The 141,031-nt window shown below is 33.4% G+C and overlaps 2 protein-coding genes across 3 annotated transcripts; one reads left to right on the top strand and one right to left on the bottom strand.

Moving 5' to 3' along the window:
- Window positions 1–13,189: 13,189 nt before the first annotated feature.
- Window positions 13,190–21,738, bottom strand: LOC114330526 (EEF1A lysine methyltransferase 1). Its single transcript, XM_028279878.2, has 4 exons — window positions 21,553–21,738; window positions 21,349–21,496; window positions 13,480–13,689; window positions 13,190–13,423 (listed from the first exon to the last, which is right to left on the bottom strand). The coding sequence occupies exons 1-4, from the start codon at window positions 21,703–21,705 to the stop codon at window positions 13,293–13,295; spliced, it is 642 nt and encodes a 213-aa protein (XP_028135679.1). The 5' UTR covers window positions 21,706–21,738; the 3' UTR covers window positions 13,190–13,292.
- A 3,403-nt stretch (window positions 21,739–25,141) lies between these two features.
- Window positions 25,142–101,868, top strand: LOC114330527 (DDB1- and CUL4-associated factor 6). 2 transcript variants are annotated; one of them, XM_028279880.2, is made up of 11 exons: window positions 25,142–25,478; window positions 37,389–37,661; window positions 46,492–46,648; window positions 61,281–61,435; window positions 61,497–61,648; window positions 68,237–68,426; window positions 71,617–71,830; window positions 80,354–80,654; window positions 82,870–83,024; window positions 89,309–89,561; window positions 90,985–101,868. In XM_028279880.2, the coding sequence occupies exons 1-11, from the start codon at window positions 25,391–25,393 to the stop codon at window positions 91,144–91,146; spliced, it is 2,100 nt and encodes a 699-aa protein (XP_028135681.1). In that variant the 5' UTR covers window positions 25,142–25,390; the 3' UTR covers window positions 91,147–101,868. The 2 variants fall into 2 exon arrangements, with proteins under 2 accessions (XP_028135681.1, XP_028135680.1); XM_028279879.2 differs by having other exon boundaries at window positions 25,144–25,478; window positions 80,351–80,654.
- Window positions 101,869–141,031: the final 39,163 nt, after the last annotated feature.

Here is a 141,031-nt window from a genome sequence, read left to right as displayed (position 1 = left end):
AACGTTCCATACAGGTATCAATCCGCCAACGACCAAGCCGAATTGCCTATAAAGAGGAAGAAGACGACACAACAACAACATAACGTCGCTGTGCCTGCAAAACCCGACAAACATTTTTTAGAAAAACTTATTTTAGTTTAAAATTAGATTGAGTTACAATTTTACAGGCCTAAAAACCCGTTCAACTAGTTAAGAATGTAACAAATACCCCGTTGTTAAATATGAATCAAGCCACTATGTCAATTCAATATAAACATATAATAAAATATTTTGTACGTAACTTTATTTGTAGGTTGTTGCAGGCACACGATTAGGCCCGGCGCAAATTGAACCTAAGCCAGACACAACCTGCGTCGGTGGGACGGGTGACCCGTGCATTTATTTTTCTAGCGTGCCGCATATTGAACACAACCTAACCCAACCGTTGGCTATCGACGTGGCGAATAGAGACGGGCAAAATCAGTGCGGACATGTAACGGTTACTTTTGATACCGGTTCTCAGTGGGACTGAGTACAAATACTGATTACAAAATACTGATGTATCTGATCCTTGTACTGAATTGATTAGGCAACGTAAAATCGGTATTTCCGTACTTGTAACTAGTAACGTTTTAAAAATATCTTACACGTCCCTAGTAGTCGTAGCGGTATGACTTTTGAAAACATCGAATATGATTATAAGCGGGTGCATAAAAAGATATCTTACACTGAGTATTTTATTTCTGCACATAATACCTACATATTTAAAATAATCTCTCACCTACTGCTCGGTCATAACTCATATTCCTCAATTTACTGCTCTGATCACAATCATTTACAATTACTGCAGGATCGCAATAATTTACAATGACTGCAGGTCATAATAATTCATAATCCCTCCGCTACTGATCGGTCATAAAAAATAACGCTATCTGCATATTTCGTTTTTAATCTTTAAGCATAGAAATGTAATAAACAAAAATGTAATATGGCGACAAGTGGAATTTGAGAGTAATACGATAATTTTATCGATCACGGTTTTAAGTTACATGAATAATTTTTCACCTTATTTTTCTAATAATGTGTTTTTGTAAAGGCATAACTTTGATTATTAATTTCGTATCGCCGCTTATTTAGTCTACCAAAAGTTATCAGAATTTAATAACAAAAACAACGCAGTTTTCATTCGGGGTGTTGACTATGCTAATATTTTTATTTATCATAATAAATTGTACTTAGGTACCATCCGTATTCATTTCAGATAAGTCCATCTTGCAAACAAAAACAAGTAAAAATAAACATGTGGCGGTGAGTCACGCGTCCCACAGCCCAAGAAAACTGTACGCCGATGACAAACGTTCCCAAGCGAGACCTGCGAACGAATACACTGATAGTAGGATGCGCAGAACTGTCTACGCAGTTAGGCGGTGCAGGTTGTGTCTCGCTTAGGTTCGCATAATAAAAAGTTTTTTACTTCATTGTAAGTTTGTTTAAACTTTAGTATACAGCCAACTACGGATTTTCTCTTTAAATTTTTGATAACTTTCTTACTCTTGCGTAAGTGTCTCGTTACCGATTCGTTCGTATTCAACCTCACTTTATTTCTATAAAAATGTGGTATCACTTGTTTAAAACATTAATAAATTAATGTAAAGGCAGCTAGTAATGTTTTCAATTATGTAATTAGAATATAATTATTTAGCTCTAGAAAGATATATGTTTTTTGCATTATTTTTATCACCTTTAAGTAAAAAACCGTACAGAGAATAATTTTTGTACTCACTGTTAAACCACGTTAAACGTTAATTTCGAATTTGATAAGGAATTCAGGCATGTTATGTTTTTGAACGAGTTATCTATGTCGCGGGACCAAGTATTGATTTGTAGGGGCGCCTTCAAACAAATTCAAAAACACACAGAGCTTACAATAACGTCAGTTTCACAAAAGTATGAAAGCGATTTTGAATTTCAACTTATTGAAATACGAGTGTTGAGACTCAAGTGGTAGAATATAAAAAGAACTTGTAAATGTCATTAATATATAATTATTTTAATAGTTTATTCCCTATTGTTGATGATGTGGGTACTGAATCGGATAGTAAATTACAATCATTTCTAGTATGGTATCTGGATCTTTTTTGAAGATCTTTCATATATAGCTAAAATCTAAAACAATATTATTTTGGTATTTTTTTGTAATACTATATTTTTGCATTTGTCATCAGATGCAATACAAATATATATTTTACTTTAATAGAAAGAGTTTTAGGCAAATAATCTGATGTGATAGCAATCTGTATATTTACACTTGGCAAGTTCACTGACTGAAAGTACTTGCTGCCACTAAACTTGCTTATGGTTTTCCGTCTACATATTTGCAAGTTTATTTGCTGTGGTGTATTCCACGAATATACGACTGTTTTGGATTATCGCGACAACGAATATTTTAGTGTGCAACGCAAGAAGTACGAAAGTATTTTGCTCTAATAATTACTCCAATAAACAACAATATAATTTGCAATTTACTTTCGTTCTTCATATTTTGCACAGTAAAATATTCGTTGTCGCGATAATCCAAGAGGGTCGTATATTCGTGGAATGGGGTATAGTGACCACTCACTGTATTTTACTTGTCCGAATTTGTTTAACAGTGTTTACACATAGAAAGTACACAACAAATAGTGCAAATAGAGGTGTAACCAGGATGATCCTAAGGGAGGGGGGCGGGGGTTACAAGTACTTTATGGTCTCTGGGGGATATGGAATAGTAATGGTGTTAAGAGTATAGAGCTCAAAGTACATCCAAATAGGGATGCCTATGCAAATAGTGGGCAAGCGGCAAGTAAACTAGCCGGTCTGCCAAAGTGGTTACCGACAAGTAGCAAGTGCACTTTCCTGCTGTTTACACATGGCAAGTTTAGTGGCTGCAAATACTCTTTCAGCCAGTACACTTGCCAAGTGTAAAGGAGCCTTAAGACTTCAACTATTAATAAAAAAATTATTTATTAATCGTTTTTGTTAATAAATGACATTGTTTTCTAATTACTATTGCACTATTAAAATAGCTAAATTCTTTATATATTTAATCTCTCAATTTTAATAAATGTTATGCAATGATTTTTTATCATTTTAAATATCTTTTCTTTATGGGAAAAACATAAATATGCATTTTTTCTAACAAATTACAAGTTCATAATTTTTTGAAACTGATGTTTTCTTCAATTAAAATTATAAAAGAAGTACACAAAATACTGCATGTCTAATGCTTTAATTTGATCAAAATAGTAACTCTAAATTTTTAATACAGAAAAGACAGTAAAAATTACTGTCCTTTATACAGTATGGAGCAAATGAAAAAGAACAAATTCTTTATTTCATAAGCCGGCGACGTTAAGGAAAAAGTCCTGAAACAGGTCGATATTTATTTTTAAATTATGATTTTTTGGCATATTATCTCATACTAGTCACGTCATCCATCTGGGCGTGATGACCTAATCGATAATTTTTTTTAATGAGATAGGGGTCGTATTCTAGCTCATTTGAAAGGTTATTCAATTATCTATTCAGTAATATAAACATTAACATAATTATTTATACAGAGTGTCCAAAAAAAATTATTTAAATTAATTGACGCTAAAAGAAGAATGGATGTAACTTATTTAATTCAAAATACATTTTACTGCTGTCAGAAACCAGAATTTTTTTTTGACAAATAACATTGCTTTTCGCTTAAAGTTAATGTTCAAAATGCCAAGAGGCAGGTGGGTGGCAGCCTGAATATTGAATTTAAGTGAAAAGCAATGTTTATTTGTCATATACACATTTTTTTTTGTTTTCTGAGAGCAGTAAAATGTATTGTCAATTAAATAAACTACATTCATTCTTCTTGTTGTGTCAATTAATTAATAAAAATATTTTAGACACCCTGTATAAATAATTATGTTAATGTTTATATTACTGGATAGACAATTGAATAACCTTTCAAATGAGCTATCACACGACCCGTATTCTCATTTAAAAAAATCATCGATTACGTCATTCTGCCTAGATGGATGACGTCACTAGTATGATATATAATATATATGTCAAAAAATAATAATTTAAAAATAAAAATAGACCTGTTTCACGATTTTTCCCTAAAGTTACCGGCTTACGAAATAACGAATTTATTCATTTCATTTGGATCATACCTACTGTATATGTAAACACATGGGAACTTTATTGCTTTTATAGAAATAATAACAGAACTATTGAATGATTAGCAATTTTAAATAGAGAATCAATTTTGGTTACATATTAACAGATTTGTGTGTCAACACACAGACTTAGATAATTAAGAAGCCAATGTTTGTCAACACAACAAAATTAACATAGCATTGATATACCTACTCCTGACACAGTCATCGTATCATAGTATTATTTTCCGCAGTCACATTTTAGATTGTTTTTTCCTACTTACTCCATCGCAGTGCATTGTTTTTTAGTCTAATTAATAAATACATACTCATCCTCTGATAACATCAGTCTATGTGCGATTAATTTATGTAAGTTTTTAGAATATTCTTTGTCATTCAACATTGCGTACATCTTCTTCTTTTTGTATAGAAATGACTCTGTTTTTTCAATGTGCCTTTAGTAAGTTGCCGTTCCATCGTTTTCGTGGTCTTCCCACTGATCGTCTTCCTATTGGGGAACCGTCTCTCGCTGTCCTTACTACTCTATTTCTTCTCATTCGGCTTATGTGGTCATTCCATTCTATTCTTCTGTTTCTTACTAAGGGTTTTCATCTCCGCTATTTCGAGCAATAATTTTGTCTTCTCTGTGTCGGAATTGAATTGCGTACATGAATCTCTCATTTCAATTCTAAATGGTTCTCTCGTTTTTAGTCTTAACTATATTTTTATTGAAAGACGCTAGGAGTTAATAATATGAACGATAATAAAGTTTCAAAATGTGGATATTTCGAAGAATGCTAAAGGTTTTTTTGGAACGAACATGTGCTACAAATAACTGAAAATAATCTGAGTGAAAACCATTTAAATGTTGGAAAGTTATTATAATGTTACATTGTTGTTATTATAATGTCATAGTTCATAAGAAGGACCCCATAGTTCATACATTCCAATTGAGCACCCCACTTTTCCGGGATTTATTCCTCATTTCAAGCTTTTACTATTATTGTATGTATCTAATTAGTAAGCTTATCGCCCAATATTTGATAAGTTCTTCAGATATACCGTCATTTCCTGGAGTTTTGTTATTTTTTAGATGTTTTATTGTGTCCCGTACTTCTTGAATTGAAGGAGGTTCTAATGGTGTATGTTCCTCAATATACTAATAATAAAACATTTTTGGATAATTGAATACAAATAACCATTACTTTATTCTATTTAATTAGCATACCTTCAATATTGAAATTATATTTTTATTACAATTTTTAAGATATAAAGTTAAAATCATCAATTATATCAATATTATTTAGAGTTGCTGCAAGATCTGGCTTAGCACATATAAAGATATTTTCACGGTTCATATATTTTATCAAATTAAAACGATATCTTTGTTATAATGTAAATGAATTTTTAGCATTTATTGCTTTATCCATAACTGCCTTTGTTGCACTCTAAACTTCTAAAATGTTTATATATTGTTAAAACTTTTGCTATTCAAATATGTTCGAAATTGCTGTATGCTTATTTTTTAAACACAAATACATTTCATGCTAAACATATCATCAAAATAAAATTTAGAAAAGTTAAATTGGGTTTTATTAAAAAAAAGTAACCTTGTAAAACATAAAAATATATTAGAAACAGTTATATTTTATACATTTTAAATCACAAAGAGTAACTAAATTGTGTAGTTGTACAATAATATTACAATTATACTGTAGGCAATATCAATTATATATACAGGTATGGAGATATTTTATCCAGACTATTTTAATTAAAAAATTCCATAGTGACGGAATTATAAAAAAATTGTCGTATGGCTTTGAAGTGTATTTTGCGTATGTGGATAAAAAGTGACTTTCAAAAATGAGGGACATGATCTTCTAGATCTACATACACAAAATTTGAATCCATAGAATGAAACATGAAGAAATGTTTTACAGGTGATATAATTAAAGAGCGGTCCAACCGGTGGTTTTGGTCTTGTTTTGATTTTTGACACATCAACGATTCTTGAAGTTAAAGACGCAGTCAAAAAACTAGCCAGAAAAAATAATCACCCGAAATAATCTCCCTAATGAACTATATAAATTAGGTGGCCACGATACTATAATGGCACTAAAGCAGCTCAAAAAGAAATAAGAACATATAAATCCCTCCCCAGTGATTGGAATACTTTGCACCATACACAAAAAAGGAGATATCTTTGAATGCTCCAACTCTAACCACAGAGGAATTACGCTCCTAAATGCAGCATATAAAATATTCTCTCTATGAACGAATAATAGGAAAATTTTAGAGGTGGTAAATCGATAACTATTAATCAAATTGCAACCGTGAGAAAAATTTTAGACAACACTGGAATATGACATAGATAACCACCACATATTTATAGACTACAAGGCAGTTTATAACTGTAAATAGAAGAGAAATGGAAGAGCTATGAGTACCAAATCAGTTAGTAAATTTAACAAAAGTTAATAATAATAATATCGTATGGCATTTTTGCCGGGGAGATCCTTTCGGATAGTTCCAGCGCCAATTACATCTTTAACCCTGTTTCAAGTAACTAGTGTCGATGTACACTAGCCCAGGGGGACCGACGGCTTAACGTACTCTCCGAGGCACGGTGAGACGGCTCGTGTCATTATTGGAAATGAAAATGGTTTGTTAAATGTTAGAGGATGTTAAATTGTTAAAAGTTAAATGTAGAGGATGAATCCAGGGGGAACAATCTGAACCTTTTAAATTAAATAACAGGCTGCGCCAAGCAGAAAAACAGTTTTTTCCTTTTATTGTAAGTTTGGACACTTGCATATACAAGATTATTCAGGGCAGATCTTCAATGATCAGCAAATTCTTACAGTTACCTGTTTTATATGAATTCGACTAAAGTGTCTTATAAATATAGTTTATCCCAAACCCTTTTTTCGGTGCGTCATTAATTTTGATGTCATACGATTTTAAGAATGTCGCGAATCACTGCATGACATTTTAGTTAACTCTGACAGTTGTCAGAATATTTATGTTTATATAAATATCAATATTTATATAAATATTTGCCAGAATATTAATATTTAAATATTTTAAGGAAAAAATAAATAAATATAAAATACAACTTCACTATACAATGTTCGAATATCACTTTGGCTACCAATGATACTGTGATGATTCTGCGTTTTGATACCATATGTATCACCGGTAATCAACCTTCTTGGTTTATTTCTGTACCATGTGTATCACCGGTGATACCATGCAGTGTATAGTTTAAATGACCATTAATATCGTTGTTATATAAATTCGGGCAAACAAAGTGTGCCGATAGGATGTAAGTGAACCTAATAGCATGTCGGACAAGTGGGCATCAGGGGCCATTCATCTTAGTCAAGTTACAAAAGTAATAAGAAAATATGTAGCAAGATTTGACGACTATTATTAAAATAATCACGCATTGTTTGCTGAATATTTTATTATAAAAAGTTACAGAAAAGAAAAGATATATTTTAATTTTAACAGATACAAAAATATGATCTTTATGTCTTTTTTGAAAACATTCCAAACATAGCACCGGAGCATTTGAGCAACTATTTAATTCATGCTGTGATGCCACCCTGGTATGAAAAAAATTCTGATTCGGTTTCTTTGTGGATTCCTGTTCAAAAATGTCCCCTTTAAACAAATCAGAACGGTACCAGATGAAAAATACGAAAACTGTACTCTTTTGGTTCATTCATATACCATGTGAATCACCAGTGATCACAAGCAAATCCCGCATAAAAGTTATTCCAGTATGATATTTAAGTTGTCCAGAGTTACACCTATGAATCGGAGAATAAATTTATAACCGCAGTGTGCTTGGCAACAGACAGAAGTTTATGCAAATGTATCCCGGTATAGCAGCGACTGAAGCTGTTGTATCACCAGTGATTCATATGGGAGCCAAAGTGTTAAACCAAAGGCCAATGACATAAAATATTTATATTTACGTTGTTGACAAATTTCTAACCTAGAATTAGAATTGCCATTTTATCCGTTAACATTGTGAAAGTACTGTCACGATAGATTACTTTTGTTTCAAATTATCTCTATTCGCATCATGGATTATTTATCTATTTAGAGTATTGTAATTGTCAACCAATTATACATCTACAGTCCCAGGCCATATTATTATGACCACCTATGAATTTTTACAAAAATCAACTATTCCACTAGGTACGTTTTGTTTAAAATATGATTATTAAATTTAATTTTGTTATGCAATGTTAATGTTACGCATTAACTATAATATATTTAATAATAAACAGCAATAAAATATTTGAAAATATTACATATTTATATTTTTTTAATATTTTTTGTTCAACTTCTGACCTTAATCAGATGGAAAATATTTGGGAGCTTTTAAAACGAGAAATTTTCGATGAAAAGGTCACTAACGAAATTGTTTTGACTAAAGGACTAATATATCGTTGAAACCACAATGACAAATTGAAGCAAAAAAAATTTAACTGCATTCAAATTATGCCAAGACGGGTACTAGCGGTAATCAAAGTTAGAGGGGCTCAGCAAAATATTGAAAAAATAAAAATATATCATATTTTTAAATGTTTTATTGGTGTATATTATTAAATGAATGTATTATAATTAATAATAAACACCAATAAAACATTTAAAAATATGACATATTTTTATTTTTTCAATATTTTGCTGAGCCCCTCTAACTTTGATTACCGCTAGTACCCGTCTTGGCATAATTTGAATGCAGTTAAATGTTTTTTGCTTCAATTTGTCATTGTGGTTTCAACGATATATTAGTCCTTTAGTCAAAACAATTTCGTTAGTGACCTCTTCATCGGAAATTTCTCGTTTTAAAAGTTCCCAAATATTTTCCATCTGATTAAGGTCAGAAGTTAAACAAAATATTAAAAAAATATAAATATGTAATATTTTCAAATATTTTATTGCTGTTTATTATTAATATCTTATAGTTAATGCGTAACATTAACATTGCATAACAAAATTAAATTTAATAATCATATTTTAAACAAAACGTACCTAGTGGAATGGTTGATTTTTGTAAAAATTCATAGGTGGTCATAATAATATGGCCAGGGACTGTATGTCAAAGTCGCTTTAATATTAGAATACTTACTTAGAATACTATTAGAAAATTGAATACTTCATATTCATTACAAGGGTAACACTGAATTATGTTTCTAAAATTAAGGATTTAGGGGTTATATTTGATGAAAACTTAACTTTTGTGGAACACATTAATACAATTACAGTGAAATCATCAAAAATGCTAGGTTTTATAGTTAGGAGTTGTAAAACTTTTTCTGTAAATACATTCAAAATTCTTTATTGTTCATTAGTTAGGTCTAGATTAGAGTATGATTCGGTGATATGGTCTCCATATCATGCAGTGCACATTGCAACAATTGAAAGCATTCAGCATAAATTCTTGCGGGTGTGCTCTTATAAACTTAAGTTGATTATAGTAGATCATGAGTATAATGAAATTGAAAAGCAACTTGAGTTACAATCCCTGGTAGATCGCAGGATTTGTGCTGGATTAATATTTCTGTACAAATTAGTAAATTGTACAATATATTGTACAGATCTATTGAATCAATTACACATTGGGATTCCCTCAAGAAATAGGAGAAATCGTTCTATCTCATTTTTTGTACCATTTCACCAAACAAACTATGGTTACTACTCTCCTTTAGATATATATGCAAGAATTATAAATCAGTATCATCTAGAGGTCTTTGGTATTAGTTTATATTATTTTAAAAGTCAGTTAAGGAGCATAAATTTTTAGATTGCAATATGACGTGATGTAACCTAGTCTCTATTTAAGGGTGTATATGATAATGTATAATGGAAATAATTTATTTTTAATTTTTAATTTAGAATTAAGTTTATTTTCAATCTGTTTACATATCGTTATTTATTTTGTTAATTGTAATTTGTTAATGGGGTTTTCTCGTAAAATAAATAAAAAAAAATATGAAAATGCCCTTCAACAAATACATAATTTTCGAAGTTCTATGTACAATAATCACGGTTTTACGTTTTTTTCTGTCACTTCAAGCTTAATGCATTAAGGCGCATTTAAATCAAAGCGAACACGAACGAACGAACGAAGGAAAGAATTCGTAGGTGTTCACTTGGTCATTCGTTCGCTACAAAGTAGGGCCATTTACATTGAAGCGAACATTCGCATTCGTTGATGATCGGGAGTGCATATTGCCCGCAGATGTTTTTAAGATGAGCCAGTGCCAGTCACACATTGTGTTTAAGTTTATTTTCGTGTTTCTTGCTGGGTAAATTTTAATACAATAATAGCTTACAAAAATAGCAGGTAGCAGGTATTATACGCTGTTTGAGGGAGCTTAGAAAATAACATAATAAAGAACCAGCTTTCTTAAAATTCTTCCTCGAAAAAGTTACTTGCTCTTGATATTATGACTATATTATGTTCAAATAATAAATTGTAAAATTGGTGTATCAAAATAAATTTGCTTTTAATTAATTTTAGCAATTAATTTGATTTGATTAATTCATTAGTGTTTCTGGGTTGAAATTTATCCAATAAAAACATTAGTCTTTTAAAAGCAAACCACTTCGAACCCTCTTTTTGTCTTTCTCGTCTAAATGATATATATATATATATATATATATATATATATATATATATACATATATATATATATATATATATATATATATATATATATATATATATATTCTATAACACTATAAAACAGTGTTGAAATTATCGGGAATTGCGGTCTGTGGCTTAGATTGAAACTACATTTAATTCTGTTGAATTTCGATATTTCGATGAGTATTTATTAATTTTTCATCTTCATCAGGAACAAACTACAAAATTAACTAACAGTTAGGTACAAACATAATATTACAATGATATAGCTTACGAATTGTTGTAGGTATGTTATATAAAGCAATTTAACTTAAAGCTATGCATGTCGTTTCACGAGAACGTCGAGGGCGGCACTGAGTCAGGTATCTTTTCTCACATGTGTTAAGGGTCAAAAGTTCCAATATCGAGCCATCTGTTTAATATTCTGCTATTTTTCGAATTTTAAAACATTGCAGTAAATTTCGCTTAATCTACTTGTGTCTGATTTGTAATTAATTGAACGTTTATTACTGTTTATGTGGTACATCTCGAGGAACAATCTTTTCTTATAATTTCTTTCTGAATCTAAGATCTTGATATCTGACAAATTAAATTGGTGTCCTGTTGTTATGGAATGGTGTGCTGCTGCACAAGTATTTTTGTGTGTTTTACAATCACTTTTGTGCTGCGTTATTCTTTGTTTCAGCCACTGCGATGTTTGTCCTATATACTGCCCATCACATTCGAGACAAGAAAGTTGATAGATGATATGACTCTGATTTAGAAGCGGTGTCTGGTCTTTAAGCTTCGAGAATAAGCTGTAGTTGGATATGCTATTGTATTTCGCTATTTTGATTTTAGGAATTCCGTTCAGCAGCTTGATTATATTGTTGGTTAAGCCATTTATGAAGGGCAACTTTTTGTAAATCACGGGATCTGATGGTCTGTTGTCACGTTGCCCGTCGTATAAGTCTGAGTTATATATCAGTTGCTTAAGAATTTTACTTGGATAGCCGTTGTTCAAGAATATGTTGTAGAGTGTTTGTTATAGAATATACTTGCACGGTCGATAAATACATCGGATTTCGAATCCAGTTCTATATATATATATATATATATATATATATATATATATATATATATATAATCGGTTTAAAACGTCCTCCGACGTCTTCCGATGCCCAATCTCCATGCATCTCTATCTTCCCAAAGGTCTTCGTCTAAACCTCTCTCTCGGATCTCTCTGTCTATTCCTTCTCTCCAGCTCTTTCTGGGTCGGCCTCTTTTTCCATTTGGTGACCAATCTAGAATCTGTTTGGGCAGACGGTGTTCTGGCATTCTCTGCACATGTCCATACCACTTTAATTGTTGTACTCTTATATCTTCGACAATCGTATGTGTGACTCCCATAATCTCTCGTATACGTTGGTTATTAACTCTTTCGAGTTTTGATTTTCCTGCGGCACGTCTCCAGTAATCCATCTCCGTGGCTTGTAGTGTTCTTTCAGTAGTTGTCTTTAATTGCCACACGTCACTTCCATACATTACTATGCTCTTTATAATAGTGTTGTATATTCGATGTTTATTTTTTTGGATATATGTCGATCCCAAATAATACTATTTAGTTGCGATATGGCCCTTCTACCTTGAATGTTTCGTTTTTTTATAGCCTGATCTGATTTGCCGTCGTCCGTGATTTCTACTCCTAAATAAGAATATTTATTGTTGTACTTAATGTGTTGTCCGTCATTTAAAATTAGACTCTGCTCGTTGCCACCGATGTTCATGTACATTGTTTTATCTATGTTAACTTCTAATCCCCATTTTTTGTATTCTTCGATTAATTTTCGAGTCATGTATTCCAGATCGTCTAAATGATGCCAGAAACTAATTCATTTTTTTAGTTCAGAGACATCACAACCCATTCCTATAGAAAACAAGCATCAGTTTTTCTGTTTATTATTTTATATAGCTTCGATTTTGGGTTTCATAGGCATATTCCATATTGCAAAATTATGTTTTCACAACTACACAATAAACAACCCTCTCAAACTAATGTTTGTAAATAAATTAAATCCGTACTTCTAAACGAATTCGTTCGCTACCGTCTATCCACTGTCCACATTGAACAACGATTTCCTTTGATGATTCGCTCACTTACCGACATCGGTTGGAACATGTGCGAATGCGAACGAATTCGTTCGGTCGTGCTCGATTCGCTGTACAAATACAATAAAGTTAAAGAACGAATTCGTTCGTTCGTTCGTGTTCGCTTTGATTTAAATGCGCCTTTAGAGCGAACTCGATGAACTATGACGCACTGAAAGAAGGGTTTGGAATAAACTGTAGTTGTAATTCTGTCGATAAAGATTATTAGTAAATTATCAAAAACTAACAAATATATTTTTATTATCAAAAATTAACAAATATATTTTTCTATACCTGTATATAAGATTTGCTTTGCAATTATTGAGCATTAATTTTATGAAATGTTATAAAAGTGAATCCAAATCAAAATTTGTAAAACAACAGAACTCATTTGCTAGATTATTTTCATGCGTGGGTTCAAAACTGGTTTTCCTTAAATCCAAAAGTCTCTTAAGTAGATCTTCCATTATGGCACCTAGAAGGCGAAATTTTAATATCATAAAACTATTTACTAAATACTGTCGTAATTACCTGTACACAGTACTATTTTGCTTTTGGTTAAGAATCTTATAGTAAGAGCAGTTTTTGTGAGACATTCATCAGAAAGGAATGGAGGATCAGCTAACACTATATCATAATAATCCGATTTTTCTCGAGGTATACTTAAAGGAGATTTGTAGTCATAAAATACATAATCTGCTCCATATGAAGAGAACCTTTTATCATATTCATAAAGCGTAACTGAAAATATAATTTATATATTAAATAACATATAGTTTATGATAATTTTATTTTGGGCTAATGTTATCACTGTGAATAAAGTACAGTAGAGCGTCGATAATCCGAACCCTGGTAATCAGAACGTTCGCTAATCCGAACGCAAAAAAAATTAAAAAATATGATCGCGGACCAAATTTTGGATTTAATATGACAATATGGGCAAAATGTGACCGCGGATTTTTGTTTTGTTTATGCAGAATAACATACAATATATTTGTTTATTACACAGGTGTTTTATTCCTTGTAACTAAAACGTATGTACATATGTTTATGAGCTTTGTATGTATTTTGAACATATGTTCGACAATCCAAACTACCCCTTGTACCAATTAGTTCGGATTATCGACGCTCTACTGTACTTATAGTTTTCATCTTGTTTTCATCTGTGTTTAATAATTTTCAAGTACTGAAGTAATATATTTCAACACCTATGATTTTTCCATTAAGTATGTTTTTTAGGAACTAAAAAATGTGTGGATAGAAGGTAATTTCTAAATTTTGAATAGAATCAATAATGTATTACAAATATTGTTAAGCAGTAAGGCAGTAAATTAAAACAGTGCTACAAGCTCCGGGCGGTTGAATCAGCAACTGGTGAAGTGCAGAGAATTTACAAAACAGTGTGGCTAATAACCTCAACAGGTAAGTAAGTAAGTAAGGTATGCTTTATTGTCAAAAAATTTTAACAATTTGTGGACAAAGCTTATACAAAATAAAAAATACAATAAAAAACAAAAAATAGTAAAAAACTACAAACAAAACAAAAACAGAAACAGACACCAAGTAAATGGCGTGAGTTATACTACTTAATATAATTTTACAGTTATTAAGTACACATTAAAAAATTAAAAATTTTGCAAACAATATGTATACAACGTCAGAGCAAAAAGAAGGCAAACGAGGAAAGGAGAAAGGGAAAGTAAATAAAAAGTTCTATGCCGCTGCAAATATGTACACAAGTACTCGAAAGTAATAATCCTACAAGTCAATTTGCTGAATTCAAATCGTTTATAAAAAAGTCATTCACTGTATAAAAAGCTTTCTCCAGCAAATAAGCTTTCAAGGCCTTGCGAAAAGCGGGAAATGCTGCAATAGATTTGATGTTAGATGGCAGGTGATTGTACATTTTTCTCGAATTGTATAGTATAGAGCACTTAACCAGCTCAGACCGTGGGGTTGGCAGATAAAGATTATGATCCACGTTTCTAAGGGGATAGTTATGAGTGGGTCTCTCTGGACCTTCTGATGCATGTTTGCGGATTAAACAAACGGATTCAAAAACAAACAAAGAAGGAAGAGTTAATATCTTAATTTTTTTAAAGAATTCTTGGCAATGGTCTCTGCTATTGAGTCTCAGGGAGTAACGAAGAGCTCTCTTTTGTAGTTTAAAAATACGCTCAAATTGAGTCGCACAACACGTACCCCAGAATGGAAGCGCGTACCGAAGATGAGACTCAAAAAGGGCATAATAAACGGTCCTAGATGTTGACAAATTCATTTCCGTAGCAACTGATCTTAGCGCAAAACAAGCAGAACTTAATTTTTTGTGTAAGGCATCAATGTGCAAGTTCCATTTTAGAGACTTATCCACAATAAGCCCTAAGAACTTCACCGATTCAACTACCTCTAGACTGTTGTTATTAAGTACTAAAGGTTGCATCATACTGTTGTAAGGTAGGACTTTGGTTTTAGAAACGTTAAATAACAGGAGATTCGAATCGCACCACGATTTAATGGTGACTAGGTCTGTAGCTATGGTATTGCGAAGATCCATAATATCCGTGTTACTCCAAGTAATACTAGTATCATCTGCAAAGAGACATATTTTACCTTTAATGTTCAGACTAGAGATGTCATTTATGTATATCAGAAACAATATAGGGCCTAGAACTGAACCCTGAGGTACCCCACATTCTAATGGCATGCAAGAAGACGTCTTCGTGTCAACCCTTACAAACTGACTTCTTTTATTAAGATATGATTTAAGCCATTTAAGAGCATTTCCCCTAAATCCATAGTGCTGTAATTTGTCAGTCAAGATGTTATGGTTTACACAATCGAATGCTTTAGAGAAATCACAGAAAATTGTTGCTGTAGAGTGATGGTTGTTTAGACTGGAGTAAACATGATCGAAAAGGAAGAACATAGCATCATTCGTGCATTTTTCACTCAGGAATCCAAATTGATGTGGAGTAAGCAATTTGTATTTCAACAGAAAAGATAAGATTCTTTTTTTTACCAGACTTTCAATTATCTTCGACAACGTGGGCAGGAGTGCAATAGGGCGATAATTCGAAGCAAGATCTTTATCGCCTCCTTTATGTATAGGAATAATTATCGCTGTCTTAAGGCAGCTTGGAAAAACTCCAGTTTCGAATGACCTGTTTATTAAGGTAGTAAGATGGTTTAAAGTGCAATCAGGTAGAGCAGAAAACATTTTAAGAGTGAGGCCATCAGTCCCAGATGACGATTTATTTTTAATGGCATTTATTGTAGAGCGTAGTTCACCTAATACTATGGGTGTAAAAAAGAAACTATTTACATTCCTATGAGAAAGATATGAAATCGGATCCTGAGAAGGAGGTATAGTATTTGTTAAATTTTTTGCCACATTTACAAAGTAATTGTTCAGGGTCTCAGTAGAAGTCGGGATTATGGTGGGAGAAGAAGTCTTATCTGTCAGTTCATTTACGATAGACCACGTTTCCTTAGCAACATTACCTGATTTAGCCAGCCTCGCATTGTAATAAATTTCCTTGGCGGCTTTTATGGCTTTATGGTAAATTTTCTTGTAAAGCCTAACGTAATCATGGAAGGATATGTTGTCCGAGAATTTTTTTAGGTACGATAATGAGCGCATGTTCTTTGCAGATATACGTAGACCTCTAGTTGACCAGGGTTTACGATGTTTAGTTTTGATGGGCCTAAGAGGAAAGGATTCGTATGCCAGACCAGACAATAACTTTATGAATCTAGAAAACTCGATGTCGACATCAACAGAGCGGAAGTCCCAGTCAGTTGTTTGACATAGGTGTTTAAATGTTAGAAAATTTTGTTCTCCAAAGACACGGAACAATTTTCGTTGCGTGTTTTCACTATTATTTTTTGATTTTAACCAAAATGTAGTCAATACTGCTTCATGATCAGAGAAACCTGAGTTGAAAACAGTACAGTCAGTAGAATTTGGAGCTAAAGACGATACGACATAGTCAATGATACTAGAGCTAGTTTTAGTTATTCTGGTTGGAGAATTTACATGCATACCTATACCAAAGGAATCAAAGATAGAATGAAGAGATTCTTGAGCAGCACACACACTGGAGTAGTCAATATTTAGATCGCCACATAGAATTAATTTACTTTTTGAAGGAATAGATTCTAGCAAGCTAAGTAGTTGTTGTAAGAAAATCTGCACATCCGCATCGGGAGTTCTATAAATACAAATAATATAGAGGTCAGAAGATTTCTGATAAATTATGGAGAATTCAAAAACTTTTTCAATTAATAAATTATCAAATTTGGTCACTGCTGAAAAGTCATTTTGTGTAGACATAATCAAAGTACCCCCATGAGATAATCTACTCCTGTTAAATCTGGATATAATAGTGTAATTTTTAATAAACACAGGTTCATCAACATTTAACCAATGTTCAGTTATGGCAACAATCTCAGGAAAATTTGGCTCTTCTAGTAATAGAAGTAATTCATCAGTTTTGTGTCTTAAGGACTGAATGTTAATAAGAAATAAACTTAGCTTGCTATCGTCCAAATTGTCAGAAGGCGCTTGATCTTCTGTACGCGTCAATTTATTTAAAAAAAATTTTTGCTAGATGGGGAATTACTTGAAAAATATTTATTCTGACATTCCCTAATTTTCTGGAGTCGGAGGCGTGTCTCAGTGGAAAAGAAGGTTCCAAAAGCCGAAAGATCTTCTTCAACTTCAGCAGTACTAATACCATAAGCCTCATGGAATCTGTGATACAGCTTACGCAGGGAATCCACGTCAGTAGGAAGTCCCTCTGAAGCCAGCATCAACTTAATGGTGGTGTTGGTGTGCCCATCGTAACACGTACTCGGGGGCTGATCATGGAGGTAGGCAAGGAAGAGTCAAAGAGGATTCAAAATTCCAGGGTCCCTCAGTCTAGCTAACAAGTAACGACTATTTTCCACATCGGCAGTACGAGATAGCCGCACTATAGGTGGAGTCATCGGGTCCATACAAAGCCCATCATCCTTTTTCATAGTTTTCTCCGTAACCACAATACTTGAATTTTGTTTATTAAAGGACTTACTTGCAATAATGGCATCCCTATCTGAACCAATCTGAATGGATATGCCCTCCTTAGTAGGTGTTGATGGTGTCGTGTAAGGAGTACTGGATGCTGGAGCCGCTACTTTTATGGTTGTTGGAGCTGAATTGGCATGCGCTGGAGGATTGTCATTAAGGTTGTCTACTACAGTACCAGGCGGCCACAAACTTGGATCTTTCAGCAACTTGATGAAACTTTGATTTTGCACACCGATCTTAAAGTCAGAGTCTGGTCTATCCGTATCCCTCAGCAATGGGAAGCATCGAATAAAATCGGTGGTACCAAGTTTCTCCTTGACATAGTGTGCAATCTGTTTAGCAGTATAAGGAGGTGGAATTTTTGATACAACCACATAATGCCAGTTTTCTTTTACAGTGTATTTGGTAGGTGGTACAGTATTTACCTTTGAAGGAGAAGACACTAAAGGCTCTTGGGTTTCTGTAGGATCAGTTTGAGTTGAAATGGACTTTTTTATGGTTTGCGGTGGAGTTTTATTTGGTTTTTCATTGGTACCTAGCTTTTCAATTTTGTGTGCCATTTGGTTGATAGTCATTTTCAAGTCAGCCATTTCCTTCACTATTTCTTCCTTTGATGTATCCTGAATTTGGACCTTTACAGTCTCTTCATGATTGCCCATAAATATTGACACCAGATTAAAAATGTCTTGTTTCATTTCCCTGATCGTATGGAATAAAGATTCATTTTCATTGTCGGGGCTTCTCGTAAGATGACTGTGAATTTCATCTATTCTTTTGTAAAGATTTTTCAAATTTGGGTCATGAGTATTCAAGGTGTCATAGATTTCTGAGATGACTGGAAATAAATTGATATTTTTCTTTAGACAAGTCCCCAGTGCTTCTACAATTTCAATGGGTATCTGTGATTTCTGGAGCTGAGAAACTTTATCGTGAAGATGTCTTACTGTGGGAGAATCACAGATACTACAAAATAATCTAATATTGTGGTACTTTTGATGATAGAGTACCTTGGTAGTAGCTTTGTCTAGACCAGTACACGACGTACAAAAATATCGGCGACATTCACCACCGCAGCGAAGTTTATATTTATCCTTTTCGGAGAAAATTTTTTGGCAAACATCACATTTAAAATCAACCATTTTAAAGGCAAGAATAAACTCTTGAAATACCGGTCAATGTCAACGAAAGTAAACAATAATAACAGTGTAAAAAACACTCGTTGATTTTGATAAACAATACGGTTGAGCGAAATGAAAATAATAACTATAAAATTGTTCATAAACACGAACCACAAAACATTTCACAATTTAAGCAACAATGAAGGACCCCCACAAAGTACTTTTACAGTATACTGTCCACAAATTCTAAGTTAGTATAATCTAAATTAATCAAGGAATAGTACAACCTAATAATGGCTTCCACAGGGTTCTGTGCTTGCCCCTTTACTTTTCAGCCTCTATATTGTTGACATGCCTGTGACAGAATCTATCTTTTTGAACTTAGAAGTTTGGATATGCGAGAACTGGACCCTTGCAACCAGCCACTAGTTTTTAGAAACTATAGGAAACACTCTCACAAAAGATCTATCCATCCTCAATGAATACTAGGAGAAATGAAGATTACAACCTAGTGCTACAAAAACCAAAGTATCAACTTTTCATCTCAACATTAGGCTGGCAAACAAAGAATTACAAGTGTAATTTAATAATAAACTATTGAAACACAATAAATACCCTAAAAACCTTGGGGTTACTCTCGACGGAACACTCACATTCAGAGAACACCTGACGAAAACAGCAGCAGAACTAAAAACATGTAACAATATAATGCAGAAACTCTGCAGCACTACATGGAGGTGCACAGCATCAGCCTTAAGATCCTCCTCTCTTGGCCTGATATATCTGGTGGCAGAATATTGTGCACCAGTGTGGTTGAACAGTAGGCAAACCATCTGGTCAACAGTCAGCTAAACCATGTTATGTGTATGAAAACACAATTATGCTCTTCCCCACAAAGTGGCTACCTACCCTTAGTAGCATAACTCCACCCAACCTATGCCAAGAACATGCATTGATTAAAGAATACAACATTCCCAATATTGTTGGAAACTCATTTCTCCAATTTTGACTTAAATGACTGCTGGAGATAATAATAAGAAAGTAAGTCAGATCCATATTATAGTCCTTTTCATGAGCATTTTTCAGTGCGTCACAGTTTTTCGATTTCTTTCTAACGCATTAAATTGTATGACAAAAAAAGGCACGTCTGTGATTACAGACATTTATAACATTCTAGTTGTCGATAGATGGTGCTATAATCGAAGAAAAAATTCTTTACTAATTATATAATATATCTACAAATATAATCTGTACAATTTATAAGACTAGAAATCAAAGAAATTGCAAACAAATTGCAAATAAAATGTGACAACTGTCAGATTTAACTAAAATGTCATGTTAGAATAAATTTCATAAATGTGTATTATCATGGACTTACCTTTTTTTGCACATGAAAAGGACTCTACCATAGCATTGTTTATATAGGGATAGTTGGTCAGCCCAATAGTAAAATTTGTTTGATTCAAATTGAGACAGTCACAAGATGTCCCCACAATTTCTGTCAGGGTCGCAACATCAAAATGCATAGACACCAAGTTGGATACGATCCTATTCATAACACCCCAACTCGCATACATATTAAGAAAAATAAATATATATGGAAGAATATATTTAGAAATTGAATTAATAATGTCATGCTACTATACATGATACATTGAATAGCATGACATCATTAATTCAATTTCTAAATATACTCTTCTGTATATGTATTTATTTTTCTTAATGTGTATGCGAGTTGGGGTGTTATGAATAGGATTGTATCCAACTTGGTGTCGATGCATTTTGACGTTACGACCCTGACAGAAATTGTGAGGACATCTGGTGACTGTCTCAATTTGAATCAAACATATTTACCTATTGGGCTGACCAACTATCTCCCTATATAAACAATGACCATAGTCTACTACTACTACACACTACACCACATACAAGCATGAAGGATTTAAACATGTCCACAGGATTTGGGCAGCCCTTAATCGAATCAGAACAAACTGTAGAAGATACACAGATGGGATAAACCCTGGCCTTCCTGGGATTGGGGCCCTGTTAGACAATCGAGCACATAGTACAGGATTGTACACACTCTATACCCTGACCTAAAATTTAGAAGTTTGTAGGTAGGGTATATTAGCAATGGTCCATTAATATAACAATAGATATACGGCAAAGAGGAATTAAAGTGATTTTAAACTAGAAATTTAAATGCAATCTTACTTTCACAGCCTTTTCCCACTTTTTTCATAGTTTTATATAAAGAAGGACAAGAAACCAGAGCTATCTTTGCATTATCTCCAACAGATTTTAATGTCAGCTTAACTAGAGTATCAATAGTATCCTGATTGTACCAAAACTGGCTAAGTTGCTAAAAATTACAAGTTCCTATTAGTGTAAGTTAATTTATATTTAAAGTCGATTTACCCAATCTTCTTTAAGCGTGACATCCTTTTGATCGGCTAGTAAATTGATATTATGTTCTCTTTCCTCTTCTTCTCTATAAAATTCTTGTAGGGCAGCAAATGTTTTTGCTGATAATTGTGGTAAGTCTTCATCACTATCGCCTTTTTCTGACATTCTTAAAAAGTTTGGTTAAGGTTGTTAAATATTAGGTTAGGTTCATTTTCTTCTTTTTCATTCTGAAGTCATAGTACAGTGAACTTTTGAATATATTTATAATTTGATATTGATACCAGTGGCGGATCTAGTTAATTATCTTGGGGGAGAACTTCCAATGAAACACCAACCAAAGACAAAAAAGATACTTAAACCCAAACTACATAAAAGACACAAATAATAACTTAAAAGCAATAATTTCCCTTAATTAACCCAAAGAGCGGGTTTATTGGGTTGGATTTGTCTGTCTATCATTTTAAGTTTCATGATTATCCCCTCTAGAGGCTGTGATCCACAGCTGTGGCTCAGTGGTAAGAGATCTTAACTTTGGACCCAAGGGTTGTGAGTTCGAGTCCTAGATGGGTAGGAAATTTTTAAAACTTTAACAAATAAACATAATTTCTATCCCTGTGGGATCGGTACCTACTCACCTGAGGGACCGCAGACGTTCGTATACAATATTAGCGTCTCTTTGTAAAGACATGAAGTCGACTTTACTTAGCATCAAGACACTCAACACACGCACTACACATTACTAATTACGTGTGTAAAGTTTTCACACCAAGGCCAGAAATAAAAAATATTATATACTAAAGTAAAATTGATATTGCTAATATAATCGTCCTAGTCTGTACATTCTAAAATCTGTGTACATATCGTCATTGTTCCTGCAAAAACCGACAAATAATCTCAAAAAGTATCATTATTATCATCAGTATCTAGCTGTTTTGAGTCCACTGAATATATGCCTCCCATATATAACTCAATTGCTTCCGGTCTTGAGTCTTGAGCACCTTGAATAGGGTTTTTCATCGATTGTCATTTGTTTCGAGCTTTTGTCATGTCACATACCTAATATTAATATATCTACGTCATACGTCTTTGGTTTGCATCATTGATATATACCAATAACGTATGACGTAGATATATTAATATTATGTGACACATGACAGAAGCTCGAAACAAATTACTATGAATGAAAAGCCCTATCCAGTTGTGCTGGATGCGCTTGATATCACCATCACACAACAACTTTTATCTATGGTTCCACCATTTTGTTGGAGGACGTCCTCGATTACGATAAGCATCGTATCCAGGTCTCCATTGTAAAATTTTTTTGATTCATTATCCATCACTGACTCTGACAGCATGGCCATGTCCATACATGGACAGCATTTCAGCATTGTAATTCTATTTACTACGGCCGTAACACCAATTTTTCTCCTAACTATTTAATTTCAAACTCTGTGTCTGAGGAGAGATATATTCAACATTGACCCTTTGCTCTCTGTCCCACTTATATTTTGTTTATTAATTTTCTGATAAGGGTCAGTGTTTCTGCTCCATACGTCAGAGCCGGAAGCACACAATTGATTAAAGACCTTCCTTCAGTTGTCTGTAATCTGCCCATGTTAGTCATACTCTCCTCTTGTTCAACTCTGTTGTTGGTTGTCTCTTTCTAATTTAATCTCGTCGTGTAGCTCGTCGTTTAATCTTACTTATAGGAATACTTTGAATTGTTTTTGGCTAGGAAAAGGTTGGCCATGTATTGTGTTTTAGATAAGTTGATTTTAAGGCCAACTCGTGCACAAGAGCTCTGAACATATGAAGAAGTTGGTATACATGATATACCCGGTCTTAAATAAGGACTTCGTCGTCTGCAAACCGCAAATTGTTCAGAAACTCCCCATATTTTCATGTTGACTCCAATATTTTCCCAATTATTGTTTCTCATAGGACTCTGCAATGAATCAGTGAATAGTTTAGGAGAGACAGTATCTGCTTGCTTAATATCCTTCTCCAAAAAATAATAGATAATTGAACTTACTAATATGCTGGTATACTAAAGCAAAATTGTTGTAGTCCTTGAGGTTCGATATCAGTATAATATGTTATACATTTTCATTTCCCCACAGTATTTGATAGGGTGAGCCAATTATTCGTATTGTTATACAACTAAAATGTGTTAGCGTTTTTGTCCCCAATAGTTGAATTCTTCGAATTTAACTGGACTTTTTCACAGGACTTGAACCTTTTAACAGGGCGTGCTTAATTTATAGGTAAACAGTTAAAACTATTCGTACGCACGTAAACTTATGATTTAATGGGTTAATTATATGATTTCAACAAAATAAATATACTTTAAGCAGTTTATTTGTATTTTATTTAAATATTAAACTAATTTTAATACTTACTACTTTCCAAAAACTTTTATTAAAACAATACCAAAAATTAAAAAAAAAACAATGGGAAACACCCGGATTTGAACCCGGGACCTCTCGATCTGTAGTCGAATGCTCTACCACTGACCTATAATCGCTATGTTTACATTATTTCTCGGACATAGTGACAAATAAACCAATTGAGGTATAAATATAAACATGTTTTAATAATACTTATTATCTTATTCCCGAGGAAGACAAATCCCAAGACCCAAAATTATAATAAGTGTATTTACTAAAAACACTAATATATATTCTTTTCACACCTTATTTGGGGATTTTTGCAGTTACTCGAGCGCGTCAGATTATGACATGGGGAGAAACCTTGTTGCCCTGTAAATTTACCTCTACCATATATTGGCTCTTAATACAGGGGAGTTCGTTAAGGGGAGTCCGAAAAAAATCTATCCTTAGAAAAACTCGAAATCATCAGATTAAGATATTTAAGGTAAGTTAAGTCCATGCAAAACAGTGTATATTTAAAAAATCTGATGATTTGAGCGGTGGGTAAGGAAATGGATGAGTCACAAAGTTTCACAAAAAAGCGAATATTTCGCGAAATGAGCGTCAGATCGAAAACTAAAGAATACGTGTTCATATATTTTTCAAAAATCTATCGAATGATACCAAACACAACCCCCACGGAGAGAGGTGGGGGTAAATTTAAAATACGAACCCCGCGATATTTCGCGAAATGAACGTCACATCGAAAAACTGCAAAATACATGTACCTATTCAATATTTTTGAAAAAATCTATCGAGTGGCACCAAACACGACCCCTTCACGGAGATGGGGTGGGGGTTGCTTTATAAACTTAAATAGGAACCCCAATTTTATTGCAGATTTGGATTCTTTACGTAAAAATAAGCAACTTTTATTTAAGACATTTTTTCGAATTATGGATAGATGGCGCTAAAATCGGAAAAAGATTGTTGGAAATGGAAAATTAGATTAAAAAATGGAAAGTCCCCCACTTTATGGAAAACTTAACTTAACTATTTTTGGTTTTCGGACCTACTATTCACAACCCAATAGGTCCCCATAACGCTCCAGTAACTGCAAATTTAGCATACTTTCCTCCCCTACTATTATGAATAGTACGGTAAATTTAACTAGTTTGGTGTTTTGGTGGTGACAGGACCTTCAACACACACTTTAATCAGTTGTTTACTGTCAATGTCGTTTGTGTCTGTCAAAGTGTGTAGTTGCAAATACTTGTGTACTCCAATTGCCTTATTTTTCTCACAAAATTAATCAAAATTAATAGACATGACTTATGATTTAGATCAAATAGAGCTTTATAGCAATGCTTTCGCTTTTAGTTAAAAGTATGAGTATTATTTAGATATATTTTCGGATAGAAAGTGTCCATAAAAGTAGGCTATTTTTAAACAGAAATACAGTGATATCAGGACTTAGTACAATGTATTCAAAACGGAACTCTGTCTTTAGAGACATTTACAATAGGCAGTATGATTATAAATTGAGTACATTATTTAGGTCAACAAAAGGTAAGTGTTTAATATTTTCCAGCTGAACATCCAATGTATACCTACATCTCAACAATATGTATAAGTATATTTTGTAAAATTTGAATTGATATCCTTTATTTTTAAATTTTGTGTTGTATAGATATTTGTGTCTCTAGTTAGCTTAAATATAACTGCATTCAAAACTATATCAGCAAAATTTATTAAAGAAAAATCTTTCATACCAAAGTTTCAGTAGGTAGTACGGAAAACGAAAAAAATATGGGACAGATATGTTCAGTAATTATGAGAACACAACAGGAAGATATAATGGTACACATGTATTGGAATTATCCCTAACAAGCAGTTAATCAACTATGTGGTGCAGTGTATATAACTTGTTTAAATTACAAAGGCATAATAAGGAAATTGTACAAATAATTATACAGTAGCAGAAGTTTACATTTAAATATACCATTAAATTAGTGATTTGGTTCTTTATATGACTAATGACTACGCTTTATATGACTAATAAATACTTTATTTATGACTAATGAATATTGGGATCTGATTTTCTGTTATTAATAGGTTCTTTTGACTTCTTGTATGGCACATACTTGCAGATTTTAATCAATAATTTTGTACTCACTTAACAAAATAATAGAGAGGTTTTGGATTCCTTTTTTTTTAGTGAGTCATTTTGGCTAAAGAATAGGATAGTGTACCTAATTTGTATTATTGCCAAACATGTTAATAACATGTAAGTAATGTCTTATTGACCAGATAGCTCAGTCGATAGAATGTCTTACTTTCATACATATGGCTGGGGATCAAATCCCAGCACTGGCGAGGATATCTTGATATTTTTAAAACATCTACTGGCTCCAGGTTGTCTTAGCCTGAATAAAATAAGTACCTTGGGTAAACCAGGGGTAATAATAGGTGGTTGAAGCATAGCACTGCCCCTATGTCTCATTGGAAGTGAATCACATTAGCTTGAAACAGAGAAAATGGTCTTTCAACCGTTTTTAAACTTTAATATTTACTATGGGATACTTGTGTGTAAGTACTATTGACCATAACATTTTTGAGAGATTATTTACTATCTTCACTGAGAATTAACCACAATTTTAGTTTAAAATATGTTTATTTTGGTGTTTTGAGTTCCACCTTGGACATTGCCATGTCAAAATAAACATATTTTAAATAGTTGAAAGACTGATAAGTTTGTACACACTTGAATGAATAAGGGAAAATGAAAATGTAGTATGTCAAAGTGTGTAAATAATTTTATTTCCTTAGCTGAGCGCTTTCGACATAAACGTCATCATCGGAGCTAATGCTAAAATAAAAAAAGAGATCTTGTAAGAAAAAGAAGTACAAAACTCTTTTTTTACTTACGTCAAATACTAAAAAAGTACCGCTACATAGAGGTGTAAACAAGTGCATCTTAGGAATGTAAATTTGATTTTTAAATTTTGAATGCTAACTTAGTCCTCCGTACAACAGCAAACAGCAAAAAAACAGAAAGAAACGGCCACATACACGTTGCCGTTGCACAAAAACATATAAACTTTTTTCATGGTCCGGGTCTCGATATCACCCGTCCATCCTTGGCCTAGTAACAACAGCTGACTGACAAGGTCGGATATTCAAATCTGCTTTTATCTGTTCTGCGTTGACGTTGACAGCTGACGTTGAAACATGAATATTTTAAACATATTGAAAGGAAAATTGAAAATTTTTACAATGAAATTGATAAGGAAATGTACCTTAGATGTTTGTACTAATCAACTATTAAATTAATTGATGACATGCTTGATTTTGAGACTAATTGGCCCAACTTACATACACTGTGTTAAGTTAAAAAATTAAATTAAAAAACAAAAAAATTATTAAACAGAAAGTAATGAGAAAGATCAAGTTTGATTGTGAATTCTCAAATTCAATATTCAGAAGATGTTAGCTTGTTGAAGTTAAAGATTGAGATAATATTATATTGTTGTTATTTATCATCTTTTTGTCATTTATGTAAGTCATTGCAATGACCTTGACTTGGTGTATGGATATTTTATTAAGTTGAAAACCTAATGTTTATGTAGAAATATTTTAACATTTTAACATCATAGCATTTAATAAAATCATTTAATATTTCTACATAAACATTAGGTTTTGAACTTAATAAAATATCCATAACCCATTTTAACATCATAGCATTTAATAAAATCATTTAATATTTCTACATAAACATTAGGTTTTCAACTTAATAAAATATCCATACACCAAGTCAAGGTCATTGCAATGACTTACATAAATGACAAAAAGATGATAAATAACAACAATATAATATTATCTCAATCTTTAACTTCAACAAGCTAACATCTTCTGAATATTGAATTTGAGAATTCACAATCAAACTTGATCTTTCTCATTACTTTCTGTTTAATAATTTTTTTGTTTTTTAATTTAATTTTTTAACTTAACACAGTGTATGTAAGTTGGGACAATTAGTCTCAAAATCAAGCATGTCATCAATTAATTTAATAGTTGATTAGTACAAACATCTAAGGTACATTTCCTTATCAATTTCATTGTAAAAATTTTCAATTTTCCTTTCAATATGTTTAAAATATTCATGTTTCAACGTCAGCTGTCAACGTCAACGCAGAACAGATAAAAGCAGATTTGAATATCCGACCTTGTCAGTCAGCTGTTGTTACTAGGCCAAGGATGGACGGGTGATATCGACACCCGGACCATGAAAAAAGTTTATATGTTTTTGTGCAACGGCAACGTGTATGTGGCCGTTTCTTTCTGTTTTTTTGCTGTTTGCTGTTGTACGGAGGACTAAGTTAGCATTCAAAATTTAAAAATCAAATTTACATTCCTAAGATGCACTTGTTTACACCTCTATGTAGCGGTACTTTTTTAGTATTTGACGTAAGTAAAAAAAGAGTTTTGTACTTCTTTTTCTTACAAGATCTCTTTTTTATTTTAGCATTAGCTCCGATGATGACGTTTATGTCGAAAGCGCTGAGCTAAGGAAATAAAATTATTTACACACTTTGACATACTACATTTTCATTTTCCCTTAAACATATTTTAAATTGAAATTGTTGTTAATTCCCATTAACACATTCACTGCAACTTTTTACAAGAGTTTTTATCCAGGAGCAGAAAAAATATACCATTTTCAAAATCAACAGCTTCCTGTCGCTGATAGGAGTCATGCACATCTAGTAAAGCATCACAGTGGCTCTGATGTGTTACGGAATGTGTTCAAGATAGTAAATTTAAATACCCCAAGAAAATAGGTTCAGAACAATATTTTCTGAAATTTAAAATAACTCTGTGTGTTTATCTCTAATTTATAAAATTTGTGGAGTATTGATCCTACTGATATCCCAAGTTAATAGTATATTCTCAACAACATTTACAAATTATTTATATATTAAAAATTATATGAAAATATAACATTGACAGTGTTTTGGGTCAAATATTTTGTTTTCTGGCCTTGGTTTAGAACCTGGACCTCGATTTTTGACCATTCGCTTCGTTATCGAACGTATTAGCTTTGTATCTGTTTAGTGTACAGATAGCAAATGATCGATAATGAAGCGAAGGGTCAAAAATCGAAATCCTGTAGCCATGAAAGACCAGAGAAAAATACTGAAACAACACTTAAAGGAAGCAAGAGAAAGGGTTCAGAAGGCATCGCTAAATTATAATAAGCTAAAAATAAACGACAAAACATATACTGTGGAAAGCTTAGGATACAAGAGGACACAAAACGAAACGATGAATACTAAAACACCTCAAGGAAAACCCAGAGGAAGAACATATACTGAAAGATCACCAGGAGATGACGAAAATGAATCAGAAAATATGGCGAAAATAACCAAGACTGCAAATAATTCCGGCACAAAGCCAAAAAACTGAGATTGTATGTAAAAGTAGCACATAGTAAAGAACAAACGACTAGTATCACTAAAACATACCGGCAAACGAATATGGAAAATGCATTTATGGAATGTAAAGAGACTATAAAGAAAATGGATGAAAACCTGAAGACGAAACTAGCACGGAAAAAGAACAACGAATCAAACATAAGAAAAAGAGATAGAAAAAGAAAAACCAAGAAGAAAAATAGAGTAAAAGTAGGAACCTGGAACGTTCAAACATTATTGAGACCAGGAAAAATGGAAGAGGTAGCAAGAGAAATGCAAAGATACAGAATAGACATACTAGCACTACAAGAAGTAGGATGGAAAGGAGAAGGATAATCAAAAAGAAAAACTACACAATATACTACTCGGGAGAAAACAAGCAAGGAAAAAACGGTACAGCATTCATGGTTAACAGTAAGATTAGGGACAAAGTTATAGAATTTAAAGCGATAAATGGACGAATGTCGTATATAAAAATAGAAAACAAACAAGCCAATATGACAATCATAAACATATATGCACCCACAGAAAATGCACCAGAAAATGATAAAATTGAATTGTATGAACAACTGGAAGAATTATATGAAAGATTACCCAGAAATGATATAGTACTAATGGTTGGTGACTTCAATGCAAAAGTAGGCAAAGAAAACCAGTATAAGGAAGTAGCAGGGAAAGAAACTATTCATGACGAGACAAACGATAACGGAAGAAAATTATGCCAACTAGCAGCAATAACAAACAGTTACATTATAAGTACAAACTTCATGCACAGAAGAGAGCATAAAGTAACATGGTTGATACCTGGCACAACAGATGGCAATCAGATAGATCACATACTAATATCCAAAAAATGGAAAGCAATAATGCACGATGTCAGATCATATAGAGGAGCAAACGCGGACACAGACCATTTTCTAGTAATACGAGAAATCAAAATGAAGATAATTAAAGCAGAGAGAACAAGACAAAACAAAAGAAGATGGAATCTGGAGAAGTTAAAAGTACAGAAACTAAGAGAACAATATGAGACAACCCTAAAGGAAAACCTAACACAAGCAAATAACACAGAGGACATATGGAAAAATATAAAAGAATCCATTTTGAATTCTGCTGAAGAGGTGGTAGGACAGAGGAAAATAAAAAGAAGGAAAGAGTGGTTTGATGCAGAATGCGAAAACAAAATCAAACAGAAAAACCAAGCAAGAGATAAATGGATATCAACTAAAGAAGTGCATCATCGAAATGAATATAAAGAAAAAAAGAAAGCAGCCGATAATTGTTGCAAGAACAAAAAAAAAACTGGATCGAAGAGCTGTTAAAGGAACTAGAAATAAATAGTAAAGACAGCGCCAAACTATTTGGATACCTAAAAGCTCAACAAAGAAAAGGCAGACCAGTAGTTAAAATTGACAATAGATCATGGGAAACACACTTCACAGAACTATATAGATGCAAAGAAAGCCCGGAAGAGGAGGAAGGCGCAATGGAAGACATTAGAGATAATGAAATAGGGATGCTAACACATGATGAATATTTAGCCATCATTCAAAAAATGAAACAGAAAAGAACACCAGGTCCAGATGAAATTCCCAATGAGCTAATTAAAAACGGAGGGGAAAAGTTATTAACAACCATCTATAACCTAATAGTTAAAATATGGGAAGCAGAAGAAATGCCCGAGGATTGGAAAGAAGGCAGAATTATACCAATATTTAAGAAAGGAGAAGTAACAAACTGTAACAATTATAGAGCAATATCTCTACTGAGTACAACATATAAAATTCTAACAGCCCTCATCAAACAAAAACTCAATCAATTCACAGAGAAAAAAAATTGGGGACTACCAGCAAGGATTCAGAGAAGGCAGATCCACTACAGATGCGATCCACATAGTTACACAAACAATAGAAAAATGCCACGAACACAACATAGAACTCCACATCCTCTTCGTAGACTTCAGACAAGCCTTTGACTGTATTGGAAGAAATAAATTATTTATTGAAATGAAAAATCAAGATATACCAGCAAAATTAATCAGATTAACAAAAATGACCATGGATGGAGCTCGAGCCAAAGTAACAACAGAAGAAGGTAGCACAAAATCAATTGCAATAGAAACAGGAGTGCGACAAGGCGACTCCCTGTCAACCACATTATTCAACATAGCACTAGAAGGAACAGTCAAGGCCAGCAAAATTAAAGGAACTATAGCCCACTCCTCAACACAAATAGTTGCATATGCAGATGATTTAGTTCTTATGGGAAGAGACAAGGAAAGATTAAAAGAAGCAGTAACAATCCTGGCAAAAGAAGCACGGAAAAGAGGTCTAGAAATTAACGAAGGAAAAACAAAATATCTACTCTGCTCTAGAAGAGAAGATAACAGGATGAGAGAAATCAAAATAGAAAACTACACTTTTGAAAGAGTCCAACAATTTAAATATTTGGGAGTAATAGTGAATGGCCAAAACAAGAGAAGTGAAGAAGTAACGGAACGAATACTAACAGGCAACAAAACATACTGGAGATATCATAGGCTTATGAAGGACAAGAACTTATCCAGAAATACAAAACTGAAAATATACAGAGTTGCAATCAGACCAGTAGTTACGTACGCAGCTGAGACAATGTGCCTCACGGAAAAAGATGAAGAAAAATTGAGAATATTCGAAAGGAAAATCCTCAGACGCATTATGGGCCCGATAAGAATGGACAACGGAGAAATGAGAAGAAGAATGAACCATGAACTAAGAGACATAATGAAGGGAGAAGATATAGTTAGATTTATTAAATCACAGAGGCTGAGATGGCTGGGACACATAGAAAGAAGGAAAAACGACCGACTGATTAAGAAGATCACCAGATGGAAACCGGCAACTGAAAGACCAAGAGGAAGACCCAGAGAGAGATGGGAGGACCAGGTCATGAGAGATATCAAAATTCTGGAAGTGAGAAACTGGAGGGAAGTAGGCACATATCGAAATGAGTGGAAGAAAATTGTAACGAAAGCCAAGTCATACAACAAACTTTGACAACATACAAGTGGAATGCGGAGTGATTCACCGCAATAAGCGAATCAAAGAGCTCTAAGTAAGAGCGGCAAACATTCCACCTGGAATGAAAAGCCCTGATGATGATGATATAGTGTACTATTACACGATGTGGAAGCTTGGATGTTAACAGTCAGCTTGTTACGACGTTTAGAGAGCTTTGAGATGTGGGTATTTCGTCGTATGCTGAAAATTCCATGGACCGACCGCATTAGAAATGAAGAAGTTTTAAGGCATATGAATAGAGAACGTGAACTCACAGAAATTGTCAAGAAACGTAAAACATCTTATCTTGGACACATATTAAAACACGACAGGTATAACTTCCTTCAACTTATTATAGAAGGGAAAATAGAAGGAAGACGCGGCCCGGGTAGACGACAAATGACCTGGCTGAGCAACATCAAAGAATGGACAGGATTAGACTTTCAAAGTCTAAAAAGCCCACAATAGAGACGACTTTGCAAAAGTCATCGCCAACCTTCGCTAAGAAAACGGCACCCAAAGAAGAAGAAGAATAAATTAATAATTATTAATATATTGGTATATTTATCAACAGACGATAATACATTAAATAAATATAATATGGAATTAAAGTGCGCATGCTTTGTCGTGAACTAAAAATCACCTTCAGGGTCCGCGAACGAACATAATGACACTGACATTATAAAAATTCGCCAAAATTGTCATATTTCGCCGCTACGGACGCTGGCATAGTTTTGTGTATCTCCACCATGGTCACGCACGGAACGAATAAACAATATAATATGTCTATTTTAGACCTGGATCCCGCGTACTAAAAAAAGTTGATTAATAGCAAGCTGAAAATTTGTTATAACTTAACGGTGTCTAGTCGGACAAACTTTGATGTACGGGAATACTGGAACAGGGGAAGTTTTAATTGTGGAACAGTTTAAAAATTTGGAAAGTCAGATTACGAAAGCGTCCCATGTATTTTGTCGGACAGAACATCCAATTGATTTGTTACCCTTTCATTAAACTCTCATGCAAAAATCAGACTGACCAACATGACTTATTACTAACCAACATGATTCCTGTCATTTGACATGTTCTTCGTGTTCCACTCATTAAAATGCCCAGTTAGTGATGAACACCAATCTGATTTTTGCAAGAGAGTTTAATGAAATGGTAACAAATCAATTGGAAGTTGTGTCGGTACGACAAAATACATGGAACGTTTTCGTAGTCTGACGTTCCAAATTTTTAACCTATTCCACAATTAAAACTTTCCCTGTTCCAGTGTTCCCATACATCAAAGTTCGACATCAAAGTCCGACTAGGTACCGTTAAGCTATTAATCAACTTTTTTTGGTACGCGGGATCCAGGTCTATTTGCTTTTTATTAAAGGTGAAGACTGGTAAAGTATATGAACATAGAAAATACCTTAAAATGAGAGTGCAAAGTTATTTTTGTAAATTGTTTTGCTTAATTATTGCAAAAATAGCTTCATAAGTATAGCTTCATAAAGTATATTTTTTGAAAATAATTCCCAACTCTTCTAAAAACTGCACAAAAAATTTTTAATTTCACGAGAGAATGGGGACAATATTACAAATACTCTGCTATAAAAATTTCAAGGTGTCAATAGTTTTGAACAATTGGAATTGTTTATTAAAGAAAGCTTTTATTTACAAAAGTTATTTTGCGTAAACTGTTAGGTTAGTTATGAATTCTGAAAGCACCAAATTAAAGAGACAGGCTAGTTATCAAATTGGATTATTTAACAATTAAAAAATTTATGTTAAATATTGTAAAATAGTTTTACAAAAGTGCATATTGTGATTTTAAGCTTATAACCATTTAAAATAATTCAGGAAGTCAATTTTTTTTATTCGAAATGTTGGAATTTTTACACGAATTTAAAAAAAAATACAATGTTTTATGAGCCATAGAACATGATTTAACTTTTTTTTTTAAATTCACAGGGGCTTTGTGTATAAACATTAAGAAATTTAAAAAGCACAATTTTAGATTAAACGTTCAAGTTTTGACAAAAAAAAATTCAAAACGATTCCTTTAAAACGAGCCGTTCAAGAAGCTCCAAAGATAAAAAGTTTAAAAGCGAAAATATTTGCATCCTCTTGATTTTATTATTTCAAATACTGAATTCATAGCTTAAAATTTATAAAATTCAACGAAGATTGATGTTTTTTTATTTGGGTTACCCCCTTGCATATATTATAACAATCCCATTAGTTAATTTGTGATTTGTTTATTTAACCCAGTAACTTGTTTACACAATTTAAAATAAATACTTATTTTGCAAAATTTTACTTTTCTCTTATTATTATTATTGGAAAATATTATGAAATGATAGTCAACTTAAATATTTATGTAAGTATTATAGTTATAAATAGATAGTATCCTGGCGTTGAAAATATCACCTTCCTGGTCTTGTTTTTGTTGATTATCAGATTATAGGCATTAATTCAAATTACTGCAAGAGTTTAAAGTTAGGAAGACAAGGAATAGCTATTTGTATAACAAGGGAGGAAAGTGCTACTTTTCCTCCCGAGAATGAAGTTTACTGCCCGACGCGTAGCGGAGGGCAGTAATCATTCAAGGGAGGAAAAGGCACTTTACTCCCATGTTATACATATGGTTTTTCCACCTTCCTCAAATAACAAGTCATTTTTTTATTTTTACTTAATTTATTTATGTAACTAACCAACAAAATTTATTAGAACTAAAACTAGCAAGTAGGTACAATATAACTGTCAACTGTCAAATATAAGTCAAATTATTAATGTAAACATTGTTAAATCAAAATAACAATTTACTGTTTTTTACCATTCTGCAAAATAATTCTGTTTTATAAATAAACGTTAAATGTATAGATACTTACGTAATAGAAAATAGATATTGTACAGGGCGTCAATAAGTTATATTTCATGAATGACGTCACTTTTACTTTTCCTCCCTAGGGAGGAAAAATATTTTCCTCCCTAGGGAGGAAAAGTACAACTTTGCTCCCTACAATCAGGTCCGGAAAAGTATACTTTCGGTAGAGGTAGGTGGAAAAATATGTTTTGTAGAATAGTTTTATTATCCTAGTACATTAAGAATATGATGCAGGCGCGGATCTAGAAATTCATAATAGGGGACGGGCTAGAAAATATTATTATTATTCAGATTTGGAAATACAGTCCAGATTTAGCCATAAGGCCCTCACTCCCCCAAAGGGAAAAATTCTCTCATCCCAGATACCTGCGGTATCAAGAGGATTGATCTCTAGTAGGACTCTTTCGAGCCCTAGATGATTTAGTAAACAGGAGTAGGAGTATCTCCCAAAAATTTTCGTATACATCTTGCTGCAGAGAGTAGTTCAGCTTTCTGCATGGTCTTATAGAGATGCTCATTCAGACCCAGCTTTTTTATGCTTTTTAGGAGGTTCTTCAAAATCACTCCAGACTCCAGTAGTAGAGACTATAATAGGTATTGTCTGGGTATTTTGCATTCTCCATTGTCTTCGTATTTGAATTTCCAGATCTCTGTACTTGGCGATCTTTTCAGTGCATTTAGAACGCAGGTTATTGTTAGTTATCGCCACATCAATGAGTGTTGTTTGTCTAGTTAATTTATTAACCAACACGAGATCTGGTCTATTATATGCCACTGTTTGGTCTGTGAGCACAGTGTGGTCCCAGTATAGCTTGTAGTTGTCATTCTCAAGCATACTCTTGGGAACGTATTGGTAGTATGGGAGATGGTTTGTTTGTAGAAGTCCCAGTTTTATGGCTACCTCATGATGAATGATCTTTCCCACTAAGTCATGCCGTTCCTTATACTCAGTTACAGCAAATACCTGTCAGCCTCCGGTAAGATGTTAGATGGTTTCTTGGGCTTGGCATCCATATTGGCATTTGTCGTTTTGGACCTGAGGGTCTTTGACAATATATTTCAGGTAATTTTTGGTTGGTATAACCTGATCCTGAATGGCCAGTAATGAACCTTCCGTTTCATGGAACATCTTTCCTGATGTCTACCAATAGTTCGACGCTGTATTGTCGACATAGTCTTGGCTGACCTCATTGGGATGTCGCCCGTGCAGATGTTTACCCATCCAGGTGCGCATTTTTTCGTCCTTTGTAAGGTGGTTTATGCGCATTTCTGGTTCCCTCAGTTTGATCGGTGTTGTGTCATCTACTGTGCAAATATCGCGATGAGTAGACGTCTCAGCCTGCAACTGAAAATAAGTTCTTAAATTAGCAATCTGTTTTTCTAATTGTTCACCTATATCCATAAGTCCTCTTTCTCCCAAATTCCGTGGTAATGTCGTTCTTTCTACTGCGCTTCGAGGATGGTATTTTTGTGTCTTTGTTTTTGTAAACTTAACAATGCCAAATGAATAGCTAAGCGCGGAACATGCGTAGGTGTTTATTGCCTTAAACAAATTTCTAGGCTTAAGGTGTGACCGAAGCAGCTGTTTTATCCTTCGTATAAACTCCGTAGTTATCTCAGTTTTCATTAGCTTATGGTCAATTTTCCGCGCCTGCTTTACTCCAAGATATTTATACATATCGTTCTCACCCATGGTCTCGATGTTCTGGCCATTTTGCATATCGAATCCTCTGGGCTGTATTTTTCCTCTGACTGTATTTAATATACGGCGCTTATCTAGTCCAAAGTGCATACTAATATCATTAGAAAAGGATTCTACAGTTTGTAGCATCTGCTCTAGTTGGTTTCGAGTGGCCATTCATTTCAAATCATCCATATACAACAGATGATTAAGCTTCGCCACCACATGGTTGTTATTTTTGATGCTAAAACCTGAGTCAGTGGTGCTCAATAGCTGAGATAGTGGATTTATAGCTAGACATAACCACAGTGGATTCAACGAATCTCAATGGAACACGCCCCAGCTGATTGCGATATTTTCACCATAATACACAATTTTAGGTAAAAATTTAATAATCTATTTTTGTAGATGATGAGAACTTTGTTCAAAGATTGGGACTGATAAAAAAGCTTCAGATCCATATGGGATGTGTCAACACAATATGTTGGAATGATTCTGGAGAATACTTACTGTCAGGTTCAGACGATCAACATTTAGTGATTACACATGGACATAAGTACAACGTTGTCGCAGATTACTACACCAGTCATCATGCAAATATCTTCAGTGCAAAGTTTCTTCCTTGTACTAACGATCGCCAGATTATTTCCTGTTCAGGAGATGGGCTTATTATACATACAGGTAAGTTACGGGAATACTGCTATTTAAAATAAGATATTAAATACGATGTTCATATGCTCGGCAAGTAAAATTCAAATAGTAAAACAAATCCCAATAGTCCATGTGGTGAGACCGCTCCCGTCTGAAAAATTTTCTGATTCGGTTTCTTTGTGGATTCCTATTCAAAAATGTCCCCTTTAAACAAATCTGAAGGGTGCCGGGCGGAATTTTTGGGCAGAAATTGTTTAAACAATTTTTTTAAACAAATACAAAAGATCACGTTTTTTTGCTCTGAAATATATATTTTTTGTTTTTATTAATAAGTTTGTTTTGTTTTTATTATTTATAAGTTTTTTGGGACATTCTAAACAAGAAAGGTATCTTGTAATTTTTCTCAAAAATTGACAGTTTTCGAGTTATAGGCGATTTAAAATCTGAAAAATGCGAAAATACGCATTTTCGAGGCTTAAAAACTCATATTTAAATTAGTATTTTTGAGGTTGCCAGATACTTAATTTGAAGGTTAAACCATAGATATATAATACTCTAGATTGCGCCCTACGATCTTAAAATGGGTGACGGTTGCGACAGAGATAAATGAGCCTATTTGGTCGGTAGTCTCTTTCTAATTCAAGGGGAGTATCGACGACGTCACTATCCTACTCTGTCGTCGAGTATTTTAGATGGTTTGACAGTTCGAGCGGATGGCGACGAGAACTGGTCGTTTGTCTTCGGACGTGGATAATCCTGGTTCGAATCCCATACCAATCTTTACTTTTTTTATTTTTTATTTAATCAATATTGCGTTTATTAGATATTATTACATCTCTAAAGTAAATCTATGCAAAGAAATATATAACAAATAAGAAAAACTGTGTAGGTACCTATAGATTTTTAAAAATATAAAAGCCAATGTTATTTTTTTAATAAGTTAATTGTAGAATAGTATAAAGTAATTGTTAAAAATATTCGTAAAAAATTACCAATAATTAATATTAACATAATGTACCATCGATTTATTAATTGAATCGGTCATTTCAAAAACAACATGAGTCACATATTCCTAATTTTACAGAAGAGCAAAGAAAACTAACTATATAGTCGAAAGATGGATGAAATGGATGACATCAAAATTCAGAGTTATATTGTAGTTTTGTTCCTAATGTTTTTACTGGACTGGTGTCGTTTTGCACACAACGTTTATCCAGTGGCGGCTCGTATAACTTTAGGAAGGTAGTGCCAGAATCCGGGCAGCTGCCTAAATTTTTTGTGGCGGTTTTACGATATGGTCAAAAAGGATATAAAATATAAATAAAAAAAAAATAGGCGCAGATATTTTTATCTTATATCTATATATTTACTATTTTTGGGATGCCAAAAAATTTACCAAAATTTATCAAAACAGTTCTGTAAATTAAGTAATTAGCAATAAAATAAATTCAACTTACCACCAGTATTTACTGCTGATGTACTTTTTTTTTTTGTTTTTTTCATCACTAGGTGGGGAATCTGCAAACAGACGTCGGAGGTAAACATTTCCAACAGTGCTGGGTTCCTGAGCTGAAACCTCATCAGTGTCACGTCGACCAGTTTGGCCCTAAATCGGACCTCCCTGCCCTCCGTAACTCCGATGTGGCCGGGACCAGCTAAACCCCACCCCTCTCATACTAGGGCATCAGGGTGGAATCGCCCGTTAGGGCATGACTTCTCCCCGATGTCCTTCTTTTGCCCGATTCTCAGTCGCTCGTCATCACGCATCAGCTTCCGTTTCTCACACTCATCCGACCACCACGTCCTTTAATCCTATGCTGTCAATGTTTCATTCTTCCTACCACTGCTGATGTACTTGAAGTTTGTTGTTACGATATGGTCTCTAGAGCCTATTTAGAAAATTATAAAAATAACACTATTCTATTATTTACACACACGCACAAAGTTATTTAATATCACTTTTAAAGTTTACGATATGTGAAGTCCATCCTTCTTTCTTTTTTGGAGGCAAAGTTTTCAATGACTTTATTATTAAAATTGTCAATGCCATTTACAAAATGTCTTTCTGTAGACAGCATACCTAAAGCACTTAGTCGTTCTTCCTTCATGGTATTTCTGAGGAATGTCTTAATTCGTTTTAGCATTGAAAAACAACGTTCTGCTTCAGATGTTGACATGGGAATGGTTATTAATATACTTAAAAGTTTAACGGTTTCTTCAAATGTACATTTTAAACCTTCATCATTTTATAAAACAGATAACGGAACAGCCCCAGAGGTAGTACTTAATTCGTCTCGCTGATACAATACTTGTAATTCAGTTTTAAGTCGAGTTTTGTTTAAAAATAAAAATTGTGTGCATGTTTCATTAAGAAATGATTCGGGGAACTTATCCTTATAAGCAGAAAACTTCTCTGACATAAATAAATGAGAAGCAACTAAATGTCCGGAGAAGGTAAACCTTGTTTTTATTTGCAACAAAACTGCATCGCATATCTCTACGGCTTCCCGTTTTCTGCTGGGCCTGTCCTCTTCAATTCGCGCCATTTTTTTTTATTGGTTCATCATTATCGGTTTGTCTCTGTGACGTGTTTATTTCTTCTTGAATACTATCCATAATGACGTCCATTTGCTCCCTTATACCTTGAATTGCTGCTGCAAAATTCTCCAAATCTTTTTTCACTTTGACAGAATCAGTGCATACTTTTTGCAATTGATGAAAAATAATTTCTACGTGAGGCATAATTTTATTAAAAATAAATAGCCAAAATACAAAATCTTTATCCTGGAGCTTTAATTTGTAACCATTTGCTTGATTAATGGAAGACAAATCACGTGAAGTACTTTGTATAATGTCCATAACTGCAATGAGGTCTTTTCTATTTTCATGAACAGTATGAACACTTCGTGATTGAAAATTCCAACGTGTTTGGGAAGATTTTGGCAACCTGCGATTAACCACCTCATCCAAAATTTTTGTTCTTTGAGGGGACGTTGAAAAGAATGAGCACAAACCAGATAAATTAGAAAAAAATATCCTAGCCTGCTTATTGATGGAACATGCACTTGTCATAATTAAATTCATTTGGTGTGCATAGCAGTGAACGTAATTTGCAAGAGGATATGTCTCCTTAATAATTTTTTGCACACCATTTAAGCCACCACTCATAACAGATGCGCCATCATAACTTTGAGCGATTAATTTGTTTGGAGTATGTTTTAACAATGGATTTAAAACATTTAAAATACATTCAGCGATTGACTTAGCATCATGTCCGCCCGGCACGTAAAATCTCCAAAATCTCTCAACTGGTCGTCCTTTACACAAATATCGAAAGACTATAACTAATTGAAATTCACCAGCAACGTCTGTGGTTTCATCGGCAATCACTGCAACATAAGGAGAATTTTCAATTTCTTTCTTAATTTCCTCGTGGTAAACATCTAACATGCACTCCAGTAGTTCATTTTGTGTTGTTTTTGATGTACCTTTAAAAGATTTGGAACTTTGAATGTGAACCTTTAAGTCGTTGTCTAATTCAGCGCTAAAATTGACCAGCTCCTTAAATATGCCTCTGTTGTCTGAATTTTTCGTTTCGTCGTGACCTCTTAGAGCTAACTCAAAAGCTCCACAAAACCTTATACAATTTATGATTTGATTCAAGACATATCGATTCTTATCTACCTGTTCATTATGTTTAATTAGAGTATCACGATAAGCTGAATTTAATTGGGTTTTTATATTTAACTTACCAAGCATTGAAAAGCTAAAAACGTTATTCATGTGCACTTTAGATTTTTCATGGGATTTCAATTTCTCCCATATATGTACAAGATCATCGGTGCCTTTGTTTGACCAAGTCTCGTCACCTCCAAACAAAACGCATACAAAACAGAAGAGTTTATTAGTTTGTTCGCAACCACACAACCAGCTATTTTTATCATAAATAATTTTATTAAACTTACGACAGCGAAGTTTTTGTCCATTTCCACTTTGTTTTTCAATTTTTAAATCGGGTAAAGGCCGACCGAGTTCTTTAATTTGTAGTTTTTTTTCTAACGAAAAACCACCAAAAGAGTTTTTTAATATACTAATTTGATTCATTGTCAATAAATAAATTAAACGTAGAAAATAATCAAAATATTATTTTTATACCTACGACACCCACGATCACAACGCACTAACTAATAATTACAAATTAAAAAATATAGTAGAGTATAAACACAAATATACAATACAGTAGTAGACAATAAACACAATAGCGTCAAGCGAACGCGTAAAGAAACTAGAAATATGTAGATCTAAAACATTGTATCTTAAGATCCACTAACTTCCTTTTCGAGATTTCGAGCCTGGCACGGAGACTCCAATTTAAACGTATGTTAAAAGTGCAATACCGCTCTCTCTCTGTCACTTACACAGGATGCTCATACAATCTTTCTCTTTTCTCACGAGCCACTATGCCGTTCGGCACTGGGATTTTTATGATTTTCATCCTTTATCCGGTCAGCTGTGGGTGGCCAGAGTCGGTAGATTTGCATTGCGCTACACAGTTGCCAGATTTGATATAATTTATAAAAATAAAGAGAAATATTCACAAAAAAAATAAACAGGCATTAAAATGTTTTTAAGATAAAAAATATGTTTCTGCATAGTTAGCAAGGTAGTGCCATGGCTCTATGGCATTACCTCACGGGCCGCCACTGCGTTTATCTTAAAGGAGTCTATTCCTCTCAAAAAGTTAGTTTCTGAAAATTGTGGACTTTGCTGTTTTTGAAATGACGGATTCAATTATAAGTAATTAGACATTATTTTTATTTATGAAACTATTGTTATAATTTTTAAAAAAAAAGTAGAAGCAAAACAAACATTCACATCATTCGAATAAGGACGAATTTATATTAATAACGAATGACTTTTATTTTACTATGCAGTTCACAAATGTATTCCAATATTAACCTACTATACATACATTTATTATCTGCTAGATTTACTTAGGTCCATTTTTCAGATGTAAAAATATCTAATAAACGCAATATTGATTAAATAAAAATAAAAAAAGTAAAGTTGGTATGGGATTCGAACCACGATTATCCACGTCCGAAGATCAAAGACCATTTCCCGTCACCACCCGCTCCAACTGTCAACACATATTACTCGATAAAGTGGGATATTCATGTCGTCGATATTCCCCTTAAATTAAAAAGAGACTACCGACCAAATAGGCTCATTTATCTCTGTCGCAACCGTCACCCATTTTAAGATCGCAGGGCGCAATCTAGAGTATTATATATCTATGGTTTAATGGGTTAAACATTCAGCTTCAAGATTTTGAAGAGTGATTATAAGCGATTTAAAATCCGAATGATGACAAAAAACGCATTTTCTGATTTTAAATCGCTTATAACTTTAAAACTTAACTTTTGAGAAAAATGTCAATTGTTTTATTTTATTTAGAATGTCCCAAATAATCTATAAAGAATATTTTTCGGAGGCAAATAGGAGATTTTTGAAATAGAGCGCGCCGCACCGACAAAAAAATCAGATGGACATGCATATTTAACAATTAAAAAATAACGATTTAAATTAAGGTTAGACGTGATCACTCTTTAGAATCTTGAAGCTGAATGTTTAGACTTCAATTTAACGATCTGGCAACCTCAAAAATACTAATTTAAATATGAGTTTTTAATGTTGTTCTGAAGCTATTTCCTTGTGGCATTTTTATGATTAACTATTTAGTGGGAAATAAGCCACAATTAAATTGAAAAAAATAGTATAAAGAATAAAAATATAAAATAAAATAAAAATAAAAATAAAAAAAGAATAGTATTTTGTATTTTGACAACGAAACCCGATTTGGGCTTCGAAACGTTAATAAAATTATTTTTTCAATTTAATTGTAGCTTTTAGTTATTTAGTAATTTAGTTATTTCCCACTAAATAGTTAATCATGAGTTTTTAAGCCTCTAAAATGCGTTTTCGCATTTTTCAGATTTTAAATCGCCTATAACTAGAAAACTATCAGTTTTTGAGAACATTTACAAGATACCTTTGTTGATTAGAATGACCTACGAAACTTAAAAATGTATGTTCCAGAGCAAAAAACGTGATCATTTGCATTTGTTTAAAAAAAAATGTTTAAACAATTTCTGCCCAAAAATTCCCCCCGGCACCCTTAAGACGGGAAATTTTTTCAGACGGGATCGGTCTCACCACATGGACTATTGAGAAAAATCTCTACATATCCAAGTAGACAAGGCGAAAACGGCGGGTTCGTTGGGAAAAATATTCCCATGAGATTTTTTTGCATAATTACATTCGTGAGACATCCCAGAATAAGGTGCAAGAAGTCGCCCACGTGAAAAGTGGGCCTAATTTTTTTTAACAATTTTTTTTAATCAAATTGCAAAAATCAATATTTTTGGCCCGGACAATTTTTTTGTAGGTTTTTTGGACCATTCTGGATAATCAAGGTGTCTTATAATTGTTCTCTTAAGTTGATCGTTTTCGAATTATAAGCAATTTAAAATTGAAAAAAACGAAAAATGGCGATTTTTAAGGCTTAATAACTCGGTTAAAAGTTATTATTATAAAAGTCAGAAAGTGACTAAATCAAAGTTTAATCCCCCCCTACAAGATCCCGAAGAAATTTTTGTCATTATTTTATTACTAAGCTGTTATTTTTAAGTAATAATATTGAGAGCCATGCACGTGGTAGGCGGCCGTAAATGTGAGTGCAAGTACGATGTACAATTGGACTGCCGGAGTGGCATCTCTCTCGCACTCAGCATTTACGGCCGGCTACCACGTGCATGGCGCTCCATATTATTACTTAAAAATATCAGCTTAGTAATAAAATAATGACAAAAATTTCTTCGGGATCTTGTAGGGGGGGCATTAAACTTAAATGTAGTCACTTTCTGACTTTCATAATAATGACTTTTAACCGAGAAGCCTTGAAAATCGAGATTTTTCGTTTTTTTCAATTTTAAATTGCTTATAACTCGAAAACGATCAACTTTAGAGAAAAATTATAAGAGACCTTTTTTAACCACAATGGTCCAAAAACTCCATAAACCACAAAAAAATTTTAATCGGCATACTAAAACTGTATCTTGAAGTAGAACAACTTAGCAATCAACTGCCTTACTGTCTAAATCATTACTACTGCCAAAGACATACAACAAATGTTTTGAGGATAGTAGATGGAACCATGATACTATAAATAACAAGATTTTACAAATAGGTTAAAAAGATAGTATCTTCCCGTAGCGCAAATACGTCCTAGTTCGCGCATCGCATGACGTAACTGGAGACCGGAATTTGAATTCTTGTTGTTATCTTATAGTCCAGGCTGTATCGTCGCCCCCGTTAGATAACATATTCCGATTCGATTTTGTTGCACAAACTCACTTAAAAGAGTTCCTTATAACAAATACACAGAGTGTCGGGAGGTGTCGCGGTCGGAAAATTGTTTAAACAATTTTTTAAACAAATTCAAAAAATCAATTTTTTCACTTCAAAAAATCAATTTTTTCACTTCAAAAAATCAATTTTTTCACTTCAAAAAATCAATTTTTTCACTTCGTATAATTTTTTTAAATTCTTTATGAGCCAAAAAGGTATCTTGTAATTTTTCTCTAAAATTGACTGTTGTTGTGTTATACTCGATTTAAAATTTGAAAAACGCGAAAATGGCCATTTTCAATGCTTAATAACTCGGTTAAAAATTATTATTATGAAAGTCAAAAAGTGACTGAATCAAAGTTGAAAGCCCCACCTACAGGATTATGAAGAAATTTTGTCATTATTTTATTACTGAGCTGTTATTTTTAATTATTAATCAAGAGCGCTAAGTGAGGCGGCCGTCATTGTGAGTGCAAGTGAGATGCACCATTAGACGGCGGGAATGGTGCATCTCTTTCGCACTCACTATTGACGGCCACCTATATGCAGTTAGCGCTCATTGTTGATAATTAAAAATAACAGCTTAGTAATAAAACAATGACAAAAATTTCTTCAGGATCTTGTAGGGTGGACTTTAAAACTTTGATTTGGTCACTTTCTAACTTTCATAGTAATAATTTTTAACTGAGTTATTAAGCCTTGAAAATGGCGATTTTCGCGTTTTTAAAATATTAAATCGCGTATAACTCGACAAAAATAAATTTTAGAAAAAAATCACAAGAGACCTTTTTTGCTTATAATGATCCAAAAAATCTAAGAAAATTGAACGAATCGAAAAAATTAATGTTTTGAATTTGTTTAAAAAAATTGTTTAAACAATTTTCTGACCGCGGCACCTCCCGGCACCCTGTGGATATGTTATAAGTACCTCTTTTTGAGTAAGTTTGTTAAAAAAAAAATCGAATCGGAATAATTTACCTAACGTGGGCGACCATACAGCCGCGGGCAATTCAAACTAATCGGAAATCATTCGGTCATTACGAACCATTACGGACTTGGGTCTCCAGTTACGTCACGACTTCCTTCTCTTCGAGATGCGCAATATATTATCTTGTTATTTGTAGTATCATGAATGGAACAGAAATAGGGAGTTGGGGAGTTATGGAGCGAAGAGATCACGAGGAAGACTACAAACGCGGCGGAGCGATGACATTAAAAGTATTGCAAGGTAAACATGGAAACGTCTGTCACTGGATAGAGAAGCATGGAAGGAAATCACAAAGGCCTATATTCGAACAATCAAATAGATTTTTTTTTAAAGATCATCAGCGTAGTTTAACCTTATCTATTGTCAAGCTTGTTAGTACAGCACTGAAAATGTTTAAACAAATTAACAAATATTTATAACTTACTATTGTTGATTCTGTTTTGATTTAAAGTATTTCTACAGACTTGAATCGTGCCCAAGAAAGTTCTGATGCTCAATTTAATTGTCATGCTGGTACAACAACATACGAAGTCATCACTGTTCCCAATGAGCCATACTCATTTTTAAGTTGTGGGGAAGACGGTAGTGTACGGTATTTTGATTTAAGGGTGAAAAGTAGGTAAGTCATTTTATTTTTTTGTTTGTAAATTGGTTTGCATATTATTTATGTGGAGCGTTTCTAATCAGCGATAGTTTATTATAGGTATTAGGGAACGGCCAGGCTTGCGAGTGATTTATCGCGCTAAATAAATCGTTCACGACAATGTAGCGGCGACAAGCGAGAAGATGTCCACAGAAAAGCGATCCAAATATCAGTTTTCGCCATGCTTCTCACACGTTACGCCTTTAAGAGACGCCGTAAGCACCCCTACCGGCTTCGAAATGTATTAGTCTCTCGTCAGGGAGTGCATATGTAGCGTTCTCTGACTGAACCAAATAATCCCCGGCCTCCAGTCTCGGATCGCTTCTTCTTCTTTTTGTATAGACATGACTGTCTGTTTTTTCAACGTGCCTCTAGTAAGTTGTCATTCCATCGTTTTCGTGGTCTTCCCACTGATTATTTTCCTATTGGGGAACCGTCTCTCGCTGTCCTGACTATTGCAACGAACGAAATGGCAGAGATGCCCTAGCGACATCTGCTAGAAAAAAGTCTAAGTGTTAATCTAATAGCACGTAAAATAAAATTTAATTTAAATTCGAGGGATCCATCTTTCGTTGGAACTTTCCGCGCTGAGCAGATGGGACGTGAATTGCAAATTTTAGAATTTCCTCATCTTCTTTAGTTTCAGCATCCGTTTTGGCTTGCATTTTTCGAAGCCTCGGAGGGGTAACCAGAAAGATGGTCCCAATAGGTTTTAATCTGGTGGAATATAAAATATTTTAAAAATATTTTAAATTTTATTTTATGTGCTATTGTTTGTTTTTTAACCAAAAAGAGTGATTCAAATTTACCGCGCCGTAATGCTTGTTTCTAATTGGTTCTACCGCAGGCAAGTTTACTCCACTGTTATTAAATTTTGACACTAATGACATTTATGAAATTTTGGCACTTCTGTCATTTTATAGGTTAATTAAGTATATCGGCGATTTTTTGTGTTTTCTGCATTATTCCTTTAATTTTTAGATTTTTAGTCTACTTTTATATAAAAACAGTTGTTTTTAGAACTCTTTAGCGATGTGTTAGTATAATACAGGGTGTAACAAAAATACAGGTCATAAATTTAATCGCATATTCTGGGACCAAAAATAGTTCGATTGAACCTAACTTACCTTAGTACAAATGTGCACATAAAAAAAGTTACAGCCCTTTGAAGTTACAAAATGAAAATCGATTTTTTCCAATATATAGAAAACTATAAGAGATCTTTTATTGAAAATAGACATGTGGCATTCTTATGGTAGTAGTATCTTAAGAAAAAATTATAGTCAAATTTGGACACCCCATAAAAATTTTATGGGGGTTTTGTTCCTTTAAACCCCCCCAAACTTTTGTGTACGTTCCAATTTAATTATTATTGTAATACCATTAGTTAAACACAACATTTTAAAAACTTTTTTGCCTCTTAGTACTTTTTCGAAAAGTCAGTTTTTATCGAGATATTTTGAATATTTGTCAAATCCACCACATATTTGTATATGGCTAAGTACGATTATGGAGACTTTGTAATAATATGAAAATTTATTTATAATTTACATTTTTAGGTATATTTTGAACCGTATTAAAAAAGAAGTCACATCTCGATAAAAAGTGCCTTCTCGAAAAAATACAAAGAGGCAAAAAAGTTTTAAAAACACTGTGTGTAACTAATGATATCGCAGTAAAAGTATATTCTGTTTAACTAACTAATGGTACCACAATAATAGTTTAATTGGAACGTACACAAAGATTTGGGGGGTTTAAAGGAACAAAACCCTGATCAAATTTTTATGTAAATATATTAAAAAAGAAGCCGCATCTCGATAAACACTGGCTTATCGAAAAAAAAACTAAGAGGCGAAAAAGTTTTAAAAACGTTGTGTTTAACTAATGGTACCACAATAATGAATTAATTGGAACATACACAAACATTTGGAGGGTTTAAAGGAACAAAACCCCCATAAAATTTTTATGTAAACATATTAAAAAAGAAGCCGCAACTCGATAAAAACTGCCTTATCGAAAAAATACTAAGAGGCAAAAAAGTTTTAGAAATATTAAATTTAACTAATGGTACCACAATAATAATTTAATTGGAACGTACACAAAAGTTTGGGGGGGTTTAAGGGAACAAAACCCCAATAAAATTTTTATGGGGTGCACAAATTTAAGTATAAATATTTTGTAAGATGTTCCTGCCATAAGAATGCCACATGTCTATTTTCAATAAAAAATCTCTAATAGTTTTCGATATATTCGAAAAAATCGATTTTCATTGTGTAAATTCAAAGGGCTGTAACTTTTTTTATGTGCATATTTGTACTAAGGTAAATTAGGTTCATTCGAACTATTTTTGGTCACAGAATATGTGATTTAATTTATGACCTGTATTTTCGTTACACCCTGTATAATATGTATGAATTATCATCGAAAGGTGATATGATCAACGAAAAAAGAAGATGAATTTGGTGACTTTTCTAGTAACTTTCTTGGATGTGAATCTGTCTTTTTAGTTTACTCCTCTTGGTTAAAAAACTCAACTATATTAGATTAAAAATTAAAACTTAGACTTTTTTTCAATATTCATTGGGTTTAATAGTTATTTTCCTAACAAGTGCAGAAAGTCATTCTTTTCCGCACGCGACTGCAGTTTGCCGAACGACGCGAAGCAGGAGTTCGGCAAGCAGTCGAGTGCGGAAAAGAGACTTTCTGCAAGAGTTAGGAACAATATTTTTTTAAGAGTCTTTAAAAAATTACCAAATCTTAATCAATTAATTTAATTAATATGAAAATACATACACAAATTAATTCTTTGACAAGGTTGTCAAAACCAAACTTTGAATATAATTAGTTAGCATGACGACGATCTTGGTTTCCATGACGATGATTCAAAACGACTGTTATTGTCTACCGATTTGACTTTCGAATATTATGTCAAAATAATTTTATATCATCGAATTGTCGCGTTAATTTCATTAAAACAGGAACACAATAAGATATATTTGAAATAAATTAGTAAATAATATCTAAATATTAGTTTATTGCATGTATTATAATTACTTTAAGGCCATATTAACATACCTAAATTAACACGCGTGCGGAAAAGTAAAAACCGCGTGCGGAAAAGTAACACGCGTGCGGAAAAGTAACACGCGTGCGAAAAAGTGAAACTTTCTAAACTAAAATGCGTGCTCGAAAGTAGACATTTTTGCACGCTAGTAGAAAGAATATTTTTTGTAATTCAGTCGTCCACAATTTATCTCTCGAGAAAAATCGCTCACAAGCCTGGCCGTACCCTTAAACAGTGGTAATATTACCGTATTACTACACAAATTTTACTATAAATATTACGCCAGTCAATGGGAGCAAGAATAGGATATTACCTCCGAATTCTATCCTACTGCATGGATTTTAATGAAATTTTGGGCCTAGCCTTATCTCCTAATTCAAAGTCTACCCTATGCCGATGTGTGCTTTTATCTTGGGGGTGGTTCCCACCCCTTCTTAGTGGTGGAAACATTTTTGGTTAAAATTACCACGGAATTTGCTAGAGAACCTAATTCTAAGCAAAAACTGTTCTATAATTTTTTTTTGAAAACTCAAAATACTTTTTGAGATATTCGTGGTTAAAAATTGGACGTTTTCATTGAAACATAATACCTTTTCGAACGGTTTTTTGCGAATACCTTAAAAACTATACATCTCACGAAAAAAACTATATTAAACATTTTTTAGGTTATAAAAAAACAAAGAGACACTTGCCTTCATAAATCTTCTAGTTATAATACAAAAAGAGATATGGTAGGTGAAAATAGTTTGTTTTTTGGTACATTTTCAAATTGGTGTATTCAACTTGAAATAACAGAGAAACGGTCGATTTTAGGTGTATAATGCTACTAATACCTTTTGTAGGCCTCCTTTTTCTCCATGAAAATGATAAGATATACAGCAATGAAAAATAAAAAGGAAGTTTTTATCTGAAAAAGCCCTACATTTTTGTGTGGTATCTTTTTTTCGTATCTCTTATATTTTTCGAGTTACATCGAGGAAAAGGAAGATTTTTAAGAAAATTTAAAAATGCGCTCTATAATTTGATCTTATTTTTTTTCAAAAACCATTCATTTTAATCTAGTCCAACTTTTTGAACATAGAAATAACACTATAATAAAAAGTATTATAGAAGGAAAATGATGTATTTAAATTCTGATGAATGCGGGGTTAAATATACTTTTCATTTCTTTGTAAAATAAATTAGTCATCAACTTTTTTGCGGAATATCTCGCTTAGTTTGAATATAATCGACATTTAGTATTGATCATTTTAAAGGTCTTTTCAAGCACTACAAAAGTTATTAGTATCATTATACACCTAAAAACAGTTTCTCTGTTGTTTCAAGTTGAATACACCGATTTGAGCATGCAGTAAAAAAAACAAACTCTTCTTACCTACTATATCCCTCTTTGTATTTTAACTAGAAGATTTATAAAGGAATGAATCTCTTTGTTTTTTTATAACCTACAGAAATATTTTATATAGTTTTTTTGTTAGATGCATAGTTTTTAAGGTATTCGTAAAAATCCGTCCGAAAAGGTGTCATTTTTCAATGAAAATGGCCAAAATTCAACCACGAATAACTCAAAAGTATTGAGTTTTCAAAAAATAATTATAGAACAGTTTTTGTTTAAATTAGGTTCTCTAGCCTCTTCCGTGGCTATTTTAACCAAAACATTGTTCACCCCCGAGAAGGGGTGGGAACCACCCCCAAGAAGGCGCACATCGGCATAGGGCAGACTTTGTTTCTTGAGCTATTCCCTACTTACTGTGAAAATATCAAGTAAATCGATGTAGTAGGATGGAATTCGGAGCCAAAGACCCTCATTGACTGCCCTATATCAGTTTTCTTTAGATATTCATTGCATATAATTTGCTTCAGTCTCAAAAATAGTAACCTAATTAATTAAACTTTGTGAAATTTATTGACTAATTTTATTTAGCGCAATTTTGTTTAGTGACTGTTTTCCTATATTCCAATGAGTTCTAATAAATAAACAGTTATTGATATAATAATAATAAATAATCATTTCGTTGTGAACCGAACAAGAGCCGTCTTATTTTAGTTAGTTCAGAGATCGTCAAAAGCACTCTAACTAGTTTCAACCCTCGTTAGCGCCGGACTCCACTTGCGATTTTCTAGTCGCGCGATTGTTTTGTCGCGAAGATTGAACACATTCGCGACAAAACAATCGCGCGACTAGAAAATCGCAAGTGGAGTCCGGCGCTTAGGGTTTCTTCAGAAAGCGCATATTTGATTCTCTCTGAACCACCAAAATTCAGGCCGCCGGCCTCTGTCCACAAACGAAAGATCATGGTGACATGGATGCCGTGGCTGCATCTGCTAAATACGAACGAAAAGTTTTACTTTTAAGATTAACAATATTAAAAATAAATTTCGTTCGTTCGAATTATTGATATCTTTGTGTCTGTATTCTTCAACTTACTTTTTTATTGTAGTAAGTTTTTTAATGAATTGTCCACTATAATTCGATTCTTGTTTAAAATATTGTAATATCTAAGATATGGATGTCCTTGCTATTGTAGCGATTATAACGAGGTGGTCTACAGTTTCATAGTTTTATCAATGAAAATATGCAATGAAAGTCATTGAGAAAAATATGAATCATTCAAATATAATCATTTTATATGTACATGGTGCTTCTTTAATGTATTCAACTACTTTAATTGCATAATTTTGATGTCAAAATATGACGACTTAATCCAATTCAATTGACACAAAAATATTAGTTTTTGCTGAGTTACAGTTACAGACCAAAAAAAACGTAATTTTTGTATTCAAGTAGGAAACTACAGATTATTTACTTACAAGGCAATTCAATCATTATTTGGCACTACGTTTTGAACAGAGCTAAAATGGTAGGGTCTTAGTTTTTCGTTTTTCAGATACGTATGAACAAATAATCGACAATCTCATATACGACACATATGCAACACACAATACAAGAACACGCATCTCTAGGAACACATCTCTAGAACACACATCACCCTCAAACAATTTTTTCAACCACACACTTGCTGTGGCCTATAAGATCTAGACTGTATGTGTATTTTTGAAAAGACACCTACATAAATAGAAACATCAAACAGTAGTACCTATTTAAGAAAAAATGTAATTTTCATTACACCAATAATTGTGGTTCAATCCCATATAAACATAATACTTAAATAAAATTATTTTTAAGTTACAAATCATATTTTAAACTTTTGTTTCTGTAATATTTAAAATGCAGAAAATGTTTTTTGGTTAAAGATTAGTATGTGTTAGTGCATATATGTAGCTGTTCTGTTGACTGTTCTATATGTTAAATTTAATCATTTAAATTTATTAATTTTCATACTACTACTACTAGTTCAAGTAATGAAGCTTAAAATGGTACAAAACCTCGTAATTTTTACAGAATGGAGCGATTTGCTTGAAAATTTGAGAAAAGTAGTGGATAGTCCAAGGATCAAAATCTATATGATGCCGAAAGGCGCTTTTACCATGGGGGTGGTTGCCACCCCATCTCGGGGGTGTACATTTTTTATTATATTTTGACCGCAAAAGTTGGTAAAAACATTCATTCTAAGCAAAAAACGTTCTATACATTTTTTTGATAAAATTAATAGTTTACGATTTATTCGCTAGCGAAAGTTTTAGTTTTATATCGAAAAGTCAATGTTTTAATAAGTTTTCTGCAAGTAACTCCAAAAGTTTTCATTTTATCAAAACAACTTTACTTAACAAAAATGTACCTTTTGCAAAAATAAACAAAACCGTTTTTTTATTTTCTTTAAGACCAATAGTAATCGAGCTATACTTTATTATATTTAGCTATTCTTCGTCAAATGCTAAATATTGTAGTTTCAAAGCCAAAAGACGGGAAAACTATGCATTTTTCGAGGATAACTTGTTCGAACTAATTTAAACTATATAAAAATATCTATCTCAAGAAATAAAAAAAAGTATCTAGCTCAAAAATTAAGTGACTTATAATGAAAAGAATGTCAGTCCCTATTTTTTTCACCGAAAAAGTGATCAGAAGCAACCCCCTAATCACCACTCTAATTAAAATTAGTCATTGACCTTGTTTGGTCTTCTTTATTTATGTATTATTAATAGGTTCTAGAAATTTGACCGGCTTAGAGTGATTCGTTTAAAAAAAAATGGAGTTACAAGCGAATAACGAATTTTTGTAGTTTGGAAAAAATGGCTTTTTCTTCAGAATAGAAAGATTAGCGTCAGCGATACGAAAAAATGTTTAAATATGAAATTGTAGCTTATTTAATTTTCAAGAACCTGATTTGCAAAAATTTTTTCTACGGCATAAATTGAGTGAGCTATTGACAATTAAATCTTGTATTAACATGCAAAAACCACCTTTACCATCCCTTTCAAAGTCAACTCTTTTTGCGACTGAGGATTTTAAAAAGATTTAATATTAATAAGCTTATAGATCTTGTAAAAACCTACAAAATTTTTTTTTACCAAACCTTCTATCATAAAAAATAAAAAAGTTAAGGTTAAAAAATCAATATATTTAAAAAAAAAAGGAGAAATCCAATTGGAAGCATAATAATGTAAGTTAGGGGTGTTTTTAGTCATTGGCCTTACTCATTCTTCTTTATTTATGTATTAGTAATAGATTCTAGAAGTTTGACTGGCTTAGAATGATTAGTTTTAAAAAAACTGGAGTTAAAAGCGAATAAGAAATTTTTGTAGTTTAATAAAAAATGTCATTTTCTTTAGAATAGAAAGATTAGCATCAGAGATACAAAAAATGTTAAATATGAAATTGTAGGTTATTTGATTCCCAAGAATTTGGTTTGAAAAAATTTTTTCTACGGCAAAAATTGAGTGAATCGTAAATGAGTTTATCGAAAAATATTGATTTTTTCGAATTAAACTAATACTTTCGATAGCGAATAAATCGAAAACTATTAATTTTATCAAAAAAATGTATAGAACATTTCTTGCTCAGAATGAACGTTTTTATCAACTTTTACGGTCAAAATATAATAAAAAATTTCCACCCCCGATATGGGGCGGCAACCACCCCCATGGTACAAGCGCCTTTCAGCATCATATAGATTTTGATCCTTGGACTATCCACTACTTATTCTCAAACTTTCAAGCAAATCGATCCATTCTGTAAAAATTGCGAGGTGAAAAGTTTCATTACTTGGACTATACTACCGGTTTACAGCGTTCTTCGACGCGACGCCTTCCGACTCCTAACCGCCATTCCTCTCTGTTTAGCCATAGACCTGAAGGAATTTCTCTTTCCTCTAGTTCTTTTTGGATTCCCTCCCTCCAGCTTCTTGGTCTTCCTCTTTTCATTCTCCTTTGTGGTATCCACGCCAAAATCTGTTTAGGGATCCTGTCATCTGTCATTCTCTGTACATGGCCGTACCATACTAGTTGTTTTGTTTTTATGTCATAAATTATTGTATGTGTGACTCCCATCATTTCTCGTATTCTCTCATTTGGTATACCGATCTCTTCTTGATTTGCCTGCTGCTCTTCTCCAGAAGTCACAGAATGCCGTTCATCATGGATATGGCTTTTCTACCCTGTATGTTTCTGTCTTTTATAGCAGCATCGAGTGTTCCATCTTGAGTTATCTTCATGCCCAGGTACTTGTATTCATCGCAGTGTTTAATTCCTACCCCATCGTCTAATGTAATGGACTGCTTTGTTCCTCCAATACACATGGCTTCAGTTTTCTTAATGTTGACTTCGAGACCCCATTTGTTATATTCTGCCATTAGCTTCCGCGTCATGTAACTCAAGTCATTATGATCCTGAGCAATCAGAATTTGGTCATCAGCGAAACATAAATTGTATAGTGTTGTCGTCATTGAGAGGGATTTCCATGGCATTACATTTTCTTTTCCACAGCTTGAGTGCTTGTTCCAGATAAATTTTAAAAAGGGTAGGCGAAATACAACAACCCTGCTTCAATCCTTTCGTGACCTTAAATCCCTCAGACATCCTTGATCCAGTTTTAATTTTTGCAGTCGTTCCATTATACAGACTTTGGACTGCTTTGATAAGACCATGTTTAATATTGGTTTGATGTAGGGTTGACCATAGTTTGCTGAGAGGCACAGTGTCATATGCTTTTTGTAAGTCTACGTATACCAGGTGAACTTCTTTATTGACGACTGTTTCTCAATACCTTGCGTAATAGAGTACAGGTGGTCTACTGTGGACCGCCCAGCTCTAAAGCCAGCTTGCTCCTCTGCTTCGTAATCGCTATAGTCATTTTCTATTTTGTTCTTAATAACTTTCCCATACATCCTACGTATTGTGCTGTTTACCGCAATTCTTCTGTAATTTTCACATTGCTCCTTGCTGCCCTTTTTGTGGATGGTTGACATGATAGATAATTTCCATTCTTTTGGTAATTTGGCACCATTTAAGCAGTCTTGGAAGAGTTTTCTTAGCTGTTCTTCGAGTTTGTCTGTACCGGCTTTCACTAATTCTGCAGGGATGTCACCAGGACCAGGGAATTTTCCATCGTTCCATTTTCCATTTTAATAAATTCTAATAAAGATAGCTTAAGGTCTTTATTTTGAATATGAAAAATTTGATACTATTCATTAAAAGAATGATTATGATCTAGAACAGGGGTTCCCAATCTTCTGGAAACTGCGTACCACCTGAAATATTTTGAAGATTTTAGCGTACCACCAAACATCGGGAGGCATGGAATGGAAGGAATTCCACCCCGATCCTAATTTTTTTAGAAATATATTTACTTTACTATCAAAACATGTCCATTGGCAATATTTTAATTAAATAACTAATATCACTTTAAATTTAATTATTTATTCACTTTTCCAAGCTTTTTATCAAGTCAACAATAAATATAATAATTGTTAAACCATCTCACTTTTGTATGAAACAGAATAGTTTTGAACCTGCCACCCATATCTTCACAGATTAAGGAGAGTAATCTTAATTTCGTTTGTTTTACCCACGCGACGAGTACCACACGAAATCTTCCCGCGTACCACCAGTGGTACGCGTACCACCAGTTGGGACCCCCTGATCTAGAAGGTGAAGTGCGTATGTAGAATCTGTTTTTCTATTGTTAAATAGACGAAGCAACGAAGCATTAAACCTAGGAATTTTGTGCAGTAAGATGAATCGTCATGCAACTTTTTGCATTCGATTAGAGAGTGTCAGGCAACTTTGTGAACTAAATTCATCTAGGGCAAAAATTTTTGTGCATAAGAAAATGCATTTTAAAAGTGCATCCCGAAGAGGTGAAAATGAAAAATTTAGAACTCGGGAAATATTGATGGAAATGAGTTGAATTTTTATAATCTGGGGTTTTGGGGATCGCTGAGCACGAATTTCATATCGGCGATGGTCTCCAAGGTACCTGGTGCCCACGGTGGAACTCGGCGCCTAGAGTTTTATGTTATAATCATTAAAAATCAGTCAATATCCATTACTCGGGGGGGTTTTGGAGTCGCCAGCCACGAATTTAATGTTGGCGATGGTCTCCAAGATACCTGGTGACCAGGGTGGAACTCGTCGCCTGGAGTTTTATGTTATAATCATTCAAAATCAATCAATAACCATTACTCTGAGGGTTTTGGGGGTCGCTGAACAAGAATTTCATGTTGGCGATGGTCTTCAAGGTACCTGGAGCCCAGGCTGGATCTCGTCGTCTGGAGTTTTATGTTATAATTATTACAAATCATTTAAAACCATTATTCGGGGAGTTTTGGGGGTCGCTGAGCACCAATTTCATATTGGCGATGGTCTTCAAGGTACCTGGAGCCCAGTGTGGAATTTGTCGTCTTGAGTTTTATGTTATAATCATTCAAAATCAGTCAATAACTATTACCCTGAAGGTTTTAGGGGTCGCTGAGCACGAATTTCATGTCGGCGATGGTCCCCAAGGTACATGGTGCCCAGGATGGAACTCGTCTGGAGTTTTATGTTATAATCATTCAAAATCAGTTAATATCCATTACTCGGGGGGTTTTGGGGGTTGCTAAGCACGAATTTCATGACGGCGATGGTCTCCGAGGAACATGGTGCCCTGGAGACCATCGCCGTCATGAAATTCGTGCTAAGCGACCCCAAAAACCCCCCGCGTAATGGTTTTAAATGTTGTAATAGTTATAACATAAAACTCCAGATGACGAGTTCCACCCTGGGCACCAGGTACCTTGGAGACCATCGAACACATGAAATTCTTGTTCAGCGACCCCAAAATCCTCAGAGTAATGGTTATTGACTGATTTTGAATGATTACAACATAAAACTCCAGGCGACGAGTTCCACTCTGGGCACCAGGTGAACAGGAGACCATCGCCGTCATGAAATTCGTGCTCAGCAACCCCCAAAACACCCCGAGTAGTGGTTTTAAATTATTTGGAATAATTATAACAGAATATCCAGACCATCGACCACATGACATTCTTGTTCAGCGACCCCCAAAACCCTCAAAGTAATGGTTATTGACTGATATTGAATGATTATAACATAACACTCCAGGCGACGAATTCCATCCTGTGCACCAGTATCTTGGAGACCATCGCCAACATTAAATTCATGGCCGGCGACCCCAAAAACCCCCCGAGTAATGGATACTGACTGATTTTTAATGATTATAACATAAAACTCTAGGCGACGAGTTCCACCGTGGGCACCAGGTACCTTGGAGACTATCGCCGATATGAAATTCGTGCTCAGCGTTCCCCAAAACCCCCCGAGTATAAAAATTCAACTCATTTCCATCAATATTTCCCGAGTTCTAAATTTTTCACTTTCACCTCTTCAGGATGCACTTTTAAAATGCATTTTCTTATGCACAAAAATTTTTGCCCTAGATGAATTTAGTTCACAAAGTTGCCTGACATTCTCTCTAATCGAATGCAAAAAGTTGCATGACGATTCATTTTACTGCACAAAATTCCTAGGTTTTGGGCTTTTTAGTGCTTCGTTGCTTCGTCTAAAAGCCCTTTTGTGTTCTGCTATCCGTTTGACAAAGATTCTGCCAGTTTGACCGATGTAAAGTTTTTGGACAGTCACCACATATCAGTTTGTATACACCACTCTGTAATCGCTTTTCATTTTGGTTCTTATTGTTCTTAATGTATTTGCTTAAGTTGTTGTTAGTTCTGAAACCTGGTGTTTGTTCTTTTTTATGTGTTTGGCTATTTTTGTTGATATCTTGATATGTGATAGAACAGAAGGTGCTGGGTTTTTTGCTGTGGTAGTGGCAAGACTAATTTCAGGGCTTTCTTATACAGTTTTTGGTTTAAAATATGAATTTTTTGTTCGTTGTAGCCATTTTTTACTGTAATTTGTTTGTTCGTGTACCCTATGTTTACTGCGATTTGTTTAATGATGTTCAATTCTATCTCGAAGTTATTCCCATATCACGAAATAACTTCATTGTTTTATTGTTAGATAAAATAAATTTCCATCAAGTAACAGTCGAATCCATCAATTAATCATAATCCTTAAAAAGTCATTGTACATTTTAAATGACGTAATGCATGCTAATTCATGATAAAAACCATCGGCATGATAAATATACATAAAAACAAATCAACGTGCAGTCACGTTTAAGTTATGTTTAATCATACTGCATACCTGTAACGGTTCCGCTGCTTTCTTTGTTAAATATTAGTCATAATGCGTAAACATCAATTATAAAGTTTAATTAGAAAAACAAAAACCATCGACATGATAAAGGAATATTGGAAACATAATAATTTTACAGTCTATGTTAACTTTAAATATCTCGAAAAGTAATGACTTTATCCTTACCAAACGATAGTACGTTATGTACGTAAAAATATATTGAAAAGTAAATCTATATTATAGAAATAATAATATCTCTTCTCATGCCCCTATCATCCAGTTTTGGTGATAGCGAGAAACTCTTTTTTTATTACTACCTATAATTTGATGTGTTTTAAACTTGAAATTACTGCAATATACGATAAAGAAACATCAGATCATGTTAAAATAATGATCATAAACCATTTTAAATTCTTCTTAAAGTACCCTCTCATCAATGGAGGTTGGCTTTGGCTACTACAATTGTAAACGCTTCTTATTAGCAAGCTGTTCTTATGAGCTGTTCAAAATTTGGCCATGTCCATTGTCGGATGTTTCTTAGCCGCGATAGTCTTTTCCTTCCTAGTTTTCTCTTTCCTCGATTTTTTCTTCCAATATAAATTGAGCGTATTGGTTACTTATTATTTCTCAGTATGTGGCCTAAGTATGATGTTTTTGTAATTTTCACTGTGTTGAAAAGTTCTCTTTCCTTACCTATTCTATGCAGCACTTCTTCGTTTGAGGTATGCGCTGTCCATGAAATTTTGAGTATTTTCTGGTAGACCCACATTTCGAAGGCCTTCAATTTATTTACGGTTGATGTTTTAAGGGTCCATGTCTTAACTGCATAGATAAGAGTCGACCAGACAGAGCATTTTGATAAACGTAGTCGAATTTCGAGTTTTATTCGAGAATCACAAAGCAGTTTTTTGATTTTTTAGAAAGATTTTCTGGCCTGTTTATTCTCGATCTTATTTCTAGATCAGGATTTAGGCTGCTATCGATCCAACATCCCAGGTACTTAAATCTATAGACCTTTTCTAAAATGTGCCCATTGATTGTGTAAGGTTGAGGTACGTTTTGGTTTTTTCGGTTTGACATCACTTTGGTTTTTTTAATGTTTATTTTCATACTAAATTGCTCACAGGTCGAATTGGTCTTGTCGATGAGTCGTTGTAAACCCAAGTTGGAATCCCCATCAACACCGTATCATCGGCGTATCTGATGCTGTTGATATGTATGTCATTCACCTTGACTCCATTCTTGGAATCCTCCAGTGCCTCTTTAAATAGAAACTCAGAGTAATGATTAAACAGCAGGGCTGACAGAACACATCCTTGTCTAACTCCCCTCCCAATTTCTACTTCTGCAGATGTGGAACCATCGATCCTAACTCTGGCGTTTTGGTTCCAGTACAAGTTTTTTAGTAATTTGATGTCCTTTCCATCTAAACCGACTTCTTGCAAGCGTTCTAATAGTAGGTCGTGTCTACTCTATCAATGCTTTTTCCAAGTCTATAAAGCATATAAATATATCTTTCTGTTTAGTCGTAGCATTTTTGGGCGAGAACTGGTAAACTGAAAAGGGCTTCTCTAGTTTCCATGCCGGCTCTGAATCCAAACTGATCGTCTCCGATGATTTTTTCGCACTGTCTATAGATTCGATTATGTACGACTTTTAATGGGACTTTTACTGCATAATTCATAAGGCTTATCAGACGGAACTCGTTGTAGTGTTGTGAGTTTGGCTTTTTTTGTAATATTTAAATAAAATACCATGTAACTTATTAATGTAAGCGATATTTTATCTAATCGATTACAGTTAAATTGTCATATTTTGATATCAAGATTTTGCTGTTAAAATATTTGGACATTAATGTAACATCTTGTATACAATAGTGCAAATATGGTTGACATATAGAACAATAAAATTGTATCACTTTTTATGATTACTATTACCTTTCAGTTGCCACAAGGCACGTTGCAGAGACGACATACTAATTTCTTGTCAAAGGGCCGTAACAGCCTTAGCCCTTAGTCCCATATCTTCAGACCATTTAGCCATTGGTTGTGCAGACTCATCGGTGCGAGTATATGACAGAAGATATCTACGAAGAGGAGGTATAGATCTAATCCCGTGCGTATTACTTAGTTTGCTAGTTGTTTGTCTGTTTTATTATAGATCAACTACTGGCCCAACCTTTCTGTACATTTGTGGCGCCACACTTTGAGAACGAAAGACACTACAGAATAACATCTCTCAGCTATAGTAGAGATGGGCAAGACATGCTCGTTAGTTACTCCTCTAACTACCTCTACTTATTTAATGTTTTGGTAAATATCTTTATATAAATATATGTAAATATATGTTTGATTTAAATGTACTTAAGCCGTCTGTACATGGAGTTCGTTTTTGATTAAATTACAGCATGAATAAATTAGTAATTGTTTAATTCGAACTAAATAAACGTGTTCAAATTGAAAATTGAAGTGCAGATGGTCCAAGTCAAATAATTAGACATCATAATTCAATGGTACAAACTTACGGCGAACAAATTGAACACATTTTTCCTCATATATTAGTTTTTTCGCTACTGTCAAATTTAGCAGAAAAGCGCTGTTACCAAATATAAACCTATATTTATTTACCACAGCAACTATCGGCTACACGGTTTCTCTTTGTCTTTAAGAGTGTGAAACAAAGATAACTATCTGTACTATTAGTGTCAAAGTCATGTTATCCTTTGGAAGGTTATGTAAGATTTTTGTTTATAGCTGCGAAGTTGGTTAAAATATAAACTGTCCTATGAAACTGTCTACACACTAAATTCTGTTACTTTAGTTTTTCGTTTTGATTTTGATTTAAATTGTTGGATATCTTAGTTGAATTGTATTAAAACAATAATATAGTTGTATTTCGTCTTCCCAAATTATAATTTGAAAACAATATTTTGACATTAAATTTAATCTCCAATATTATGGCAGACATCAGTTACAATTTCCAATCTCACGTCATATAAATGACGTCATATAAACTCGTCACTAATTCTAGCCAATCAAATGCTTGCTGTAATAGGAATTACATGTCAAAAAAATATGATTATTCCCTATATATTTTTTCAAGTTTAAAATATGGCAACTAGGGAAAAATTATGTGCAACCTTTATTGTTTGACTTTTCCTATATAGATTATTGTTTATAGTTTATGCTTTTGCTTCATACTGTAATTTAATTAATACGAATAGGTTTTATAAATATTTAGGTGTACTTGTATCGTGTTGTTACCAATAGGTATGTTACCAATTAATATTAAACTCACTAGGACCAGATTTGTCCAAAAATCATGCAGTTTTTTTGCGTCTTGATTTAGATAAATACTTTACTGCAGTATTCGGTTTTTAAACCTTTTTTCTGCAAATTTTTTTACCTGACTTTTTTACTCACTTTTAAACTTATAGATCTTGTTCTAGGATGTCGGTTAGGTCATATATTATTAAAAATATTACGTTTCTTGTTGACCTCTACATATATCTCCATATCCTAATAGCATTAAAATCATTACATGAAAAAAGTGTTTTTTACTTATACTTTCTTATCCGCAATCTTTCTACCGTAGGTGTAGAGGTAATGATTCTTCTATATGTTTTTCTGTATTTTGCTTTTTCTCTTGCTTGAGACCAGTTCAGTTTCGTTTTGATTATTGCTCTATTTCTAATTCTTGGTTTTATGTTCTCTTGGGCATGCTCCTTCGTCTTTTAATTCCAGTTTCGGTTTCGTAGATGACGTTTACCGTTTTTTTATTGTCCATGCGTACTAGTCAATTGTTCTGTTTCTATTTTTCTAAAACACTTCTTGACTGTCAAGTTTCTCGTTATCATTTCGTTTCTGATTTTGTTGATTTTCGTTATTCCTTCATCTTTCCATATAGCCGAGTAAATGAACGGGAAATACGGCGATAACGTGTAATTTTCAGGGGCAACTCAGAATTGCATGAAAATTTGGATTTAGATTCTACTTACCCTCCAGTTTAAAGTTGAATTTGTGCCGTTGGTTGCTTTTACTTGGGGGCTGCCACTCGGGGGTGAAAAAACATACCTTCATATAATCATTCAATTTATCCATTTAGGGGCATAAGCCCCTAAATGGATAAATTGAATGATTATAATCAACTTTCGTTCTATAGTTTTTTATGTAAGTCAACACTTTTAGAGTTATTTGCGACGGAAAACGAAAACAGACAGTTTTTCGAAAATAACTAAAAAGTAAATATTTTATCGAAAAAAACATTTTTAGCAAAAGTAGCTTAGAAAAAAACGAAAAGAGTTGTGTATTTGTGAAGTCTATAGATCCAGCAAAAACAAATTTGTAGCTCATGGAAAATATGTTTTTATTCGTCCAATTTCAAATCGAATATTTCATTGTGAAATAACCAAAAAATAAAGCACTTTTCGGGAAAACCCCATTTAAACTTTGTTAAAGTGTTTAAAAAGAACTTTATTTTAATTGTTTATAAAAGTTTCTAACATTAAAAATAAGGGAGTTACGCTCAAAATAAAGTTGGCCCCCTTTTTTTGGTAAAAAAATCATGAAAATCTCCCCGTGTTTAGCTCCCCAAATGAAATGAATGGTTACCGCTTTACAAACAATTTACTTTACTTATCTATTTTTTATATGATCTGTCAGTTTGACCGGTTTAAAGTGTTTATTTTTGAAAGGGTTATAGTTAAAAGGGCTTGAACGAGTCACAAATCACGAGTGTATGCAAACTTTGAACATCCATATCTTAACCAATTTTTGTCTTACAGAAAAACAAAATGGAACTAGCATATTTATAACAGCAAAACCTACATTTTTTTACTATTTGAGATTTTTCGTATCACCAATACTTTTTCAGTTATTTTGAAAAAAAAGAAATTTTTCCAAAATTTTTAGAAATTTTTTTTACTATAAAACCAAATTTTTTCAAAAATAAGCATTTCAAACCGGTCAAACTTACAGATCATAATATAAACAATACACATACATTTAAAGTAAATGGTAAAGCGGCAACGATTAATATTATTTAGGGTGCTAAATAGAGGGAGATTTTCACGATTTTTTTTTATCAAGAAAAAAGGGGCCAGCTTTTTTCAGCGTAACTAGTTTATTTTTGATGCTAGAAACTTTGTAAAAAACAAAAATAAAGCTTTTTTTAAACACTTTAACAAATGTTAATAAGTTTTTTTCCGAAAATTGCTTAATTTTTCAGTGATTTCACATTAAAATATTCGATTTGGAATTAGACGAATAGGAACGTATTTTTCATAAGCTACAACTTTGCTTTTACTCGGCTTATAGACTTAACTGATACACCATTTTTTTTTCGTTTTTTTATAACTACACTTTTGCTAGGAATATTTTTTCGTTAAAATATTTACTTTTTGAGGTACATATTTGACAATAAAAAAAAATAAAATAAACATTTTCAATCGCAAATAACTCGAAAAGTATTGACATAAATAAAAAACTCTATAGAACGAAAGTTGCTTATAATCAGTCAATTTTTCCATTTCCGGGCTTATTTTAAACACACGTTTTCACCTACCGAAAAGGGGTGACTGTCACCCCACAAGTAAAAGCAACCAACGGCACAAATTCAACTTTAAACTGGAGGGTAAGTAGAATCTAAATCCAAATTTTCATGCAATTCGGAGTTGCCCCTGAAAATTACACCCCAAAACGGTCATTTACTGGGCTAATAATATTTTGATCTCACAAGCCCTTATTCTTATCTTAGATAATCGGATTTTAGATACCAACATTATATTAATGTATATTATTATATTAATGTTGGTCCTATGACTTACTCGTCCACTCTTATTTTTGTTTTCTTTGAAATTTCTTTTATATTAAAGAACATATAATTTTTCTTCTTCTAAAGACGCTACAATCCTTTGTGAGTCTTGGCTTGCTTAACAATGTTCTTCCATTCTGCCCTGTCGGATACTTTCCTTCGTCACTGATGTTCGTTGTTTTAAGATCTTCCTCTACGTCGTCTATACATCTTTACGGGGCCTTCTTCTTGTTATATTTCCTTGGGGCTTCCATCTCTGGATTACTTTTACAGCTCGATTATCTGGCATTTTTTCTAAGTGCTTAAGCTAATTTAGTCTTTGTCACTTTACAAATCTAACAATATCTGCGCTCTGCATTAGTTCATCAGCTCGTGGTTCATTTTAATTCTCCACGAACCATCGCTGCAACGGGTTGGTCCAAATATCTTCCCTAGTATGTTGCAATCAAATGTTCTCAGTTGATTTTCATCAGTGGTTGAGAGGTTCACGATTCACATCCATCTGTGACCACTAGTCTAATTACTGTTTTGCAGATGTAGAACATGTAATATAGTGTTCAGTATATTATATTAACTTATTATTAACTTTGTTTATTCGGCTTAATATTTCTTCCTTTAGTCTACCTTGTGGTTTCATTATTGGTCATAGATATTTTAGTTTTTCTACTTCTTTATTTTCCACATATTCCATCTGAAATTGTCCCTCTTCTCTTTCTCTTTCATTTGTTATGGTCATTATACCTGATATTTTGGGTATTTATTTTAAGCGGAATGTTTCAATTTGTTCCCCTCCTTTTTGATCCTATCTTTTAATTCTTTTTGTTATTTCCAAATAGTATGAATCATCTGCCCTGAAAGTGGCCATCTACAGTTCGCCGATCCCCGTCACTGTGGTGTCTATTACAAAATCATTGGGGCTACAAAATCGCCTGCTTAAGTCACTCTGTGGATCTACAGAGTAGCGTTACAGAGTGGTTCGTCTGTTTTTGGTCTATATGCTCTCAAAGTCTATATCACTTTCAGTGATATAGACCACATATGCCAGTATTTTAGTCGCCGAGCTACGACTACGACCACCATAACACCATAATATGTACAATATTTACTATTTACTATGTAGTCCATTCTTTCACGGTTTTTGCTCTAAATTTTAAAGAACCGCTTGGATTGACATGAAACTTGGCATACGTATAGCTTACATGTCAAAGAAAAAAAGTGATATTGTGCCGATGTGTGCTTTTGCCTTGGGGGTGACTTTCACCCCATCTTGGGGGTGAAAAAATATATGTCCAAAATAAGTCCGGAAATAGGTAAACTGACTAATTTTAAGTAACTTTTGTTCTATAGAGCTTTTTCGCCAAGTCAACACTTTTCGAGTTATTTGCGAGTGAATATGTTCATTTTTCAACAAAATAACCACATTTTTAGACGGTTTTTCGCAAATAACTCAAAAAGTAAGTATTTTGTCGAAAAAAACGTTCTTAGCTAAAATATAACTTATAAAAAAGTAAAAAAAATGGTGTACGCGTTAGGTCTCTGGATCTCGTAGAACCAGAGTTATAGCCAATGAAAAATAGATTCATATTCACCAAATTTCAAATAGAATATTTCGACGTGAAATATCCAAAAACTTAAGCCCTTTTTGGGGAAAACCCATTATAACTTTTTTAAAGTGTTTAGAAAAAGCTTTATTTCTGTTTTTACAAAAAGTTTCTAGCATTAAATTTAAGCAAGTTACGCTCAAAATAAAGTTGGCCCCTTTTGTTTTTGCAAAAAAAAAATCGGGAAGACCACCCCCTAACTTAAATGAAATTAATCGTTACCGCTCCACAAATTATTTTACTTATGTCGTCTTTATATGATCTGTAAGTTTTATCGATTCAAAGTGCTTATTTTTGAAAAAATTTGGTTTCAAAATAAGATTTTTAAAAATTTAAATTTTGAAAAATATGCTTTTTTTCAAAATAACTTAAAGATTGTTAGAGATACCAAAAATCTCGAAAAACAAAAAAAAGTCAGATTTGCTTTTCTAAATATCATATATTTTTTTGTTTTTCTGTTAGACAAAAATTGATTAAGATTTGGTGTTTCTAAATTTGCATACATTCGTGATCAATGACTCGTTCAACCCCTTTTAACTACAGCCCTTTCAATAATAAGGACTTTGAACCGATGAAACTTACAGATTATATAAACAATATATACACGAGTTAAGAAACTTGTGAAGTCGTAACGATTAAGTTCAATGAAGATACTAATTAGGGGGTGATTTTCTCGATTTTTTTACCAAAACCAAAAGGGACTAACTTTATTTTGAGCGTAACTTGTTTAATTTTGATGCTAGAAATTTTTTTATAAAACAAAAATGAAGCTTTTTTTAAACACTTTAAATAAGTTGTAATGAGTTTTCCCCGAAATGTGGTTCATTTTTATTTATTTCACATTAACGTATTCCATTTGGAATTTGACGAATATGAACCTATTTTTCATTAGCTATAACTCTGCTTCTAGTAGGTGTAGAGACGTGAGATATACACCATTTTTTAAAAAATTTTACAGGCTATATATATTATTGCTAAGAATGTTTATTGCTTATTGCTAAGAATGTTTTTTCGACAAAATACTTACTATTTGAGTTATTTGCGAAAAACCGTCTAACAGCGTGGTTATTTTGTTGAAAAAATGAACATATTCACTGCCAAATAACTCGAAAAGTATTGACTTAGTGAAAAAACTCTATAGAACAAAAGTTACTTCAAATTAGCCAGTTTATCTATTTCCTGACTTTCTTTGGACGAATATTTTGTCACCCCCAAGAGGGGTGAAAACCACCCCCAGGGCAAAAGCACATATCGGCACAATATCACTTTTTTTTCTTTGACTTGTTAGCTATGTGTATGCCAAATTTCATGTCAATCCAAGCGGTTCTTTAAAATTTAGAGATTTTGCAATATTTTACCGTTAAAGAACGGACTAATGTGTTTGATTATTATTAACGAGACACCTGTATATGATCAAGTAGTAAGAGACGAGTTAAAACTTTAGTATTATTAGTTTTTATAAGCTTAAATGTTTTAATTATTTTTTAGAATAATAGCGCAGTACAGCTTAGGAAACCGATTAAAAAACCATCACCATGGGATAAAATCAAAGCTGTAACAGGAAAAAGAGAGAGAATATCATCCCCGATACCCGTGAGAAGGTTGCGATTGAGAGGGGATTGGTCAGATACAGGTCCAGACGCTCGACCTGAGAGGGACAATAGCTCTTCATCTGCAAGTAAGTGGCAAATTATTTATTACTTTTCTTCCTCCAGAGACAACATACAGTATGGTGCAAATGAAAGGAATAAATTTGTTATTTCGTAAACTGGCGACTTTACGGAAAATCCCGAAACAGGTCGATTTTTATTTTTAAATTATGATATTTTGGCATATATATCACACGAGTGACGTCATCCATCTGGGCGTGATGACGAATTCCATGATTTTTTTAAATGAGAATAGGGGTCGTGTGTTACCTCATTTGAAATGTTATTCAATTCTGTATTTAGAAATATAAACACTAACATCATTATTTATACAGGGTGTCCAAAAACATTTTTTTTAAATTAAATTAATTGACAAAAAAAAAGAAGAATGTATGCAATTTATTTAATTCAAAATACATTTACTACTGTCAGAAAACAGGAAAAAAATGTTTATTTGAAAAATAAGCATTGCTTTTCGCTTAAATTACATAAATGTTCAAACTTCCAAAAAGCAGGAGCATAGTGGAAGCCGGCTTGAACATTGAATTTAAGCGAAAAGCAATGTTTATTTTTCAAATAAACATTTTTTTCTGTTTTCTGATAAGAGTAAAAAGTATTTTGAATTAAATAAATTACATACATTCTTCTTTTTTTGTCAATTAATTTAATTTAAAAAATTCGTTTTGGACACCCTGTATAAATAATTATGTTATTGTTTACATTACTGAATAGAGAATTGAATAAATACTCTTTCAAATGAGCTAGCACACGACCCCTATTCTTATTTAAAAAAATCATCGATTACGTCATCACTCACAGATAGATAACGTCACTCGTGTGATATATATGCTAAAATATCGTAATTTAAAAATAAAAATCGGCCTGTTTCGGGTTTTTTCCTTAATGTCGTCGGTTAACGAAGTAACGAATTTATTCCTTTCATTTGCACCATACTGTATAATAGAACCAGGACACTATCACAGGACTATACATAACTCTCATACTTACTGCTTATTTGCAAGAAGTATTATTGTGGATTTATTATTCTGTATGTTAACTTAATTTTATATGTTATCACAGGGTATTTTAACTTAGTTGGGTTAATTTTATTTCTTTTCTTTAGGTGCGTGCCTTTATTCAGACGTGGGGCGTCATCATGTATGAAATTTCCTGAAACCCCTGTCTATCGGCTGCTGCGCGGAATAATTCTTCTACTGTGGAACCACAACATTGTCTAATATTACGCAGCCATGAAAGTTCCTTTTTACCAATCCATCTTTTTCCCTCCACTTTTCCTTGTATTATATGGCGATGTAGATGGTATTTAGGTTCTCTAATTATATGGCCGAAGTATTCTGTTTTTGTCCTCTTTATGATGTTTATAAGCAAACATTCTGAATTGACCACACATAACATTTCAGGACCTCCTTGCATAACATCCTTACGTTATATTTAGATCCTGGTTATTATTTGTCTTTGAAATGTTGATTTTAAGGCTTCTCCGATAACTTGCTCACTGACAAGATTTACTAGTAATGCCTGAAGAAATTTTCTGCAAGAACGACTGTATCGTCAGATATTGTTGATTACTTCTCCACCTAGTCCTACTCTATCTTGTATGTCATCTAAATCCACCCTAAAGATTTTTTCAGAGTACAGATTAAAAAGACTGGGTGACAAAACACAACCCTGTCGTACTCCAAGTTTAATGGCTAGTTTTTCATTACAACTATCTCGAATTTGGATAGGGGCTACTAGTCCAAGAGGCAGCGCTGAAAAATCTCTTTGAATTTACTAAAGCTAGATTTTTCACAGTTGATTACTGTGATTGTGTAGAGAAACATATTGCGGTCGGTCAAGCGAAACGTAGAACAGGGGTTACTGAGAGGGTATCAAAGTTGCTTTCCTACGAAGGTAATTAAATCCATTTACTAAGGCTGAAAATCAGTACACACATTCTAAATTAAATATAAATAAAAGGTATTATAGTCGGTCAGCTGTATGACGGGACAGAGCCGGTCGGTCGGCCCCAGTGAATGTACAGGGTTATTCACTATATTTTGACCCCTTGTAAACTGCTTTATTTACAAAATTATAAAAAAAATGTAAACTACAAAAGTTATTCGATTTTTTAATTATGATTTTTTGACATATATATCGTACTAGTGACGTCATCCATTTGGGCGTGATGACGTAATCGACTATTTTTTTAAATGGGAATAGGGGTCGAGTGCTTGCTCATTTGAAAGGTTATTCAATTCCATATTCAGTAATACAAACATTAACATGATTAATTATACAGGGTGTCCAAAAAAATTTTTTTAATTAAATTAATTGTTTAATTAATAATTCAAACATTTTTTTGATACCCTGTATAAATAATGATCTTAATGTTTATAATACTGTATAGAGAATTGAATAACCTTTCAAATGAGCTAGCAGATGACCCCTATTCTCATTTAAAAAATAGTCGATTACGTCATCACGCCCATCGATGGATGGATGACGTCACTAGTACGATATATATGTCAAAAAATCATAATTAAAAAATCGAATGACTTTTGTATTTTACATTTTTTTCTAATTCTGTAAATAAAGCAGTTTACAAGGGGGTCAAAATATAGTGAATAACCCTGTACATTCATTGGGGTCGACCGACCGGATCTGTCCCGTTATACTGCTGACCGACTATAATAACTTTTATTTATATTCAATTTATAATGTGTGTACTGATTTTTAGCCTTAGTAAATGGATTTAATTACCTTCGTAGGAAAGCAACTTTGATACCCTCACAGTAACCTCTGTTCACGTTTCGCTTGACCGACCGCAGTATGTTTCTCTACACAATCACAGTAATCAACTGTGAAAAATTTAGCGTTAGTAAATTCAAAGAGATTTTTCAGCGCAGCGTCTATACTGATTGTAATACTTTAGCGGTCTTATATCGTAGTGGCCAAGTCTTGCTGTCTGCAGGCAATCGAATAGTGTATCGTGTTGTACTCGGTCGAATGCCTTCTCGTAGCCGATGAAACAAATATAAATGTTCTTTGGGAACTCATAACTTTTTTTTTGTAAGCGAACGCTAGACGGTAACAAAATAGTGCCTCCCTAGTTTCTATCTCACTTTGGTTTAATTAAATCTGCATATTCACCTATTTTTCTTTAATATATTTATTTAATATTAATATTCAGGCCTTCTTATATTTTATTTTCTCAAGGTATTGGTCAAGCTAGACCTCAGCTCCAAGCTACTTTAATGCAACGCATGACTGATGTACTCTCACGGATGTTGAATGATCCGATGACCAGGGCAGCACTCAGCGCCGGTGGTGAAGATTCAGTTGACGCTGACGAAAATGCGCCGAGACATTTGGAGAGCAGGAATCAGAATGCGGAAGAGGGGAGTAGTATGGAGACTGACCAAGAGCAAAGGTGAGTCCACTAAGTAAGTTGTAAGTAAACAACTTACAAAACTATACAATATGTGCCATTAGGATTACATATAATCGTTCATTTTTTTATTAGTATGTAAATGTTTCGCGTAAAATTTTCCCAGGAAATATGCCAATGTGACCTGCCCTTTTGTCTTCCAATATGTCTTGCATCTATCTGATCAGCTCTAAGTAGAGCAAAACATTAAATAGAGTGGTCGACGCACTAATTTTTTTAAATCGAATCGGCAGGTATCTTTTAAATTCGGATACGTTGGCAGCGAAGTGTTCTTCTTCTTTAAGTGCCGTCTCCCAATCGGAGGTTGCATATCATCATCACTATCTTTACTTTATCTACCGCTGCTCTGAAGAGTACTATGGAACTGCATTTAAACCAGTCCCTTAAATTCTTCAACCAGGACACTTTACTTCTTCGTATACTCCTTCCTCCTCTTATCTTGCCCTGTATTATCAGTCTTAGCAGTTCATATCGCTGTTCCCTCATTACGTGTCCCAGATATTGCCACTTTCTTATTTTTATTGTGTTTATTATTTCGTATTCTTTACCCATTTCTCGCAATACTTTCGTGTTAGTTTTATTCTGTGTCCATGCTATTCTAAGCATCCTCCTGTAACATCACATTTCAAAGGACTGTAGCTTATTTATGTGTTTTTGCTTTCAATGTCCAGTCCATATTGCAGTATCGTAAACACGTAGCATCTCAGAGCTCTTACTCTCAGTTCTAATCTAAGGTCCTTGTTGCAGAGAATTGTTTTCATTTTTACAAACTCATTTCTTGCTATTTCTCCCCTGACCCTTATTTCTGTTGTTTGATCATTATTTTCCGAAATCCAGGTTCCTAGGTATTTGTATTTATCAACCTTTTCTATCGGTACATTTCCGTATGATAAAATGTATGATTATTTTACTCTGGGCTAATTAGCAAAATACAAGGAAAAGTTATTTACCAGCAATTTTATTGCTGGAATCGAATCTTATTATTGTATGTATTAATAATATAGGTATGCAAAGTCCGCAGATAGTGTGCTACTTTTTTTATAAACAAAATGGCGCCCGAAAATCGTGTTTTTTTCAATTTTTGCTCTATAACTTCAAAGATTTTAACTTTACACCAAAAACACCCAAATAAAAATTCTCCGCAATTAAATTCTGCATAGAGACGTGTTTTCCCCGATTCACTCGACGAAAACTTTCCCCGGAAAAAGCGGGTTTTTCCAACAAAATCTTTAATTTTCAACTAAAACTTTCGATAAGTAATTGTTAATAAATAACTAAATAACTTGGTAATGTAAAAGCCCTTTTCGTATGGATTATAATTCCAGAAGCCAATGGAAATTGAATGAATAGTTTAGCAACAATTGAATTGTTAATTAAAAATTTACGGTCACTATAATAACGACAATAATTATGATGCATAAGAATAACTATGATTTTTTCATAAAAAGACACTATACCTATCTAATGTACTTTACAGAATTGAAATTTGACTATTTAAGCGGCCTCAGGAATATTTTAAAATTATAAACAATTTTTTGGTTTATAAACAAATAGAATATCTCGAGAAATATTAAACTAAATTAAATTAAAAAACGTTTAATTATGACGAGTGTTTCCTGAGATACAACCGGTGAAAATTGACCGGAATTTACGGCAAAGATATAAACAATAGGATCATAATTTTCAAACCACCACCTTTTTATTTTTGTCCTCTTTCTCCACACCAATTTTCATATCTTTAAAATACTCATAACATATATTATTATAATAAAAACTATCGATAATACGTGTGAAAATTGCCAAAAATAGCAAAATTCCAATCAAAAATTAGGTTGGAGAAAGTGTAACCCTCAAAGTTCAAAATCGGTATACGTTAAAAAATGCATTTTCTCGGCTTCCCATGGAGCAATTTCCTTCATTCTTTTTTTGTTCCCTAATAACTCGAGTAGAGCCATCGAACTAACGCATTATTAAATGTCAAACTTGCTTTTGTTTTGTTATAATAGATTAATTTATTTATAAGAACAGAAAACTACATATTTTTTCCAGTTGTAGGCTTTTTTTTAGATAAACTTACTACAAGTGTACCTTTAAAGTTAAAAACATAAATATTCTCATCTGAAAGCTGTATAATTATTTAAACAATTTTTATTTAAACAAATTAAAATTTTGTGTTATAATAAATAAATTAAATTATTATAACAAAAAAAAGCAAGTCTGACATTTAATAATGCGTTAGTTCGATGGTTCTACTCGAGTTACTTAGGAACAAAAAAAGAATGAAGGAAATTGCTCCATGGGAAGCCGAGAAAATGCATTTTTTTAACGTATACCGATTTTGAACTTTGAGGGTTACATTTTCTCCAACCTAATTTTTGATTGGAATTTTGCTATTTTTGGCAATTTTCACACGTATTATCGATAGTTTTTATTATAATTATATATGTTATGAGTATTTTAAGGATATGAAAATTGGTGTGGAGAAAGAGGACAAAAATAAAAAGGCGATTGTTTGAAAATTATGATCCTGTTGTGTATATCTTTGCCGTAAATTCCGGTCAAGTTTGACCGGTTGTATCTCAGGAACTACTCATCATAATTAAACGTTTTTTCTTTTGAAAGAAGCGTCCTGTCACTGTTTTTCGAATATTGTTTTTACATTTTAATTTAATTTAATGTTTCCCGAGATATTCTATTTGTTTATAAGCCAAAAAATTCTTTATAATTTTAAAATATTTCTGAGGCCGCTTAAATAGTCCAATTTCAATTCTGTAAAGTACATTAGCTAGGTATAGTGTCTTTTTATGAAAAAATCATAGTTATTCTTATGCATCATAATTATTGTCGTTATTATAGCGACCGTAAATTTTTAATTAAGAATTCAATTGTTGCTAAACTGTTCATTCAATTTCCATCGGATTCTGGAATTATAATCCATACGAAAAGGGCTTTTACATTACCAAGTTATTTAATTATCTATTAACAATTACTTATCTAAAATTTTAGTTGAAAATTAAAGATTTTGTTGGAAAAACCCGCTTTTTCCTGGGAAAGTTTTCGTCGAAGTGAATCGGGGAAAACACGTCTCTATGCAGAATTTAATTGCGGTGAATTTTTATTTGGATGTTTTTGGTGTAAACTTAAAATATTTGAAGTTATAGAGCAAAAATTGAAAAAAACACGATTTTCGGGCGCCATTTTGTTTATAAAAAAAGTAGCACACTATCTGCGGACTTTGCATACCTATATTATTAATATATACAATCATAAGATTCGATTCCAGCAATAAAATTGCTGGTAAATAACTTTTCCCAAAAATGGCCTATTCTCCGATAATCAGCCCAGACTATTTGTATATTTGCTTTCTCTGTGATTATTATGTATACAGTGCTAGTCAAAAGTCCGTACCCCCCCTCGTATCTTTTGAACGGTTATACATATAATAGTGAAATTTGGAGGGAGGAAATAAACGGACGTACGCTTCTTAACTAGTCATGACAGGTGACGTAATAGTGACAGATGACTTTACAGCGCCACTGTGACAGATCATTTGCAATGGGACCTTATGGCAAGTGACACCTCATTTGAAAGGTATTGATAATACCTATTCAGTCATTTGATTTTGATTTTGGTGAATAAATGAAATAAATATAACTTTGTAGTTTCGCATTTAATTATTAAAAATTCAAATGTCCGCCCATGGTTATTTTGTCAAAAAAGTTGACATTTTTCAGCTCTCTAGTAGTTTTTACGTCAACGTCAACCTTTTTGACAAGTAACCATAGGCGGAGGTTTGAATTTTTATTAATTAAATGCGAAACTACAATTTTATATTATTTCATTTATTCATACAAATGAGTTTAAACTCAAACAAAATTAGTATAGCTGAATGGGTATTTTCAATACCTATCAAACGAGGTATCGCTTACCATAGGGTACCATTTAAAATTATCTGTCACAGTGGCGCTGTAAAGTCATCTGTCACTTTTACGTCACCTGTCATGACTAGTTAAGAAGCATACGTCAGTTCATTTCCTTCCTCCAAATTTCACTATTATAAGTATAACCGTTCAAAAGTTACGAGGGGGGGTACGGACTTTTGACTAGCACTGTATAGTCTTTTTTATATTCATTTCTAGTCCACATTTTTCACAGAAACTGTTTGTTTTGTTTAGCAGTAGGTAATTGGAGTTGTTCAGCAGGGCTTGCCATAATCACGATGTCATCTGCATATCTTATGTTGTTAATAGATCTTCTGTTATTATTCCTTCACTTTTAAATAGTAATGCTTCTTCAAAAATGGCCTTACCATATACATTAAATAGTATTGGAGACATAATACATCCTTGCCTAACTCCTCTCCTGATTTCAATTTCTGGAATGGGTTGGGTATCTATTACAATGTTTGCTCTTTGATTCCAGTAAAGGTTTGTTATTATTCGTAAGTCCCTTTTGTCTTTAGAATTTGGACTAATTTTTCATGTCTTACTTTGTCAAATGTTTTTTCCAAATCAACTTAACAAACATGCACATCCACATTCATATTATAGTCTTTTTACTACAAAAGCAAGATTACGTAGGTCAGAATTTCTGACGTCAGAGTACTGCCAAGACATTAGAACGTGACTTTTCATCATGGCCACGTGTATGTCATTACTTGTCAGATATTTTCTTTGTTTTTTTTTGCTGTACAAGTAATATCTATATATAATTATTTATTCTAATTAATGATGTCAATCGGTTTTCATTTCTTGCCGAAATATATTAAGAATACGCCGAAATATTTGTAATGTGTAGCAAACTGAGCCGGCCCTGTCTTTCCACACCACGGCATGATCGACTGGTGTCGATTGTACCCGACCCCACTACCACATGGACTCGAGGTGGTGGTAGGTACTCGGAGAGAGGCCAGGGCATTTTCGGTCATTCGACAATTCAACACTCGAATCCAAGACGTTGACAAGTGAAGACGTGTAATAAAGACTTTAACTCTCAGCGTTTCTTTAAATTTCGATAACTTAATGTTTTTTTTGTATTAAGATTTTAGACTCAATAAAGTTTTAATCATAACATTTCAACTGGCGTCCAACGTAAAGCCTTTTTAAAATTAATATCGTCGTGTTAAGAAATAAGAATTGCAACGATTCCGCTTAACATTGAACACGTGCAGATTTACGGCAAAACATTCGCAAAGCAGGCTTTGTTTAGTTCACTTATCCGCATTGAAAAAATCCAATTGAAGACACCCGACAAAACATTCGCTTTATGGAGCTTTGTTTAGTAGTTGTTTTCATAGGAAATAATTAGCAAATTCTAAAATAAAGGTAATTGAAGACACCCGACAAAACATTCGCTATCTACGGCTTTGTTTAGTAGTTGTTTTCAATAATAATAACAAATAATATTCAAACTTGTAACTGAATAGTAAATTCAATTGAAGACACCCGACAAAACATTCGCTATCTACGGCTTTGTTTAGTAGTTGTTTTCAATAATAATAACAAATAATATTCAAACTTGTAACTGAATAGTAAATTCAATTGAAGACACCCGACAAACATTCGCCTTTGTGGCTTTGTTAGTAGCTGTTTTTGGAAATTTTGAAATAATTTAATAAACGTGTTGAAGGCGACCAACAGAACATTCGCACTTGTGGCTTTGTTTAGTAGCGTTTTCAATACAAAAACGAACATTTCTACATATTACCTATTAACAAATATTTTAAACGTGTTGAAGACATCAGACGAAACATTCGCCTTTCGTGGCTTTGTTTAGTAGCTGTTCTCAACACACATTATATTATATTCACATTTTACTTTGGCTTGCAGATCGTGCAATAAAACATTCACTAGCTTTTCATTGTTTTGTCAGTTCTGTACGTTTCAAACAAGCGTCGACAAGAATTCGCTTTGCGACGATTTGTATAATTGTGATAACCCGTAAGCGACGACTACACCAAACGTGGCCGATCCAAATCAAAACGCGACACTTAGAAGAAGTCCAAGATTTGCTGAAAATATGACTACTATAACTATGTCTGCGGATCAATTTAATGAATTACTTAGAACAGTCGCAGCCAGTCCAGGCACCAACAATTCCAGCGGTAGTTTTAGTAAATGCACCGCACGTTTTAGCGGTAAACGATGTCATAATACAGTTGAAACATTCATAACAACGGTGTCAATTTATAAAGAAATTGAAAATATTTCAGAAGCAGACGCACTGAAAGGGTTACCTTTACTGCTTACTGACAATGCAGCTGTATGGTGGCAAGGCGTCCAGAACGAAGCCAAAACCTGGAACGACGCTACCCAATTACTTAGAACAGCATTCTCACCATCTAAACCTGCACACCAAGTTTATGTTGATATATTTAACAATAAGCAACAATCCAACGAAACCATTGATGAATTCGTTACGCAGAAGAGGGCGTTACTCGCTCAACTGCCCCTCAACAGACACGACGAACAGACCCAATTGGACTTAATATATGGATTGCTGAGTCTCCACATACGGAAAGAAGTACCCCGAAATAAAATAACCACGTTCAGTGAGCTTTTAGATAAAGGCCGACAATGTGAGGAGATTCGCAAAGAAGCTATCCCAGATAAAGGAATAGACGAGAAACAAGGCACTTCAACAAAACGCAAGCCGGCACGATGTGGATTTTGCCACTTCAAAGGCCACACAACTGATGTGTGTAGAAAGCGGCAGACTAAAGAAAATGAAAAGCATCCCGGTACCAACAAAGCACCTGATACGCAGAATTCAATGAAAGAATTGCCCCAAACCAATAATGGTATCATATGCTATGGATGTGGCAAGGCCGGTTACTACAGAAGCAATTGTCCAGTATGTACAGCTTCGCGACCTAACGTAAACACCCAAGCTGTGAATTTTTACTCCTTCAATACACTACAAAGCTTAAGCACTCAAGTACCGACAATACCAATAACAGTACAAGGCATCCGAGGCATTGCGCATATAGACACTGCAGCCAGGACTAGCGTCGCTGGTAGATCTCTCTATGAGTGCTTGAAGAAGACACCATCTGTTATTTTCAAGAAATCGGAAGCTACGGTAACCCTAGCCGATGGTTCTAACCAAATGCAAGAGCTGCTTAGCACCACAGTTGAAATAGATATTGAAACCAGAACTTTTCAAATAAACTTTATAGTTCTACCGAACGCTTCAGATAATCGAACACTTCTGGGAATCGATTTTCTCGAGAAGGCGGCCATGACCCTACACATACCACAAAGGTGCTGGTCTTTTGCTGATAAACCAGACCAATTTTTTGAGTTTTTGGAAACGACGGATCATACTCCGAATGACAGACAACAAGCACCCTCAAAGAAAACTGTATATGCTACAGGGGTTAGGCAAGTAAGGTCACCGTTTCTCGACATTTTTACATCGCCATTACCGGAAGAGCAAAGTTATAATCTATGCGAGCTAGAACTACCAAATGTACCAACACAGATACCATTAAAAGAAGTATTTCAACACAATGACTTATATTCGCCAGATGCTATTGATGAAATATTCAAAGACTCGATACCTTCCCTATATAGTAGTCCACCTCGTGATCCTCGAAAAAGAAGAAGGTTCGAAATATTTGGAAGAAATATATGGAAAGAGAAAAGACTCCCAGCGGTCGATTAGCAAGATGGAGCCTGCAGCTACAATCCTACAATCTAAAGATTCAGTACTCGCCTGGTATGCTTAATACTCGCCTAAATCAAAATGCTTCTTTAATAGATTATTTTGAACAAGAACGAAATAATGGTTCCATTTTACCATTAACTGCAGAGAAGTAAGTTAAAGAATTTAGATTTCTTAATGTAGATTTTTTAGATTAGGTTTATTAGAAATAAAATTATTATTAGATTAAAAGATCAGAAAGTTTTTTATGAATTTTAGCGTTTACAGTACTTAGTTTTAAAATAATATTAAATGATCTATTTTAATGATCTACACTATGATAATATTGTTGTTAATTAATATATTTCGGCAAGTAATGAAAACCAGTTGACATCATGAATTAGAATAAATAATTATAGATATTATTTGTATAGTAAACAAAAACAAAGAAAAATATCTCTGACACGTAATAACATAAATTCGAACAATAAAACACTGAAAACGTTTGTTTTCTATACTTCCACAAAATTTATTACAACTATGTGACTACAGCTGTTTCGGCAGAGTGCCTTTCAACGTTTTCAGTGTTTTATTGTTCGATAAAATGAACTTCCATCAAGTAACGGTCGAATCCATCAATTATTTAATGACATAAACGTGGCCATGATGAAAAGTCACATTCTAATGTCTTGGCAGTGCTCTGACGTCAGAAATTTTGACGTACGTAATCTTGCTTTGGTAGTAAAAAGACATGCATACATCTTTAAGCTAACACATTAAAAGCAAGCCAAGTGTTAGGAATCAAAATAATCTTAATAATTTGCTTTCGTATTGATTTAAATCCAATTATATTTGTAGCAGTTCTGATAGACCTCCCGCACAAGATTGCCAGCCAAATCCAGATGGTCCTCGTGCTGGAATCACTAGTCACCTTCATACCCACTTGATCGCGCTAAGAGATCTTAGAGAAGGTTTCATAAATCAGCATGGTGCGGAACCGTCTGTAAGCTTTAGATATTCTCAACAGAGCACCTCAAACTCAACGATAAGCCTTCGTGTCAATAATAGAAGCTTTTTCGAGGAAAATCCTCCAACAGCCTCTACAGTGCCTTCAACTTCAGAGCGTGGTCGCAGAGACAGGACTGAAAGGAGAGAAGAAACGGTAAATTACAAAAATATTTAAAACTTTTATACTTTGTTAAAATAGACTCCAAACGTATTCGCTCCGTAATTGTTCTATTAATAGCCAAAAACGTAAGCGTAATTTCTATAGATCTCCAATAATGTCAAATAAATTAGAGAAAAGATTTAAACTATGAGGAATGAACTCAAAAGATAGATTCACACCAAATAATGTCACTATAAAAATCATCAGATTCATCTTCTTTTTTGGTTGACCATGTCAGCCTTCGACGGTAATCCACTCATCAGTATCGGACAACTTATAAGACTAATAACAATGCTCTAAAGAGTTCTAAAAACAACAGTTTTGTTATATAAATGCAGACTTACGTCTAAAAATTAGAGAAATAACTAAGAAAACACAAAAAAATCGCCGATATAATTCATTAACCTAAGAAATTTAAAAGTCAGTAGTGTCAAAATTTCATAATTTAGTGGAGAAACTTGCTTGCGGTTGGATCAATTACAAACGAGCATTACAGCGCGGTAAATTTGAATTACACCTTCTGACAATAAAACACTGAAAACGTTTGTTTTCTATACCTCCACAAAATTTATTATAACTAAGTGACTACAGCTGTTTCGGCAGAGTGCCTTTCTCAAGTGATCACTTGAGAAAGGCACTCTGCCGAAACAGCTGTAGTCACTTAGTTATAATAAATTTTGTGGAGTGATCACTTGAGAAAGGCACTCTGCCGAAACAGCTGTAGTCACTTAGTTATAATAAATTTTGTGGAGGTATAGAAAACAAACGTTTTCAGTGTTTTATTGTTAGATAAAATGAACTTCCATCAAGTAACGGTCGAATCCATCAATTATTTACACCTTCTGGTTTAAAAACGAGGATATATTTTTCCTTTTCTATTGCTTTTGGGATTGAAAAGATAAATTATGATGAATTTCTATAAACTCAGTTCTTAATACTTGTACTACATCCATTTTATACAAAAATTGGAAAAGTATCGTTAAAAACTAATTATTAATAATTTTCAACTTCACAATATGTATTTATCATATGCTTAACTTCAAATTGTGGTCGCCAAAAATGTCACGTGACTACGCTAGGTGTTGCGTCAGTCATGCACGGAGCGAATATCGTTCGTAGAAACTCTTTCATCCGTAGCAAATTAATAATATTATTAGTTAATCGGAATCTTAAAATAAACTGGCCGATACGTGTACATTAGGACAGTTAATATTTCAGTATAAAAAATGCAAAGTAAATTGATCTTTTTGCATTTTTTATATATAAAACAAGAAAAATATAAAGTTCATTAGTGGAAGATATGTTAGCACAATGCATTTGAAATATTATTGGACTAAAAATGTTATTCTATTGATAACTAAATTTTTTTTGGACTCTTTCTGCGGAATTACATGCCGCAAAAATCGATATTAACAGTCTATGGGCGATATAGGTTTGTAGTGAATGAATTTACATCATATTATAGCCGATTTTATATACATACAGTATGTCTGTGTAACTTGGAACCATATGGAAAACTTTTTTTATTGTCAATTTTACGAAAAAATTGGATGTCTGGGTTTGGGTCTAGTTATACCATACTAAAAGAGCTGATATGAATATTACGTGACGCAAAAATGTATTTTAATTTTGATGGAAAATAAAATTCTAGTTTTGTTTTGAAAGATTTTTCCATAATATTTGCTAAATTTGATCTAGAACGCGCCACAAAGGGCTTCAAAATGCAAACTTTATCAAAGTTATCCTTTTGTGGCGCGTTTTACTTCAAATTTAGCAAATATTATGGAAAAATCTTTTAAAACAAAGCTAGAATTTTATTTTCCATCAAAATGAAAATACATTTTTGCATCACGTAATATTCATATCAGCTCTTTTAGTATGGTATAAGTAGACCCAAACCCAGACATCCAATTTTTTCGTAAAATTGACAATAAAAAAGTTTTCCATTTGGTTCCAAGTTACACAGACACACTGTATATAGAATCGGCTATAATATGATGTACATCCTTCTAATTGTAAAAAATGCAAATTTTTTCAAATTAGCAATACCGAACATAATTTTTATTTCTTACAAATATGAAAGTTAGTAATATGAGGATAAATGAAGACCGTCAATAATGTTTTTAATATTTTAATATAAACGTAAACACTGTTAATAATTACCCTCTATAATTTTTTTATTTCAATATTATTTAAAACTATATTTTAGAATGCTGAAGTCGATTTAGACTACGAAGATGAAGAAGAAGCTGTACCTGACGCTCTCGGAGGAGGTGGTGGAAAAGTTAACGAAGAGGAGGACGATAAACAACACGTGTTCGAGGCTGAAATGAAAATGAAGTATATGGGACACAGAAACTCAAGGTATATTAAACTTCCCTTAATTATAGAGAGATTCGCCTAATCTGTTACCATTTTCTTTATTTTTTCTCTAATTAAAAAATATCCAGGGGTAAAGAAAACATTATACGCGGATGCCCAAATATTCGTTGAAGATTCTCCAATCGATCTAAACAGAAAATTGGCAATTTTAAAACAATATCGTGTACTTCCATTCTAACTTTTCCCATGCACGAAATAATTCACGAACTACTTTTTATAAAGGTCTCTTTTTAACTCACAGAAACTAGTATCGCAAAATTAAGCCGCTTTTCCATAGAAATCACAATAAGTTAAACAAGAATAAACAATATCGAATGTCTTTGATAGCTTATGAATTTTGACGTTTATAATTTTCAATGACCGTGACAGATTTTTGATGTATTTGCTGTTATTGTTTATTTTGTTTTATAAATCAATAAAGTTTTATTTATTTATCATTGAAGTTTATTTGGTTTTATATTTATAAAATAATAAATAAATATTCCAGTTAAATAAAGGAAAAGTTGCAATACTGACTTTTGGGTCCCCAGAAAAAGACGAGTATTAGTAATATCGTAGTGTTGATAATTCAATTTGTAAAAAATTTGCATTTGTATCACTGTTTCCCCAAAGGTTTAATATATTAAGAATATTAGTTGTTTTTTTTTGCAATTCACTCGATAGTTTTGTATTTCTCAACCTTAGGTAATATTAAATCTTCTTAACAATAGTAACTTTGTTGTTGTGATTTTTTTAAAATTTATTTATTACCGTTCTGTATTTCGCTGGTACCTATGATTAATGTGATTCCTAATACATTTTCAGTGAAAATAATAATTCTTTGGTAAGTGTTGACGATACAATTCTTATTTATATGCGTGTCCGCTAAGATTATAACTCCCAAAATATTTATAACGAAAAGATTTAGTTCATAATAGATGCCGACGAAAACAATTATTTCTGAGAACTTTTTAGTAATTATAATTTTCGTGGACCCACAGAAGAAATGATGTTTTTTGCTGATACTCCTCAAAAAATAAATTTTTTCGCTAAAACATTTTTCGCGGCGTTCATTGAAAGTTCTACTCTTAACAGCATTTTTCGGAGCTATACTTTTCGTAGACGGTGGCGATTTATCTTTATATTCGTAATAGTCTGTTTGATGTTCAAACACTTTAATTTTGAGTCCATCAATCTTCTCAATAGTGAAAAAAGATTAAACACTTCAATAAATTAACTTCAACGGGATAATAGTCATTTCCTAATTATTACCACGGACACTCTGACAGTACGTACAGTCGGAAAAATGAAAGAATACCCAACATCAATCACTTATTTTGTATTTGCTCTCTTTTTCTATAAACAACAAACGTTTGTTATAGAAAAAGACAGCAAATACAAAATAAGTGATTGATGTGATCGTTCATGGGTATTCTTTCATTTTTCCGACTGTATCAATGATCTAAACATCGACGTACGTTTCACTTTATTTTTTGATTCAACTTGTTTGAAAATGAATCGTGACGCATGGGAAAAGTTATAGTGGAAGAACAATAACAAGCTTTCCTGTTAGGGTGTGCTCCACTTGGTTTACGGGTTCATGTTTTAAGGCACAGGAAACATGCCTTTCGTCTTTTCCTGTTAGCTACAGTATGTGATGACTACTAGTGGGATGGCTTGTATCGAAAAAGGCCGATATCATACCCATAAGCATAATTTCTTTTTAATCGATGGATTATGATGCCGATGTACTATGTTTAAAAGTTTACCAAAATTTTTCCATGGCAAACAGTTTTTAAACAACTCACAAAAAGATTGCTATTTTTGCTTCGAAACTACCTTTTTTTAACAATTTGAGGTGTTTTAAGACGAAAGTTATTGTGATTTTTCAGTAAAATGCTTACTTTAAGTAAGCATTCCGCCTCTGTAGATTTTACTTAGTTACGTCATAACCTACTTACTCCAAAATTTTGGTGCAATATCTCCATCATGAGCATCACAAAAAAAAATAATAAAAACGCGACTTTTACCCCTTATAACAACCCTCGTCCCCTACTCTGGTTTCCGCCTCTGGGGATTTTACTTAGTTATGTCGTGGTCTACTTATTCCCGAATTTTGTTGCACTATCTCAATCACGAACGTCGCAAAAAACCTTTTTAATTTTTTATATTCATCCCTGCCCCACCCCTTTGTCGGCCACGCAGCGTTCCACCCCTGGAGATTTTACTTAGTTACGTCATGACCTACTTCCCAAATTTTGGTGTACTATCTCGATCATGAGTCACAAAAAAAAATAATAAAAACCGCGACTTTGACCCCTTATAACTACCCTCGTCCCCACTCTGGTTTCCGGCTCTGGGGATTTTACTTAGTTACGTCATGGTCTACTTATTACCAAATTTTAGTGCACTATCTCAATGACGAACGTCGGAAAAACCCCCTTATATTTTTTATATTTACCCCTACCCCCACTCCTTTGTCGGGTACGCAGCGTTCCGCCTCAAGAGATTTTACTTAGTTCTGTCATGGCCTACTTATTCCCAAATTTGATGCACTATCTCGATCATAAGCGTCACAAAAAATATAATAAAAACCGCGACTTTGACTCCTTATAACTACCCTCGTCCCCCACTTTGGTTTCCGGCCGTTGGGGAAAGTCACGTACACAACTAATTCAACATATCCCCGTATAGTTTTCCATATTACTTATCACGCACAAAATCCGCTCCCAGCTCTTAGACTAATATTTATTCGACGTTTGTATGACACACTAAGGGCATATCAACTATGAACCTCCAAATAAAACGTTGGATTTAATATAGGTATAAAATCTGTACCTCGGAGGGATACAACACTTTGTCCAGATTTTTCAAGAATTACATTATTATACACTAATTAGTTTTCATATTTTCTATCGGAATTGAACACTAAGTTAAGACCATTTCTTAACTCAGATGGCTTCTTTTAAAAGAACACCCAGTCTATTTTTACTTAGAGCGATAGAACACCACGTAGACTTGATATTTTATCCCATAGCACATGAATTTCTACTGGACATACTATTGTTATAGACGTATACATATACATATTTATTAACATAGACCGAGCAAACATTTTGAGTCTTAAATAGAATCGCGTAATTGAATTATCTTTTCCATTTGCTAGGTATACGCTCTGAGCTTCGCTGGTGGCGCTCCTAGCGGATTACTAATTCAACTTTCACCGGTAATTTTTAAATTTATTATTTAATTGTTATCGCTTAATATTTACAACGCAAAAAAGTAATTAAATTGTAATCGATTTTTTTAAGATTTTGCTAATCATTTTGACGTTCTATTGATAAAATATGAATTTCTTACTTCGGATACTTTCACAATTATCGTGTAGATGGCGCTAAGATTATTAGAATAATTTATAATTACATATTACGGAACAGTAAAAAAAAATAAATTCAGTATTTAAAACGTAAGTATATTTAAGGTAAAAATATATACCACAGCTTTGACCAACTAATATTTTTTATAATTAAAGTTTTTAATTTTAATTTTAAATTAATCACTTTGACATTTATATCAAATTTCCGGTAAAGGTTTACAGACTTGTCACTACTGGCGCTAGCGAATTTGTAAATATCCCCTCTACGTACGAGCTCACAGCGTATATGGTATATTCCAAGAAGGACAGTGAACCATTCTCTTGATCAATCAGTTATACATATTCTTCTTCTTCCTCTTTACAAGCAATTCTACTTATTTATTAGCGAATTGATACCTCTATCGAAGGTTGTCACTCCATCTTTTGCTCGGTCAACCGATACTTTTACCGATTAGCGATTTATCTCTTGCTATTTTGACCACACGTGTCTCCCCTATTCTGCGTATGTGCTTATTCCTTTCTTTTTTTTTTCAATTTTGTGTCCATTCGTTTATACACTGTACGTTACATTTTCTTCTAATGTCTTCACTCCTCTTTCGATCTCTCAGTGTATTTCCTGTAATTCTTTTCAGTACTCTCATCTCTGCCCTTTCCTGCAGTATTTCTGTTGTGGCTGTATCGGATCTTGTTTCTGATGCATATGCCATTATTGGTCTTACACTGGCTTTATAAATCCTTGACTTCATCTCAGTGTTAATAATATGTCGGTTTGGCCATATAGTGTTATTAAGGCATCCTGCCAGTCTATTTGCTTTTTGTACTTGATTTCTCACTTCTTTGTCCAGGCCTCCATAGCTGGGCAATGTAATTCCAAAGTAGTTTATTTCCAACTTGTCGAAACCAAAAGACTCCATTTTCAAACAAATAAATGTTTAAAAATAATAAAATCTTTGGATTTCTTAGTTCGGAAACAGATTCTCTCTTATACCTATTCCCCATCCTTCTAAAATTTGCAAGGAATAAAGGGTGATGAATGCAGAGACGTGGGGGTCTATATAGTTGCACTCCACAACACATCTTTTCATCGAGGCAAAGATCAACGAAACTGTCTCCTTGTACTCAATACGTGAGTAAGAACGTAGGTAGATAAAGGCATTATTTTTATTTTTAATTCAGAGATCATTACCCTCTTTCTATGGCCATTTCGAACCCCTTAGTTCTCATCAGGAAAGCTACCGTAATGATGCTCTGAAAAGCTATTTTATTTCCATTACTTGTTTAATACTGACGCTATCAATTTCTATTGTGCATCTGATTGGTTATTTACTGATTACTATTGTTTTAGTTTTTGGTGATGAAATTGTCATATTGAATTCTTTTGTTCTTATGCTAAAGCTGTGGACTATTCTTTGCAGACTGTATTCATCTTGGGCTATCAATATTGCGTCGTCTGCGTAACAGAGTATTTTTGCTTTTTTGTTTCCCATTCTGTATCTATCCTCTGCCTTTGTTTGCACTTTTGACGATTTCATCCATGATTAGATTGAAGAGCATAGTCTTGAGAATGAGTCTCCCTGTCTTATTCCGCCTTCTACGTCTATAGGCTCTGTAAGTTGTCCATTTATTCTTACTTCTATTTTGTTGTTTTGGTAGATGTTTTCAATAGTTTTTATGTTATCTAGGGGAACTTCTCTATTATACAGAAGATGGATTAATCTCCGAGTCTACTCTGTCAAATGCTTTCTTCAAGTCAATCAGACATAGAAATGCTGGTCTATTATAGTCTAGTGATTTTTCAGTAATTTGCTTTATGACAAATATTGCATCTGTACACGATCTTATAGTTGTATATGATTTTTATTCTGTACGAAATGATATGGTTTGGTGGAAAATTAAAGTGACAAAACTTCTGAAGGAAAATGGACAAGTTTATTAAGATGTTTTCAGCTTAGATGTACAAACGATACTAAAAATACTAAAATTAATGATACAAATTCGTTCCTAAAACTATTCGTTGTCCGCTGACACCGCGAAACAATTATAAACGTGGGTGTTGATTTTCCATGTAGTCTAAACAAAATATAACATAATAGTAGAGGAGCAAAGTATGCTAAATGTGCAGTCACTCGAGCGTGATGGGGACCTATTGGGTTGTAAAGAGTAGGTCCTAAAACCAAAAAAGTGAAGTTTTCCATTTGAGTGGCGCTTGCCATTTTTTAATTTAATTTTCCATTTCCAACAATCGTTTTTTCCGATATAACGCCATCTATTCATAAAAAAAAATAAAAAAATGTTTCGAATAAAATTTACTTATTTTTACGTAAGGAATCCAAATCTGCAATAAAAAATGGGGGCTCCTAATTAAGATTTTAAAGTAACCCCCCACGGGGGGGATTCGTATTTAAAATATTAAATTTACCCGCCACCCCTCTCCGTGGGAAGTCGTGTTTGGTATCATTCGATAGATTTTTAAAAAATATTGAGCAAATATTTTTTAGTTTTTCGATCTGTCATTCATTTCGCGAAATATTCGCTTTTTTCTTATGAAACTTTGGGACTCACCCATATCCTTATGCCCGGCCCATATCGTCAGATTTTTTAAATATACGCTCTCTTGCATGTACTTAACTTACCTTATCTTAATCTGACAATTTCGAGTTTTTTTAAGGATAGATTTTTTTCGGGCCCCCCTTAACGAACTCCCCTGTGTTAAGAGCCAATATATTGTAGAGGTACATCTGCAGGGTACCAGGTTTCTCCCCATATGATAATCTGACGCGCTCGAGTAACTGAAAAAATCCCCGCTTGGGCTCCCCTACCATAACACATAGACGCGCTGGCCATATTGCCTTAGGATGATGTAACATATTATAACAGAAAATTAACGCTTAAAATATTATTGCTCTTCCAGAACAATGATAAAGGAAGCAACGTTTTGGGGAGATGATTATGTGATGTCAGGATCAGATTGCGGCCATGTCTTCATTTGGAATCGTCATACCGCCGAATTGAAAATGCTGTTACAGGCAGACCAACATGTAGTGAATTGCCTGCAGCCTCATCCTACACTGCCTTTGCTTGCCACCAGTGGAATCGACCATGATGTAAAATTGTGGGCTCCCATCCTGGAAGAGTCTTCATTCGACGAAAGAGTTGCTAGTGAGGTAAGAAATATTCTTTTGGCCGTTAACAGAATTTCTACAGATATTTTATTGATCAAAGCTATTGAATATTTTCTCTGATTGTGTGTTGTTAAACCATCATTTTATAATTTTTTTTCACATTTTTTGAGACTGTTTACTTCTATATCTAACTAAAAGTAATATTCTTTAGTAATTGCTGCGTTGAATATCATTCTTACTTAAGAGCGCAGGCGCAAATATTTTACGGCTATCCCTACTTTTTCTTTCTTTACACGGCAAATTACGTGTAGTAAAATTTTCATTGGTATGGAGACGTAAACATTAGTTGACAATGCCATTGTCATCATTGACATCGAGATGGCTATTTCGTTCAGTTTTTGAATGTTCTTGGATAACCGTTCTTGTATAATCGCTTAAATTATTAATTCAGTTAATTAATAGGATTATTTTTTCATTAACTATGTATTCAGTGATTACAATAATTTATATACTATACAATAAAATCTAATAATCGAGAAAAGAGAAAAAGTGAGAAAGTTATTTTAATAATATAATGTTACTATGGAATGTATAGATACATTTTAAACATCTTTAACAACAAAATACCTGGATCACAGTATATACCCTGGTGTATATGCTTGGATCTTCCATAAGTAATAAACAATAAATAACTTTTTATTAATTTCGCGTTTTAATTCAATTATTTATTAAATACACTTTCAATATTATTTAATAAACAACTAAAAATATTCCTGAAGCCGTGTTAAATATTTAGTAGCCTTGTTTGTCACTGTCGTGTCACTACATTCTGTTCGACTGAGTGCGTGGTATGACAAATATAGGGAATGTTCGATTTGGAAAATATCACCACGGACATAGACACTTTTTCGAATCCTGGAAAAACTAATAAATATTTTTGAAAAATTTAAACGCCGAATGAAAAATTACTTCATTACCGAGGGTAGAAAGTCTCGTAGAATAAACAAAAAGTTTGTTTTGAGTGAGATATTTGAAATTAAAAATCACACTCAATTTTCTCTTCTTTTTCACCCCTGTAACTTATTAAAATAAACATTATAGAAGTTTTCAGGGACTTTCTATCATCGGTAATAATGTAATCTTTCATTCTGCTTGTAAATTTTTCAGAAATACCTATTAGTTTTCTCACGATTCGAAAAAAAATGAATGCATTTAAAAAGCATTGGAAATTTTCCGCCTACGCATTAAGTTTCCCAAAATTGTTTGTGCCTGACAAAATTTTACATTGACAATGTCAAACCATACGATTACATCATTCAACACGATTACTAGGCTACTACTGAGCCCTTTTGATGAGTTATTATATTTGGTTTTATGCCTTTCTTAAATTACGATTTTATTCGATGACTTACATGACACAACTTGAGCAAATTTTATCTCATGTAATATTTATTGGTTGTTTCAGTTGATAAATAGAAACGCAATAATGTTGGAAGAAACTAGGGATACGATAACTGTTCCTGCGTCTTTCATGATCCGGATGCTGGCTTGTCTGAATCAGATTCGTAGAGGAGCTAGAAATAGAACAACTACAAGAAGAACAGAGGGTGAGCCGGAAGAGTCATAATGAATTCTTTATGGTCGACATTCTGTTAAACTAGTGAATTTTTGCGGAATCCTTATTTTGCCATCCTATATTTATAAATGTTTGTAATAAAAGAGGGTGTCTCGTTTTTGTAAATGTTATTAAAAGTAAAAAATGGAGTGCAGTTTATTGCTAGTGTTTGATATATGAAAATAGATTTAAAAACGAGAGTTTTTCTAATTTATTTTAAATCACATATAAAAACTGATAAGAGTACATTGAAAAAGGTTATGTTGCAATACTGGGAGGTCTTCTAAGTCACTATCCAAAAGTAATTATAATACTTAACAAATAATTCCCACAGTAGTCTAAACTCTTCCTTTCACATACGTTTACACTATAACTATAACCTGTTTTTTTACAAAATATATAAAATTAAAAAAGGAGAAGGAAAATTTAATACAATTTTTACGGTTGTGTATTAGTATGATGTAATTGGACCCAAACCCTCTCACATCCAAAGTAAATGTTAACCTTCAACACCAAATTGGTCTATGTGGTCCATTTATAGTTCAGTAAAAAATTAGTTTTTTACGTTTATCGCAAATATTTCGAAAACATGTAGTGTGAACAGGGTTGTATACAAAAATGTTCTACGTTAAATTTAAAACAAGAAAGGTCTGATGCATAATTGTTCTAAAATCAACGTTACCGTAGTTATGGACGGTGTAAAAGTGGAGGTTTTCCATATTTTTTTTTTGGTTAAATTATAATGTTACTGAGGAAACATAATTTCTTTTAACATGATTGTGTTTTGTAAATGTAATTTGCTATTTCAGTGGCCGGGGGTATGTTAGTGATAAGCCCTTGAAGGAACGTCAACCTCACCACCTTCTCAAGGAGCGGTATTTTTTAAAAAAATAATTTTAAATACCCAAAATATTTCTTACATAATGATGATGGTTATAATGCAATGAATTTCAAGTAAACTTATTCATCAGTTCAAGTAAACTTATTCAGTTAGTTTTAGTCTCTTTCCAATACAACATCCTTCTCTTCTATATCTTCGTCTATGATGGTTGTGACCCTATTAACACACCTAAGCCTGATCAATTGCTGCATATCCTTGAGCAGTTTAGACCACTCTTTCTACGGATGCATTACCACTCTTTCTACACACAGTTATGGATGCATTCGTCTTTGCAAGTACACTCAAGCGGATTCTTCTCATTCAGCCACTGCTGTACCTGGTGGTAGGTTCTGAACGAATGCTGGCTTTAAGCTCCTGAAGTGGGGGTAGTGCAGCTAACTTGAGCAAAGAAATGTATAGGCTGCTTTGCAATAGTCTTCAAGTAAGATTGGTAGCGAAAACAATCTTGATTTTCCATGTTCCTGGCATCAAACATCGCAAGAAGGGTATGCTTTCCGGCGTCAGCTACTGCACTGGGGTCAGCTTTGGGGTCGTTGAAGACTAGAAGTTTTCTACGAAGAGCGTCGTTGGCCAACACTTTCCTTTACGGTGTAATATTCCTCTTCTTGTAGATAGCTGATACCGTGTCACATCCTATAAAGGCGTATATTGCAAGGATTACATCCTTCGTCAGCGTGTAGACTTTTTCCTGCTGATTGCCTTTCTTTGGTCCACCATTTTCAATTTCTTCTCTGATGGTGCGTGGACAGTCAACACAACTAGTAGGTCCCTGTCATCACCAATAATACAAGATTCAACGTATTTCTTAGCTTCATAAATACAGTGGAACCTCGATAACTCGGATTAATCGGGACCACGGCCGATCCGGGTTATCAAAATTCGGGTTAGCCGGAGAGTATTATGGTAAAAATTAATAAAACACGGTATACTTACAGATAAACTCCGTTATAATTGAAATACGACTGTACTACACACAATATGGTCACAATTGGAACGATGTTATGTTATTTAAGAACAGTGGAGACTAAGACCATTGTTTAAAAAAGAATTTTTTAAATAGTCTGTGTTAAACAATGCTAAGACAATTTGAAATAAATAAAGGAATAACAGGTGTCTGTTGTTTCCGATAATCCGAGAAAATGAACGTCGTTCTGCCGCCGTGTGCCATGAGGCATTTTTACTATCGTATAGTTCAAATTACACAAATACCCATTATCTCTCAAATATTATTTTACATACATTTTTATTGTTGAAATGTTTGTCTGATGAAAATCGGTCCGGATTAGCCGGACTTCCGGGTTATCAGGGGCCGACTTATCGGGGTTCCACTGTAGCTGTTAAAACTATTAATAAGTCAGCGTTACCCGATGCTTGGTGAACTGTGCAACCACATCTTTGCAAGTGCACCGTAAGAAGTGAAATAATCCCCACCATGGTCACGCACGGAGCGAATAGAACAATTTGGTGTTGGAACAAAACTTTTACTTTGGATGTCTGGGGTAGGCCTTTTTGAACCAATTGTATCATACTTTATTTACTATATTTAATATCTTTAATTATCAGACATGCCAAATTTCAAAATGTGACCTGTCTCTCGTCACATCTTGAACTTTAGGAGTTTGGAACAGTATTATTATGGAAAATGCTTATATATCTTCGTATTTTGTTTGTATATTTCTTTTATAGCTTAAATGCAGATTGCTACCCATTACAGATATTTAAAAAATTTAGGATGGCATTTATGTATCGATTTGAGAAACATAAAGGTGTATTAAACGGACTAAATTGTGTAATCTTTTGTAAATGAATATAAATGGAGATACATATATTTTAACAAAAGTAAACTATAAGATAATTATTAATTCGATTAAAATTTGTATAAATGATGTATTGTTTACGTCTACAAAAGGTTAGACATTAGTTCTGTATTTTGATTTAGTTTAGACTGTATATAAATATTGAATGAAAATATTGTGGATTGTTTTCTTAGTGTAAAGGATGTACTGATCGATAACAACATTAAAGATTTCGGGTGCATTATTATTTTTTCGAGATGCCTCATTTATAATTGGACATAGATCACTGCTCAAATTTTGAGACCAAAATTTGCTAAAATTATAAGATCAAAATTGAACCACTTTCACTTGCTTGCTATTATTTCTATGATTAACAGAAATTAGCTATAAACAGTATATAAATAGAAAATTTGTGGTATATTTTTCTCCCTATACATTAAGCTATAATGGCTAATAATATTGTCGCCGCTGTCTTTTTCAAATTTGAAAATAATGTTGATTTTAAGTTAACTTGGTTCTGTAGCCGTAATAAAATATTTTAAAAACGTATTTAATATACATGTACAATGATATAACCACAACAACCAACATGTCCAATATGTACAATGTACAATATTTTTTCATGTAGACGAATAAATCTACGTCAACTTTTCACAATTAAGGCTGATTTAGGGGGGACGGGCTGAGATGTTAGGGCGGGACGTGTATGACACGGGCCGTGGAACACCCGGCTCCGCACGGGGCTTTGATTTATGCTATGACGAGCCGCTTCTGGCTTCTGCACGGTTTTTTTAATTGGTTTTATTTGCGAGTGCCTTGAGTGCATTTAAAAAATGAATTTTACAAAAATGGAATTACTAGCTATAGATTTAGCTTTCGATGAAGATGAAAGAAGGAAAAGGCGGTGGGCAGTCCACCCAGCATGAATATCATAAATAGCTGGGTACTTCCTCACGCAGTCAATTAAATGCTTGTCATTCATTGTAGAATGTAACTATACTATAATAAAATATAAACACACCAACAAGCCGGACTAGTCAAAAATAATTAAAATACAATAGTTCCAGTGAATAGTACGTTGCGACCGCTGACAAGTAGTTTATGTTAAGTACGGGAAAAGAATCTTCATCCTCGGGACGAGCCCGGCATGTAGACGGCGCCCATTCCGTTTGTCGCCCCGTCCTGTTGTACTATAAATTACCCAATTTCTTTCATATCACACGATTCTTCAATGTGTCCCGCAGGAGAGCCGTTTCGTACGCGGTCCGTTCTAACATAAATCAGCCTTTATTATATTTGATGGTAGAATATTGTTATCCTTGTGTCTGTTCACGTGAAGTAACTATTAATTAGTATTTCACGGCATTTTAAAGTATCATATGTTCAAGTAATTAATCTAATATTTACAATGACTTTCCTGAGTAGAAGTAATGCTGCTAGAAGTAATGCAAATGAAAGGAATAAATTTGTTATTTTGTAAGCTGGTAAGCTGAATTCAAGAAAAAATCCCGAAACAGGTCGATTTTTATTTTTAAATTGTGATTTTGCGGCATATATATCATACTAGTGACGTCATCCGTCTGGGCATGATGACGTAATAGATGATTTTTTTTAAATTAGAATAGGAGTCGTGCACATTTGGAGGTTATTCAGTTCACTCTATTCAGTAATATGCACATTATTATACACATTATGAACATTTGTGTACAAATAATGTAGTCTTAGAAAAAAGAACACCTAGTAATATTGAATTTATTACAATAACTTTTTGTGTATGTGTCTCTTAGGATTAGATAAGAAATTGATCAACATTTCAAAAAATCAAACTTTTGGAAAAATGTCAAAAATTAAAAATATGTTGGACCTCCACAATGTCTTCTGCACTCACAAATACGTTTGGCCTAGAAGTATGGGAAGTATGAGATGATGGCCTTTCTCTTGAGGTATATCATCCCAAGCTACTTGAACTTCGTGCCGAAGTGCCCTTACAATCGATAGAAGATGCAGTAAACGAAGTTATTTTTTCACATAATGTCCCAGACGTGTTTAACGGGTGAAAGATTAGGAAATTTAGGGGACAGAGGCAAAGACCGACTTGACTTTCTTTAAAATGGGCCAATATAATTCTGACAGTATGCGGTAGCGCATTATCTTCTTGTAAAAGTGGGTTGGGGCATCTCTTTACTTTGTTCGGGATACAAAATATTCACAAACATCCTTAATCGAAGACTTCAACCTCTCACGGAAAAAATCATCGGGGAATATCAAGCAGGGTTTAGGCAAAATAGATCTATCATTGACCAACTATTTACAGTTAAACATAGGAATATGACATGGACGTTTACAATCTCTTTGTAGATTTTAAACAAGCCTATGATTCAATAGATAGAACAATTCTACCTAATATATTGGAAGAATTTGGCATACCATCAAAATTAATACGACTAGTGCAATGACAATGACAGAAACAGAAGCACAAATATGTATTCAAGGACAGATCACTGATGCGTTTACAACGCAAGGACTGAAACAAGGCGAAGGACTGGCTCCAACGCTTTTTAATCTTGTTCTTGAATATGTAATTAGACGGTTGACGGTGAGTGGAAATAACATACTTACAAACAAATCTACCCAATTAGCAGCATACGCGGATGATATAAACATAATGAGCAGAACAATGAATGCAGCGGAAGAAACCTACGTTGAGTTGAAACAGAGTGCAGAAGCAGTAGGGCTAGCAATAAACACAAATAAAACAAAACTACTCATACAGAGCAGATCCAATAGACCGGCACAACAACACTTTATTGACGATATAGAACATGTGAATAGATTCACGTACCTAGGAATGGATCTGGTTGCAAGCAATGAAGAAGAACCGGAAATAAATAGAAGGCTTGTGCTGGCAAATAAAGCCTATTTCGCGATGGGCCACATAATTCAAATCGCGAGACGTACACCGGAAAACAAAACTTCGGGTATATAAAACAATAATCAGGCCCATAGTAAGTTATGGCTGCGAAACATGGGTGGTGACACAGAAATCTGCCAATGCATTAGATGTGTTTGAAAGAAAAGTATTACGTAGGATACTGGGCCCAATAAGTGAAAATAACAACTGGCGAATTAGGTATAATAGAGAAATATACGAGCAATATAGCGAACCAACTCTAGCACAACACTAATTAAACTGCAGAGATTACGGTGGGCAGGGCACGTGGTCCGCATGCATGAGAATAGAATCCCCAGAAAATTGCTGAATGCAAGAATGCAGGGAAGAAGACCTGTTGGAAGACCTAAAAAGAGATGGGAAGACGAAGTCGATGAGGATGCCAGGAACTTCCTGGGAACGCGTTCATGGAAAAGAACAGCGGTAAATCGAAATGATTGGAGAAGCTTATTGAAGGAGGCCAAGGCTTGATTTGGGCTGTAGTGCCATTGGATGGATGGATGCAAAAGTGGGTTGGGGAGCATCCGTATACAAAGCAGAATATGTAGATCCACCACCTCCTGGATCCTTTGTATTATAATTTATTATTATAACTGAATATGTCTTACCATTGGTGAAAATATAGTTTAAAAATATCATTCTCGAATCATTAATCTTTAAACATTTTAAGCATTTTTGAGTTTTAAAATTTTAAGAATTTTCGTCTAAAAATGTAAGAGCAGCTAACTGCTACTTTATTCCTTTTAAGATTTAATCTTTTATTCTGTAAATGTACGGTGTTTATGGTTTAGAAAGCCAATGTTTTGGCAAGTTTGCCAAGATTGGCATACTCTGTATGTAAGTATAGCTCACCGATTGTAACGGACTTCTATAAAGTTGAGTATACACTACAATAGTATTAAACTTAGCAGATATACAATTTAAAAATTCCCAATTAAATGAATTTGCTGTAGTCGGCTGTATACCATAAATCGTAAAGTTAAAATTTATTAAAAAAATCCTTTATGAAAGGTATATTTATTAAAAGAACCCCTACGAGCTACATTGTTTTCGGAATGACAATTCCATCTTCAGTTCTGCGAAGAGTTGTTATTCATAAATATACCTTGTATAAAGGAATCTTTCAATAAAAATTTTAATAAAGACACAAAATTTCTCCCACCGACCACGTTAGAATCGGTCAGCTGTAGTTTTTGCAATTTATTTCATATCGATTAATTTTTTTTTCGATACGATTATGGACACCGACCATCGATTGTGAGTGATTTAACTAGAAGGAATAATGTGGCACATAATATGTACATAAAAATAAGTATTTACATAAACTGTATAGTATTAGGGTAGATTTTTATAGCAACCATACTAAATAGGTTCTTCAGAATTTTCTTCTCTACTTTTAAGCTAACTTTGCTTTCCTCATTTGGTCTCGTTTTTACAGTATAGTGAATGGTAATCGGTTTTCAGTTTAAAAGAATTTGATCCCATCCTGATATTTTTTATTCCGATTTCTATTTTTTCCTTCAGCATTTCTGCTGTCTTTTTGGCTATTCAGTTTTTGATATTCAGTCTTACTTCGCTTTCTAGTATATCCGGTTCATCTTCTATTTCTTGTAAGTTAATGTATATTTCAGATTTTGGTCGTCTTATAGATCCTAGCAGTATGATCTCCACGTCTTTGCTATATCCTCTTTATTTGTTTTCAAAATTCCCTTGTGGTCTTCGACAGCTCAAGTTCTGGCCTTAAAATCCCGTGTTGTACAGGGTGTCCCGAAAAGATTGGTCATAACGTATACCACAGATTCTGGGGTCAAAAATAGGTTGATTTAACCTAACTTACCTTAATACAAATGTGCAGATATAAAAAGTTACAGCCCTTTGAAGTTACAAAATGAAAATCAATTTTTTCCAATATATCGAAAAATATTAGAGATTTTTTATTGAAAATGGACATGCGGCATTCTTATGGCAGGAACATCTTAAAAAAATTGTAGTGAAATTTGTGCACCCCATAAAAATTTTATGGGGTTTTGTTCCCTTAAACCCCCCCAAATTTTTGTGTACGTTCCAATTAAATTATTATTGTGCTACCATTAGTTAAACACAATGTTTTTAAAACTTTTTTGCCTCTAGTACTTTCTCGAAAAGCCAGTTTTTATCGAGATATTTTGAATGTATGACAAATCCACCACATATTTGTATATGGTTAAGTAGGTACGATTATAGAGACCTGGTAATAATATGAAAATTTATTTATAATTTATATTTTTAGGTATATTTTGAACCATATTAAACAAGAAGCCAAATCTCGATAAAAGATGCCTTATCGAAAAAATACTAAGAGGCAGAAAAGTTTTAAAAACACTGTGTTTAACTAATGGTACCGCAGTAATAGTTTAATTGGAACGTACTCAAGCATTTGGTGGGTTTAAAGGAACGAAACCCCCATAAAATTTGTATGTAGACATATTAAAAAAGAAGCCGCATCTCGATAAAAACTGGCTTATCGAAAAGATACTAAGAGGCAAAACAGTTTTAAAAATATTGTGTTTAGCTAATGGTACCACAACAATAATTAATTGGAACGTACACAAAAGTTTGGGGGGGGGGGTTAAGGGAACAAAACCCATTTCACTGTTGCTTTTTTAAGATGTTCCTGCCATAAGAATGCCAGATGTCCATTTTGAGTAAAAAAATCTGTAAGAGTTTTCGATATGTGAAAAAAAACCGATTTTCATTTTGTAATTTCAAACGGCTGTAACTTTTTTTGTGTGCACTATTGTATATCACACCGCTTGTATTAGTCCAATGATAAGCCGGTCCAGGATCATTTCCTATTCTCCTTAACTTGGCACTGATGGTCGCCGCTGCCCTCGGCCAGGAATGTTTATGAGCCTTCCGGTCTGGGTGTCTGCTTAATATAAACTCTACGAAAAAGAAAAAATTTACCCTAATGTAAAATGTATATTCATACAATATGTAATATTAATATCTCACGTTTTGCTTAGTTTCAGAATAATTAAAGTAATTACAGGGTATATCTTTTTTTCATAATACGACTGATTGAATAGTGGTGCAAATCTAATGTACATTGTATCATTACTACGTTGTGTCAGAATAACAAGGTTCTAACTGCCTCATGTGCCATTTTTAGTTATGAGTGTTTAAAGTTTTTATGTTATATATTTATTTTACTATTGTCGCCACTTTTATGTGTTAACAATGTAAATTTTTAAAAAAATTCATATATTTTTATTAACAGTAAAAGGTTACTTCAATAGTTAATACAAAGGAGTTCTGATTTGAGAAATGAATTAAACTTATTTAATCAAGTTCTATTTTCCACACATACCTTTGTTTAACAATTAGTATACAATAAAACCACTTCTAGTTGTTTAATAAAGTCTTATTATTAACTTATAAACACTTTTAGTTCTTGCAGATAGGACCTTGTGTACTTAGTTGACTGTTTTTTATGTCAGTTAGAAGCTTTGTTAACTTATCAACATTTAAAATTCTCTGAGATAGAACCTTGTAACTTACGTATTTCAGCCACCTGTTAATAGATGTCGGTGCTAGGATCATATTAAGGTAAAGAACATAAAATAGAACCAAGTTACATAAAAATCTCAATTTTAAAAAATTTGCAGATAGAACCTTGTTATTCTAACACAACTAAGTAAAATACTAGATTTATAAGCTTCTTAGTTGTTACTAGTGTATCTGCCGTGTTCGTTTTTCTAAAAATATATTTAATGGAGTACTAATGCCCATCATCATACGGTAGTAGCTATGAACATTTTTCGTCATCATGATCCTCAGTCCTAGGTGAACCTTTCATCAATTTCCGTCCATTGGCAACCGTTGTGAACTTTTGGCGCTAAATCTTCTCGCGTCATCTACACCTGCACCATTCCTCTATTATAGTATTTTCCAATCACAACTCTTATTTCAAACAGAAAACCACAATTGGGTTCTTCTGGGAATAACGCTTATTTTTTCACAACGGCCTAATTATTTTTATGAAGAACCTTACATTCTCTTTGGTCAATACTGCCAGGATGTGTTATAATATTGCTCCTGCTTACTAGATGTGTCCTTGGTATAAGCTTTCAATTTTTGCACTGTTGTTCTGACTCAACCTGTTGTCTTTACTTTAGTCAGCGAGGTCTCTTCATTTATTGCGAGGTCCATATTTTTTGTGGCAATTGAGAAGTAGCCACACTTTTAAATTTTTGAAGCAGTAAGTGCAGTCGGTGAAGATTATCATACAATATCACAATTTTCTTTTATTAGTAACGTTTCTTCCCATATAAAGTTATTATAACTGTATCCATCGAAACACACAATGATCATAAGGGTATATTTTACTAAAAAAACATGAAACGTTGTTACCTTACTCTTTGGCGTTACTGCCCTTGTCAGTTACAGCTAAAGCATTATCTTGAATCCTATGTCTCTACTCTGACACCAAGTCGCTAGAAGTAACATTTACGTTCAATCCCGGACAGTAGTAAACCAAACATAAATGATTTAGTGGCAATGACATGCATCATCAACATAAAACATATTTATATATACTTGGATCTGTCACTTGAATTGTTCATCTAGCTATAGTAAAAAAGTGGATTAATATTCTATAAATGTAGACACGCAGTGAAAGTGTTTAATTAAAAATCCTAATATTTATACCGGTCTAGTATCTGTTTTTACAGTAATTTCGCGTATTCTTCTTTTTAAATTCACTTTAATTGAAATAAAATTTCACTATTGATTATCTGCAATCACTATCTGTTATAGGTAACGAATATTTCAATAATTCATCTCTCCTTACTAGAATTCCACTATATCCTACAATTTATCCTTAATAGGTTACACTTGAACAACTAATAGCTTGAAAATCTCTGGGATCTTTGACATTTTTTAACATTGCATTTGTTTGGAGATGTCAAAGAAGTTGGAATGTTATATAATTGTAATTTGTGTAATTGTTGTTACCAATTAGTGTAAGCAACTGTGATTTATTAACTCAATTTTACATACTTTTCTTTGTAATGTGAAATTCAAATATACTTGGGAGAATTTAAGAATGTTTTATTTATTTAACCATCTACACATACATACCTCGTACCAACATACAACAGCCAATGGGACCACTCTAGTGAAATAAAACAACGCATAGAGAAAGCGAGATCAGCGTTCATAATGATGAAGTTTGTTTTCAGAAGTCACGATTTACCACTTGTTGCCAAAATCTCTATCGTCAGATGCTATGTATTTTCTACGTTATTATACGGAGTAGAAGCCTGGACAATTTCCGAAGCTTCTTTAAGAAAACTCGAGGCATTCGAGATGTGGTGTTACAGACGCATTTTAAGAGTTTCGTAGGTGGAATGTTTAGGTCCTACGTAGAATGGGCAAGGAATGCCAGATTATTAACACCATCAAAGAGCGCAAACCAGAATATTTTGGCCATGTTATAAAGAATGAACAGAGATAGGGCTTGCTGCAACTCATTCTTCGATTAGGGCAAGGTATTTGGGTAGAGAGGACCAGGGAGAAGAACAATATCTTGGCTTCAAAACCTGAGAAAGTTGTTCAATACATCGACAACCGGACTATTCCGAATAGCAGCCAGCACAGTCATCTTAACAGGAGAAAAAAGGAAAAACCGGCATAAAAACCAAATAGGGCTTTTCATTCACAGTCAGTTGTTTCGAGCTTCTGTCATGTGTCACATAATATTAATACAGTGCGTCCAAAAAGGTAACACGATCTCTAAGATAGGTGAAAAACTGAAAAATAATTGGGGTTTGCTTAGTATAAGATTTTTGTAACGGCATGCGTTTTCACGATACAGGGCGTTGAAGAACATAAAGTGTTACACATTTTTTTCACTATTTTTCCGAAACTACTGGCAACATCGTATATTATTTGTTACACAAAAGTTTTTACTAAGCAAAATAAAATATTGAAATAATAAATATGTTATTTTATTTTAAGTTTTTATTAAAAAAGATAAAATAGAAGAATGCACGAGAAGAACAATAAAAGATGAAGCCAAAAATGTATGTAAGGATGGGGCCAAGCAGGGAAAATGTAAATGTAAATGTAAAATTAGTAATAAAATATTATTACATATTCTAAGTTTTGGACATATTATTTCATGTCATGGGACATGAAATTACGATTGGCAGGGATAACCAGACACATGAACTAAAAAGAAGAATCGTTCTTTGGGTGGGCAGCATTTGGAAAACTGAGAGAAACTTTTAAAAGTGAGTTGCCCACATGCCTAAAGAGAAAGGTATTGGATCAGTGCGTCCTCCCAGTCTTGACGTACGGATCAGAAACACTTACCTTACCTAAAGCCTCGGCTACCAAACTAACAGTAACGCAGAGAAGAATGGAGCGGTCAATGTTAGGAATAACTCTGCGAGACAAAATCAAAAACGAAGAAATCATTTGAAGAACAAAGGTGACTGACGTCATCAAAAGGATAGCCAGGTTGAAGTGGAGATGGGCAGGACACATAGCCAGAATGACAGATGGGCGATGGACAAAAAGGTTATTGGAATGGAGGCCAAGAGAAGACAAGAGAAGCGTCGGTTAACCGCCTACAAGATGGACAGACGACGTAAGAAAGCTAAATAAAAACTGGATGAGAGCGGCGCAGGATAGACGTGGTTGGAAACGAGGGGAGGAGGCCTATGTTCAGCAGTGGACTTTTGAGACTGGATGATGATTGTAAGTTTTTATTATTACCTCAAATGCAATTAAAATAATAACACAGTTCTTTTACCGTAGTTTTCCATTTAGGTTCAAATGGTCACTTGGGTGTTACGTAACGTTTAGATAGGGGGACGGGGAGTACATAAAAACGTTACAGTGCGTTACATGGGGGGGAGGGGGGTCAAAAATCTTCAAAAATTGCGTTACGTATTACTTAAACGCTCCCTATAGGCTATTGATTATGTACTATAGAAAGGAACTACAACGTTAACGGGGTTTTAATATTTCATATGGTCAATGAATCTCTATATATGAAAAAACCACGGAGTGCTACCATTTAAAGGGGTGCGTTTTTGAGAAATGGGTGAATTAGTTCCTGGGCGCAGGTTACATAAGGGTGAGTTCTATGCACTTTTGATACAAACACGTCTACATAAAAAATTGTTCCTAGTTAAATTTACTATCTAAATATAACTTTTTAAAGTCAAAGATACTTTTTTTTATAAAAATAAATTTAAAAGAAAAAGCACAAAGAAACCCAAAAGAAAGAAATTTTGTTTTTTGTCCCATAACTTTTGTCCACGGGGATATAGGTATAGACATTGCTTCAATGAAAAAAAAAATTACATATTTTCTCTTTAAAATTATGTTTGGTAGAGGTCATTAGGATTTACAGTTTTCGAAATATGATTTTTCTAAGTTCGCCACTCACAGCAATTTTGGGCAATTTTCCTTGTTATTTGGCAAATATTGTTCTGTAACTTTTTTCTACGCAACTTTAGGCATATGCTATGGTACATGTAAGAGGAATAGAAATCAATTACCTTTAAAATGTTCTACTGTATAATACGACTTCTTTTAAAGAGTTATCTTTTTCAAGATTTTATACTTTTAACGAGTTTTTATATTTTTTATGATTTCTTTTTAAATTTCCCATTATAACTTTTTTTTTCTACATTGAGGTATATAATATTATATAATAAACAAGTTGAAAATGCGAGCATTATCATAACGAAAACTTTGTTTATATACGTATTTAAATTCATAATATAGAAAATTGCTATTACGAAAAGCTGTTTAGAATTAAAAATTATGTTTTAATCTGCAAGTATATCATTCTAATTTAAATATTGTGAACTATAAAGATACTTTACTCGAAATTCGTATTTTTTACATACCTCGTATAAAATTAATAAAATTTGATTCATGATGGTTGCATCATAAATCTTAGACCAAGAAGAGATTTTTATGAAGAATAACTTTTCTTCGTCAAATTAAAAATACAAGAGTTATAAATGAAAATGATGTTGGTATCCATAATTTGAGAAAATTCGTCAAATATTTTTTTCCATTAGAAGGATGTAATTTCATATATCAGAACATACTTTTTTATTCCAAACCATATTTTAAATAACAATTTTCCAATATTGTAAAATAAATAATACATATATGATAAAGATACTTTTTACTGATGAACTTGACTTGGATCAACAGACCGAACGAGTCTAGTAAATTCCACGGGTCTGCGCCACGCTTCACGCAACCGTATTTGCACACTTGTGTTTTGAGTTGTGTGGTCGTACCAAATTTAAATATAATCGTTTCTACAAGGTTTCTACTGATTCATTATTAATATAGTCATAGCCACCTTTACTTAACAAGCCATGAAGAGAAAAAGGCAACATCGCAATTGATGACGTGCGTAGTCCGACTTTCGGACTACCGCTTTTGAAAACACAATTTTAAAGTAGAAATTCTGGTAAAATTTATAGTATTTTTTGAGTCGAACAAGAAAATATTATTAATTAGAAGTTTGTACAAAATAAAATTAAAAGTACTTCCTTGTAAGTAACGTTTATTATACAAAAAAAAACCAATAACAAGAATATACATGGGATTAATTTTTTTCGAATCCTAAGAAAACTAATGAGTATTTTTCAAAAATTTAAACGCAGAATGAAAGATTATGTTAGGACCGAGGGCCTAAAGTCCCTGAAAACTTCTATGTTTATTTTAATAATTTACAGGGGCGAAAAATTAAGAAAATTTAGTGTCATTTTTAGTTTCAAATATGTCATTCAAAAACAACTTTTCATTCATTCTAAGGGACCTTCGGCCCTCGGTAATAAAGTAATCTTTCATTCAGCGTTTAAATTTTTCAAAAATACTTATTAGTTTTCTCAGAATTCGAAAAAAATGATTGCATTTAAAATACACTGAAAATTTTGACAGGCGTCAAAATTTTGCATTTTGTTCCTTTCCCTTTAAAGTTTTTCGCACTTATTTAGAAACACCCTGAATTGATAAAGAACAAAAATCTAGTTGTTAAAGTAGCTAACTTTTTTTATTATCCAACATAAACGAAATAATAAAAAAAACAGAATGTTATTAAGAAAACCAGAGTCTATAGTTGGGTTTTAATATATTATTATTATTATACAAAAAAAAAACCAATAACAAGAATATGTGTAAAATACTTTACTTTAAGTAAATAATATCTTATTTTAAATTATATACAAATATCGCTAGAAATAACTATAACAACAATTTCTCACATGGTTTGATGTGAAGTGTTGGGGTTTAGAATTAACTGCTTAGCAACAATATTATTACAGCGTATTGTTAAAGAATCAGGCATATTAAAAAAATCACTTGAATCGGCCAACAGGTTTAGTAAGTATAAGACATCAAAAATGACAAAAATTTTAAGTGGACGCATTTCTATATGCACGTAAGTTTATATAAAAATATATTATACTATAAAATATAGTATATAAAAATATATTATATTGAACTAAAATCATCTTAATACATACCTTTTAATAGTCTTTATAATTTGGAGCACGAAATATTGTAAAATGTTTGAGTTTTTCTGTAAATACAGTGAATATTATTTAAAAACATTTAAAAATAAATGAGAACTGTCAGAATTAACCGGTCTACGCTTAGATGTTGCCAAGTTTCAACTTCATGGCTTGTAAAGTAAAGGTGGCTATGATATAGTATATGTATTATTGCTTTCAAAATACATATACTCAAATTGTATTTTTATATATTTATTACACATATTATTTTATATAATAATTAAATTCACTATAAAATGTCATTTATATTTTATTAATAGCTAAATAATTTAAAATTTAGTTTGACATTCACGACACGAAGTGTCAAACTCAAATGTAAATAACCTAATACGCTAATATTATGCTTTGCTTAAGGCCGCGTCTCACCATCAAATAATTCGATCAAACTGGTTTGAGCAAACTGAAAGTGACAGTTAGTGACGTCACATCCTGAGTGTTCATTGTGGATAATAATGAAAAATTTTAATTTTAAATAAAGTACAAACAAGTTAGACAACTCAATACAAAAAATTTGATCCAACTAGACTGATAGTGAGAGCAGAGATTTTTAGAATTTCAAAAAAACTGCAATTGTGACGTCACTTTGACGTACTTCCGGAGTTTGCTCAAACTGTTTGATCAAATTATTTGATGGTGAGACGCGGCCTTAACAAATCGAGATTAAATAATAATTCAAAATAACCAAATATTGTTAAAATTATTCAAATTCATTAATTAGAAAACGTCACATAATATAGGTACCTTATTGTTGTGCATTACGTTCAATGGTTTTTAATTTCAAAAATAATTTATATACCTACAATATATTTATATAACCTGAATTTACAATTAAATTAAAGGAATAAACGGTTTACTTACACAAGATTCGATATTTGATGTATTTATTATAAGATATAAGATGTAAGAAGGTACATTGATTTTTTTATAGTCACACAAAAATACGACAGCGCTTGTTCAATTCTGGAAGAGAAATGTCAAACATTTGTAAAACTACTAGATAATTATTACTATTAGTCTACTCGTAACTTATTGAGTTTGATGTTTAGCTTTTTGAAAAGTAGCCTACTTCCTAATCAACCATTTGAACTGACGTTTAGTGCGTCTGTAGGAGATAACCGGATTGTGACGTCACATTTTTGACTTTGAGGTAGATTATCTCGAAAACGGTTAAAGATATCGAAATGCCGTTTTCAGATTTGGATTCAGAAGGCAAAACTACATAAGAATCCATCGATATACCTGCTTTAAGTATTGCAGGAGCGGCGACGCAATAACACACAGACTTTTGCAAATTTATAAACGAAAAGTTTTCGTTGAAAAGAAAGCTTATTCTGTTTACTTTAAAATGATGTATTATAAAAAATTCTAGGATTATTTTTGAATAAGATATGCTTTTTCAAAATGTAATAAGTACTTGCAACGATTTTTGATTTTAGGATTATTTTTCAGGATTTCTCATTATAAATTTTTTATGTGATTTTGTGTTATGATTGGATCTTATTTTTTATAGGTAATACTTTTGGATCCACTTGACTCGGCCGGGCAAACTTCAAAATATGGATTAATTCCAATATTTACTGTCAAAGCTCCTGCACCACAAGCTTTGCTTGAAAAAATAGCATGTAAATGTACCAAAGGATGTACAAAAAACTGCGGTTGTAGGAAGATAGGAGTTAGTTGTTCAATATTCTGCAAAGGGTGCATGGGTACTAATTGTGGGATCTCTAAGATAACTGAGGTGTCAGAGGAAGATATTGAAGCTAATACTAACGAAGAGATGGACTTTGATTTTGAAAATTTTTTAAATGTCAACTTTTAAATAATTTTAACTAAAGTGATGTTTTCTAAGACTAATGTTTATGTAATTTTTGTAAAAGAAATAATTTTAAATAATATCGTAAAAAAATTTCAAACAATCACGCGGTTTCCTGAAGACAGCCATCATTATTCCTCTTCATAAGGGTGGTGAAATATCTAATACCTGCAATTATAGACCTATTGCACTACTACCGGTACTCTCCAAAATTATTGAGAGACTCATAAAAGCCCGACTTATGTCCTTTCTAGTTGAAAACAACATTTTATCACAAAATCAGTTCGGCTTTTTAAATAATAAATGCACCACTGATGCCATCTTTTCTGTACTACATGAGGTTTATCAAGCACTGAACAATAATCTTCACACTGCCACCCTTTTTTGTGACTACGCCAAAGCTTTTGATTGTGTAAATCATAACATTTTGATAAGAAAACTAAATTTCTATGGAATTCGAGGTATTTCTTTAGATTGGTTCCAATCTTACTTGGATGATAGGAAACAACTGGTTAGAGCAAATGATACAGACTCTAGTCTCAAAAACATTGTATGTGGGGTACCTCAAGGTTCAGTATTGGGTCCTCTACTTTTCCTTATCTTTATTAATGACATCACTAGTTTAAAAATCGATGGAAAAGTCTTTCTTTTTGCTGATGATACCAGTATCATTTGGAGCAACTCAAATATTGCAATTCTTCATGCTACTATAACTTCTGATCTACTTACAATTAAAACCTGGTCTGACTCTAATTTACTCTCGTTTAACGTAGATAAAACAGTAGCATTGTCTTATAAAGGAGTCCTTCAACCCTTACCTCTTAATAACAGCCAGATCAGTACCGTTGATTCTGTAAAATTTCTTGGTATTTTTTTAGACAGCAACCTTAAATGGTCCCACCATATCGATTTGTTAAGGAAGAAACTATCCTCAGCTTGCTATGCTATAAGATCTGTTTCGAATGAACTCAATTTAGCATCTTTCAAAATAACATATTTTTCTTTATTCGAGTCACATCTTCATTATGGTCTTCCTTTTTGGGGTTCTGGTACAGCTGCTCAATTCGATGTTATTTTCAAATTACAAAAAAGAGCAATTAGATATCTGTTTGGCCTCAGAAGAACAACACATTGCAGAAGTTACTTCAAAGTTCACAGAATTTTAACCCTTCCATCTTTGTATATTTTAGAAACTGTTTGCTTAATTCGTAAACATCTACATGTCTTTCCACCAAGACCTAATCATGACTACTTCACGAGAAATTCTACGTTTGACGTCTATATGCCGACCCCGTCCTCTGAGTTAGTAAAGAAATCTATATTATATTCCGCAAAAAAACTTTACAACCATCTCCCTCTACAACTTAAATCTGCAGCATCTTTCCCCAAATTCCGTAAACTGACAAAAGCCTATCTGAAAGACCATATTATTCAGTAGAAGATTTTCTTAATCAATAACTAAGAAATTACAGTACCATTTGCACAAGTAGTATTTTTATTATCGTATTTTTGTCTATATTTGGGTGTCATATGCAGCAGCTTAACTTTTAAACTTATTAATTACTATAGGTAGACTCATTTGCAATTTACTTAAATTTGGCAATTGATTACTTCTGTTTAACTTCATTATTGTTATTATTGTAAATATATTGACGATTTATGTAATTTTAGTAAATTGGATTGTTATTGTTTTGTTTTCTTGACTTTTTATAAGCTTTGTCGATAAAATTGTACAATTTTTCATGACAATAAAGCATATTTCTATTCTATTCTGTTCTATTCTCTTCCATTATATAAATATAGATTTTACACCATTTTAAAGAACAGAAAGTAAGCCCTGTTTATTGAGCAATATGTAGTATATTCATTTACAAGAAAAAAAAGTTATAATGAGAAATTTAGAAAATAATCCTAAAATCAAAAATCGTTGCAAGTACTTATGATAGGGGAGCCCAAGCGGGGATTTTTGCAGTTACTTGAGCTCGTCAGATTATCATATGGGGAGAAACCTGGTGGCCTGAACATGTACCTCTACCATATATTGGCTCTTAACACAGGGGAGTTCGTTAAAGGGGGCCCGAAAAAAATCTATCCTTAAAAATACTCGAAATTGTCAGATAAGGTAAGTAAAGGACCTGAAAAACAGTGTATATTTCAAAAATCTGACGATTTGCGCGGGGCGTAAGGAAATGGGTGAGTTAAAAATTTCACAAAAAGAAAGCGAATAATTCGCGAAATGAACGTTAAATCGAAAAACTAAAAAATACGTGTTCAATATTTTTCAAAAATCTATGGAATGATACCAAACATGACCTTCCACGGAGAGGGGTGGGGGGTAAATTTAAAATTTTAAATACAAATCCCGCGATATTTCGCAAAATAAACATTAAATCGAAAAACTGCAAAATACACTTAATCAATATTTTTGAAAAATCTGTCGAATGGTACCAAAAACGACCAACCCCGGAGGTGGGATGGGGTGTTACTTTAAAATCTTAAATAGGAGCCCCAAATTTTTATTCCAGATTTGGATTCTTTACGTAAAAATAAGCAACTTTTATTCGAAACATTTCTTCAAATTATGGATAGATGGCGCTATAATCGGAAAAAAACATTGTTGGAAATGGAAAATTAAATTAAAAAATGAAAGTCCCCACTAAAATGGGAAACTTTATTTAACTTTTTTTGGTTTTAGGACCTACTCTTCACATCCCAATAGGTCTCCAAAGCGCTCGAGTGACTGCATATTTAGCATACTTCGCTCCCCTACTATTGTTACATTTTGAAAAATAATATCTTATTCAAAAATAATCCTAGAATTTTTTGTAATACACCATTTTAAAGTAAACAAAATAAGCTTTTTTTATTATATAATATAATATATACCTAAATGTAGAAGAAAATAAGTTATAATGAGAAATTTCAAAAATAATCGTAAAAAATGTAAAAAATAATATTTTTTTATATTAGGTATTATATACTATATAATGTAATATTATATAATATTTAATATATTATATAATATTATTTTATTTTTATATTATAAAAAATCGGTAAAAGTATAAAACCTTCAAAAACCATAATCTCTTAAAAAAAAAACAGTCGTACAACGTTATACAGTAGACCATTTTAAAGGTAATTAATTTCTATTTCTATTATATGTACCATCGCATAAACCTAAAGTTACGTAGAAAAAAGTTACAGAACAATATTTGCAAAATAACAAGGAAAATTGCCCAAAATTGCTGTGAGTGGCGAACTTTGAAAAATCATATTTCGAAAATAATAAATCCTAATTACCTCTACGAAACAAAATTGTAAAGAAGAAATATGTAGGTTTTTTTTTCTGTAAAGCAATATCTATACCTATATCCTCGTTGACAAAAGTTATGGGACAAAAAACAAAATTTCTTTCTTTTGGGTTTCTTTGTGCTTTTTCTCTTGAATATATTTTTGTAAAAAAAGTATCATTAACATTAAAAAGTGATATTTAGATAGGAAATTTAACCAGGAACAATTTTTATGTAGGTATGTTTGTACCAAAAGTGCATAGAACTCACCCTAATGTAACCTGTGCCTAGGGACTAATTCACCCATTTTTCAAAAACGCACCCCTTTAAATGGTACCACTCCGCGGTTTTTTCATATATAGATGTCCGTTGACCATATGAAATAATAAAACCCCGTTAACGTTGTAGTTTCTTTTAGCTATCGTATTTTGAATATAATCAATAGCCTACTAGGAGTAGATAAATAAAAATCGTGAAATAAACAAAAACAAATGGTTTACCAGAAGGGTGAATCCCAAAAAACAAGTAATAAACAGAAAACTATATACACAAGTCAAAACTGCACCAATAATTAATGTGTGGTTGGATACATGTACAAATAAACAATAAATATGATAAAAGAAATACCTATATCATATGGTTAAATCATGCACAATTACAAGCACAGTAAAGAGAGCCTGGTCATTAATTAAAAAAAATTCAATCAAGCATCCATCATAAAAGATATTCTCTTTGCTGTTTAGGGCTTATCTCGAGATAACTAATATTATAAATTTAACGATGGATAGAAAATATGAAAAACGAATATATAATAAAATTAAATGCAAAGCATACAAAGTTACCAAAAGTTTATAGTTCAAAATTCAAAAACCACCCGCACTCGGTTTTATAAAATAAGCCAATCACACAGCTTTTAATTAAATAGTGAATGTTTGTAATTAATGTTTGATAATGAAAACTTCTTATTTAATGAATAAAAAGTTCTATTAATGAAATCGCTGTCCTTTAGTGAACTAGATTACATCGGTGGTTAGCCTTAACCACAGATGAAGAAAAGTTTGAGGTAGATAGCCCGTAGATTAGCTCTACTGTTCGAGATTGTTGTAGGTAGTATAATTAAGACACTTACAGTAATTCCTATGATGTTGCCTCTTAAATTGCACTGAATCTAACTTTACTTTAAGTAGTAATCAAGCACTGAAGTTACTTATATTGTGATTTGGATCTAATCGGATGTTAGATCTAAATCAGGAAGATGATAGAGTGAATTCACACTCAGATAAGATAATGGAGTGACTTCTCACTCCCAAGATATATTGCAGATAAGATATTAGATACGAGGCAGACACTTCTGCACTCGAAGATAAATAGCCACCAAGGCCTTTCCTATTCGCAATATTTTCGATGCGTTTTCTCTAAAAAAAGTGGGGATATATCCCCTCTCAAAAATAATGGCAACGTCTTAAAAAAACCGACCTATTTTCGTGTATAGATAAAGTAACGGTACACCATACAAATACCGAAAAATGAAGTCAAGGGACCTAACGGTTGTTTTCAGAAGGGAAAGTTATTCAGTCATGAGGTTTCCTTTGAAATAGAACTTAAACGGAAAGTAGCAATAAAACATTGCAATAAACATCCCCGTTTTGAATGGGGTACCTAACGGGATTTTAGTAGTGAACTTGTTGAGAGGTTTTTATACTAAACAGATTACAATAACAAGAGCTTTATAAAATAAGAGACTTTCTGTCTATTTCCAAAACATTGTGTTTCGGCAAAGCTGCAATAAAAAAATGGTCCCGTTCATAATAATAAACTCAGTTATTTGCAGATACGGCCATAGGCTTTCCCGTAATGAGTGCTAGTGGGCTTAAAAATTAATCAAAAAGGTATATTAATTATTTACTAATCCTATTATATAAAGAAATGTTACAAGATACTCACCAGAAACCAAGGAACAGTCGATTCAATGAACGTCACCCTGTGAACATGCTCCAAAAAAGGCGAAAACTATCCTATCGGCCAAAAAGGTGATGACCACCGTTTTCTGGGATTCACAAAGTGTCATCTATATCAGCTTCCTGAAAAAGGAGAAAACTACTGTCCCATCCACCGTAATCTCTAGATTTGTCCCTGTACTATTTCTTTTTTGTTTCCAAGCTTGAAAAGTCACTCGTTAGATAGAAATTTAAGTCAAAAAAGGAGTTCATCGCCGTTATAAAAGCCTAATTTGCACACCTCGAGAAAACGTATTTTTCAGGCAGGTTAAACAAGTTGAAGCATCGCTGGATGAAGTGTATAGAGCTAAAAGGAGAAAATATTCGGGGGTAATTACACAAGTGCCTCAAAATTATCGATAATTTTGCTTGAAACGTATTGCCTAAAAACTACTAGAGTTCATTTTCATATTTTGGTGAATGAAGGAGGAGGGCTCTTTCGCCAAAATGTGAAAATGAACGAGAGTAGTTTTTAAAAGGCAATACACTTGATAGCTAAGTTATCTGATTATTTTCATGCACGAGTGTAATTTATGGAGAAAATTACTCGAAGAAAGTGAAACTATCAAATGAAGAAATAATACTATTCTAAACAATTTATTTAACAAAACAACAAAACACAATTTAAAAAAAAACTAATAATTATTAAAGACACAGTTATAATAATTGTTTACATTATTACCAATTTGGGTCTCATTCATAGTTAGAAGTATAGTTATTGATTGTATTTTTTGACTCAGTTTTATTAATAGCTTCTTTAATTGACTCTATAGGACACGGAGGGGTGAATGGCTAATTTTATTTGTGCATTGCAAAGTTTAATCGCAAAAGTTGTGTGACGAAATTTAAAATTTAGCTTCTTAATCACGTTTATCTTAAAGTAGAGAGTACAAAGAAGTTTTATGGTAAGTTTTAGATCAAAATGTTTTATAGAAAAAAACTAGTGCAACTTTTAATGTCGACATTAGAAATCCCCAATATAACGCTTATTTTTCGAGATACTGACCATGGGTGGAGAATGGCTAATTTTGGTCTTAGATTATGTTTTTGACCGTGATGAAAACGAAAATGAAATTTATTTTAAATTTTAGGTGGGGGAATATTGTTAAAGCTGCAACTGTGTACCCTTTTTTTGGGAGGTGAGAATCTTCAAACGACCGTCTGGGAAGGTGTCCCAGGTGTGTCGGATTTAGTCTGTCACGCTTCACCGTGCCGAAACCGCCTACCGACTAAACTCACCTCCTCTTCCTCCAGCCGACAGGTCTGGAACCGCTCTTGGCGAGCATGTCTGACCCGTCGACCTTACTCATAACTCCCCCGGGCACTCTCTGCGTGCGCTCCGTAGATTAAGTGGCCTCCCATCCGCCCCGCCCCGCATACAGCCCGCACAAAGACCGGCCGGTGAAGACGACCGTCCCGTGCAGCCCATGTGCAGTGCCCCCAATCCAACACGAACTAGCAAAAGGATACCAGTCGAAAGTTACGAGCAACTCCAAGTATTCGTGCTTTCATCAATTCGTACTCACACCCATACCCATTTATTCTACAGTTAAAAGTAAGCAGTCAATGAGGTTGGGTGTAAAGGTCCTCCCCCACTACCTGAGACAAGACAAAAACAGACTAAATAACAAGACAAAACAGAAGTTAAACAAAACAAAACAATACAAGGCCATCAGCATGGATCAGATGTAAAAAGTCCTCCCCCTGCTGACTACCGCTTACAACACGCAACACACTTGAGTAATAAAATTTGAGTAATTGAGTATAAAAAATAAAAAATTAGTAAAACAAGATAAAATAAATAAATAATAAAACTAATTAAAATAAGACAGACAGCGTAGGTTGGATGTAAAGGATCCTCCCACTGGCTGCCCTCTACGACACAAAAAAATAAAACGATAAAAAATAAATAAATAGACGGTCATCCCGCTTGCAGTCGCCTCTCTTTCTCCTCTTTGTGCTTCATTGTCTTCGTGACGAAAGCAATGATCAGGTCGAAGTCTCTCTTGCTATTGATAGATTTATCAATTAGCTCGTAACGCTCGCCTAGAGGGGATGCCAGTTCCAGCTGCAGCTCGGTACGCCCCGCCTGGTATGCCGGGCACACGAAGACGACATGCTGCGCATCATCCACTACTCCAAACTCAGGGCATAGATCGTCCACGGTTTTCCCTATACGATGAGTAAATTTCCTGAACGATCCATGTCCCGTCAAAAATTGTGTGAAATAGTAGCTGACGCGCCGATGCCGACACTCGTACCACCTCACCACATCTGGAATCAGGGATCTCGTCCAGGCCGCCTTCTCGACTTCGGCTGCCCATTCCCTCTGCCACATCTCTAGACTTCTTTTCCTTTCTTGTGGACCTGAACCTATTGCCCCGTTGCCCCTCTGGTACATTCGGACTCTTTCTCTGGCCAGAATGTGCACCGGGACAGACCCAGCCACCACGTGTAAGGCAATTGTTGATACGGTTCTGTACGCGCTGCACACCCTGATCAGAGGTTTCCTCTGTGTCCTTAGAAGCACGTCTTTATATTTTTTCATGCGAAGGACCTCGTGCCACACGGGGGCTCCCTATAAAACTATGGATAAGATGGATTGTGCCATTACCATTCTCTTCTGGGATCCAGGACCCCCTATATTTGGCATAAATTTATTTAGTGTAGAGGTCCTTTCTTCTGCCTTCCGACATGCTTCTTGTACATGCTGTCCGAATTTTAGCTTGTCGTCGAAAATAATTTCAAGGTACTTAACCGTCTTTTGGGGTCTTATTACGGAGCCTTTGTATTCGAATATTATGTCATCTCTCTTTCTTGGTCCCCTCAAGATAATGGCTTCTGTTTTCTCTACTGCTAGCTTTAGATCGTTTCTCTCTATCCAATCCGCGGTCTTCTGTATTGCTTCATTTACTTTTTGCATTATTCCCCTATTCATGTCGTCTTCGACCAGTAAGGCTAGATCGTCCGCGTATGCAATCGCTCTTACTCCTCTCTGCTTGTTTACTTCTAGTACCCCGTTGTATAATATATTCCAAAGTAAGGGTCCCAGGACTGACCCCTGGGGTACTCCCGCGGTCATCTCTTTCTTCTTTTTCTTCGATATGCATACGGTTCTTTCAGATAGGTAGTCCTTTATTATGTTGGACACATACTCTGGAGCCCCAAATTCGACTATTCGGTCTACTATGAGACCCCAGTTTGCTGAATTAAAAGCATTTTTTATGTCCAACAGAACAAGGACCACCCATCTTTTTTTACTTGCTTTAGCCGCGTCCCTTATCCAGGTCGCAGCGTCGACTGTCGATTTACCTTTTCGAAATCCATATTGTTGATTTGATAACACTCTCTGATCTTCCAACACGCCTTCCAGCCTCTTCTTGATAAGCCCTTCGTAGAACTTACCCAGGCAGTCCAGAAGGCATATTGGCCGATAAGAGGCTGCTGAATCGGGGGGTTTCCCAGGCTTTAGGAGTAGAACTAAGTCTAAGTAGAACTAACTCCTTTAAGTCCCTGGGAAACTCTTGCTTCTGCAGTAGGTTGTTGTATATTCTTCTCATCAAACCTGGTTTCTCCGTTGCTATTATTTTTATTGCCTCTGGTGGCAGGCCGTCAGGGCCGGGAGCTTTCCCTGTCTTCATCTCCTGACCAGCGGTTCTTCCGTGAACTCCTCTACCATCGTTGGAAATATTTTGATGAAATTTTGATGATCCTTGGTAGGAAAGAGGAGCTCAGCTGATTCCATCCGCTGGTCTTCGTCGAGTCTATATGGGGCGATTATTTTCAGCGTCTTCATAGTGATCTTGTACGCATCGCCCCATATATCTTCGTCCAATGCTTTTATCAGGGCCTGCCACTTTTCTTTTTTCTCTTGTCTTATTTTTTTGTTTAACGTTTTTTTTAGATCTTTATATATTTCGTTGAGCTCGAGGCTGCCCTGGCTTCTCGTATAATTCCTTCGAGCTCTGAGGCATCTCTCCCGTAGACTTTCTATCTATCCTAAATATAAAAATAAAAAATAAATTAAATCACGTTTTTTGCGTTTACCTCGCTACAATTCTGGCCCGTTTTAATATTTTTTTCTAAAGTTTGTACACTTTATATCGCTCACTTTTTTGAAGACAATTGTTTCTGCTTTAAGCTTTTAGTCTTATTCTAGTAAAAGTTATGAATCTTTTAAAGTACAAGGTGCAGATTCGTGAATTGCAAAGTTTAATCGCAAAATTTGAGTGACAAAATTTAAAATATAGATTTTAAATCAAATTCCAAAATAAAACATGAGTACAAAGAAGTTTTCTGGAAAGTTTTGGATTAAAATGTTTTATAGAAAACAAATGGTGCAACGTTTAACATCTACGTTATAAATCCCCAAAATAACGCTAATTTTTCGAGATACTGATCATTGGTGGTGAATGGCTAATTTTGGTCTTACTTTACGTTTTTGATGGTGCTGAAAACGAAAATCAAGTTTATTTTGAATTTTAGGTGGGAGAAAATTGTCAAAATCGCAATTTTGCCCTAAAAAAAAGTTAAACCACGTTTTTCTTAAAATTAAAAGTTGCACCAAATTTTTTCTATAACACATCTAGACCTAAAACTCCCCATAAAACTCCTTTGAACTCTATGGTTTAACATAATCGTAATCAAATAGATAAATTTTAAATTTTGTCACTAAATTTTTGCGATTTAACTCTGCAATTCACGAATCTGCACCTTTTATTTTTTAAAATTCATAACTTTTATGAAAAAAAAAAAAGACTGAAAGACTACAGTTACTTTCATAGTCTTCACAAAAGTAAGGAATAAATACCGTAGAAATTTTAGAAAAAAATATTAAAATGGAACAGAATTGTAGCGAGTTAAACGTAAAAATTCGTGACTTCACTTTTTTTTTTCATTTTTAGGTTAAAATTGCGATTTTGACAATTTTCCGTCACATAAAATTCAAAATAAACCTCTTTTTCATTGTCAGCACAATCGAAAACATAAAATAAGACCAAAATTAGCCATTCACCTCCCATGGTCAGTATCTCGAAAAATAAGCGTTATTTTGGGGATGTATAACGTCTATATTAACAGTTGCGCCATTTTTTTTTCTATTAAACATTTGTAACTAAAACTTTCCAGAAAACTTCTTTGTGGTCTGTGTTTTAACATAAACGTGATTAATAACATAAATTTTTAAATTATGCCTCTTAACTTTTGCGATTAAACTTTGCAAATCACGAACCTGCACCTTGTACTTTAAAAAATTCATAACTTTTACTAGAATAAGACTAAAATTTTAAAACAGATACCGTTATCTTCAAAAAAGTGAGCAACATATAGTGTAAAAACCTTAGACAAAAATATTAAAATCGACCAGAGTTGTAGCGAGTTAAACGCAAAAAACGTGATTTCACTTTTTTTTATTTTTATGGTAAAATTGCGATTTTGACAATATTCCCCCACATAAAATTTAAAATAAATTTCATTTTCGTTTTCAGCACCGTCAAAAACATAATCTAAGACCAAAATTAGCCATTCACCACCCATGGTCAGTATCTCAAAAAATAACCGTTATATTGGGGATTTCTAATGTCGATAATAAAAGCACTATTTTTTTTTCTATAAAACATTTTGATCTAAAATTTTCCAGAAAACTTCTTTGTACTTTCTATTTTAACATAAACGTGATTAAATGGCTAAATTTTAAATTTCGTCTCTCAACTTTTGCGATTAAACTTTGCAATGCACAAATCCGCACCTTTTCCTTTGAAAAATCCATAACCTTTACCAGAATAAGAATTATAGCTTAAAGCAGGTACCGTTCTCTTCAGAAATGTTAGAGCTATATACTGTAAAAATTATCAGACCGCCCTGGTGTATCACAGATACCTACCGATAGTAATGAATCCGGGAACCATCATAAGCGCGTCCAGGGGAGATGTCTGAATTAAAAAAAAATATTGCGCCATTGGGATATTTCAAGTAAAAAACAATTTGTGAATTCCTCGTTTAATTTTTGACAAAAATATCTCCCTTGTCTGTTTTCGTATGAGGCGCGGCTTTTATGTAAAAAAATGTTTACTTTATAAAGATTTTTTTGTCGGCACTGTAATATAATACAGGTTCTATACAGCATCCCTCGGTAGACCGCGAGCTATAACAGAAACGCGGTGGTAGACCGCATACTATAGTAGTACCATATAAACTTTAAATACCATAATGCCTTAAATTTCGACTAATTGTAAGCTAATTGCGTGATCGAAGTGAATCATTATAGCAATTTAAGCATTATGCAATCTAAGTAGTGTCCGCTCGGTCAGCCATGAAACGGCAAAGAAGTTTGTTAACTCCGCCTGTGACGACAAAGACCAACAACTAAACAAAAGCAAAAGTGCATCTGAGTTCAATTCAGATCCGGGTCCGGGTGAAAGTTACGAACGAAATTACATACTAAGCCCACCTTCTGTACGCATGGGCGGGTAGAATAAAGCGATTTTGATAATTTATAACACAATATCTTAAGTAATAAGCTAAATAGACGAATACATTTTTGTAATAAGGAAATCCCAGAAAAAATTAGTAACAGATAAGAAAATCATATTTTGACGGCGTTTGAGGAAAAAAACCCTCAGACCCATTTTTGTTAAAAATAATGAAAAAAGAGATAAATAACAAGATAACAAAGGCAGTAGGTACCGAGCACTGACAATAAGAACGATGAAAAGGATAGTAAGAATAAAATATACAGAAAATTGGCAAATACTTACATTTAGTGCAGCCTAATCCAACCACTAGCAGAAAATATTATTGGAGAGTATCAGACGGGGAAGATCGACAATGGATCAAATATTTACAGTCAAGCAGGTCTTGAGCAAATCATAGGAACACGACATTGATGTTCACAACATGTTTGTAGACTTCAAACAGGCATACGACTCAGTCAAAAGGAACAAACTCTACAATATATTGGCTGAATTGGCAATACCACAAGCTAATTAGGCTCATTAAACCATTAAAGCCACAATGGATGAACCACCGGACAGACTTTTTTAAAATCTCGCAGGTACTGAAGCAGGGAGATGGGCTGGCCCCAACATTGTTTAACCTGGCACTGGAGTATGCGGTTAGGCAAATGCAAACTGGACGAGAAAACCTATTGACCAACAGAACGGTTCAACTGGCCGCTTATGCCGATGATATCAATATTATGAGTAGAGCATCAAAAGGAGCACAGGAAACATACGCAGAGTTAAAAATGCAAACGAAAAGGCTAGGTTTTGAAATTAACACAGAAAGAAACAAAAATAATGATACAGACGAGAAGAAATAGTCCCACGAAACATTATACATGAAGATGACATTGAAACGGTTGGAAAGTTTACATACCTGGGAGTAGAAATATAAGTCGACGGATCAAAAGATGGAAAATAACACAGAAAAAAAATAATGATACAGACGAGAAGAAATATAGTCCCACGAAACATTACAACATGAAGATGACATTGAAACGGTTGGAAAGTTTACATACGTGGGTGTAGAAATACTTATATGTCGACGGATCAAAAGATAATAACGCAGGTAAACAGAGCTTATTTTGCTCTTCCCCATATATTTCGGTCTAAAAGTGTCCACCGAAATACAAAGATGAGAATCTATAAAACCTTAATTCGACCAATAGCATGCTATAGCAGTAAAGCATGGATCCTGAAAGAAATATCCAAAAACAAAGTCTACACATTCGAAAGGACAGTACCTACTGAGGAGAATATTAGGACCTGTGAGGGAAAACGGAATCTTCAGAATTCGATACAACAACGAGCTTTATCAACTTTATAAGGAAATACCCCTGTCAGACTTCATTAGAATACAAATATTGCAATGGGCCGGACATGTGATAAGAATGGGAGAGGATTATTATTATACATAAGCAAGGGCAAAGGGACAAGTCCCTAATATGCCCAAAAACAAAGAAATTACATAAGTAACCTACTAGTAAATAAATAAAAAAAACAAAAAAAAATTCAATTAGGGTTTACATAAAAAATATTTCAGCTATAATAGAAAACGGTCAAATCTATTTTTAACCGTGTTGGTAGAGGGGGCCGAGGTAGCCGAGGTCAAGTAAAAATAGAGTCCAAGTCTCTTTGGAGGATTAACTGGTTTGTGATAGAATTGGCATATATTTTTGTGTCATCAGCATAGAACGATATTTTACTTGAAACATAGTAAGGAACATCGCTGGTTATGGATAGTCTACCAAAGGAATTGGAAGAGAATTAGACACAACAGATGAAACAAAAGGCCAAGATATACAGGGGTACGCGGAAAACGTAGGAAAATAAATTAGAAGCATTAAGAGAACTGGCAAAAGTACACGAAGACCTAAAGAAACACCATGAAAAAAGAACCCCATTTATCCTCGTCTAGCGAAGCTTTCACCAGCAATCTGGCGCCAAAATATTCAGGACCATACAGTAGCATCAGCTATATCACCGGTAATAGTAAAACTGAAATTGTCTGGTAGTAACAACCGTAAACAGGGGACAGCGCATGTCCAAGATTTAAAACCGTGGGAGGAGGAGATTTAAAACCGATCGTTGTAACAAAAGGCAGTCTACGGAGAACTGATCTAAAGACTCAACTAGCCGAAATTGCCTAGAGGACAACCTGGCTTTTAACGTGTTGAATTAAAAGTCAAACCGTCCAGCGATTTAGAATTGATAAATCGCTCACCCGTTAATTTTCCGGCCACGTATTGAGGGGCCTGTGCCATCTTCATCCTCGCATTAAATCTGTCTTATGTTGATGTGTATATGTACTGATAAGGAGTCGTGTTTGTCCTATCTATTAACTATACCTATTTAGTTTTATTTACATATAGCCGCCTGTGGACCTTTACCTATTCAAACCTGCGCCAAGAATTAAATAATATCTTGTTGTTTCTATTTTATGGTTGGTTTATGAGAACATATTATCTTTATTTAAATTAAACCTATGTTTTACTGAATCTGGTGTCTAACAGGGATTCTTCTTCTTCTTGTGTGCCGTCTTCTAACGAAGGTTTTACCTGACGGACGTTTCGTCTGACGATGGATGGAATAGTGTTGATGATGATGATGATGATGATTACAGTCTGTCTTAATGCGTTCCCTTTAGTGATCTATGATTTTAATATATTGTGTGTCTATTTGTTTTGTTTTCAAAATTATTGTAAGTTGATTGTGCCGAGTTTATTATAATCCAAATAGTCCAGCAACCGAAGCTTTTCACCTAGCAATTTTTACAGAATAGATAGATTTGCTCAAAAATTTAAGAATAAGTAGTGAATAGTCCAAGGATCAAAATCTATATGATGCCGAAAGGCGCTTTCACCATGGAAGTGGTTGCCACCCCATCTCGAGTGTGGAAATTTTTTATTATATTTTGATCGCAAAAGTTGATAAAAACATTTATTCTAAGCAAAAAATGTTCTATACATTTTTTTGATAAAATTAATTAGTTTTCGATTTATTCGCTATCGAAAGTGTTGGTTTTATAGCGAAAAATCAATGTTTTTCGATTTACGATTCACTCAATTTTTACCGCAGAAAAAATTTTTTCAAACCAATTTCTTGGTAATCAAATAACCTATAATTTCATGTTTAAAATTTTTTCGTATCTTTGATGCCAATCTTTCTATTCCGAAGAAAATGGCATTTTTACCAAACTACAAAAATTCGTTATACGCTTTTAAATCCAGTTTTTTTAAAACTAATCATTCTAAGCCAGTCAAACTCCTAGAATCTATTAACAATACATAAATAAAGAAGAATGAATAAGATCAATGACTAAAAATACCGCTAACTTACATTATTATGCTTCCAATTGGATTTCTACTTTTTTTTTCAAAAAAATATATTGATTTTTTAACCGTAACTTTTTTATTTTTATCTTGGAAAGTTTAATAAAACTAATTTTATAGGTTTTTACAAGAGCTATAAGGCTATTAATATTAAATCCTTTTAAAATCCTCAGTCGCAAAAAGAGGTGACTTTGAAAGGGTTGGTAAAGGCGGTTATTGCATGTTATTACAAGTTTTAATTGTCAATAGCTCACTCAATTTTTGCCGTTGAAAAAATTTTTGCAAACCATATTTTTGGGAATGAAATAAACTACAATTTAATATTTAAACATTTTTTCGTATCTCTGATGCTAATCTTTCTATTCTGAAGAAAAAGGCATTTTTTACCAAACTACAAAAAATCGTTATTCGCTTTTAACTCTAATTAAAAAAAAAAACTAATCATTCTAAACTGGTCAAACCTCTAGAACATATTACTAATACATAAATAAATAAATCCAAATAAGGTCAATGACTAATTTTAATTAGGGTGGTGACTGGGGGTTGTTCCCAATCACTTTTTCGCTGAAAAAAAAATAGGGACTGTCATTCTTTTCATTATAAGTCACTGAATTTTTGAGCTAGAAACTTCTTTTATTTGCGGGGATAGATATTTTTAAATACTTTAAAATAGTTTTAACAAGTTATCCTCGAAAAATGCATAGTTTTCCAGTATTTTGACTTTGAAACTGCAATATTTAGCATTTGACGAAGAGAAGAGCTAACATATAATAAAGTATAGCTCGAGTACTATTGGTCTTAAAGAAAATTAAAATACAGTTTTGTTTATTTTTTCAACAGGTACATTTTTGTTAAGCAAAGTTGTTTTCATAAAACGAAAACCTTTTGAGTTATTAGCAGAAAACTGATTAAAAGCATTGATTTTTTAGGTTTAGAACTAACACTTTCGATAGCGAATACATCGAAAACTATTAATTTCATCAAAAAAATTTATAGTATGTTTTTTGCTTAGAATGGACGTTTTTACCAACTTTTGTGGTCAAAATATAATAAAAAATTTCCAACCCCGTGATGGGGGGGCAACCACCCCATTGGTAATAGTACCTTTCGGCATCATATAGATTTTGATCCTTGGACTGTCCACTACTTGTTCTCAATTTTTCAAGCAAATTGATCTATTCTGTAACAATTGCGAGATTTTGTGCTATTTTAAGCTTCATTACCTGGACTAAAAAAGCAAATATAAAAATTTTTATTCACATCCAAGTACCTTTATGATGGTTACACTAAAAAGAACTTATCTATCTATCTAATCAGCCCCAAACATCCATCCTTGGATATAGGACTCTTCTTCCTTCTTTGACGCCTTTCTATCTTGGGAAATTTGCATCCATTTTGACCCGGAGTTTTTTTTCAGATTCCCTTTTTTCATTTGTGGTTCCATAGTCTCCTATGTATAATCGTCTTAGTCCATATTTTATCCTTCTGTATTAGAGTATGTCCGGCGAACTTCCACTTAAGCTTCGCTACATGGGTTGAGACATATTTCACTTTTGTGTTGTTACGGATCCATTCGTTTCTTTTCCTGTCTGGCAGTTTAATGTTCAGCATTTGTCTTTCCATGGATCTTTCTGTCTTTGCTATAAATGTCTTACAAGAACCTCCTGGTTTCCAGTTCATTGCGGAAACAAAAAAAACTGGTCTTACTTACATAATTACTATTATTTTCATTTACGCTTATGGATTTTGTGTGTTTTACGAAAAAAAAATCCAGAATCAGATAATGTTAGAAAAAAGCAAGTACCTATCATCTTTGCTACATTACGTATGTGCATATACCCGTATAAATTTTTGGATGTACGTGTATGTTGGTTCACATCGGAACAAAGATGTCTTCGATCAAATAAACTTGAAAAGTATCACAGGGCAGTCGTGACCAGTTTTTAAACATTTATAACATAACAATTACAGCATCAATGAAAGTGAATTCTGTTTTTGTTTGGTATAATTCTATTAGCATATCCCATTTTCGGTTTAAGATTATATAATATGATTAGAATTTGGTATTCGGTAGCGAAATTATTCCTCAACCTACCAAGAATTATTGTATAAGATCTGTATAATTCATATTTAGATCTATGGATATTAGGAATCATTAAAGGACTGTTACGAAAGAAAATGATATGAAAATTAAGATAATGAAATTCGTACGGGTTTTGTTAATGATTCTTATTCTACTAATAGTTTTCTCCTCTTCTTGTTATTCTACTAATGTTTTAAATTATGTAGGTCAATATTTTGTAGGTCACATTTAGGAGGGTGATTTCTCTATACCTAGACACAGTATAAAGATGGACAGTAGAACCACTCTCCGAAAAATTGGAAGTAAAATCTGTAGTCGCGCATGGCGACCGTGCAATGTTCTTAGTCGCTTTTGCCCCACTCTCGCATTGCTAGTCGCATATAAGCGTACGAGTTTCAACAGGGAAAACCCGCATCTACCACTGGTGAATTATTAATTGCGTACTGCCGGTATTACTTCTTGAGATCAAAGTGCCGACAGAGAAGTGGTTTTACTGTCCCTCTTTATACTGTGACTTAGATATCACAAATTGTTTGATCTCCTTTCTTGTGAATAGGTAGGTACAATAATTTATGCCTACGTTCCAGTCTTATGATAGTTTTACCTGCTTCCAAATCAGTTCTACTAGCCTAATTATACAACAGTTCAGTTTTTTTGCGCTATATTCTAAAAGCTCAGAAGGAATGCCATTTACTTCAGGAGCTTTGCGTACTTTCAATTTTTGTATTGCTTTGATGACTTCTTCCGCTGTTGGGATGATATCTTCTCTCTTTCATCTTCCATACCTTCGATCTGGATTTCTGCCTCTTACAACCCCATCTCACTTCTTATAAGTATTGTTGTATCTCTCCTAAAAATTGTATGCCCATCTTTGTAGTATCTGGTCCTGAGTACAATGATCTCTCCTGTACTGTTTCTAACTATTGATAATCTAGGTTTGAATTCATTGTTATTCTGATTAACATTTTTGTAGAGATTTCGCTTTTTCATTTAAAAGGATTCCTATTTCGGGCACATTTTAAACACTGCATTTGTGCATTTAATATTAGTTTTGGGTAAAACAGTAGAAGAAATAATACAGAAATACAGGAAATATAATAAGAACCTACATATAACTTTTATGGACTTCAGAAGTGCCTTTGACTCCAGCAATTTGAACCAATATGGGAAGGGCATTAAAGAAATTAGGAATCCCAAACAAACTGGTAAAACTACAGCAGATGTGCCTGCAGAAATTCAAAGCAAAAATCAAATTTCAGGGAACAATATCAGACGAAGTTAATATCATTAGAAGTGTGAAGCAAGGAGACCCAATCTCTCCCACCCTCTTTAACCTAGTTTTGGAGCATGTCTTGAGAGAAGCAAAACTAAACTGAAAGGGTGTAATACTGAATGGAACACAAATTATCGCTTAAGCGGATGATTTAACAGTTGTAGCAGAGAAAAGAAAAGAATTAATAAAAACCATAAACAAGCTAGATATAGAAGCAAAAAAGGTGTGATAAGTAATTAATAAAAACAAAAGCCAAATACATGAAATTGGACGGAGAAGCTGGGAGTGGAGTAATAATAACGGAAAAATATAAATTTGAAGAGGTCAAAAAGTTCAACTACTTATGAGTAACAATAGGAAAAGCAGCATATACACAATACAGGAGACAATCCAGAAGGGTAATCTAGATTTTGAAAGGAATAAGCAATTACTCAGATCCAAAAATATCAGCAGACAAACAAAAATCAGAATGTATAAGACACTGATCAGTGATGACAAAATAGATGAAGAAGATCTAAGAGTAGTAGAAATAAAAATAATGAAATCAATATTGGGACCAAAAAGAACAAGCGACGGAGAAACAAAAATCAAAACCAATAAAGAAATTCAAGAAGAAATGGGAGGAGAGAACATAGTAAGATATATAAAAGCAAGATTACTAGAATGGGCAGGCCATATAATGAGAAGAACGCCCACGGAAATCATAAAAATAATCACGAACTGGACACCCCTGGGACCAAGAAAAAGAGGAAGACCCAGGATAAGATGGTGGAACCAGATAGAGGGAGACATAAAAATAATGAAAATAAAAGACAGGAAGACAAGATGCAGAAACAGAAAAGATTGGTAATACATACCAATGCTGCAAAGACAGATACATATAGATCTATAAGAAATAAACCAAACAAGAATAATCCATACAGAAAAAATTATTACTATACGCCCCGGCATTGCCATAATCTACTTGTATTGAACGGCTGTGATGATGACGATGATGATGACGATGATGATGATGAAGGGTTAAGAAAAATATTCATTCATGTTCATTCAATAAACTAAAAATTTTTGTCAAAATCGGCTCCTTTGGTTTATGTTATTGTCTCATATGCTTCAGGGGAACTAAGTTTTCAATCTAATGGCATATAAAACAGCATAATGCTACTCTACATCCCACCAGACTGAAAACAATGGGAACCTTCTCTGGTTACACCTCCGAGGCTTCTACAATTTGCAAGCCATAACGGATGCTGAGAGTAAGGAAGATGAGGGAATTTTACAATTTATAATTCACGTCCCATCTGCTCAGCGCGGTAAAGTTCCAACGAGAATGGTTCCCTTCGTACTCCAATCAGAGTAAACATGTAAATCAAAAATGAATAACCATTTTCAATTTCGTTGCAAAACGAAAATACAGCCGCATCATATTCTAGTCCAATCAGAGAGTGCAGCAAGCACCTCTACCGGTTTCGAAACTTATTAGTCTCTCATCAGGAGAGACATATGCTGCTCTCTCTGATCCAACCAAAACAAACCCCGGCGTGCAGTCACGTATTGCAACGAACAAATGGCATAGATATGCCTCCTGATGAGAGATTAATAAGTTTAGAAACCGGTAGAGGTGCTTGCTGCACTCTCTGATTGGACTAGAATATGATGCGGCTGTATTTTCGTTTTGCAACGAAATTGAAAATGGTTATTCATTTTTGATTTACATGTTTACTCTGATTGGAGTACGAAGGGAACCATTCTCGTTGGAACTTTACCGCGCTGAGCAGATGGGACGTGAATTATAAATTGTAAAATTCCCTCATCTTCCTTACTCTCAGCATCCGTTATGGCTTGCAAATTGTAGAAGCCTCGGAGGTGTAACCAGAGAAGGTTCCCATTGTTTTCAGTCTGGTGGGATGTAGAGTAGCATTATGCTGTTTTATATGCCATTAGATTGAAAACTTAGTCTTTTGCTCGCAGTTGCCGCTAGAGCATCTATGCCATTTCGTTCGTTGCAATACGTGACTGCACGCCGTGGTTTGTTTTGGTTGGATCAGAGAGAGCAACATATGTGCCTCCTGATGAGAGGACTAATAAGTTTCGAAACCGGTAGAGGTGCTTGCTGCACTCTCTGATTGGACTAGAATATGATGCGGCTGTATTTTTGTTTTGCAACGAAACTGAAAATGGTTATTCATTTTTGATAAAATTTACGGGTTACACAAACTTGGTTTTCCTGAAAAAATAATGGAAGGTAAAATTAATGGAACAATAAACAAGAAAACAAACGATAGGTAATGGACACCTTATCTGTCAACTAGCAGGATCAATAAACATGGTATTTTTAACAACCAGATTTCAACACCCTATAAAGCACAAGGTTACATGGAGACACCCAAATGGAGTAAGTGAAAAACAAATAGATCACATTATAGCCACAAAGGGAATCATGAAAAAAGCAATCGATACAAGATCAGACAGAGGGACTAACAAGGACACAGACCATTATCTCGTTATGGCAACATTACGAAATCTAAATTTAAGTTGAAGGTTCAAAAAGAAGCTGAAGGTAGGATGGAACATTGACAAACTGTGTACTGATGTTATACGGAATAAATATGAAGAGGCAATAACCAAAAAAATGCAAGCACATAAATAAAAGGAGAGCAGCAATAGAGGGGCATTGGAGCCAGCTTAAACAAATAATAACAGATAGGGCTGATGAAGTATTGGGCGACAGAAGCAACTATGCAAACAGCAAAGAATAGTTTTGTCAAGTATGTGAAAGAGCCAGAATCAAGAAAAACGAAGCCAGATTGAAATGGATAAGCACAGAGTCCGAAAGATTCAGGGAAGAATATAAAACGGCAATGTATAATGCTAACGCCACATATAAGAAAAAGAAGAACGAATGGATAAACAAAAAACTAGAAGAAATAGAACATGACGGGTGAAACAACAAATTAAAACAGTTTTATAAAAAATAAGATCGTTTAACACTAAAGGGGCACCCAAAGTAAGAAAGTAAGAGGGATGGAGGATAGTGAAGGAAGATTTGAGCATGATCCCATAAAAATAGGTAAAATATGGTAAGAACATTTCAACAAAACCCTGAATCAAGAAAACATGAACGACGAAGTAAATAAAGAAAGCCAGGAGGAGAATGTAGGGGAGGGGCAAGGGGAGTTTGAGGAAAGCATAATATGCTCAAAGCAGAATTAATAAAAAATTATGACAAGAAGCTACATGAACAATTACAGAAACTAGTGGAACAAATATGGGACAAGAAATAGATACCGGGAGAATGGACGACTGGGATAATCACGCCAATACACAAAAAAGGAGACAAAGAGAAATGTTCCAACTACAGTGCTACTAAACTTCTTAATACAGCCTACAATATCGTAGCCAATCTAGTAAACAAGCAACTAAAAGCACAGGCAGAGAATATAATAGGAGATTATCAGAACGGTTTCCGCCCAGGAAGATCAACGATAAACGCAATACACACAGTAGAACAAATAATACAGAAATACGGGGAATATAATAAGAACCTACATATAACTTTTATTGACTTCAGAAGTGCCATTGACTCCATAAATAGAACCAAAATGGGAAGGGCATTAAACAAGATAGAAATCCCAAACAAACTGATAAAACTATCTCTTCCACCCTCTTTAACCTAGTTTTGGAGCATGTCTTAAGAGAAGCAAAACTATACGAAAACGATTTATAATACTGAATGGAAGACAAATTATAGCTTATGTGGATGATTTAACAGTTGTAGCAGAAAAAAGAGAAGACTTCATAAAAGCCATAAACAAGCTGGATGTAGAAGCAAAAAAGGTGTTTTAGTAATTAATGAAAACAAAACCAAATAGATGACATAGGACGGGGAAGCTTGGATGAGAATAATAATAACGGAAAAATATAAATTTGAAGAAGTAACCAACTTCAACTACTTAGGAGTAACAATAGGAAACAGCAGCAAAGACAGAATATAGGAGAGAATCCGGAAGGGTAATCGAGCTTTTGAAAGGAATAAGCAATTACTCAGATTCAAAAATATCAGCAGACAAACAAAAATCGGAATGTATAAGACACTGATCATACCAGTTATCACGTATGCAATGGAAACCACGACGATGACAAAACAGATGAAGAGGATCTAAGATTAGTAGAAAGAAAAATAATGACATCAATATTGAGACCAAAAAGAACAAGCGACGGAGAAACAAAAATCAAGTCTAATAAAGAATTTCATTAAGAAATTGGAGGAGAGATCATAGCAAGATACATAAAAGCAAGACGACTAGAATGGGGAGGCAACATAATGAGAAGAGCACCTACGGAAATGATAAAAAGAATCATGGACTGGACACCCCTGGGACCAGGAAAAAGAGGAAGACCCAGGCTAAGATGGTGGAACCAGATAGAGGAAGACATAAAAATAATAAAAATAAAAGACTGGAAGACAGGATGCAGAAACAGAAAAGATTGGAAATACATACCAACGCTGCAAAGACACATATAGATCTATAAGAAATAAACAAAACAGGAATAATCTACCTGGAAAAAATAATTACTATACGCCCAGGCATTGCCATAATCCGCTAGGATTTAACGGCTGTGGTGATGACGACGACGATGATGATGAAAGGTTGAGAAAAATACTGAAAAAAATAAATGATCGTGTTCATTCAATAAAATAAAAATTTGTGACAAAATCGACTCCTTTGGTTTATGTTAGTGTCTCATAGCCCTTCAGGGGAACTTAATGAAATGTTCAGACCTTACTAGATATAGATAGTAGTAGAAAAATTATAAAAAAGTGAAAAATGTGGCAGCTAATAAAATTTAAGCGCTACATAAAATTTATTTTTTCTGAAACAAATTTTTTATGGTCTTTAGTTGTATTTGTTATTAAGATTACTCATTTAATTTAATGTATTTTTAATATAATCTTATGAGTTTAATTCGGCATACGAACCAAAGTTTTATTTTTAAAATTTATTAATGTATAAAAATCATATTGTTTCTCAAACAGGACTTCGAGTAAACCAAAAGTGGGTCAAAGACACACTTAAATTATAAGAAACAAAATTGTCTTGGGTTTTTCTCTTATGTAACTTCTTCAGGTAATGGCTTGCATATGAAATAAGTATCTACTTCGAATCGTGAATGAAATCATATCGAGGACAGGGAATCCCAACGACTACTATATTATCATAACCTCAGTGAAATAAATTATTGTTGCATAATTGTAAATATTATTTATAAACAATAAAACAATAGTTATTTTGGTATTGTTATCTAGGTTATTGAAAATAATGATCAAGTTTTGTAAAAGAGATACCATTATAAAATTAGAAACTATATTATTGGATTGGAAGAAAAACATAACTACTAAAAATTGTAATATAGACCGTTCTTTAACGGTAAAATATTGCAAAATCTCTAAATTTTAAAGAACCGCTTGGATTGACATGAAATTTGGCATACACATAGCTAACAAGTCAAAGAAAAAAAGTGATATTGTGCCAATATGTGCTTTTGCCCCGGGGGTGGTTTTCACCCCCTCTTGGGGTTGAAAAAATATTCGTCCAAAGTAAGTCCGGAAATGGATAAACTGACTAATACTAAGTAACTTTTGTTCTATAGAGTATTTTTACTAAGTCAATATTTTTCGAGTTATTTGCCAGTGAATATGTTCATTTTTTCAACAAAATAACCACGCTTTTAGACGGTTTTTTGCAAATAACTCAAATAGTAAGTATTTTGTCGAAAATTATGTACATATCACGTCTGTATACCTAGTAGAAGCAGAGTTATAGCTAATTAAAAATAGGTTCATATTCGTAAAAATTTAAAATGGAATACTTTAACGTGAAATAACCAAAAATGAAGCACATTTCGGGGAAAACTTATTACAACCTATTTAAAGTGTTTTGTTTTATAAAATATAATTTTGTTTTATAAAAAAAATTTCTAGCAACAAAAGTAAACAAGTTACGCTCAAAATAAAGTTAGTCCCTTTTTTTTGGTAAAAAAATCGGGAAAATCAACCCCTAATTAGTATCTCAAATGAACTTCATCGGTTCAAAGTCCTTATTTTTGAAAGGGCTGTAGTTAAAAGGGGTTAAACGAGTCACTGATCACGAATGTATGCAAATTTATAAACACCAAATCTTAATCAATTTTTGTCTAACAGATAAACAAAAAATACATGATATTCAGAAAAGTAATGCTGACTTTTTCGTTTTTCGAGATTTTTGGTACCTCTAACAATTTTTAAGTTATTTTGAAAAAAATCATATTTTTCAATATTAAAATTTTTAAAAATTTCACTTTAAAACCAAATTTTTTCAAAAATAAGCACTTTGAATCGATGAAACTTACAGATCATATAAACTCAACATAAGTAAAATAATTTATGGAGCGGTAACGATTTATTTCATTTAAGTTGCTAATTAGGGGGTGGTCTTCCCGATTTTTTTTTGCTAAAACAAAAGGGACCAACTTTATTTTGAGCGTAACTTGCTTAAATTTAATGATAAGAACTTTTTATCAAAACAGAAATAAAGTTCTTTTTAAACACTTTAAAAAAGTTATAATGGATTCTCCCCAAAAAGTGCTTAATTTTTTGGATATTTCACTTCAAAGTATTCTAGTTGAAATTTGGTGAATATGAATCTATTTTTCATTGGCTATAACTCTGGCTTTACGAGGTCCAGAGACCTAACGCGTACACCATTTTTTTAAAATTTTTTACAGGCCATATTTTTGCTAAGAACGTTTTTTTTTGACAATATACTTACTTTTTGAGTTATTTGCGAAAAACCGTCTAAAAATGTAGTTATTTTGTTGAAAAATGAACATATTCACTCGCAAATAACTCGAAAAGTGTTGATTTGGCGAAAAAGTTGTATAGAACAAAAGTTACTTAAAATTAGTCAGTTTATCCATTTCCGGACTTATTTTGGACTTATATTTTTTCATCCCCAAGAGGGGGTGAAAGTCACCCACAGGGCAAAAGCACACATCGGCACAATATCACTTTTTTTCTTTGACATGTAAGCTATGCGTATGCTAAATTTCATGTCAATCCAAGCGGTTCTTTAAAATATAGAGCAAAAACCGTGAAATAATGTACTAATAATGGTAGGGGAGCCCAAGCGGGCATTTTTGCAGTTACTCGAGCGCGTCAGATTATTACATGGGGAGAAACCTTGTACCCTGAAAATGTACCTCTACCATATATTGGCTCTTAATGCAAGTGAGTGCGTTAAGGGGGGACTGAAAAAAAAATATCCTTAGAAAAACTCGAAATCGTCAGATTAAGATAAGGTAAGTTAAGTAGGTACATGCAAAACAGTGTATATTTCAAAAATCTGACGATTTGAGCGGGGCGTAAGGAAATGGATGAGTCCCAAAGTTTCACAAGAAAAAAGCGAATATTTCGCGAAATGAATGACAGATTGAAAAACTAAAAAATACATGCTCAATATTTTTTAAAAATCTATCGAATTATACCAAACACGACTTCCCACGGAGAGAGGTGGGGGTAAATTAAAAATTTTAAATACGAATCCCACGATATTTCGCGAAATGAACATCAGATCGAAAACTGAAAAATACACTTATTCAATATTTTTGAAAAATCTATCGAATGGCACCAAACACGACCCCCCACGGAGGAGGGGGTTAAAATCTTAAATGGGAGCCCTTATTTTTTATTGAAGATTTGGATTCCTTACGTAAAAATAAGTAACTTTTATTCGAGACATTTTTTCGAATTATGGATAGATGGTGCTATAATCTAAAAAACGATTGTTGGAAATGGAAAATTAAATTAAAAATGGAAAGTCCCCACTAAAATGGAAAACTTTACTTATTTTTTTTTGGTTTTAGGAAATACTCATCACAACCCTATAGGTCCCCATAACGCTCGAGTGACTGCACATTTAGCATACCTACTTTGCTCCCCTACCATAATGTTTAATAGTAATTTATATTGATATTATTTATATTAGAATTATAAATTTATTTGAGAAACATACTAAATTGAGAATAAAGAAAATCGTTTGTTTATCTTAAAACATCTTACCTATAAGGTAAAGACTATGGAAACCATTTCATACATTTATTTGTTTATACTTTTACAATATTCTTATGTGAATATCATTTTGGTTCTAGAATTATAAAAATATTATTGTATCGCAGAAAAGGAATTTTCGAAAAAGCAGAAATACATTCCGTAACAGATTTTATAACAACATAGATGAAAAATAATGCAACTGACAAAAAGTGGCGAGATAACGATGATCATGTGCGACTTTAACGTCAAAATTGGTCGTGGTGCTGAAGGAGTCAACATAGTAGCATACGATCTCGGTACCAAGAACAATAGGGAAGACAGGTTTATAACATTCTGCGTAGAGAAAGAACAATCTCCTAGAAGACTATACACTTGGAAATCACCTTCAGACAGAGAAGATAGAATTGTTAGGAATCAAGTTAACTTCATTTTGCTCGATAATAAGTTTCAGAAGTACATAACATCTACTAAAACATACCTTGGAGCCTGACATTTATAGTGATCACAATGCGGTTATATTGGATTTTAGAATAAAAAGATTTCTGAAAGTAAAAATGAAAAAAGTGACAAGTAAAATAGACATCTTACAACTGAAACCCCCTGAAAGGAAAAAAAATATGTATCAAAGTTAAGAAATAAATAGAAACGGTAAAGAACGTGGTACAGACAGACGTTGAAGTAACATAAATTGCTCTAATAACGAAAATAACAAAAATCCAAGAAAAAGACATCGGGTTCACCAAAAACAACTGAAAACAAGAATGGATGACGCATGACATCATGGACGTTATAGACGTAAGACAAAAGATCGTAAAAAAACCCACTAGAATACAAACAAATCAAAAAGATCATTAGAAAAAAGTGCAGAGAATCTAAAAACTGAATGTCAACAATTAGACTAGTAAGGATCTGCGAAAAAACGTCTATTTTTGGATGTGAGAGGTGACATTCGGATTTTTGCAGATAAAGTTAGGTGAGACCTTTAGTAATAATAATTGACTTATACTCCTTCTCAAATATGCCCGGAACATTAATAAAAAAATTAAAATATTTAAAAATTTCGAAAAACATCGATTTTTTTCTGCTTTCTTTGCTTATAACTTTAAAACGATTCGTTTTGGAACAAAGTCGTACAGAAATAAAATAAAGATAATTGAATTTTGTATGATATACGACTGGTAAAAAATGTCTTAAAGTATTACCTTTTCTGGAATATAGCAATAAATACAAAATAAGGTGGCAAAATAAGTCTGTTGTTATTCAATATTTTTTAACCACTTTAATGGCACTTAGAACCTTAGTAATTTGCTTAGGAAATTCTTTGTAACATACTTAAATATCGTGTACCAAATTTCATTAAAATCGACTTAATAAATTTTGCATAATAAATTTGCAATCTAAATGTTTTTAAAAAAGTTAAAATTTTTTAAAATCTTTCTGAACAAAAAGTAGACCATTTAGAAGTTGGCTAATTTTTTTACATATAAAGAGGTGCTCTACCTATCTAATACACTTTACATAATTAAAATCGGATTATTTAAGGGGCCCCAGCAATGTTTTAAATTTATAAACAATTTTTTGGCTTATAAACAAATAGCTTTGTTTAATAATAAAAAAATTAATTTTTAGCAATGCAAATAATTAAAACTGGTATAATTTGACTTAAACTTTCAAATGCTGTCAGCAGAATTGCTATTTTATTTTTTAATCAAACGTTATTCGCGTTCAAAAATTGCAATTTCTCGATTTTTTGAAAGTTCCACCTCGTTTATCTCGAAAACTAGGCATCCTACGAAAAACTTGTAAGAACATTTTTTGCTTAGAATTACCCAAGAAATACAAAAAAACTGCTTTCTGATTGTAGTACATATTTGCTATTAGTCGGATGTCTCGTTTATCTAAATTCTTTTCTGCCAGGAGTCTGATTAGATGATCATGCCGCACTTTATCAAAGGCCTTGTTAAATAATAATAACGAAATAATATTGTACAGAAAACAAACTGGAGCGGTGGAAAGAATACATTCAGACAATTTTGGACGACGATAGGTATGGTTCTCTACCATCCGCAGATGATCGAATAAATGAAAAAGGTAGAGAAATTACCAAAGAAGAAGCTATACATAAAACTGGTTTCCAGGTCATAAAAGCGTTACGTGATATTGCATACAATGAAAGTACCTAAAAGCCTAGACTTGATAATACCACTATTCAATAAGAGAGATACAAGCTCAGTATTATCCATACACGAATTTACAAGAAGTGTGATTTTCAGACGAGTGACATTCAATTCTTCTTGCGTTAAATGTGATGGCACAACGATACAGAGACATGGATGTAGATGTACGTATATGCATGCTTTATTGATTATGGAAAAGCATTTGACTGCGATAACCATCAAAAGGCGATCGAAATTCTTAGAACAACTGGAATTGACGAATTGAGGAGGAATGGAGACAACTAAAAACAATAATAACGGAATCTGCCGAGGTAACCGTCGGAAAAGCCAAAAGACAAAGAATGAGGAATCATATGATAGAAAAAAGGAAAAAGGCAAGCTAGACTTAACCAACTTCAAAGATATACAAGAAATTATAGGGAAATTTATAACATGACGAGAATACAAGCGAACCAGAATATGCAGAAGAAAAAAGAGAGCTTTTAAAAATCAATTACAAGAAATGCTAGAGCATAACAACAGGCACGAAGGCAGAAAATTCTATAACAAATAAAAGAAGCACACAGTCATGTAGACCAAACTTGTCCGTATGCAGAGACAAGGACGGTGAACTACTAACAGAGAAGCAAACAATTATAAGGAGACGGAAAGAAACTTCGAAGAAAACCTAAACGAAGACAATGAAAATGAACAAAAATGAGACAATATGACGGAGCAGCACATTGAAAATCGAGTGATGAAGAAGTGATTCAGATCATAAAGAAACCAAAAAGAAACTAAAAGAACAAAGCGCCAGGGACTAACGGATTTCAGCAGTATTATTAAAACATGGAGGATCCGAACTCTGTGGAAGAATTTATTATCTTCATTAACATGAACCAAGGAGCAAATTCCGGAGAAATGGGAAGTTGGCCTTAAACATCCAATATATAAGAAAGGAAATAAGAGGGAATGCCAGAAATATAGACCAATTACATACATTGTTAAATGTAGAATACAAGATTATTTCTGGTGTTATCTACAATGTATACCTACCTACTTATTAATACATAACACAGCCCAATAAAAAAATTTTTTGTCTTGCTGCAGAAAAAATCAACTGATTTTAGTTAATTAATCTGTGCTGATTCCAAAAATACAAACCTTTTCTTTGTATCAGCTCTAGTTTTCGAGATATATCATACTCATCAAATACTTAAATATTCTTACATTTCTGTATATTCCACCACTATAATTGCAATATGTTTATAAACAAACTTAACAAAATCTAAGACAAATGGGCACATCGACAAAAGGATATATCAAGCCTATTTTGGTGTTCATTTAGGAGATCAAGATAAATCCTGGGCCCCACATGTAGTATGCAAAACTTGTCTTAAAAACTTGCGACTGTGGACGAAAGGCCAACGAAAATGTTTAAAGTTTGGTGTTCCAATGGTATGGAAAGAACCAAAAAATCATTTTAACGATTCAGCAAAGACCATCCTAACCTGGATTCAGCAATAAGACCAATTCCACATCAGCTTGAGCAGATACCCATTCCAATATTTAGCAGTCTACTTACGTTACCAGAGGATAATGTCGAAATGTTATCTGACGAGCTACAGACTAATAGATTTGGGAAGACGACAGTGATTTTGAAGGGGATTCAACACGTCTTGAGCGCTTTATTCAGGAAGAGCTAAGCGATCTTATCAGAGCTTTGAACCTTCCAAAGGATTCTTCTGAGTTGCTTGCCTCCAGACTAAAACAAAGGAATGTTCTTCACCCAGACACCAAAATTACATACTACCGTAATAGAGAAAAAGATCTTTTGCCTTTTTTTCTCAGCAAGATGATATGGTTTTTTATAACAATATTAAAGGACTGTTAGAAGAAATGGGTGTATCTGAGTATACACCAGATCACTGGCATCTTTTTATGGACAATTCCAAACGAAGTTTAAAGTGTGTCCTTCTACAATGGCAACAAATATGGAAGTATACCAATTGGGCATTAGAGTGGAAGAAATGCTCAACAACTTTAACAAACACGGTTGTCATATGAGAATTAAAATACCTCTACAGCCATTTAGAGCGTTTCCCAGAAAATCTTAGTGACCTTAGTGAGGAACAAGGGGAACGCTTTCACCAAGATATCAAAACGATGGAAGAGAGGTATCAGGGGAGATGGGGCAATCACATGATGGCAGATTACTGCTGGAGTCTTTAAAGGGACCGTCCTTTTAAAGCCTTTGCAAGAAAATCATATAAAAGGAAGTTTTTAGGTGATGCCGAATAACGGCTTTTTTTGCTGCGACGCTGGTAAAGTTAGATGGAAAGTTAAGTTTTTGTTTATTTCATGGGTAGCATCACTACATATATGTAGGTAGTGCTGCGTTAAATTACCCTATATGTTAGAAATGTAATCTGTTGTCGTATTTTCTGAAAGCGATCTGATGGAGCAAATCTGGTGGAATTATTGGATTCAGCAGACCCAAATTACCTAGAAAAAGTAAAAAAATTTCCGGCAGCAAACTGTGTGTTTACCAGTGTAATAGAACTACTCGTATGTATATAGACTGTAGACCTTAAACAAGATTTTGATAGTGTGAAATGAAATAAAATGCTGGAAGACATTCGTAATCTAGCTATACCTAACAAATATATGAGCTCCATACAATGACGTAGCAGGATTAAAAAGCCGCAGTTAGAGTAAATGAAGAACTGAATCCCGTATTTTACAACAATGTGGCAGTGAGACCACTGAAGGACTGGGTTTACAAACCAGTCCTTGCAGTTATCAGAAAAACCAATGTAACCGGCCATATAAATACCAAATCATTACAAATTACTGCAAATTCAGACGATGTAGTTATCATAAATAGAAACAAAAACGGCTAATGGAACCGTTCAGGCACGAAATCGTGAACACGTTCAGGCCTGAACCGTTGAGGCACGAAACACGTGATCCTGAAGTACGAAAAAATTGCTTAAAGTAAGCAAAACAAAATACAAGTACATGACCGTTAAAGCAACACTCAACAATGAAAAAAATATCGCAATAGACAACTATGTCATCGAACATGTGGATGTCTTGAGATATCTGGGCACAGAAATCAATCACAAGAATTCCGTAAGTAGCGAAATCAATACTAGACCTGGATCCCGCGTACCAAAAAAAGTTGATTAATAGCAAGCTGAAAATTTGTTAATAACTTAATGCTGTCTAGCCGGACAAACGAACAGGTTAAAAATTTGGAAGACGTTCCATGTATTATGTCGGATAGAACTTCCAATTGATTTGTTACCATTTCATTAAACTCTCATGCAAAAATCAGACTGGTGTTAATCACTCACAGGGCATTTTATTGAGTGGAACACGAAGAACATGTCAAATGACAGGAATCATGTTGGTTAGTAATAGCAGTCTGATTTTCGCATGAGAGTTTAATGAAAGGGTAACAAATCAATTGGATGTTCTGTCCAACTGTCTGACGTTTTCGTAATCTGACGATCCAAATTTTCAAACTGTTCCACAATTAAAACTTCCCCTGTTCCAGTGTTCCCGTACATCAAAGTTTGTCCGACTAGACACCGTTAAGCTATTAACAAATTTTCAGATTGCTATTAATCAACTTTTTTTGGTAAGCGGGATCCAGGCCTATACACGTAATTTCAGTGAGAATCAGTAAAAGATTTATAACATTGAAATTAATAGACAAACTACAGAAAAACTACAGAAAAATGCAGTTAAACAAAAGATAGACGTTAAGCAACTGAAAGACGCAACTATACTGCAGAGGAAAAGAGAACAGGTAAACATCAATCTTAGAAACCTCGCTGCAAAAAATAGGAACACAGGCGATGTAGAGGACAAATGGATGGAGATAGAAAAGGCCCTTATGACAGCTGGTGAAGGCTCCTTAGCTCCAAGCAAAATTAAGAAAAAGGAAATTTTGTACCTCATGGAGGAAAGGCGAAGAAATAAAACCAACAAGACAAAATACGAAGAAGTGAACCGTGAGATTAAAAGAAAAATTAGAGAAGCCAAGGAGAAGTGGGTTCTGGAAAGCTGCAAGGAAATAGAAGAATACGAAAGAAAGTACGATAGCTTTAACATGCATAAAA

The sequence above is a fragment of the Diabrotica virgifera genome, chromosome 3 (genome assembly GCF_917563875.1).
Source record: "Diabrotica virgifera virgifera chromosome 3, PGI_DIABVI_V3a".
NCBI classification, from domain to species: Eukaryota; Metazoa; Arthropoda; class Insecta; order Coleoptera; family Chrysomelidae; genus Diabrotica; species Diabrotica virgifera.
The sequence above is the reverse complement of the archived record's forward strand: the minus strand, read 5'-3'. Positions and strand labels throughout refer to the sequence as shown.

Bases quoted from the DNA above. Each gene is read 5' to 3' on its own strand.
- LOC114330526 (XM_028279878.2), bottom strand. From the start codon at position 21,705: ATGTCAGAAAAAGGCGATAGTGATGAAGACTTACCACAATTATCAGCA. The intron at 21,497-21,552 runs GTAAATCGACTT...TGTAATTTTTAG, and splicing joins TCACGCTTAAAGAAGATTGG to CAACTTAGCCAGTTTTGGTA. The intron at 13,690-21,348 runs GTAAGATTGCAT...TTATATTTTCAG, and splicing joins AGTGGGAAAAGGCTGTGAAA to TTACGCTTTATGAATATGAT.
- LOC114330527 (XM_028279879.2), top strand. From the start codon at position 25,391: ATGTATTCAAAACGGAACTCTGTCTTTAGAGACATTTACAATAGGCAG. The intron at 25,479-37,388 runs GTAAGTGTTTAA...CTATTTTTGTAG, and splicing joins ATTATTTAGGTCAACAAAAG to ATGATGAGAACTTTGTTCAA. The intron at 61,436-61,496 runs GTATAGATCTAA...GTTTTATTATAG, and splicing joins AAGATATCTACGAAGAGGAG to ATCAACTACTGGCCCAACCT.